General features: G+C 44.9%; 1 protein-coding gene across 1 annotated transcript; it reads right to left on the reverse strand.

The window, feature by feature from the left end:
- Positions 1-995: 995 nt before the first annotated feature.
- Positions 996-85,714, reverse strand: LOC147610927 (silicon efflux transporter LSI2-like). Its single transcript, XM_086785587.1, has 3 exons — positions 83,790-85,714; positions 35,355-35,544; positions 996-1,430 (listed from the first exon to the last, which is right to left on the reverse strand). The coding sequence occupies exons 1-3, from the start codon at positions 85,146-85,148 to the stop codon at positions 1,168-1,170; spliced, it is 1,812 nt and encodes a 603-aa protein (XP_086641713.1). The 5' UTR covers positions 85,149-85,714; the 3' UTR covers positions 996-1,167.
- Positions 85,715-122,667: the final 36,953 nt, after the last annotated feature.

Consider the following 122,667-nt stretch of genomic DNA (forward strand, 5'->3'; position numbering starts at 1 on the left):
TCTCCTTTGCTAACTTGAAAATATGCAGGGACTTTAGCCTACAAACAGCAATCAAGCACATAGACCTGCAAGAGACACATTCAACTGCAGTCTTAGCTCTACTCTGCTTCCTAGTGGTCACTCTCAATTGCCACTTTCGCCTATATCCAAAAAAACTCTTCTTTTTCCTCTTGAACCCCGTTGCCGCCTCGTTTCCTTCCAGAATGATGTGCCTCCCGTCTTCCTTGGATCTTCCATGTGCTTTCTATTCTCATTCACGCACCTACGCTTTTACCCTTGGTTGCCACACATCTCTTGACAACTTGGATTCACCACATGCCATCATACATACATTGCATTAGTCTATACATCAGATTTGGAGTGGGCTTAAGATTCTCCTCACAACATCAATATTCTAGTGTATGATTTTGAACCTATAGAGTTAGGACATATATACTTTATAATTTAGATCTTCAAAGAGAAGCTTTTAGTGAAACATGTTTCATCAAATGGAAATGGGGATGAGATAGAAACTGATTATACTCAAAGTCAAGAAGATTCTTGAGGCTTGATTGCTCCCTTCTTCTTGTAACAACTTTGATTTCCAAGAATATTTTAATCGTGTTTTCGAGCTTGAAATGTCAAAGTTCTCAACACCATATTTTTGTGATGTCTAATCTTGTAAACAACGGTAGTGGTTTCAAAGTTGTATATTTATGATCTATATTTTCATCTCGAACTTTTGTCATAAATATTTTCATTTGAGATTTTTGCTTTGCTTACTTGAACTGATGGTAAATTTTAATTTTTGGATGGTAAATTTTTTTTTTTGTTTTAGATTGCATTAAGCATAGGTAATGTTTTTCTCGTGGTAAAGTGAATAATTCCCTATTTTTTAAAGGAAATCTTCCAAATGTTTCAGAAAGTTTTTATTTTTGGGAGAGATAATCCACTACTTTTTTTCTTCTTTATTTTTACTCCTCATAATGCCCTTAATTGCCACATGAGAAAGATACTTTATAGCAACGCCAAGGGATGGCCAAGGCCAATTCCATGGATATCAATCATTAAAACTTAAGTCAGTATGCAAGTTACATTCTAAATTATTTTTTCTAATGGTAATGGCATTCGTATAAATAATTATTATTATTACTTGAGATACTTTTGCATACAAGGACGGTGCCAGCTTCACCCCCTGATGAGAGGAAGGCCAACGGCGGCGACGATCAAAGCTGATGGAAAACCAAAGACGAAATGTGAGAAGAACGTGAGGTCATAGCCAAGGAGCTGAGCCTTCGTAGCTTGCTCGCTAACAATGAGATTTGCTGCAGATCCAACTAACGTTAGATTTCCGGCAATGGTGCTTGCCCACGCTAGGATTAGCCATGCTCTTGTCACACTTGCACCGTCGCTGGCCGCAGACTGCGAAACTAGTGATCCCAACAATAACACTGCAGCAAGAGATTGAGAGTCAGATACCAACGTAACATGATTGCAGAAGCTACTGTTGATTAACAGAAAGAAAATGCTAATCAAAATAAACTGCAACTTCAAGCTGATAGACCTGAATTGCAAAATATGAACATATACAATGGGTACATAGATCTCTACTCAGATGCATAACTGTGCAAACTGATACAATGCATAACCTAATTTCTGATTTGGTGTCTCTACTTGAGCAAGAGGTAAACGCTCATGGAAGCTGCCAGCTCCTGATGAGATGCCTTGTCTGCTTGCTTCTGACTCTGGCTCTGCAAAACGTGATCCATCCTTGAGGGCCCTTGAGCTACCCTCGAGCTGCCCTTTTATTTGCATCCTGAGGGCCGTCGGCTGGCTGATGGTTAGTTGGCCAGTTGAACAACCCACAACCTCATAATATCTGTCCACACAAGGTGATCCATGGGAGGCCAAAATGCTGCCCAAGCTGGCCATACTCAACCCCAAACCCTGCCTTTTAGGCGGCTGCAACAGAGAGGTATTCCATGTGCATCCAAGTTAAGGCATGCATGTGACATCAGTTATGGGGGTCTGAACGCTAGAAAGTGAGGCCCTAAGGGGCTCGGAAAAATGTAGGGAGGTGCCATGTGTTCTGACCCTTAGGGCCTGAATAGTAGACGCTCTTATCAAGGCCCGCTCTCACCGATTGAAAGAACGGTCTCCATGCGATCAACCTATGTCATGAGGCGACTCCTAACACATTAAAATTGCCTCCCATACACTGGGCATCAGCTCAAGGGAGCCTGTGGTAGGCACATGTATCTGAAAGTAATACTGTCCTTCACTAAGGCAGGCATGTAACAGTCTAAGAAATCAATGCTCATGCCACCATCCTAGAGAAGACTCCACTGCATGTATCTAGGGACCAGTACCCTGGAATTGAACAGCCGGCAAGCAGGTGGCAGCTTACGTAAAGCAGACTACCCCTTAGCTGTCCAAGGGGCTGAAGGCTGAATGTACGGGACCAGAAAGTGTGATTGCATCCAAGTAGTACTCATCTCTAGCTCTACGACATGTTGTAAGATGATAATCGTTAATCAAGACCAAGGCTCTCTGCAACTCCTCTCAGACTGGCTACACACTCCTCAATGTTTCCTGCCACTGGATGAATGCTGTGGCAACACAACACCAAACCCGACTTCTGTTACAAAACACTCTGAAGGGATTCTCAAGTTCTGGATGATGCAACACAGATGTGGACAACATCAACACCGTCAGCTTCTCAAAGCAAGCTTGCTTCACCTTCATCGGCAAAACACCATGTCCTCCTTAGTGGCATCCATGCAAGTGTTCATCTCGTGCATTTGTACTCCACAAATCTGTTATAGACCATGGTCACCCCAAGAAACTGGGCAATTAGTGCAGGTATGAACCGGCCACAAAAAAAATTTTACCACCTTTGTTTTAGTCCACATCCAGATCTTTAACTGAGGCGATGTGATGCAAAAACGATACGTTTAGCAAGAAGACGTTTTCCTTCTTAAGGTGGGAGAGCACACTAATCTTCCAGATCAGATTCCAAGTGCTGCTTGTGCTCAGCAAAGGACTTCTGGTAGGATGTCAATCAAGTGAACCAACTTAGTGGGGGACGGGGGGAGAAAGTGAGCAGCAGTGGGAGCAAAGGGCAATGGTGAGGCACCAATGAGGTGATAGCTCAAGTGGTAGAGATGTGTGTCAAGGACCAAGAGGTCCTGGGTTCAAAACCCCACATGGTGCTTCCTCAGTGGCATTGCCTACAGGTGGATAAAAAGCACCTACGGGCAGTGAAGAATGGTAACTACGAGTGGATCTTGGGCCTAAGGCCAGTAGGAAAAGAAAGAAAGAAAAAAGGCAATGGGGACACTACAGAAGGAAGGGAGGGGCTGCGCAGGTGATAACAGGGAACAGAATAGCATGGCGGGAAGCACATGCACTGGCAGGTGGGAGGGCAGGGGTTGTGCACTCTAGGGAAGGAGCGGAATCACATGCGCTGGCAGGGGGGAGGGCAAGGGGTTTGCACACTAGGGAAGGAGCGGAATCTCAAACGTGTAGGGGGGGTGGGGGGAGGGATGGTGCAGTGATGGGGGCTGCTAGAGGGGGGAAGCTCCTGTGCCTTATGGTTTGCAGACAGCTAGGTCATCCTTAGGGTTTGTGTTAGGGTTAGGTCTTGCACATAGTGTAAGTTCTTGCATGTAGATGGTCTGCAGGAGTCAGGTCTAGGTGAAATGGGCAAAGTCAGTGTGTGCTCCTCATGGGTTCCAGATGGTAGAAGTTCAAGCAAGATTGTGCCAGCCTGGAGGAGCAGTACCATTGGGAAAGCGAGGAACACCAAGCCCGGAACAACGGGAAGAGGAAGAACACCCAATTGGAAACACGAAATCCTTCTCCCCCTGTACAAACAGGAACAAGTCCAATACAAACAGAAGGACGAGGAATGCAAGGCCCAACTCAAAGGTAAAGGTATCAACATGGAGAGCAGCACACATGGTAGTATTGGCAAGGACAGGTGAAAAAAACACCACTTCATGCATTGTCAACTGGCCACCAGCCAGCTGACCAGCCCTCGGGATGCAAATAAAAGGGCGAGTTGAGGGTCGCTCATTGCAGAGCCACAGTAACAAGCAAAAGACAAGGCATCTCATCACCAGTTTGCAACTATAATTCCACTGGTCAGTGTGGGATGCTTGGTTGAACACACGCTAATCAATACACTTAAATACACCAAGATTTAATAGACAACAAGCTCAATACAACATGTAATTTGCTGAATTGACAAGAGACACACAATGAGCTGGAACGGCCGGCCCCTCCCTACAATAGAGTATGGGAGAATAAAGTGCCTAGTGTCATGGGCATATCTAACCAAATTTCCATACCAATGCATATGAATACAGTGTCATGGGCACTTCTGACCAAATTTCCATACGAATGTATATGGTTGTCAGTGAAGATTTGCAACTCACACTACCCTCTCAAGTGCCCATATTTCCTACTATCTTCTCTCTATTGTTCCACCAACACAGTTGAAACAATCTACAAGAGAGCACGTAGGACAAAAGAACACTACACATGGTATGTGAACATGGAGTCCTACTCCTCCCTCCAACTACTTGCTTCCATAATTGAGCATTAAAGCTTACCAATTGCAAGTAGAGTCAATGACAGAGGAAGTCTTCGCGATGGAAGCATCTAGAGTGTTGAAACCTTCAATCTGTCACGATCCTTCACGACAAAAGTCTTCAAGACGATGAAGGGAGCCTTAGGAAAGCTTCCCCTATGGTTCAACTTAAGGAAAGAAGGCTGAAATTGGGGTTTTCAGCCAAAATACCAAAAATTACAAAAAATATAAGAGCTGTTTTGCTGAATTTCAATCATTAGGAGTGTGTAGGAGAGTGAAAACCACCTAGAAACACTCTTGGAAGCTTGGAAAATACACTAGCAAACTTGGATATAGAGTTCGGAAGGAGAAAAAGCAGAAAATACAGCCAGAAGGCCTCATGAAGGGAGGCTACTTCTGGAGAGAGAGAAAAGAGAGAGATGATGAGATGGGTGTTAGGCAGAGAGGACAAGTGACTTGTGGTGCAAGCCGAGATGGACACATGGCTAGTTGCTCTCTTTGAATAAAGGGGATAAGATCTAGGCAGTGGGTATTGAGCTTTGTCCACCTCGGGACATTGGTGTGTACAAACACAGGGTTGGTCATAATTTATAAGTGAGTTTTGGTCGCCCAAAACTTAATGAAGTGTGTACACACACACTTATAAATTAATGCTAGTTTCTAAGGCGAGATTTCTAACCATGTCAAAAGACAGTTTCACACAAACGATTCTGAACTACACATTGGTCAAGCAAGCATGAAAATACACATTGGTCAAGCAGGCATGAAAACAGCATACAAATTCAATTTGCAAGCAAGCACATAAAGATTCTATGCAATGCAGCATTGGATAGAATCTTTAATGAGACTACCAAAATAGACATGTTCTAGGCAAGTACATGAGGTACTACACCCAATGGAACACCAATCCTCTAGACATTTCCGCGCATGTACACATGGGCACAAGTCCCAGCGGAAAGCCAAGTCCACAATATTACATGAGTGACATCAATCCCAAGCATATGCGACTGCCATGGATGCCAGTCCAATGTATATACATAATGAGAAAGGTTGGGTGGCCAAATGGTGGCATCCCTCCCGGCTTCTAAACAGTTGTCCGTAACTAAAAAGCATCCAAATACGTCTGAAGCAAGTGCGGGCAATCTCTAAAGAATTCTTCATCTACCCATTTAGCATCAATGGGTAGTTCTTGAACTTCACAAGGTAACGCCTTACAACTTTTCCTGCAGCAAGCTTGCATTCCTTGTGATACACATTTATTCTAGTTGCAAAATCTCCTCAAGCTAATCCACTTTTGGTGAATCCTCAATGACCGGTTCATTGGGCTCCGGCCCTACATACTTGCGAATGAGACTCACAAGAAAAACATTGTGTAGGTGCCAATGACTAGGCAATGCCAAGCGGAAAGCCAATTCATTGATCTTCTCGATCGCTCAAAAAGGCCCATAGTACCTGGTTGCAAGCTTAGGGTATGCACCCTCTTTGCCAGGCCTTTTTGAAAGTCTTTCTTTCTCAAATTTCAGCAATACCCAATCATTCTCTTTGACATTAAATTGCCTTCTATGCTTATTGATAGCCTTTTATGTTTGTCTTGTGACCTTGCAATGGCTGTCCGCACTTGAGCAAAGGCAATATCCAAGTCTCTTACATACTCATCAGCTACAAATATCTCATCCTTTGTACGAAGCATGGGTTGGCAAAACCACCTTAACCATAAACAATCTCAAACAGGCCCTTTCCCATAGATGCATGCACCGTGTTGTTGTACGCAAATTCCACAAGCAATAAGTACTTCTCCCAAGAAGACTTTTGATCTGCCACATAACATTTCAAGAGATCCAACAAGGCTGAATTTGCAGCCTCACTTTTCCCATCTATTTGGGGATGATAGGCTGATGAGAAGTCCAATTTGGTGCCCACATTATCAAATAAGGCCCACCAAAAGAGACTTGTAGTCCTGGGATCTTTATTCCCTACAATGGACTTCAACATTCCATGATGCTTGAACACTTGTGCAAGATATATTTTAACCATATGCTCTCAACTTTGATGGTCGTCTTGACTAGCAAGAAGTGAGCTTACTTGCTAAACCTGTCCACAATTGTCCAAATAGCATCATTACCCTATTGGGTTCGTGGCAAGTCCATAATGAAATCCATTGTAATACTTTCCCATGACTGTGTGGGAATAGGAAATGGCTGAAGCAAACCTGGTGCCTTTTGCTTATCAAATTTCACCTTTTGATTGTACGTACCTCTATGTCCTTCCGCATAGCTGGCCAAAAGAAATACTGCTCAATCATGTGCATAGTAGGCATTATGCCTCTATGACCAGCATATGGAGAAGCATGGCACTCATCCGAAACCTTTTGCCTCATGTCAAACACCACACATAGGTAATTATCTTTCATAAGATACCTCTCTTTGATTACATATGAGGAATGTGCTTGACCAGCCATCAAATCAGCCCAAATAGTGACAAAATCAGCATTCGTAGAATACAAATCACGCATGGTAGACAAGTCTTCATGAGAGGCAACCGAGATAGCGGCTACATACGGCTTGCATGACAATGCATCTGCCCTACATTCTTCTTTCCTGGGGTGTGCAAGATCTGAAAATGAAACATAGAGAGGAAATTAGCCATCCTCATATACTTCTCCGCCGACAATTTAGTTTGAGTATGAAAATACCTCAAACTCTGGTGATCTGTCTTCATCGTGAAATCAGCCCCAAGAAGGTAATGTTTCCACATGGTGAATGCATGAATTTTAACCAAGAGCTCTTTCTCATAGATGCCAAGAGAGAGCTATGCATCATGCAATCTACGGCTCTCATAAGCCACAACATCTCCCTCTTGATTAAGGACAGCTCCTAGGGCTCTGGATGCCCAAAAGATCAAGAATGTACAAGCTTTGGGAGTGGGGGATTATCCAGTATAGACAACCAAGTGTTCGTAACATGGTCTAGGCACTTGAGATGGTTTCATGGACAAAGAAATGGACTATGGAGCTCAAGTGTCAAGTGGAAAGTATGTCTGACTGGATACTCGCTGAAGCTCACGCTCCCCCCCCTGCTCGCGCTGACTGCTCGCCCTCCCCCCATTCCCGCCCCCCCCCCCCCCCCCCCCCCCCCCCCCCCCCCCCCCCCCCCGCGTTTGCCCCCCTCCCCCGCCTGGCTGTCCTGCGCGCCCCCAGCGCTGTAGCGCCCGCTGTCCCCTGCTCCTGCTCCTCTCCTTCACGCCCTCCCGTCCTTCTTCAGTGCCCCGCCCCCCCTTTCGCCGCCATCGCCCTCCCCCCCCCCAACCCCCTTTTTCGCGCTGCTTCTGCCTCCCCCCTAGGGGCTTTTTGTCTTCGCCGCCTTTACCCCCCCCCCCCCCCTTTTTTCTGATTTTTTCGTCCCCTGGGGTGTGCAGCTCGGTTCTTGCAGGACTCTCCGCATTCGCTCCGCCTTCGACATAGCTTCAGACTCTGATGGAGGCTCCTCCCGCCCCACCTCAGAGGGACTCTCCCGCAGCCCCCTCGCCCGCCCCTGAGGATACCCCCATCAGGCTTTCTCTTTCGCCAGAAGAGGAAGCGAGCCTCGTCGCGCAGAGGTGGAACGCCTCCAGGCACATTCCACCATCTCCCGTATAGTCAGCACTCGCCCCAGCAGAGGGGAGATCCGGGATCTTCTTCAGGCCCACCTTCTTGCAGATGTGGGCAAGATCCTGGACGTTCAGCTATTGGGCCGTGGACACTACCAGATCGAGTTCGAGACAGCCCAGAGCGTGGCCAAGGTCCTAACCATGAGTCCCCTTGACATCAGGGGTGCTCGGGCATTCTTCAGACCTTGGCAGCATGGCTTTGACCCAGCAGCGGCCGAGCAGGGAGAGCGCCTTTTCCATGTTACAGTTTGCTTCCTTGGACTCCGCCGTGAGTACCTTCCGCTCCTTTCTAGGCTAGGAGCATTGGTGGGTTCGGGGCTAGAGACTGGCCCCACAGCAACTTCAGTGGTGGCCAGAGCAGCTGGGCTACCTTCGGTCAGAGTTTTGGTTCCTGACATCTCCTCCCTTCCGAAGGTCATTCAGCTACCTAGGATAGGGGGGGGATGGATTGATCAGAGAGTGGAGTTCTCGGGGCTCCCGAACCAGTGCTTTATTTGCAGGCAGGTCGGCCATCTAGCCAAGGCCTGCTACCCTCGCAGGAGACCCTGACCTTCACCGCAGCAGCAGGCCCCTGATGGCCCGCCCACAGATGCGGCTCGGCAGGCAGCCTCCGAGTTCACCTGCAAGCCGGAGGGCTCTGAGCACCGACCTTACTCGAGCACCGCAGAGGAGACTTACCATGCCGATTCGGGCTTCATGGATATCATCTATCCGCAGTCGGCTGAGTCGCCTCGGCACTAGATAGCGCTCGGAGGCTTTTGATTACTCCTTCACACAGCTTTTTGGAGCAGAGGGCCCCCATGAGCCAGCACCCATCAGAGTTCATGTAGTGATACCTCCGGCCCGCGGGGAGGAGGCACGTGATTCAGCGGTGGCCTTCTCGTTCCCTCTCTGTGGCCCATGCGACCGAGAGTGGACTCTGGCTCGCTCTTAGCACTTTGAAGACTCAAGCAGTTGAGTTTTCTCACCATGTGAGCGATCTGGAGGTGACAGATGTGATAGGCTGACTATGGGAGTTGGCTCATTTTTTCTTGGATCCCGGGAGTGTTGATGCCTCAGGGATTCGGCATTTGGTCGTTCGCATAGTGGCAGACATAGCACGCGACCCTGGATATGTATGCATACACGAGGGCAGTCGTCATGGGACACAGCCACTCGTCATTCTTGCAGCACACCAGGTGGGCAGATTCGTAGCCGCTCGGATGGGGACTATTCTCCATCCAAGCCGCTTGTGAAGGCCTGCCGTACGGCTGAGACAGCATCCACCTCAGCAGGTCATCCATGAGGATCATCTCATGGAATGTACAGGGCCTTGGCGGAGCACATTATATACGCTATCGTGGTTGCTTGAGGCAGGAGCTTCAGAGATGCCTGGTTGGTGGCAGTATTGATATTTTGATGATGCAGGAGCACCACTTGGGTGAGAGCAGGATCCGGAGATATGGTTCGGTGATGCCTGGTAGATGGGACACCTTTTGGTCTGCAGGGTTTGGCCCTTTGGGTGGACAGGGAGGAGTATGCATGGTCATTGCAGATGTATGGCGGCAGGCCATTGTGGATCGAGGGTTCATTGTGCCTCGTAGAGCACAGTATGTCATTCTGAGGATGCATGATGAGCTCTTGGGCGTGCTCAACGTCTATGCGCCCAACCATGCTTGTGCCAGAGCAGAGTTCTGGACCCAGGTTACGGATGCATTGCCAGAGGCCGCACATTGGTGTGTCGGGGGAGACTTCAACATGCTTGAGGACCCGGACGATAGGGTGGGAGGCAGACATGTTACGGTGCACGGCACGGAGCTTGCAGCTTGGGAGCGATTTTGCATGTCACTGAGGATCACTGATGCATGGCCGCTCTCAGGACAGTCTTAGTTTCTCTCGGTCGGATCGCCGGTAGGGAGGGACTAATCTATCATGGATTGATCGCTTTCAGACCATGCGCCAGTTATTTTGACACTTGAGGAGAGGACACGGGAGACCAACTTACAGTTGAGGATCCCAGAGAGGTTACTTATAGATCCTAGTCTCGCTGAGGACATTGAGAGGATCTGGCATGATAGTCAGTGCTCTGACCAGGATGCAGCAGGCCAGTGTGCCCAGGGACTCATCGAGCTTAGCTCTTTTCTGCACGCTGCAGCTTTGACACGGCTGGGAGAGACTCGCGAGCAGGAGCATCGGCTGAGACGCAGCCTTGCTTCGCTTCAGCGCCTTCGGGAGCAGCAGCCTGCATGTGAGTGGGTGGCGTCCCAGCTGAGCAAGGCACGCCAGGAGGTTAGAGAGGCAGAGGAGCAGAGACATGAGTTTTACTATCGTCGCCAGGCCTCTCAGTGGACGCAGCTTGGTGATAGAGTGACTGGGGAGTTTTTTGAGATTACTGGACCCAACCATGCTCGAGCAGGAGTCCGTCAGCTTGGGAGGCCGGACGGATCGGTAGCTACTGAGCCCGGGGAGATTAGAGCCATTGTCACTAGGTTCTATAGAGACTTGCTTTCAGCGGAGCCAGCCACTAAGGCTCGCGATGCTTGCAGACAGACTGTGTGGGCCCATGTGCAGAGGAGGGTCACAGATCATATGCGTACAGTTCTGGGTGAGCCTCTTTCAGAGGTTGAGCTTGCTGAGGCCTTGAGGGTCCTTCCGCGCCATAGTTGCCCAGGGGAGGACGGATTGACGCCTGCCTTTTTTATGCGCTATTGGGACCTTTTGGGGCCAGGCCTCCGTAGGGGCTTTCAGTATGTTTTGGACACTGGGGTGATGCCACAGAGCTTTTCAGAGGGCTTGATCTTTCTTATCCCCAAGGGGGAGAAAGTATCAGATGATATTCGGCATTGGAGACCTATTAGGATCCTCAATACTGTCTACAAGGTCTTAGCAAAGGCCTTGAGTTTGAGGATCCAGCCCTTCTTGGGGGAGTTGATTCATGCTACCCAGACAGGATTCGTCAAGGAGCCTAGTATCCTACGATAGAGTCGATTGGGGTTTCTTAGAGGGCACTATGCTTCGCCTGGGCTTTGAGCCAGGTTGGATTAGAGGAGTGGCGGCTCTGTATTCCACAGCTCGGAGCCAGGTGTTGATTGCAGGAGGACGGGGGCCGAGTTTTGAGCTGACCAGATCAATCCGTCAGGGGTGTCCTCTCGCCCCGTTTCTTTTTCTCTTCTTTGTTGAGGCTATGAGCATGTATTTGACGGCAGAGGAGGTTGGTTTGAGAGGACTTCAGCTCCCAGCCCGGGGGAAGGACCTGCTCGATGCTAAGTTTGCTGACGACACGTGCTTATTTTTGCATGGCCAGGAGGCCAATCTTCTTCGGGCAAAGCAGTCGCTCCAGGTTTTTAGTGCAGCTTCAGGAGCATTGATCAATTGGCGCAAGACAGTGGCCTTTTGGATCAGTAGCGCTCCCACTCCAGCATGGAGCCCAAACCCCGGTTTTAGATGGATTCCTCCTGGCACAGCAGTGCGATATTTGGGATGCCAGATTGGACTAGATTTGTCACGTGAGCAGCAGATTGCCCCGCTTCTTCTGAGCATTCGGAAGAAGCTTTTGTATTGGAGTACAGCTCGGCTATCCTTGGCTAGGAGGGTGGTGGTGGCAAATCAGGTGCTTTTAGCGACCATGTGGTACATTACGTCTTGCTGGATCTTCTCGAGCTCTTGCATCAGCCAGGTACAGAGGCTGATCAGGAACTTTCTTTGGTCTGGGCGGGACGGTCAGCCAGCCCGGGCAAAGGTTGCTTGGGCAGTTATTACACTTCCGTTGGCCCAGGGAGGCTTGGGCATTATAGATCCAGTCGATCAGAGTAGAGCCTTATTGGGGAAGCTTATTGTTCGGGGGCTGCTTCCAGGCGCTGAGCCTTGGAAAGAGCTTCTTTTGCAGCGGCTGCAGGCTCCGGCTCCCCCAACAGGGGGCACTTGGGCACCAGAGATTCGATGGATCTTCATAGAGATGAGGAGGGCAGGCCTCAGTAGAGGATGGCAGGACAGATTTGCCTTGAGCATCCTTAGAGCTTGGGAGCTGCTGAGACCGGGGCTCTCTCAGAGACCTCCTTCTTGTGTTGAGGAGCGGGCCAGACAGCCGCTCATCTGGAGCCCAGCGGTTCGCACAGAGCAGGGTCATATGCTGGGTTCTTGGCCTCGTCTAGCCTGGGGACCTTTGGCGGCAGGCCCAGCACGTAGTTTTGGAGACTAGCAGGCCTTCTGCAGTCTCCCAGAGGAGATCCAAGTGGAGAGGCTGAGTCACTTCAGAGGGGGGTTGATTATGAGGGATGACATTCAGGAGGCACTCACAGAGGAGTGGTTCATGCCTCTCGAGCTAGTGGCCCCACGGTGGATGGGAGCCTTTACACAGTTGGAGATCCTGATTGTTGTTAGAGCTTGCACTGAGGATGGCAGATGCCTCTACTATGAGATTTAGGATGAGGGCAGACTATACAGAGAGTGGAGGTGGAGTCGCCTTTGGTTGCAGAGTGCACCTTTCAGAGGATACGGGTAGTGGCCGCCGCTTCTCGGAAGTGGCATATTGACCCAGACCCTGCAGATGTGCTCCCGAATTGGCGCATATGGGCATATGCAGCGCGCCCCTTGGCCCGGCTCCAATGGGACCCTGGTGAGTACGAGTGGCATGATCCTTATGCATCCCTTGAGGCCACAGAGATCACCTTTTTCGAGTATACTGTTCGGTTGGGGCGGCATATTTTGACAGCGAGGAGGATGGTCTCTCCAGCTGCAGCGGGGCACTGGCGGCTACAGGGACTCTCACAGGAGTTCCTGGAGGATTTTTGGGCCCGGCTCTGGGCTAGTCGACAGGCCCGCAGGATCTCGACTTTCCAGTGGCTGGTCGCCCACAGGGGCTCAGCAGTTACCTGGCTTGTCTACAGCGGTCTTCCGGCGGCCTTCTTTGATCTACAAGCAACTAGGTGCAAAAGCCTCATGTCTTTGCTTTTCCTACGCTGGTGCGGCCACCCTATGGAGACACAGAGACATTGCCTATGGGACTGCCCTCAGGCGCAGCAGATTTGGCTACGGATGCTGCGTATTCTGGCCCCCCTCTCTCCAGAGAGTATGTGTACGTGGGGTGCCGCTACTTGGTCGACTTCGTCAGGGCCTGCTATGGGCTATGAGATGGAGTAGGACAGCCAGGCCATCAGATTCATTAGGGGCCAGCCTCGCCTTGTTCCTTCACCGGATTTCTCGTCCCCGCCAGCTCGACACAGGAGAGGGATCTACGATGGGAGCTCCTCAGCAGCCTCACCATCTGGTTCACCTGGAGGGCCCGGTGTTTCAGGGCCTTTGAGGGGAGACTGGAGCCACCAGCAGAGACTGTTCGGGGGATTTGGCAGGAGTTGGTCCACACCCTACGAGGACAATATGACCGCATCCAAGGCGACTCGGATGAGGCGATCTTGCGGCGCCAGGCCTTTCACACCACCTGGCGCAGCGGCCCCTTCTATACCCTACACGCGGGGTCCCCCCGTTGGCACTACAGGCCACCTGTTTGGCTTTTCCCCCCTCCTATTGTATGATATAGCCCCTCAGTTCTTTGTACTGATACTTGTACTTTTCAGCACCTAGGGAGAGTCTCCCTGGCTGCCTTGCTTTGTTCTCTGCTCTGTTTTTCTTGTGAGTAGGAGAGGATCTTTTGTAGCCCTACAGGCGTTTTTATATAACTAATGAAAGGATCTTTTCTCGGGAAAAAAAAAAAAGGAAAGTATGTCTGACGAACTCTTGAGGAAGATCGAGCAATGAAACAGGTTTCTTTTATTTTTCCCGGGAAAAAGATACTTCTATTAGTTGCTAAAAAAACCGCCACGAAGAGCTAAATACAACCACGAAGGGCTAGATGCAAACTCGCCTCATGTACAAGGCGGGGATCAAGTAATCAAAAGAGGGGAAAGAGACACTTCTCCTCCGGTTGGCCGCCCCATGAGGAGAAGGCTATCTCATACAAGGGGAGAGGAGAGGGGGGGGGAGGGGGGGCGGGGAACAACCACACAGGTGGTCTGTAATGCCAAGTGAGGTCACCACCTCTATCAATGAGAAAAGGAGCATGCCGCTAGAGCCTCAAGAAAGCTTCCCGCCACTTCCGCATGCGGTTAGAACCACCCTGCAACTTCCCCCACTGACCGCGGAGGGCATATATGATGTCAAGCCAAATGCTTCTGATACACTTTGCGGGCAAAGTGTGGGTACCCTCGATGGCTTCGCTACATCTAGCTCACCATATGTGCCAGGCTACAATGCTACTGCAAATCTCCCATCCATGGCATTGAAGGCTTTCAGCTGTTAGGGTTAGGGTTTGGAGGTACTGCAAACACAAGCGTGGGGAAGCAGAGAGAGAACACGACTCTTGTTGTGTATTCAATTGATAATGTGAAGTACAATAGCCACATAATAAAGTGACCTAAAAGATGTGTTCACATGTCCGGCCATAAAATGTGCCGGGTGGACCAAAACACTTATAAACTGTTATAAACTGTTTATAAGTGTAACTAAGCTAAACTGGGGGAAAAAACCTCCACTAACTGAAGTAAAAAGTGCCCCAGTAATCTACTGATGATCACTAGCACTCCTCTGGGTGCATACACAGCATAAAACCCAACAAACCCCCCTGGAGTGATATGTGATCACTATACATCATCCACCAAAAGGAAACAAATTCAAAGCAGTGCGGAATGCTTGGAATTTCGGACGTGGTAATGCCTTGGTGAAGATGCCTGCCACATTTTGATCTGTAGGACAGTAGATCAGACTGATATCACCTGCCTGGAGTCTCTCCCGAACAAAATGATAGTGAATCTCAATGTGTTTCGTGCGAGCATGAAACACAGGATTCCTGGCAACAGCAATGGCACTCTGACTATCAGTATAGATAGGTGTAGGCTCCTCCACTGAAATATCCATATCAGTCATGAGACGACGCAGCCAAACACACTCAACAGTAGTAGTGTAGGCTGCTCTATACTTTGCCTCACAAGATGAAGTGGCAACTGTGGTCTGTTTCTTGCTTAGCCAAGAAATGCATGAAGAGCCAAGAAAGAAACAATTTCCACTAGTGGAATGTCTGGTATCAAAATCACCAGCCCAATCTGAATCACTGTAAGTGTATAACTGCATGTCACCCCCCTCAAGATAAAGCAATCCAAGAGACAAGGTACCCTCCAAATACCGGAATACACGCTTCACAGCTTGCCAATGTGACAACCGCGGGCTGTGTATGAATCTGCTCAACTGAGAGACTGCATACTGAATATCTCGCCGTGTAGTACACAAGTAAATAAGGCACCCAACAGCCTGAGCATATGTAGTGGCATCAAAGGAAATACTGTCATCTTGTAGTGACAGTTTTATCCCTGGCTCCATAGGAGTGCTAATAGGCTTGCAATCCTGAAATTTAAACTTCTCCAGAAGTTTAGCAACATACCGAGATTGCAACAACCCAATGCCTCTGTTATCCTGCACAAACTGTATGCCCAAATAGTAGTGTACAAGCCCCAAATCAGACATGTCAAATGTCTGTTGCAGTATCTCTTTAAAAGCTGCAATTTTGTCATCATTAGATCCCATGAGCAAGAGATCATCTACATAAAGACTGATGACCAGCAAATCTGTCTCTTCTTTCTTTACATACAAGGTGGCTTCTGATGGACTGTTCACATATCCTTGAGTGAGTAGGAAAGCATCTATCTTTGCATACCAAGCTCGTGGAGCTTGTTTTAAACCATACAAGGCCTTTTTCAGCCTGCATACTTTCCCTTCATGACCATGTTCTGCAAAACCTGTGGGCTGATATACATAAACTTCCTCCTCGATGTCCCCATGTAGGAAAGCAATCTTTATGTCCAACTGGTGAACAACCCAACCACGATGTGCAGCCAATGCAATGACACACCTAAGTGTCGACATATGGGATGTAGGAGCAAATGTCTCCTCATAATCAATGCCCTTCTTCTGTGCATAGCCCTTTGCAACTAGACGGGCTTTGTACGTGTCAATGGATCCATCTGCATGTCTTTTCAACTTATAGACCCCTTAGTACCAATTGCTTTCTTGCCTTTGGGCAGATCAACCAAATCCCATGTTTGATTCCTTTTAATAGAATCAAGCTCATCCTGCATGGCTTTGTTCCAATGCACATTATCTCGTGCATCCACAAATGAATCAGGCTCATCATCATCCTATAAACTAGCTGCCATAACCATATTCAAATCCATGATGTGTGCATGCTCATTGGTCCGTGTCTCCCTACGAATACGACCAGCAAGAGGACCCCCTAGATGGCTGTCCTGTAATGTCCTCAAATACCATCTAGGTATGTGTCTAACCTGTGGTGCCTGCTGCCCCATATTTGGATTAGCTTCTAGTTCAATTTGCTGCTGAATTTCTGCACCACCTTCATGATTTGCTGGCTGTCCTGTACCCTCATGAGTTGGATCACCAACTGTGGAATGAAACTCCATAGGTGGTAGACCTTCAAACACATCATTTTCAGCCTGATTTGCATCATAACTAGCCATGGATATTTCTAATTTTTCATCAAAAATCACATCCCGACTAGTGAATATCTGCCTGGATAGTGGGTCATATAACCGGTAGCCCTTGCTCTCACGGCTATACCCAACAAAAATGCATTTTGTGGCTTTATCATCCAACTTCCTCCTCAACTCTTTGGGTATGTGTGCATATGCAAGACACCCAAAAATACGAAAATGTGATACCGAAGGCTTGCGGCCATGCCAAGCCTCAAAAGGAGTAATGGAAACCAATGCCTTTGTGGGACATCGATTCAAAATATGACAAGCACACATGACAGCTTCCACCCAAAAGATATGTGGTAGCCTCTTTGCCTTTAGCATACATCTGGCCATCTCCATGAGTGACCGATTCTTCCTTTCTGCAACACCATTCTGCTGTGGAGTATAAGGAGTAGTAAACTGATGTTTTATACCTCTACTCTCAAGAAAGGAATTCAACATGTGTGACATATATTCCCCCCCTCGGTCAGAACGGAGAGTCTTAACCTTGCATCCTGACTCTGTTTCAGCAAGTGCTACAAAGGCCAAAAATGCATCATATACTTGTGATTTCTGTGTCAAAGGATAGACCCAGCATATACGAGAGAAGTCATCAATAAATGTAGCAAAATAGAAGCAACCACCTAATGACTTCGTCTGCATGGGACCACAAAGATCACTGTGTATAAGCTGCAACTTTGCAGTTGCTCGTAGAGCCTGATCACGTGGGAAGAAAAACCTATGCATTTTTCCCAAAATACATCCTTCACAAATGTGATCTGGAGGCTTCTCCATAAGAGGTAGGTCTGTAAACATGTTATGTCGCTGCATAAGCATAAGACTACCAAAATTTACATGCCCCATGCGAGCATGCCATAACTCCGCATCAACCATAGCTGGAGTAAGAGTGAATGCATTATAAGCAGACTGATCCACTGGCTGAAATGCATCCAACTGATAAAGTCCATGACATAATGTACCAGTAAGCATCAAGGTCAAAGCATTAGCTTTGTCTCTGACCATGCATTTATCATCATCAAAGTGGACTTGCATACCACAATGTGCCAAAGAAGAAATGAACAACAAATTCTTCTTTATCCCTGGTACATATAAGGCATTTGTAAGGCGAAGAATAGAGCCATCAATGGCTGTGAGCTGAATCTCCCCAATGCCACGAACTGGATATGAAGCATTGTTGGCACACTGAACAGTTTTGCCAACAGGGGCAGGGCCTACATGACAAAACAAATCCCTGCGAGATGTAATATGCTTTGAAGCACCACTATCAAAATACCAAGTACATGCATGCTCTGTCATACTGAGTGCCTGTGAAGACCAAGAGGCATCATAGCTGCATGTATAAAAACAGTAGTCCCTGTCCTCAACAAAAGAAGAAGTCTCTGGAGGAGCTTTAGAGGCATCATTTACAGACATCCCAGATTCTTTTGCCTTCTCTTTGGCAATCCTCTTTCTACACTCTGTGATGTAGTGACCTGGCTTCTTACAGTAATGACATTTGCCCTTCTTCTTGGGCTGTCCATCACTTTTCTTGGTATCCTGAGATGAACCACCATCACCTGAATTCTGATTTGAACTCTTTGGCTAAGATTTGCCTTTCCCCTTTTGACCTGTAGTAAATGCTTGTTCAGCACTTGTGTTCATATTCATATTCTTCCTCATTTGCTCTTCTTGTAGCAAGAGAGCAACAAGTTCCTGATACTTGAGGGGTTCAACAGCATTCCTCATGCTGAGGTTCAAAGAGGTATGAAAAGCCAAGTATGATCTTGGCAAAGAGTGCAAGATGGTGGACACAAGCTGTGTCTCAGGAATAATCTCATCCACATTGATGAGTTGCTCTCTCAAATCCTGCAGCTTGTTCAAGTGGCTAGACATATCATCTCCTTCATTCATTTTCTGATTTTCTAGCTCTCTTTTCAAAAATGAGATCCGAGCCTCATTACGAGCAGCATACATCTGCTCCAAAGTCACCCATGCATTCTGTGAAGAGCCAGCTGAACGAATATGAGGTATAATAGACCTCTATACTGACAATGCAATGAGTGACAAGGCTTGTGCATCTCTGGCATCCCATGTCTTCAGAGCATTTGTTCTTTGAACAGGCAATGGCTGACCTGGAGCCTGTACCTGTTGTCCTCGTCCACGAGCACCCCCTTGGGGAGGAGTCTTTGGAGCCAATGGCCCTGGACGTGGTTCATCACCACTAACAAAATCCCAAAGACCTTTTGCCACAAGCACATTTTTTAGCATAAAACTCCACAAGGAGTAGTTCGTGCCGTCCAATTTGTCTTCCTTAGACAAATACGTGAATACATCACTCTGCTGTTGATTTGCCATTATGCCAATGCACAATGTTGTACCTGTGTATCAAAAAACCCAATAGCAAGAACCCTGAAAGCAACTGTACTCCACTGAATACAGTTAACCCAAATATGCCTGCACTCTCAATCCTCTGAATGTGCAACACAATGCACCACTGACTGAGTAGAGCAACAAAAATGGCTTACACAGTGCCAAAAATGCCCAAAAATGCCCAAAGTTACTGCACCCAAAACCTTGCAAGAAACCTGTAGAGTTTTCTTTGCAAGAAAGTCTGCCTGTATCTGCCTGAAGATTTTCACAGAGAAAATAAAAATGCCCAAAATTCAAAACTTGTAATGCTTACCACTTCTATACTGAGCAGTTTATAGTATTTGTAATGAACAAGTACAGTCGACTGTACTGTGCAGGTACACAGCAGCTACAGTCGAGGTACTGTACTGAAGCAGGTACGGAGGCAGTACGGAAGCAGGGCGAGCAGGTGCAGTACGGAATCAGGAGGCGAAATGCAATCGACTGTAGACTTCAGAAGTGCGTTGCAGGTTCTGGTCAGCTGTACTGTGCAAGTACGTTGACTGTACGGCTGCGGTCGTGTTCTGTACGGAGCACTATACGGAGCAGGGCGACCAAGTACACTGCAGGTCGCCTGTACAGCTGTCTTCGCAGGACAGTACTGCTGCAGGTTATGGCGAAATGAGCAGGTACACTGTACGGAGCTGGGCGACTGTACCTGCAGCAGTACAGCTGACGGGTACAGTCCAAAACACGCGATAACCTGTACGGACAGAATACAGTGTACGGACTGTTGCAGGCAAAGCTTTACCTGTACGGGCAGTTGTTTGCAGGCGAAGCTAATGTTGATGAGCTTGGGTGTTAAGCAGTACGGGCAGGGCAAGGGCAGGCCAACCTGGAGGCTCTAATACCAAATGAAGGCTTTCAGCTGTTAGGGTTAGGGTTTGGAGGTACTGCAAACACAAGCGTGGGGAAGCAGAGAGAGAACACGACTCTTGTTGTGTATTCAGTTGATAATGAGAAGTACAATAGCCACATAATAAAGTGACCTAAAAGATGTGTTCACATGTCCGGCCATAAAATGTGCCGGGTGGACCAAAACACTTATAAACTGTTATAAACTGTTTATAAGTGTAACTAAGCTAAACTGGGGGAAAAAACCTCCACTAACTAAAGTAAAAAGTGCCCCAGTAATCTACTGATGATCACTAGCACTCCTCTGGGTGCATACACAGCATAAAACCCAACAAGCATGAGCCTGGTCACCCAGTAGTCTATAGGTGGGACCAGGTGACTGGCATTGCTGAAATGCGGAGGTGAGAGACGGGCTAGCCCTTCACCATCCTCCTCATAAGCCCTTACCACCTCAACCTCTGTGGCCCAAGCGACAGTGCCCCATGTAATGATCTGGATCGAGGCCCTGTCCATCGTGAATATGCAGAGAATTTGCCGCCAAACCTCGCCGAGACTCCTGAGGGTGGCTGCACCCAAGGTTGTTAGAGGCGTCAGATGCGTTTGGTACAAGGCGGGTATGGTACATGCCTCGAAAGACTTGTATTTTTTAGAGATGTTAGAGGCGTCTGTTTTATATATATATATATATATATATATATATATATATATATATATATATATATATATATATATATATATATAGTGATAGATAGATATAATATATATAGTGAAAGTTGAGAGATAGAGAGAGAGAGAGAAAGAAAGAAAGAAAGAAAGATATATTAACGTCTACGAGAGGCCAAAGTCGGCCTATGAGACAAAAAATAATACAACTGTGTTCTTCCGGTCATCGGAAGAAAAGGAAAAGAAAGAAAAGAAAAAGTGTGCATGTGTCTGGATACAACTATGAATCATCATGGATCGGTGGAGCCCATATACAAACAATATAAAGGGGGGTGGGGATGTGGATGGAGTACTAAGGCAAGATGCATCTCTATACGCTGAAGGGGTAGTACAAGCATGCTATGCAGATCTATGTCTAACTCCATCCAGTGCCATAAGAGGGATATAAGATATCATACATCGCCGATGCTGAGGCTGTGAATGGCGTGAACATGTACCCTGAGTCTGAATGAAAGTAAGCTAGCCTCTCCTGTGTCTCCATCTGGTGTCTCATCCGGATAGCTGCTATCTCTCGGTGACGGAGTCGGGGTGCTCTGTGTCCAGTCTGTCTAGGTCTCCTCCTGGCTCTCAATTCCTCTGCTCTCTGTGCGGCCGCCCCACGTGGTACATCAACTGGCACTGGCATAGCTCTCTAGAAGAAATCTGTGAGCTGGGACTATCTCCCACCCCTAGTGGGAGCGGGTGTCTGGAGGAGTCTCTCTCGAGAACTATGAAGCTCTAGTAGTAGTCTGCCATGCTGTCGCTGGTCCGAGGCCTCCATCAACTGATGTAGTGAAGAGTGCTCCTCAAACAATCCTGCATAACTATCTCTGACCCCCTGGTGGGCTCTACATCTACATACAAAGTGATCCTCAGTCTCCACCTCCTCGCGGCACAATCTGCATATCCGCTCGGCTCTGGGAACCCGTGCCGCTCTCCCAGCCTCTATCTCTAACTGATGTGATGAGACTCGTAGCTGTCCACTAGCAACGCGAGAGCTGTGTGGCATGTATACATCCATATACCGCGGTCGCTATATAAACCCATCCCCTGAGATGCCCATAAAGTGGTCTCTGTAATACAACATCTTCGGTGGTAGTGGGCTCTCTGGTGCTGTCCATGTCTCCTGTATGTAGCGCTGCCATATGTCCTGTCTCATCACTCTATTCCTCTCATTGAGAGAGAGGTAACCCCGTGGAGCAGACTGATCATACTAAAAAGGTGGCAACCGCTCAATGTCTATCCCATGATGTGAGAACCACTATAGCACCTGTGCATACCAAGATCCAATGTGTCCAGCCTCCGCCAGCTGTCTGGATGCCTCAAAAGCTCGGCGGGATAATCTCTCCGTGGGCGTCTCCCTCATCTTGTATATAAAGGAGATCGTCTGGAACAATGCCTCCACTGCCATAGGTGGTGCAGCAAACTCAGCTCGAACAATGTCGTGCGGGACGGATGGTTTGATGCGTATCATCCTCGAGAGCATCAAGATCTGTGGTCTCTCCAGCTGTACGCATGTGGAGGCTGCAAGCCTTGGTGCCCAAACCGTTGGTGCATACATCAAGGCTGGTGTCACTAATGTATCAAAGAGCCACCCCTTCGCGCGGGGTTCCTGAAAATGTGCCTGATGACACTGACGCTCAAGGCCAGCAAGAGCTGCATACCTCCGGGTCACTCTGTCTCGGACTGCCTGAGCCATGGAGAAGCGTCCAGCTGAGCTAGTAAATGTGATGCCAAGGTAAACATCAGAGCTCACCACCTCAACCCGCCCTCTTGCTAATGTGAGAGTAGTGTGGCTCCTGACTGCGGGTGAGGTGTGGAAGATCATAACCTTGGTTTTCCCAAGGTTCACTGTGAGACCCTGCTGTGCGCAGAAGTCATCAAGAGCCACAAGGTGTCTTTGAAGCCCAACCTGCGTGTCGGATACCAAGACGATGTCATCAACATAAAGCATAACATGGACAGTAATACCTGATAGCTCAACCCCAGAGCCTCCTCCTTGTGTGATGTAATCGACCACCTCATCAATATAGAGCCCAAAGAGCGTGGGGGAGAGCGGGCACCCCTGCTTCACACCAATGGTGCTAGCAACTGTGTCGAACAAGCCTCCTGGGCATCGGACTCTCCCAAAGACCTGCTCATATAGCCTGTATATGCCCCACATCATGTCTGAGGGTATGCCTAGTGTCTGTAGTCGCCGAAAGAGGCGCTCTCTGGGCACAGTATCAAATGCCTTGCGGAAATCTACAAAGCAACAATAGAGCCGTTGCCTCCGTGCCTTGGCGTGATCAATCAGGCACCTCAATGTAAAAATGTGGTCGATGGTCGAGAAAGCTCGTCAGAAGCCTGCCGGCCTGCTGCTCTCAATCCCCCAACCTCTACATGAGTGCTCAACTCTGCCTCCAAAACTGCCCCGTATAGTTTGGCCAATATATGGCCAATCATGATGGTCCTGTAGTTCCCGGGGTCTAGTACATCCCCCGCTTTATGGATCGGCACAATAGTGTGTATCGTCCACTCAACCGGAAACCCCTTTGACAGAGCTCTGTTGAAGAGATGAGCAAGAAATGGTGCCAATGTATCAATAGCATAGATGAGATGCTCTCCCTGTAATCCTGTATGATCTGTCACCCATCCATGTTGGAGTCGGCATATGGCCCTCCTAACCATAGGTGGGGTGAAGAAGGTGGAGACTGTGGAGCATGGCTCTGTGGGCTGTGGTATAGGGGGCTGTGTAGGCACATCATAGAGTCTCTCTGCATATGTCTGCCAGGTCTGAGGATCGGTAATAGGTGTGGGAGGACGGGGCTCTCTGAGTCTCCTCCAAGCAGCAGCAGCAGCATCTCTGCTCATGAGCATGTGATATGTGTCCTAGTGCTGAGCCTCCTCATAAGCTCGCCGCTTACGGCGGGTGAGAGTATGCATTCTCCTGCCTGCCTGTCTCTGGGTGCTCTCCCCGTGAGCCCTATGCACTCGGAGACTGCGGTAAAGGTTTCTGCACTCATCATCATACCATCGGTTCTGGGGCATGCTCCCAGATGTAGGTGGCTGTCCTGTCTGTATGTGGTATGGGAAACTCCTCGCGGCTGCGGAGTGCAGTACATGTGAGAGCTGGGAGGTAAGCATAGCCATGGGTGCCCATGGGTCTAAGGCAAATAGCTGATCATGAACATGATAGTCATCCACATCGGCTAGGTCCTGAGTCAAGTGGAAAATAGTGCGTGGTGGCTGTATGATGGGGGGGTGGGTCTCCAGTAAGCGCCTGAAAGTGAGGGATAGATATGTATGATCCACCCCAATGGGGCATGGTGGTACGGTAAAGTGAGACACCATATCTGCTCCCTCCCGGGATCCCATCACATAGTCCAGTGTACTGCTGCTGCCCCCCACTGGAAAGCAAGTCAACCCACCTGAATCTGGCCACTGAGTCATCCCGTTATAAATAACCAGATGGTGTCGAGCCCCAAGCTCCAGCAAATGTTGCCCATATCCAGTGCTGTCAGCTCCTCCGTCAGCAGAGATCCGAGTGGTCCCTGTATCCTCTGTAGCTAGCGGCTCTAGTCTCAAGGAATCCTCAAAGTCATAGATCTCACACTGTCTGCTCTGAGTCCGTGCATTGAAGTCCCCCATCAAGAAGACGTCTCCCAGTGTCGAATAGTGTAAGATCTCCTCAGATAAGACAGAGTATGGAGACTCACCAGCCTCTCCTCCACCCGGCTCCTCGGTGGTGGCAAACCGCGACCCCTTCGGAGGAAAGTAGCAAATGGTGATATAAATCCATCTGGTCTCCGAGAGGCGTAAGCTAATCCACATGTATCTCGCCTCCGAGTCTCGTGCTACGACTTGAACATGCTCATGTAACCCATGTCTGAAAAGCACTGCAATACCTCCTGAACCTCGGGAGGTGGCATGTCTCATCCCCTATCGGTGAGCTGACTCCCACTGATAACCCTCAACCCGTGGTAAGCCCCTCTCCGGGCTCTCATGTGTCTCTGTCATCAAGATGATATCCCGGCCCTCCATCACCTCCTCAAGTCTCCCTGGATGTGTCCATAGGACTCCATTACAGTTCCAGACTGCTATGTGTATCTCTTTGTCTTCATGTTGTTTCCTCCGTGTCTCATAGGCCAGATGGAGCTATTCGACCCTCTTCCCCATCAATGTAGATGTGACCATCCCTATAATGTGCCTTCTTCCCTTCTTTGCGTGCCGCCTTGATCTTCAGCATGCATAATCTTCTATGCTCCAGCTGCATCCATATGAGGTCATCATCGAAGTAGATGGGGTCCCCTGGCAAGCTCCTCAAGATAGCCCGTCTTCTCATAAAGCTCATCCTACTCTCCTCGTCTGGGAACTGTAGCACTAAGGCCTTGCCTTTGGTGGAGTCCTTTGGGGTTGTCCTAGGGGCTGCCTTGGGCCCTTAAAGCCCCTGTCTAAAGACTCAAACCAGCAAAAAATAAATAAATAAATAAATTGTGCACGCCTCGATCAGGTAGTCGTACGCCTCGAGTGCCTCTAGCCGTTAGAGGCACGCCTCGTACGCCTCGAACACCTCTAACCGTTAGAGGCATGCCTCGTAACAACTATGGCCGCGCGCACCTCGGGCAAGCTGCTGGCCGACCTCCAACTACCAGCCAAGTGTCAACCGTCAAACTCCCGTGTGTCATCAGCCAAAGAAAGAGGGTGATCTTTCTAGGCCGAAAACTTTCCCAAAGCCTCTTCCAAAAATCTGAGAGGAAACGCAGTGAGAGGCCCTGTAACTGCCAATGTGCTGCAGCTCTCGGGGTGCCATCAATCTCTGACATCTGGATCCTACGGCCTAGCCACACTGAATATGCAAAAAAGGGGACATCCAGAGTCTCCTCCTGATTAGCGCGATCATACCAAGTCCACTCTCCCGGGTCCCACTGGAGACGCATGAGGGGTCGGCACTCCCAAATCCATAGCCACCAGGATCTCTCCCTGGCCACCTTGGCCGGTGGTGGGTCTATGTGCCATTCCCATGCATGAAATCCAATCACCCTTACCCTCTGTAAGGTGCAGTCACTGAAATCCTCCAAGGGGGGCTGGGATCTCTCTAATCTACCATGGGATCCCATAGAGAAAGTGAGCAAACCACTGCCCTCATCCGCTCCGTGAGCTGTCACAATGATATCATGCTTGGTAAACACACCTAGTCACACTAGGGGGGTCAGGTTTGGGATAGGAGTCAGCCACTCCTGAGGAATAGCAGAGTCAATGTCGATGCTGAGCCTGTCTCTATCCCGAATCACGACCAAACCTCTCCTGAACCTCCGGGGGTAACTGCCTGTGTGCAATCCAATCTGTGCTTACATGTATTTCTCATGTGGTGGAACACAAAGAGATCATCTCCTAAATTTTAGGAGAAGTTACCATTTTCAGCATTCTTCGATGGAATTTCCGTTCACGTCATTATCTCCAAAATTCGGTAGAGATCGAGGATTGCCAAAGCGCCATTGTGAAATGAGCTATCATCTGGGATATTTGTACAGCTGAAAATTGTGGAACTTTTTGTCTTTGGATTTGGGACATGTGGCAAATAAGAAGATAAAAGAGAGACAAGTGTTCTCACACTTGTCAACACAACTGTCTACAGATGGCATTGTTTCATTTTCTTGCTTATTTCAACATGAGAGAGTCAATCTTGGGCGATTTTGAGCTTCAAGCAGGTTTTGGGAGGCTGAAAACTCTAATTTCTCACCATTTCTCTTCACTTCTAAGCCCACCATAGCCATATCCAGCTTGGGGAAGATGATTTTCATTGCTCTACACCATCTTGCACACCCCAGATGGCCGTGTATCAGCAAAATAGTCCTAAAAATTGCTGAAATTTCTGGTTTTATGTGATATACATGCTGTTTTCCAGGTTTTGGCGCTCATGGGTGCAACATACAAGTTTATGAGCTCATGAATGAGCCACATGGTTTACAAGTTTATGAGGTCATGAATGATCCTTATGGGCTGGTTTACGCATTTATGTGCTTGTGAAAGAGCCATATGGACTGTTATACATGTTTGTGTGCCTATGGAAGGACATGATGGATAGCCATATTGGATGAACGACAGGTTTATGGTTGTATATGGAAAATCTGGCATCTCCCATGGGAAGAGTAAGCCCCCCAAACCTTGTACATGTTATTATTCTCCTTGGATAATAGTTGGCCCATTCTGGCCTCAATGTGGTGAACTATATGTGCAACTTTTATTTTCAGATTTGTGGATTAATGGCTGTGATTAAATGCTGGAATGTTTAATTGTGCTCATGGTCAAGCCATGCACACCCACTCTCGCACTTCCCGGGCGAGTTACAAGAACTCGCTCTTCTTTGCATTTACGAAGAGTTTATGCTTACGGAGTTCTTCAAAAACAATATCCAAATGAGCTCTATGCTCTTCTTCAGTCTTCGAGAGACTAGGATGTCATCAAAGAAGACACCTATAAATTTCTTGTACCCACGGAACATGCGATCCATCATTCTATTGAATGTAGCCGGGGCATTCGTAAGACCAAAAGGTATAACAAGATACTCATAAAGCCCAAATGTTGTCCTGAAAGGAGTTTTATGTACATCCTTTGGCACCACACGCACTTTATGATACCCACTCGTGAGATCAATTCGGCTAAAGCATGCCGATCCATCCAACTTGTCAAGGATATCATCTATACGTGGAATTGGAAACCGATTCTTGATGGTAAGCTTATTCAAAGCTCTATAATCCAAACACATATGAAAAGATCAATCCTTCTTTTGAACCAAAAGGACAGGTGAATAATATGGAGAAGAGCTTGGCTGAACCAAACCCTTCTCAAGAAGCTCATTTACCTGCTTCATGATCTCCGCTCTTTAGGATGCACTCACATGATAGGCTGGCCTATTAGATGGTGAGCTACTCGGCACAAGATCAGTGTGATGATCTTTTGGTCGTACGGGTGGCAACTCATTTGGTAACTCATCAGCAAAACAATCATTGTCTCATACAAAAATCAAGTATGTAAAAACACTCTTTTTCATTACTTTCTTAATTTGTACATGAGATACAAGGGGAATAGTTTCACTCTCTACACCAGCATCTATCACATGCTCTCGGCCTTTAAATATAAATTTGATCCTGTTGGTCTTGTAAGCATTGCGCGGATCAATGTGCGTGTGCCAAGGCTTCCAAGCAATACATCACAACCATTCAAAAGCGCTACAAGAAAGTTTTCATGATCCACATAGCCTTGAATGTGTATGCGAAACTTGCCATTAATTGGTCTCTACCAACAAAACCAGCCCTTGCTTCAATTTGAGGACCCATGTCCGCCACTTCAATACCCAAAGCAGTTGCCATCTATGTAGATATGAAGTTCTCAGTTGCACAATCATCAAACATGAACAAAGCGAGCTAATCCTTAAGCTGTCCCCAAGCTTTACATACAACCCTGTCTTTACTTACATGTGAAGTGTTGCCCTGTACATCCGGAACCATATGCACATTGGGCTTTGGTGCATTCACATTATCACGCTTCTTCTTGTTTGGGCATGCATTTGCAATATGCTCAGTGCTACCACAAGTAAAGCGTTACCCCTCGCTCATATACTGCTTTTTCTACTCCAAAGTGAGACCATAGTCTTTGACTTGGAAGGGACGCTTCTTGGTAGACTTATTTTCAACCTTTGGACCATTTTTATCTTGGTTCTGGTCCTTTTTAGATGGCTGTCCACTATCTTACAGGTTTTGGTCTTACAGGTTTTGGACAACCCTCTCTTTACCTTGGAATGAGGGTTTAGCCTTATTGGATTGACTCAACTTGAGATCCAATTGTTCAGTGGTGGCAGTGGCGGCTACGATTAGTTGTTGTAGGTTACAATCCCGATTGAAACCTTCTCTTCCTTTCCGCCTCTGAAACATGCATAAATGGAGACACCTCCAAAAGCACTTTCCAAAACTTTTGCACATATGTATTCATCATTTTCCCCTCATTTGCTTCACCCAATCCCACTTCATTGTTATCTCATTTAATGCATTGGTAGGCAAGACTTGGGCATAGAACCTCTCCTTGAACTCTTTCCATGATTTGGTGAGAGCTTCTCAATAAGCCACCAATGAGCAACAATATCTTTCATGAACATGCTTGTATGCCAAATCATGGATTTCTGAGTGAAATCCTCATCACTAAAAGCAATATCAAACTGGGCAATAAAAGCAAGTGCCTTTGTTGCATCATATTCACCATGATACGTGTCAAACTTCACAAATTTGTCTCCGGCTTTGAAGTCACAAGACTTTGATGAATTAGCCTACATCTCAACATGTTTTCCCGCATGTATGCCCATTGGGACAACCTCTACGACTGGCATCATTTTAGGAACAAAAGGTGATGCATTAGGTAGAGAAACATGTGCCCTGTAAGAATGAGGCAAGGCTGGCCCCTCAACACACATTGGTGCATTTTCATCCATAGCTTCTTCCTCACAAGCACACTGGAGGGCATAAGTAACATGAGAGATAACGTGGAATACCTGCACCAACAGAAAATTGCAACCCATGTTTGTGCATGCACATTTTCAGCCGGCAATGACATTTGACATACATTTTGACCACTGCCATAAACATTGCATCCTTCACGGGCTACATAAGGTACACCTACATTGCATGAAGTCGCGGATGGTTCCTCTCTAATAGCATGAGGATTCATCCTCTTAGACATATGTTCTAGTTCAACCACCTATGGGAATACCGAGACATGTGGGATGGTTGCCTTTCCGCATAGGCATCCTCGGTACGAGCCAAGTATGCACATGATGCATCCCTCGGTTGCATGTGCAACTCTTGAGCAATCATTGCCATGGCATGATCCATAAAAGTTTCAGCTCTCTTGGCCTTCAAACGATCATGTACCAATGGATCTTGGCGGTAGAGCTTCAATCCTTCTTATTGTGCATAAAGAAGAGCTTGCATACGAGCAAGTTCAGCCCTTAAGGCTATGGACTCTTCTTCTTGCATTTTCTCTTTACCACAGGATGACTGTCCCACATGTTCTTGTTCCCTAGTATGCACCCCATGAGTTTTCTCTTCTTGTAAAGCAATGGAAGCATGCATTTCATTGTCCCCGCCTCTTGTGTTGGTTCCTTCAACATTCACTGTATGGCTTTCCGTAGTGTTATAAGTGTAGAGATAGCTAATGTTCACGGGTGATCGTCTTTCATGATAGAAATGAAATAGAACGGTATGCTCTAATACCAATGTAATTCCACCCAAATAAAGGGTGAGAGAAAGAGGTCATATAGGTGTGAACATACCCCAAATAAAGTGGGCATGTGGGATCTTAGGTTGGCCCAACCCTAGCCCTTGGTGAACCCTATATAAAGGGCAGGGGGCCTCATTTTTTGTAACACAAGTAACACAACCAACACATGAAGGTGAAAGTCAAGCCAACTTTGGAGTGGCTGAAATAAAAGGTAATATAGAAGCTTTCTACACATCTTGTGTTCTTGATCTCTCTCATATAAGATGCTCTATCTTGCCATCAACTATTGCTTCTGTTGTGCATACTCCCCATAATTTTGACAATCTCTTCAATAGAGAAAAAAGTATTGGCAGTTGTGAGGCTTTGAGAGCTTCCATCTTCAACATAGCTAACTGATTTCCCCTTCAGATCAGCTTGCTTTTTCCTGCAATCTTTCTCAAAATGTCCATATTTTTTTCAGCAAAAACATTGAATGGAGTTATAGGATGTTCTACCTCTTCCTCTCCCTCTAGAGGAATCGCCACCTCTACCATTAGAAGAATAAGTACCTTCATGAGTACCTTGATCATTGTTATTGTTGTTGGGCTGATAGTTGTTATGTCTTTCTCGTCCTCTTTGATTATTTTATCTTCCTCTACCTCTTGTTGTGAAGAGGGCTTTGTCATTGTTACTTACTGAAGTGCTGCCGCTACCATGGACGTTCTTCAGGGCTGCTTGTCTTTGATCCTCGTCCCTAAGGATCTGCTCCATTTCGTCTAATGAGGGTTTTTCCCTCAGAATGATGAGGCCTTGCACAAGACCTTCATAACCTGCCCTCAGCCCATGGATGATGATTGTAGCAAGCTCATTGTCGGACATCTTATCTTCCATGTCTATCAATTGCTGCTGATGCAAATCTTTCACCCACTTGATGAAGTCTATAGCAGTCTCATTGGGCTTCCTTGTCTCATTTGTGAGTTCATCTCTCAAAGCAATTTGCCTTGAAGTGCTTTTAGACTCATACACCTTCAGGTTGTCCCAATCTTCTTTGCAAGTCAGTCAAATGGCTATGAATGTCACCCTTCACACTCAGCTTTATCATCATGTGGACAACAAACATGGCCTTCTGGTCCCATTTTGCTAGAGCTTCAGCAGTCACATCAGTTGGTCTCTCCACTGAAACCATCTCCCAACAATCTTGAAAGAATAATAGTGACTCCATCTTTAGCTTCCAGGTTGCAGAGTTTGTACTATTGAGTTTTTTAGCTTCCTCCAAGTGTAGGCTACTCAGGTTGGGTGCCATTGAGTCAGTAGAACAGATAGTTGATTCTGCCTTCGGATTTCGACAGCTGGAGCTGACTCCGACAACAACTGACTTCGAAAGGTGTTCTGACTGTAGTAAACCAGGCCAAACGAGTAAACCCAGCCAAATTAGGAAACCTAGGCAAATGCTGAATGCCAACTCCGGAATGCGGAAGGCTATGCGGCAACAGGCAGTAACTGTCAGCAGCAACAAGTCGTTGAATGTCAACAGCAGGTCGGCAATAGTAGCAAGTCGACGGCTTGTGAGTAGCACGTCGACTCAGATGGCTGACTTTGACAATTAATGTAGATGGCTGATTTCGTCAGCCGATTCAAGAAGCTGATTCCGTCAGCCAATTCAGGCAACTGGTTCAAATAGCTGGCTCCGATAGCTGTTTCAGATAGCGAGCTCCGCCGATAGCTATTTCAGACAACTGGCTCCAACGGCCGGAAGATAACATGGCATCAGCAAGTCGGAGGATGATGTGGCTTCTGCAAGTCGGAAGAGGATGTGGCTTCATCATGTCGAAAGATGACGTGGCTTTTGCAGGTGTCGGACGATGATGTGGCTTCAGTACATTGGAAGATGACATGGCATCAACACGTCAAAAGCTGATGCGAATTCTGCAGATCTGAGTTTGCACACGAAAGTGGCTGATGCTGAATCTACAACCCAAGTACCGAATGCGGAATGCCATAATGCAGAAGACCGACTTAGCAGTTTGTGCAGCACTGACGCAGAGCAAAACGGCCAGATCTGAGGCAGCGTGTGACTGAAGCTGATGCAGATGTTGGTGTGCTTGATCTCAGAGGCTAGGTAACACCTAGGCAGACTGTACGCAATGGAGTAAATGAGACTCTAATACCATGACAAAATTACGAGGACAAGAGGAAATGCAACACAACGACCAACATATCTGATTGAATGAACAACTAAATCAGCACTGTTTATATTTCAAAAACAGATGAGATACAAGAGTGATAAATTCCGACTCTAATCTATGGATGGGTTAATCCGAAAAACCCTAATCCTAGTACTAAGGAGCTCAAACAGCTTAGATCACAATTCATACAGTGCTGTGAGTGTCAGGCTCAGGCTACACTCAGCAGGTGGCTTCTGCTCACTGTCTTGTTCACTTCAGTTCATTGTTTACTCCACCATCAGCAACTGCATACAAGACAGTCTTTTATAATGATCCAGGTAGCCCCTGGTAGATGGACGAGTTATGATTGCAGCTTCATCTCTGTAATCTTGCCGCCGCTGTAATTAGGTAGGTGTGTCTAGAGATTCTACAGTTTCCTGTCAGCTAAATTATGCCGGTTAGGTAGAACTGCTTCCAGAGAAGACGGGGACCTAGAATTCCTCCGATGTAGGAATCACTTTGCTACAAACAAGTGGCGCATTTTCAAGACTTTGCAAACCTGAGAAATGGTGTGAATCTTGCATCTTTTAATAGATGGTTTCCGTACATGGCAAGTAAATCTTAAATTTGTACTCATGAAGGATGGACTTTGGGGGATTGTGAATGGAAATAAGGAGAAGAGAGAAGGTTTTGGCTTGGAAGAGGTGAGAGAGCCCTAGCCATCATTGCATTAGTACTAGAGATAGTGTCATCTCATATTGCATCGGAAGAAAATTATGGAGGAGCATGGAATAAACTAGAAAAGTTGTTTGGTACCAAACAAAAGAACCCTAAAATTAGTTTTTTGGATTGGACATCAAAAAAAGTGAGTTACTTCAAGCTCATTTAAACAAAATGAAAAGTGTTATTCAACAACTTGCATGTGTTGGATCTCCAATGGATGATGACGATGCCATAGCAATCCTATTCAAGAGCATGACCTTGAAATCATTTAGCTCATTAGTGGCTACCTAGGAAAATCTACTTGCCCCAACCTTCACGGCGACATTGAAGTAGCCTTAATTGAAGAGGGGAAAAGACTCAAAGTCAAAGCCGGTGGACCTTCATCACATTATGAGAAGAAAGCGTTCTTCACCAAAGAACTAAGAACAAGAGTAAAAAAGTGCAACTTATGTGGCAAACAAAGCCACGTGAAAAAAAAATGTTGGAACAAAAAGAAGATTGAAGTCAACACTCAAGCAAACATAATGAACCAAATGAAGGCACTTCCCAAAGAGGCAATCATCGGAACATCTCTTCTAATTGATGGAAGAGGGCATCTCTCCCACCTTGTGTTTAACCCACTCATTGTATTCCTACCCTTGTGTAAAACTTCAAGCCCTTAGCCAACATTGTAGCCTATGAGCCACCTGGTAGACCACTCTAGCAAATGACTAAGAGTTTAGATTCGATGTATGTATGGTGGTAGTAGTTCATCACTTGAGGGGGAGTGTAAGTCACATTGGGTAAATGTTAGGAGCAAGATGGAGTGCTATGTGACCCTCAATTGATGTATGAGTTGCATTAGTCATAGACTAAGATTCAAAGGCTCAAAGGCAACCCAAATGTGAGTATGTATGTGGAATGTCTAGCCCAAATGGAGGCCAAAAAGAAGACGTCCAAAAGAAAGGCGAGAAATGGCCCAAGTGGGTGCTCAGTTCAAGGGAGGTGGTCCAAAATCATATGAACTTTTTGCCAAACCTTTGTCTTGTCATTATGTTCTAGTTTGGTCATTTGTCCTAATCTCTTCCTTGCATTCTTATTATGTCAAGATGTCAATGCTTATCCAATTAGGCACACAATCTTACATCTCTTGGGACACCTAGGATGCAACCCATCCCTAGCTCTACTTTCTAGGATGCAACCCATCCCCAGCTGCCTGCTAAAGAGTAGTGTCAACACATGACACAACTGCCACATGGGCAAGGCCTCATCGGCAATGGACAACATCAGTTCCAACATCTCACAGTTGTGATCGACGCCATTTGAATCTCCTTTTCCACTTCCATAGGTGGCAATGTTTCTTTTCCCACAACATCCCCCCATGGGTCTTCAGCTTCTAAGAAACCAGTAATTCTCTCAAGTAAAGAAGAGAACAGTGTGACCCTCTTGACATGCTCTGCCCACCTGAGCTCTACCAGCACAACATCACTCCACACGTTTAGATCATTTTCTCGCCTATAGCATGACACATTCCACCTTACTTTCACTGGCTTATTGTTCATTGAGTTCTAGCTGAGGCATGGCTGTGACTCGCCCAGCCAGTTGCCATCGCTGCAAAGAAGCATGAGAGTCCAAGCAGCACTGCCTTTGGAATCCCACCATGTGGCACAGCAAGTTTGTAGGAGGATCTGTGCATCTTCACTCAGGGCCGCAGCACACTTCATCATGTAGGGAGCAGTTTCCTAGGCAACAGAGGCAAGCCCCGCTCTCCAATACTAGGATGACACAGCATTGGATTTGGTGCTTGAGACACAATGGGCTATTCCCACACCACAGAATTCCGATCGTCGCGAATGATCAACAGCTTCGCAGTTTGGCATGCTCACGACCATGAGACCATGGAGGGGTTGTCACTCCTCTCAGTCTTTCTGCTCCATCTCGACTGACCTCGTGCACACTCTCCATTACCCCTGGGAGGGAATCCAAAGCTATGCAGGAACCAAGGGCAGCTTTTCTTTGCATCCGCCGGACCCTTGCACATTTCTTTTTTGGAGGAAAGGATGGATCACTTCGCCTTGAACACCCCAATCGTGCCTATTCCTGCCACCCCCAGCCATGGAGGGAGGCCCTTTTGTTTTGTTATTTTATTAGACCTATAACTTAGCAGCATGACTTACCCGTCTTTTCTCAGATGTATCATACATTTACTACTGAAATATATATTTTTGACTACTGGTGAGTATCAGTGTGCACAGACTCATTGAGGATATTAAGTCGAACTGAGGATGGCCATTCTAAGTTAAGGTTACACTGCTTTACCAGATATCAGCAGGCCTCTTTAGGCTATACATGTCAGTGCGCATCATGGTTCATGGAAAGCCATTGGAAGATCTTGAGAAGCAACTCATCCTTGTCATATATTGCTCAAGAATCAATGTTGGATGGTAGATATTTTGGTTTATTATGGCTAGTGCTCCAAACTTGTATCCGAGGGCTGACTGAAAAAGGCAGAGTACAGCATTCAAAATATTCCATTAAAGACAATGTTCCACATTATATGTTTTGATGACTTACCAGTTGGGACATTCGAGGCAACATTTGACAAAACGATCACAACCAGTGTGAGGACTATTACACCACTCGTATCATTGATACGTGCATGTGGCTCCACAGTCACCCAAAATGTACTGGGGATGCCTGTTGTATTGAAGCCATCAACGGTAATGAACATTCCTGCAAAGAATACTAGAAGTGGGTATGACACCTGCAACAACAGATGAGATGCCCCTCTTATCTCAAAATTTCAAATATGCATCTGGCGTATGGCAAAAAATATCAAACGACATGTGATGATGAATGTTGTTTTTAAGTTCAACACTTGCATTGTATTAAGGAACTTAAGACACTAACTAGAATAACAGTGAAAACAGCGTGCTTCATTAAAGTCATAGGTCAATCTAGGGTGGGAACTTGTAGCCCCAACTAGAGAGTCAGATGATGACGAGGAGACACAAGAACACCACACCCAGACAGAGCATGAGGGATTTCTCATCATGGCCTCCAACCAGTTAGCTGCATCTAGGCACCCATGGGCTTGTCTCATGGCATCAAGCACCCACGGTATCCCATAGACAAACAGTAAGCTGCATCTAGGGGCATCTAGGCACCCATGGGCTTGTCTGATGACATCAAGGACCCACGGAATCCCATAGACCCAGGAATCATGCAAACCACATCCACCACCTAGAGGAAACAATTGAGACTCCATAAGGGATTGTGGACATGTTCCATGGACCTTGAAAGATGAGGTTCTAAGCCGCCTCTAGTGAGCAATAGAGTCACATCACAATCCTGCATAATTTCTGCCCATCGTGCCTTCCTTCTCTGATCCTAGGTTAACTATCCCATTAGGAATAGGACATGCTAAGTTAGAAATATAGATACATCTGGAAACTCTACATGTTGTAGATCCTAGCATAAACTAACAGTGATTTAAGTGATTTCCTGGGAGGATCTTACAGTTGGTATCAGAGTGAACCTAAACACGTAGACGGAAAAGCAAGGTTTGCATGCCTCACTGTTCACACATGGTTGCAAGTATGTCGAGAATTCCATGTATTTTTCTTGTGGTATTTGCTAAGGTTTTGATCTTGGTTGCAAAGGTATGGTGCTTTTTCCAGTTTTCTGTCACCCATGCTTCAAATGCGTGGTCCTAAAGGTAGGAGAGAGAAGATGCGTGAGAAATGAAATGAAATGAAATGAAATGTTATATTAACGTCTTCAAAAGGCCATAATGACCTATGAGACCAAAAAGTTACATCATGGTGGATCTGATACAATGTCTGGAAAAAATGAAAAATAAAGATGATACTACTGGCACCTAGAAAATGAAACTGGAACTGGAAGGTAAACAGAAACCCTTATAGGGTGTGAATATAGTGAGGGGGGGGGGGGGGGTACGCTATGGAGGTGAGTGGAGTACAGTGAGGGGATACAATGTCATGTGGGACGGGGGGGTACACTATGGAGGTGCCTCCATCTCATAATATGTGCCGCATCGGACGCTGGCGGATCTCCTCAATATCCTCTGTGGTCAGCACCCTGACTGGTTGTCCCGCATGTCTTGCAAGAATAATCCGAATCCGCCGTTGCAACCTCCGTCTATACTGGGATGCCCTCCTCCGTAGTCGTGGGCGTCTGGACCACCCAAGCTCAATCGCACGATCAATCAGTGTACTGCAGGTGTGGGCAGTATCCATGTCCTGCTGTTGCTGTGGTCCATCTGGCGCAGTGATGGCTGGACTAAAGAAGTCTCTAATGTGCCTCTGAGTCTGGCTCTCTGTGCGCCTAAGCAGGCTATCTCTATATCTCCGCAGCTCAAGCAAGAACAATCCCAAACACCTCTGGTCCTGGTACCCCATGACTCTAGAAAGTGGTCCAAAAGACTCTCTGAATAAACAGTGGAAACGACCACGTATCTCATAGTATGCAGTACAATGGCATATATAATGCAACTCTGTCTCTGGCTCCCCATGGCATACTCGACATATCCTGGCCTCAGCTGGTATACTTCTATATCGGCCAATCTCAATCTCAAGCTAGTGTGAGGATGTGCGAATCTGACCAATAGCACATCGTACTGCATGAGACAAGTGTACATCCATGTAACTGGGTCTGATCACAAAACCATCTACTGTGAGCTGAAGAAAATGCTCTCTGTAGAAAGCCATCTTCGTGCCCAGCTCCTCAGTCGGCTGTATCCATGTCCTCCTAATGTCCAGCTGAACTAAATCCTGACGGATGAGTCTGGTAATCTCCGTCCGTGTGAGAGTGAGAGAGGGTGCCTCCAAAGAATACTGGAAGGGAGGCAATCTGTCCATGCTAAAACCATGTGCCTAGAACCAAGATGTCATCTGTCCATACCAACAAGCCGTCTCCCTATAAAGCTAGCTGTCAGGAGGAGTCAAGGGCGAGGCGTGCATATCTGTCTCGGGGGAGATCCCACAAGCCATGTATGTAGGAGACCACCAGCTCTGCTCGAATAATCTCATGAGGTACCGAGGCCTTGGCTCTAATAATCCTAGCAATCATAGATACCAAAGGCCTCTCCATACCTCTCCACCCGCCTGCGCTGTGATGGCCCCCATATCTACACTCCATAAAGCATAGCTGATGTCACTAGAGTGTCAAAAAGCCAAAGTTTCGTTCGAGGTTCCTGAAACTGAACCTGCGAACACATCCTCTCCAAACCACCCAGGGCTGCATGTGCTCTAGTCAATCTAGTCTCTGCTTGTGCAGAAAGTGTGTGATTCCATGGTCGTTTTTTGCATGTAGAAACCCGAAGTGCAGAAAAACCCTAAAATCAGTCCTTGTGTGTGTGTGCATAGTCCCTATCAGGAAGGTCTCATATGCGTCATGCACGGATTGCGTAAAAGCAACACATATGTGTGTAGAATCTAGATATGTATGGCTGCAGTTGTGTATAAAGGTGTACAAGAGATCCACCAAGGGGCCGCACAGCATGGGCTGATGCTGGCCGACCAGAGTGTGGACGATGTGGCAGCCATACAGGTGTGCAGCACTGGTCTGATGCGTGGCAGCTTTCTGTTCACATCACCAGAAGAGGGAGAGATGGAGGACAGCACATAATAATAAAACGTTGTCCATATGGTGTCCTGTAGCCACCATGGGTGCCCACAGTGTCACAGTGTTGTAGTGTTGCAGTGTTGCGGTGTTGCAGTGTTGCAATGTTACGATGTTCACTGTGTCATTCCGTCCTAAGCAGAGTGTGTATCCCTCACTGTGACCACTGCTGAGTGTGCACCGTGCAGTGAGTGGTGTTTGTAACTGTTGGTTCATAGTAATACAAGTGGAGTACATTATTCTTGTGCACTGCTCCTTACCTGTGCAGTGAGTGGTGTTTGTAACTGTTGGTTCACAGTAATACAAGTGGAGTACATTATTCTTGTGCAGTGTGCACTGCTCCTTACCTGTTCCTTGTTTGTCCAGTTTAATTAAGTAATGCTTGTTATGCCATCGTTTCTTCCTACTGTTCTGTCATATGACTCCCGTGGACATACTGTCTAAGAGTGAACCACCATATCCTCTTAGTGTACCTGGGCAACCCAACCTGCTACAGGTACACTAAAAATTTGGCACGCCCGGTGGGACACTCTATCTAGCGGGAGTTCCTAGCTTTCTTTCTGTGAGCTTACATTTTGTGTTTTCTGTATGCCCAACACTCGTTCTCGTGTCAATCAGGTCACTCCAATCTGAAGTCCTCTCTCTCCCCATCATTACAGTCGTAGGCGGCTAATCAACTTTGCACCACCCCAAAATCCTATTCCACCCCTTCCCATGGCACACACACATCTAGGAGATCCTACTGGCAACAACCAGGGTTGAAATCCCCCTGCTCCAGAACCATTGACCACTTGGCCCAATTGACCATCGAGCTGGGCCAGGTCAATGTCAAGCTTCCCACTTTCAGAGGTTCTGCCATGGAAGATGTGGATGACCTTGTTCGACGCTTCCTGGCCATATGTAGGAGCAAGGGATTGGATCGAGAGGATTGCTTATGTGGTACTCTTCCCCTCCAAATTGGAAGGCTCTGCTGACAAATGGTTCAGCCAGTTCCCTGTGGATCACTTTGCAGACTGGCCCACCCTGAGGACACCTTTCTTAGGACGTTCTGGCCGGGCAACTATGAAGACCTCATTCTACAAGAACTAGGGAAGCTGGAGCTCATGCCTGGGGAAAGTGTGGCAGAGCTCATGACACAAACCACCGTGTTGGTGGCCATCCTGCCAGCATAGCTCATGGCGCCAGTGGGTGATGCAGGCCTTCTTGCCTAGGACAACCCAACAGAAGACCCAGGAAAGTAGACCAGTCACCACCTTGCTGGAATTCCAAGAGCTGGCCTCCCAACTGGAAATTGCACGTACAATGTTTCAATGTGATACGGGTTCCCCAACCCTTACCGTTCTACCCCCAGATGACCCAGTAGCTCAACTTAAGCTTGAGCTGGAGGCACTGAAGCTGAGCCAGAAGTCTCAGAAGGAAGAAGGCACTTTGGCACAACTTAAGAAGGAGATTGAGGATCTCAAGTCTCAGCAAGAGTCTAGAAAGATCTCTGGTGTGCACTGTGCCGGTGTCCCGGGCATGCTAGCTCAGAAGGTTCCAAGAGGAAATACTGCTCCTATGAGAAGAACGGGCATGAGGATAAGGATTGTTATTATCTTAAGGGATTCCGCCAACTGCACCTGCTCTCCACAAACCCCTTTCATTCCCACCCCTCCGGCAACCCCGGTCACTATGGCACAAGTCCTACCCACAACCATCCTACTTGCCCCCCTCCACCCCGCAATCACCCAATCATGTGCTATAGGTGTGGGGAGTACGGACACTACCAGAGCCAGTATCCCTTGCAAGAAGGCTCACCTCCATGTAAGTTCTACCCAGAGGCAAAGGATGACTATACCAGGGACTATCCAAGACAGAAAGCCAGCACCTCCGCTGCACCACCCCCATTAGACTTCACATTTCCTGCCTCTCACTTGATTTCAGTGGGTGAGCCTAAGGTTGTTCCCTCCGCTTCCATGGCTCACCCCAAGTCCCATCTGACATCCTCCCATGCTGTATCTGTTGGTTGTCCCAAGGACAGTCCAAAGGAGGTTCACCCCACTGTTGACTCTTTTCCACTTCCTCATAATGTTATAGATCGTACATTCCTACAAGCTGTGCAGGATTTCCAGACTGATCCACCCATGCCTGGGAAGCCCCTACTGGAACCCTCCAAGGATAGGTACTCAACCCTCTCCATGGTCACCCTGCTCCACCAATCCACAGCAAAAGTCTCCTTGTATGACCTAATCCACTTCAGTTCAGCTATGCACCAACAACTCAGCACTCTGCTCCAGAAGCTGGATAAGGGTTCTGCACTAGCTTCCCTTAAGCCCCAGCCCCCCTCTGGTTCTTCCATTTCGCACAATTCTAACTCTTCCACTTCATATACTTTGGATGCTCCAGTCATAACACCTGAGAAGCTTTATAGGAGTTGGAAGGAAGACCACTTTGGTGATTTCCCTATCGGTCCTGCTGGCACAACACCACAGCTCCCCTCCTGTCATGATCCTTTCATGGAATTCAATCTAGAAAAGGAAGCAGATCCCAAACCCATCCTCTTAGCTTCTTGGTTGTGGGATCACTCCACCCTGCTGGATCAAGCCAAGACCTTCTTCCACTCTACAGGGACGTGTTCGCATGGACCTAAAAAGTTTTGGAGGGTGTTCCAGCAGCCATAGGGGTTCACACCATCCCTGATATGAAAGGAACCCATCCCTTGCAGGGTATGGCTTACAAGCTCAACCCGAAATATTCAGAGGCTGTCAAAGTAGAATTGGAAAAAATGGAAGCAGCTAACATCATCTCTCCCGTAGAGCATTCTGAGTGGCTTTCCCCTATAGTCGTCTCACCAAGAAGAAGACCAATAAGATTAGGGTTTGTGTGGACTTCCGGGCTCTTAACAAAGCCACAATCAAGAATGGCTTTCCAATTTCTTCCATGGACTGAGTCTTGAAAGATGTGGCTGGGGGGATATGCACTTTACAGCTTTATGGATGGGTTCAACGGCTACAATCAAGTGGCCATCCACCCTAACGCCTGGGCCAAAACTGCATTTCTCACACAGTGGGGTACCTACATCTACAACAAAATGCTATTCAGGCTCTGTAACGCTCCTTCCACTGTCCAGAGGATTGTCACCAACATTTTCCGCGGGGATACTTGAACACTTTCCTCCATACATTTTGAATGACTTCTCCAACTTCACAGGTGCTCACCTGATTTCTCATCTGGAAGCTTTCGCTAAGAAATTGTCCCAACTAGCCCTGGTTTTCCTCAAATGCTGTCACTCTAAGTTGTGCCTTAATCCATTTAAGTGCCAATTTTCTGGTTGTCCAAGGCACCCTCCTTGGCCATATCATCTCTGCAGAAGGACTAGCCCCAGATCCAGATAAGATTGTAGCCATACTTCGCCTCCCTGCACCCCTCAATCCTCAGGTTGTCAAGTCTTTGTAGGACACACGTGACACAGGTTATCATCGCCGTTTCATTCACATGTATGCTGAGATAGCTCTCCCCATCACTCGCTTGGTCAGTCTTTCCACTCCTTTCCAGTGGTCTACTAGTGAGTCTCAAGCCTTTACTTACCTTAAACAACGCCTGACTGAGGCCCCCATCCCAATCACCCTGGATTGGTCTATAATATACACAGATGCTAGCTCAACAGTTGGGGGTGTCATTCTCACCCAACCTAGCCAGGAATAAAAACTGGACCACCCTATCTACTATGCAAGACGCCTTCTCACATAGGCTGAGCAGAACTACAGCACCACAGAGCAGGAAGGTCTTGCCTATCTGTTCACATCTTGGGTGTGTTTCCAAGCTAACAATTGTGTAGTTTCCATCATATGTACAAAATTTAATGGTTGTTTGGATGGGTTAGACTACAATTCAATCATTTATGTATGAGGAGTTTTAGGCGCCATGTGAGTCATGGTGCATGAGCTAAGCATCTCTTTGTGTCACCATTTGGTCACCCAAATGGTCCACTCTTGCTTTCTCATTATGTGTATACATTGGATTGGCGTCCATGGCTGTTATGGAGGGGATTGATGCCAGTCATTTGAGACTGTGGATTTGGCTTTCCACTTGGACTTTGGCCTGTGTGTACATGCTCGGAAATACCTAGGTCCTAGAGGATTCGTATTCCATTTGGTCTAGTACCTCGTGTACTTGCCTGGAACATGTCTATTTTGGTATAGTCTCATGAACAGGGATTGTCCATACCAATGTTGCATTGCATAGCATCTTTATGTGCTTGCCTGCTGCAAATTGAATTTCCATGTTGTTTTTATGCTTGCTTGACCAATGTGTATGAACCATGTGTGATATTGTCTGTTGACATGGTTATGTGTCATGTGACAAGTTGTAAGTATTGGTCATAACTGAGCCTTAGGATCAAACATTAATTTATAAGTGAGCGTACACACTTTATAAAGTTTTGGGCGACCAAAGCTCACTTATAAATTCTGACCAGCCTTGTGTTCACACAAACTGATGTCCCGAGGTGGACAGCTCAATGTCCACCTACCCAGACCTTACCCCCTTTGTTCAAAGAGAGCAACCAGCCATGTGTCAATCCCAACTTGGACCCCAACTCACTTTCCCTCTCTGCCTGACACCCAGGGTGGACATTGTCACCATTTGATCCCTTTCCGTCTTGACCAGTGTTTTATACACTAGGTAGAACCAAGGTGTGAACAGGGATTTTTTCACAGAAGAAAGCTGAAGCATTCACTGGCATATTTTGGCCTAAAGTATTGGCTACAGAGCATGAGCAACATAGGATATTATTTGCTGATGTGACTTATAACGTTTATAAGTCGGTGTGTTCACACATCACTTAAGTGTGGTTGGGCTTGTTATTATTTTGGGCATGTATATGTGGACAGAAAGAGGCGCCTATGGCAAACTTGACCAACAAGGGAAAAGCATAAAAACTGGTATTTTAGGCATCTTCCACTTTTAGCAAAAAGGGAAAAAAGCACAGGTATTTTGGGCTGGTAGATTCCTTTAAAAGCACAAGTATGCGCATGATAAAAAAGGTGGCAGGCAGCAATTGAGGAGTGTTCTCTACGATAACATGCGTGCTGAAGAACTGCGAGCTCCCCGAACCTCCGCCTCTGTCGTTTGTGTCGGCCCCCTTCCTTCCTCCGCCCACCCTCCTTCCTCCCCCATTGTTCGCCCCTGCTTCTGCCCGCCCCTCTTCCTCCCACTGTTGTCTCCAATCTGCGCCCCATCCCCTCCTGCTCTCCTTGTTCGCCTCCCCTCCTCTCTCCGCTCCCCTCCTTCCTCCGCCTCCTCCATTCTGCACAGCCTTTGCTGCGCTGCCCTTCCCCAGCCCTTCTTCGCCTGCCGCCTCCCCTCCTTCCTCCGCCTCCTCCTTTCTGCGCAGCCTTTTTTTTCTTCTTCTTCTTTTTTCTTCCTTTTTATTTTATTTTATTTTTTTCTTTTTTTGCCCTTTTCCTCCCTCCCTTCCTTTCCTCCACCTCCTTGTCTGCCTCTTCCCCTTGGTTCGGATTGCTCCTCATCCGGGTTCAAGTCGGCCTTTTTCTTCGATTAGCATCATGGCTAATCAATCTCCCTCGGCTGGGCGAACCATTGTTTTTTCCGAAGCCGAGCTCGCGGTCCTCTACGCCGAAATAGAGAAAGACTCCAAAATGACCCTCATTGCCAGAATCTTTGGATCTCACCCATCCCGTCTCCAGGCTCAAGATTGGGTCCTGGCGGCTCTGCCCTCCGACTTTGCTCCACACTTTCAAGATGTCAGGTTGCTTGGAAGAGGTTTCTTCCAGGTGGATTTTGATTCTGAGGACGCAGCCTCAGAGGTTTTGAAGGGCAGCCCTTTGCCATTGGGCCCGAGGAAGATATTCTTTCTTCCCTACTCCAGCTATTTTGACCCTGTTGAGGAAGACCGGAACCGTTTCCCGATTACTCTCAGATTCCCAGGTCTTCCTCGTGCATATTGGCCTATGTTAGAGGCCATCGGGTTTGCTTTGGGCTGGTTCTTCAAGTGCCCCCCTGCACGCCTTGCCGACATCTTCTGCCCAGGTGGTCACTGCCTCGGCGGATGCTGTCAACAGGGTCATGGTTCTTGCCCGTGACATTGAGCTCTTTGTGAGGACTATGTTTTGCTTACGGGCCCTTGTGGCCCTTTGAAGCAACGTATGGAGATTGCAGGTAGACCCGATCAATGCCGGGTTTGTCACCAACAGGGTCACTTTGCTCGAGATTGCCCTCGGGCTTGGGGCCGCAGGAGGCCTCGTAAGCGTGCTTCTCAAGCGCCACCTCCCTTGGTTCATTCCGTCCTTCAGTCCGCCAGGTGTGGCGAGCTGTCTCTCATGCCCACCCCCCCTGGTGCGATTGATGGGAAGGCCTCCTCGGATCATGTATAGATAGATGATGTTTCTGGTCAAAGGGATGTGTCAGTTGATGCATCTTTGCAGAGAGATGATATCTCAGATCAGGATGATTTTGTTGAGTCCTCTCTACTTGGAGGGGGCGATATGCAGGATGTTCACCACAATGGGCATCATGTATTGCAGGATTTTCAACATGATGCCATTGCCCTTGATGCCCCGCAAGGCGAACACGTTTCTCGTACATATGCAGGTACTGTGCAGGGTCTCGGACAAGGGCATGTCAGTGGACTTTGCCCCGTGGATTTTCCTGTCCTCCAGCATTATGAGAGGCGTCCTCAGGCTGCCCATCGTCTTCTTAGATCGGGGGTCAAACCCTCTTCTCTTCCATGAGAATCATCTCATGGAATGTTCAGGGCCTTGGAGGGCTTCCCACCCATGGTAGGAAGCGCCTTCTGAAGGACCAGCTTCACCCTGCTGTTACAGGAGGGTCTATGGATGTACTTTTGTTGCAGGAACACAAATTGGATAGATCTCAGTGTGGCAAAACTGGTAAGATGCTTTCTGGCCACACCTTCTGGTCCTCGACAGTTGGGACTAGAGGGGGTGTTTGCATTTCAGTGGTAGCAGCTGTTATGCCTCATGTTATTGGGCACAGTGTTATCATCCCTGCTAGAGCGCAGTGGATCTTGATCATGCATGAGGGTCAGAAATTGGGAATCTTGAATATCTATGCACCTAACGTGAGAGGTGAGAGGGTGGCCTTTTGGGACACCATTACAAATCTCATTCCCCAAGTTGATCATTGGATAGTGGGAGGAGATTTTAATATGGTGGAGCAACCTTCTGACAAGAAGGGTGGACGCGAAGAGGGTTTACACCCTTTGGAGCGAACCTCATGGGAGAGGTTCACGCTTTCCTTTCTTGGCAGGGATTGTTGGATTGAGGATGACTTCCAGAGAAGGCCAAATTCCTTATCTTTCTCTTGGCATAACCGCAGGAGCGGGGATGAGAGCATCTTTGCACGTCTGGATAGGTTTTATGTGGATGATTGGTCCTTGGACAGAGGAGGCACCATTGCTATTATGCCTGGCACCACCAAATCCGATCATTCCCCCGTCCTTTTCTGTCTCAGGGAGCCTGGGGCTCGCTCGGCCTCTCCCCGTGTCCGTATCCCTGACTCTCATTATCTAGATGCTGACATCTCCCTTGAGATCAGAGAGATATGGAGATCTTGTGACAGTCCTGATTCTCGTCATAATATTGCGCTAGCTCTTGAGAGGACCAGCCATCATTATCATAGCACTGCCTTGTCCAAGAAGAAGGAGGCTCTGGACAAGGAGAAAGCTATTAGGCGTAGGATTGCTGCTCTTCAGAGGGAACATGAAAAGCATCCACACGCGTCTTGGATTGCAGACCTCTTGACCACAGTTAGAGCACAGCTGCAGTTGGCCATGGACAGGAGGGCCGAGTTTGCGTTTCATGCGAACGAGGCTTTTTGGACTCAGATGGGTGGCAGATGCAACAAAGAGTTTTTTTCAGCACACACGCCTTCCCATTGCAGGGATTCTGTGAGGTACTTGCAAGATTCACAGGGTGAGGTTCAGATTGAGCCTGATAAGGTGAGGGGTATTGCTTCAGATTTTTATCGGTCTTTGTTAACTGCAGAGGTGCCCTCTCCTCAGAGAAATGTGGCACGGCAGAAAGTTTGGGAGTGCATGCCGAGGCTCATTACAGATGCTATGTGTTCTTCCCTGGATGCCCCTTTCTTGAAGGATGAATTCCTTCACGCACTGCATGCTCTTTCCAATGGTTCATGCCCAGGGGATGATGGTCTTTCTCCCGCCTTCTTTATTCTTTTTTGGGATCATATTGGAGATGCTATCACTATTGCCCTTCAAGAAATGTGGTTGTCGGGTATGATGCCGCCATACCTCACGGAGGGGCCGATTCACCTTATCCCCAAGAGTGGGGACAAGACTGACATTCAAGCAATGGAGGCCCATCACCCTCCTTGGATCTGCATATAAAATCTTAGCTGAAGCCTTGAGTATAAGGTTGCAGACGATTCTCCAAAGGACTATCCATGATACACAGAATGGGTTCCTCCAAGGAAGGAGTATATTTGATAACATCTTTTCTTTCTGGGAAGCTATCGAGTGGGCAAAGTCTAGTCAGCAGCCTCTTGCCATTCTTTTGCTTGATTTTGAAAAAGCTTATGACAGAGTGGATTGGGATTTTTTGGAGGGCACTATGTGCAGCAGCCATACAGTGGTATAGTTCAGGATCACACGTGTGGATCCCAAAGGGCTGGTTTGGGGCCTGCTCTTAGGGTTTCTCTTTGTTGACTATTGGTCAACCTTTTGGGAGCTGAGTTGTTTTCTCTAAAGTATTGGTGGAAAGATCTGGTGTTTGTTCACACCCGCACCTTGGTTTGGTTGTAACCCTTTTATTCATCGGAATAAAGCAGTTCCTACGGGGGCCAGCCGTTCCGGCTCAGTGCAATGTTTTGATATTGTTTATGTTTATTTCCGCTGTGTTTTCGTATCTTTGTTGACATCTGAAGTGACTATCCATTGCATCCGAGTTCCCGTCCGGTTTCATTGGTATCAGAGCGCAGCCTCTTGCCTATTCTATCTAGGCAAACAATCATATGGCTATGGATGGGACCCAAAGTTGGGAGAAACACAAGGAGGGCGCCTCTTTTTGTCCACATATACATGCCCAAAATAATAATAAGCTCGGCCACACTTAAGTGATGTGTGAACACACCGACTTATAAACGTTATAAGTCACATCAGCAAATAATATCCCATGTTGCTCATGCTCTGTAGCCAATACTTTAGGCCAAAATATGCCAGTGAATGCTTCAGCTTTCTTCTGTAGAAAAATCCCCATTCACACCTTGGTTCTACCTAGTGTATAAAACATTGGTGAAGACTGAAAGGGACCAAATGGTGACATCCCCTTCGTCTTATAAAGCAGTTGTCCGCAACTGTATAAACCTGATACCACTGAGATATCCTTCAAGAATATCAGGTCCACTGCCAATCCATAATATTTCATAATCCATGTATTAAAGCTATAAATCCACATTCCACAATCCGAAGCCAAATACGGGCACAAGAGCCAACCGTATCAAGAAAAGAAACTTTATCCATATCCTGAGTCAAAAACTTTGATAATAACCATGCCGTGACCCCATTGTACATCCTCGGTCCAAGATAAGTCAGGCACGAGCTACGTAGGTCATTCCTCAGCCTTAGGGGGTCAGTCAGTCAGTCAAGTCCCTTAACCCACTGAATGTACAATTAATAGTAACATCAGATCGAGCTCGCTGAAGCCCCGCCTCCACCCTGCTTTGCACGCGCCCGCCTGTCCCCCCTCTCTCTCTCGCCGTTTCGCCCTCCCTCTTCTCCGCCTATTCGCCCCTCCAATCCCCCGCCTGCCTTCTTCTCGCCGCTGCGCCCCCCCCTCCCTCCTGCCTCGCTGCTTCGCCTCCCCCCTCTTCGCCATTTCGTCCCCCCCTCCTAGCCGCCCCCTCTTCGCCTGGTCGCCGCCTCCCCCCCCTCTCCGCCTGTTCGCATCCGCCTCCCCTCCCTTTCGCCTTTTTTCATTGCCGCCCCCCCCCCTCAGGGCTTTTCCTTCTTTTTTCCCCCCTCCCTCCTCGTTCGTGCTGTTTCTCACCCCAGGGGGTTCTTGTTTTTCTTCATTTTCTTCCGGTCTCCCGCCTCTTCGTGTGCAGCCCGTTTCTTGCAGGTTCCCCGCATTCGCCTCGCCTTCGCCTAAGCTTCAGACTCTGATGGAGACTCCTCCCGCCTCGCCTCAGAGGGACTCATCCGCAGCCCCCTCGCCCGCCCCCGAGGACATCCCCATCAGGCTTTCTCTTTCGCCGGAAGAGGAAGCGAGCCTCACCGCAGAGGTGGAACGCCTCCAGGCTCATTCCACCATCTGCCGTATAGTCGGCACTCGCCCCAGCAGAGGGGAGATCAGGGATCTTCTTCAGGCTCGCCTTCTTGCACATGTGGGCAAGATCCTAGATGTACAGCTCCTGGGCCAGGGCCATTATCAGATCGAATTCGAGGCCGCCCAGAGCGTTGCCAAGGTCCTTGCCATGAGTCCTCTGGACATCAGGGGTGCTCGGGCTTTCTTCAGACCTTGGCAGCATGGATTTGACCCAGCAGCGGCGGAGCAGGGAGAGCGCCTCTTCCATATTACAGTCTGTTTCCCTGGTCTCCGCCGGGAGTATCTTCCGCTCCTCTCCAGGCTCGGAGCATTGGTGGGCTCGGTACTAGAGACGGGCCCCTCAGCTGCTTCAGTGGTGGCCAGAGCAGCTGGGCTACCTTCGGTCAGAGTGTTGGTGTCTGACATCTCCTCCCTTCCTAAGGTCATTCAGCTACCTAGGATAGGGGGGGGGTGGATAGATCAGAGAGTGGAGTTTTCGGGGCTCCCGAACCAGTGCTTCATTTGCAGGCAGGTCGGTCATTTGGCCAAGGCCTGCCCTCGCAGGAGACCTCGACCCGCACCACAGCAGCAGGCTACTGATGGCCCACCCACAGATTCGGCTCGGCAGGCTGCCTCAGGGACACCTGCTCAGGCCACAGAGACCTCGGAGTGGCAGCCTGGACAGGGGCGCCGCCGAGGGAGACAGCCACAGCAGCACGCACAGAGACCGCTGCATCAGCAGCCACAGTCTCAGTCTCACTGGGTTCCAGTGAGGAACAGCTTTGCTCCCCTTCAGGAGGAGACCCCTGCAGCGACCGAGGACCAGGAGATGCCAGCTCCCCCTCCTTCACCTCCCCCACCCCCGTCCCCTCCCACCGCTTCGCTTCCACCTTCGCCTCCGCCCGCCCCCGCTCCGGTTTCGGCAGCGGCTCCCTCTCCACCTCCCTCGCCTCCCCCTCCTCCCCCTCCGCCCGCCTCACCTTCCCGGGAGACCCTGGCAGTTCCCTGGCGCTCACCTGCAGTCCGGAGAGCGCTGAGCACAGACCTCGCTCGAGCATCACAGAGGAGACCCATGCCGATTAGGGCCTCACGGATTTCATCTATCCGCAGTCGGCTGAGTCGCCTCGGCATTCGACAGCGCTCGGAGGCGTTTGATTATACCTTTACACGGCTTTTTGGAGCAGAGGGCCCTCATGAGCCAGCACCCATCCGAGTGCATGTAGTGATACCTCCGGCCCGCGGGGAGGAGGCACTAGACTCAGCGGTGGCCTTCTCGTTCCCTCTTTGTGGACCTTGTGACCGGGAGTGGACTCTAGAGCTCGCTCTCAGCACGCTGAAGACTCAGGCAGTTGAGTTTTCGCATCACATGAGCGATTTGGAGGTTACAGATGTGATAGGCCGACTTTGGGAGTTGGCTCATTTTTTCTTGGATCCCGGGAGTGTGGATACATCCGGGATTCGGCATTTGGTCGTGCGCATAGTTGCAGATTTGGCACGCGACCCAGGATATGTGAGTATACACGAGGTTACTATGTCAGAGCAGGAGGCAGTCGCCATGGGTCACAGCCACTGGCGCCTGATCCGGGATTCTTGCAGTACACCGGGTGGGCAGACTCGCAGCCGTTCGGATGGGGACTACTCTCCATCCAAGCCGCTTGCGAAGGCTCGCCGCACGGCTGAGACAGCATCCACCTCAGTAGGACATCCATGAGGATCATCTCATGGAATGTACAGGGCCTTGGCGGAGCACACTTTATACGCTATCGAGGCTGCTTGAGGCAGGAGCTACAGAGATGCCTGGTTGGTGGCAGCATTGACATTCTGATGATGCAGGAGCACCACTTGGGTGAGAGCAGGATCCGGAGATATGGTTCGGTGATGCCTGGTAGATGGGACACTTTCTGGTCTGCAGGGTTTGGTCCTTTGGGTGGACAGGGAGGAGTATGCATGGTTATTGCAGATGCATGGCGGCAGGCCATTGTGGATCGAGGGATCATTGTGCCTGGTAGAGCACAGTATGTCATTCTGAGGATGCATGATGAGCTATTGGGTGTGCTCAACATCTATGCGCCCAATCATGCTAGTGCCAAAGCAGAGTTCTGGACTCAGGTTACAGATGCATTGCCAGAGGCCGCACATTGGTGTGTTGGGGGAGACTTCAACATGCTTGAGGACCCGGCAGATAGGGTGGGAGGCAGTCATGTTACAGTGCACGGCACGGAGCTTGCAGCTTGGGACCGGTTTTGCATGTCACTGAGGATCACTGATGCATGGCAGCATGGGGCTTTCTCCCGGTCTCAGGACAGTCTTAGTTTCTCTCGGTCGGATCGCCGGCAGGGAGGGACTAATCTATCTCGGATTGATCGCTTTTATGTGGGCGATTGGTTGGGGGAGCGAGGGGGCTCCGTCGGCATTCTTGCTGGCACCTCATTTTCAGATCATGCGCCAGTTATATTGACTTTGGAGGAGGGGACACGGGAGCCCAGCTTGCAGTTGAGGATCCCAGAGCGGGTACTTGCAGACCCCAGTCTCGCTGAGGACATTGAGAGGATCTGGCATGATAGTCAGTGCTCTGACCAGGATGCAGCGGGCCAGTGTGCCCAGGGACTCATTGATCTTAGCTCTTTTCTGCACGCTGCAGCTTTGACACGACTGGGAGAGATTCTCGAGCGGGAGCAACGGCTGAGACGCAGCCTTGCTTCGCTACAGCGCCTTCAGGAGCAGCAGCCAGCATGTGAGTGGGTGGCGTCCCAGCTGAGCCAGGCACGCCAGGAGGTTAGAGAGGCAGAGGAGCAGAGACATGAGTTTTACTATCGTCGTCAGGCCTCTCAGTGGACGCAGCTTGGTGATAGAGTGACTGGGGAGTTTTTTGAGATCACTGGACCCCGTCATGCGCGAGCAGGGGTTCGCCAGCTTGGTAGACCGGATGGATCGATAGCTACTGAGCTCGGGGAGATCAGAGCCATTGCCACTGCTTTTTATAGTGACTTGCTTTCAGCGGAGCCAGCCACTGAGGATCGAGATGTATGCAGACAGACTGTGTGGGCCCATGTGCAGAGGAGGGTCACAGACCATATGCGCACAGTTCTAGGTGCGCCTCTGTCAGAGATTGAGCTTGCCGAGGCCTTGAGGGTCCTACCGCGACATAGTTGCCCAGGGGAGGACGGACTGACGCCGGCCTTTTTTATGCGCTATTGGGACCTTTTGGGGCCAGGCCTCCGCAGGGGCTTTCAGCATGTTTTGGACACTGGGGTGATGCCGCAGAGCTTTTCAGAGGGCTTGATCTATCTTATCCCCAAGGGCGAGGGAGTATCAGATGATATTCGGCATTGGAGGCCTATTACGATCCTCAATACTGTCTACAAGGTCTTGGCAAAGGCCTTGAGTTTGAGGATCCAGCCCTTCCTGGGGGAGTTGATTCATGCTACTCAGACAGGATTTGTCAAGGAGCGCAGTATCCTTGACAACATCTTTACTTTCTGGGAGGCGACGGCCCGAGCTAGGTTTCTTGGCGAGGACTTGGTCGTGATGCTTCTCGATTTTGAGAAGGCATACGATAGAGTTGATTGGGGATTCTTAGAGGGCACTATGCTACGCCTGGGCTTTGAGCCAGGATGGATCAGAGGGGTGGCAGCTTTGTATTCCACAGCTCGCAGCCAGGTGCTGATTGCAGGAGGTCGGGGGCCGAGTTTTGAGCTGACCAGATCAGTCCGTCAGGGGTGTCCTCTCGCCCCTTTCCTTTTTCTCTTCTTTGCGGAGGCTATGAGTATGTATCTGACGGCAGAGGAGGTTGGTTTGAGAGGACTTCAGCTCCCAGTCCGGGGGGAGGATTTGCTTGATGCTGAGTTTGCAGACGACACGGGCTTATTTTTGCATGGCCAAGAGGCCAATCTTATTCGGGCTGAGCAGTCGCTCCAGGTTTTTAGTGCAGCTTCGGGAGCATTGATCAATTGGCGCAAGACAGTGGCCTTTTGGATCAGTAGTGCTCCCACTCCGGCATGGAGTCCGGACCCCGGTTTTAGATGGATTCCTCCCGGCACAGCAGTGCGGTATTTGGGATGCCAGATTGGCCTCGATTTGTCACCAGAGCAGCAGATTGCCCCGCTTCTTCTGAGCATTCGGAAGAAGCTATTGTATTGGAGTACAGCTCGACTATCCTTGGCTGGGAGGGTGGTGGTGGCAAATCAGGTGCTGCTAGCGACTATGTGGTACATTACGTCTTGCTGGATTTTCTCGAGCTCTTGCATCAGCCAGGTACAGAGGCTGATCAGGAACTTTCTGTGGTCTGGGCGGGACGGTCAGCCAGCTCGGGCAAAGGTTGCATGGGCAGTTATTACACTTCCGCTGGCTCAGGGCGGTTTGGGCATTATAGATCCAGTCGATCAGAGTAGAGCCTTATTGGGGAAGCTTATTGTTCGGGGGTTGCTTCCAGGCGCGGAGCCTTGGAAAGAGCTCCTCTTGCAGCGACTGCAGGCCCGGGCGCCTCCTGCAGGGGGTACTTGGGCACCAGAGATTCGCTGGATCTTCATAGAGATGAGGAGGACAGGCCTCAGTAGAGGATGGGAGGACAGATTTGCTTTGAGTATCCTGAGAGCTTGGGAGCTGCTGAGACCGGGGCTCTCTCAGCGGCCTCCTTCTTGTGTTGAGGAGCGGGCCAGGCAGCCGCTCATCTGGAGCCCAGCGGTTCGTACAGAGCAGGGTCATATGCTGGGTTCTCGGCCTCGTCTAGCCTGGGGACCTTTAGCGGCAGGCCCAGCTTGTAGTTTTGGAGACTGGCAGGCTTTCTGCAGTCTACCAGAGGAGACCCAGGTGGAGAGGCTGAGTCACTTCAGAGGGGGGTTGATTATGAGGGATGATATTCAGGATGCACTTTCAGAGGAGTGGTTCACACCTCTCGAGCCAGTGGCCCCACGGTGGATGGGAGCCTTTACGCAGTTGGAGATCCTGATTGCTGTCAGAGCTAGCACTGAGGATGGCAGATGCCTCTATTATGAGATTCAGGATGAGGGCAGACTCCAGAGAGTGGAGGTGGAGTCGCCTTTGGTTGCAGAGTGCACCTTTCAGAGGATTCGGGTAGTGGCTGCCGCTTCTCGGAAGTGGCATATTGACCCCGACCCTGCTGACGTGCTCCCGGATTGGCGCATATGGGCATATGCAGCGCGCCCCTTGGCCCGGCTACAGTGGGACCCCGGAGTGTACGAGTGGCATGATCCTTATGCATCCCTTGAGGCCACAGAGATCACATTTTTCCAATATACTGTTCGGCTGGGACGGCATATTTTGACGGCGAGGAGGACGGTTTCTCCAGCGGCAGCGGGGCATTGGCGATTGCAGGGACTATCACAGGAGTTCCTGGAGGATTTCTGGGCTCGGCTCTGGGCTAGTCGACAGGCCCGCAGGATCTCGGTTTTTCAGTGGCTGGTCGCCCACAGGGGCTCAGCAGTTGGCACTTGGCTTGTTTACAGCGGTCTTCCGGCGGCCTGCGTCCGATGCGGCCACCCTATGGAGACACAGAGACACTGCCTTTGGGACTGCCCTCAGGCACAGCAGATTTGGCTGCGGATGCTGCGTATTCTGGCCCCCCTCTCTCCAGAGGGTATGTTTACGTGGGGTGCCGCTGCCTGGTCGACTTCGTCAGGGCCTGCTATGGGCTATGAGATGGAGCAGGGCAGTCAGGCCATCAGATTTATTAGGGGCCAGCCTCGCCTGGTTCCGGCACCGGATTTCTCGTCCGCCAGCTGGACACAGGAGAGGGATTTACGATGGGAGCTCCTCAGCAGCCTCACCATCTGGTTCACCTGGAGGGCCCGGTGCTTTACGGCCTTTGAGGGGAGATTAGAGCCACCAGCAGAGACTGTTCGGGGGATTTGGCAGGAGTTGATCCACACCCTGCGAGGACAGTACGACCGCATCCGGGGAGACTCGGATGAGGCGATCTTACGGCGCCAGGCCTTTCATACCACTTGGCGCTGCGGCCCGTTCTACACCCTACACACGGGATCCCCCCGTTGGCACTACAGGCCACCTGTTTGGCTCTTTCCCCCCCCCATTGTATGATTTAGCCGCTCAGTCCTTTAGACTGATGCTTGTATTTTGCAGCACCTAGGGAGAGTCTCCCGGGCTGCCATGATGTATTCACTGCTCTTCTCTCTGTTAGGAGCAGGAGAGATCTCTTTTGTAGCCCTTCGGGCGGTTTTTACATAACTAATGAAAGGATCTTTTCTCGGGAAAAAAAAAAAAAAAAAAACTTTGATAATAACCAGACAACACAGGCACAAGAGCCAACCGTGTACCAAATATCCATAAATCCATAAGCCGCTTTTTTGAATGTTCAGGGATGCTGAATCCTTCCCAAAACATAAGTGTGAAGTGAGCACGAGGGTTGCTAGTCTTGAGAAAGATCACAGCACATCATGTCAAGTTGTATCTGCCATACAGGTACTGTCATGTCAGGCTCCAAAAGCCACACATGTTCTATCATGTCAAGCCTCACAAACCATACATGTTACCATGTCAAGCCTCAGAAGCCACACATGTTATGTCATGTCAAGCCTCACAAGCCATACATGTTACCATGTCAAGCCTCATAACCCATACATGTCCCATCATGTCAAGCCTCAGAAATCATACATATTCTGTTATGTCAAGTTTCACAAGCCACACATGTCCTGTCATGTCAAGCCTCACAAGCCATACATGTTACCATGTCAAGCCTCATAAGCCACAATGTCCTGTCATGTCAAGCCTCACAAGCCATACATGTTCCCATGTCAAGCATCAGAAGCCACACATGTTCTGTCATGTCAAGCCTCACAAGCCATACATGTTACCATGTCAAGCCTTAGAAGCCACACATGTCTTGTCATGTCAAGCCTCAGAAACCATCATGTTTTGTCATGTCAAGTTTCTCAAGCCACACATGCCTTGTCATGTCAGTGGCTCACACCAGAGTCCTTCCTGGGGATCCATCCACATACATGCAAAAGAGAGAAACTCCTGTGGACATGTCAGTGGGCTCACACCGGAGACCTTCCGGGGATTCATCCACATACATGCAAAAGGAATGTGCCATTAGAAATCTTTCTTTACAAAGTCGCCCAAAATAGGCACATGTTCACACAAGCCACGGAAGCTTAACAGGCACTCTATTGTCCAAGACAGCCCTGCATATCTTCGACCAACCATACGAGCGCAGAATACGTGCCATGTTGGTTTCAAAACAGCTCATAGAATAGAATCAACCAATCCATGATATTGATAAATAATTCATAGTTTTGTAATCGCATATGTGACATATTCTAGCGTCCCATAACACTAGAATATTCCCCATATGAGATCCTTGTGTAGACAACAGTTCTAGCATCCCATTCTGCTAGGAGCCTCCAATACACAAGACCAAAACCATAAACTATTTATCAAAACCATAGAAAAACCTTTTCTAGAATCAGAATGTTTTCCAACGAAAACGCCTTTCAAAAAAAGAAATTTTCTTGAAACGCATCTCAAAATAGATATGAGAAACACTCTCCACTTCTGTCAGCAAGGGAGTTTAACATGTATAAAATCCAAAATATTGGCAAAAGAAAAGCATTAAACATAAATACTTATCTCGATAAAAAGCCTGTCGCCAATATATTTATGTACAATCAAAGTTTTTGGGATAACATCCCATAAATATCGAGGAGAAAACCAAAGTCCAGAACATCCAGAAGAGTGTCTAAGTTTCCTCCAAAACTTTGTTCCTTTCGTGGTCAGAACATTGGCTCCCAAAACAATTGGGTTTGGAACAACCCGTTGGTCCATCTTCCACCAGAGGAACTTTCGTCTTCTGTTCGTTGTGCTCCTTTCAAGACATCTTCCAAGCCATTGCCTCCTAAAAGAATGCCTATCTCCACCTCGAACAATAGGTAGTTCTGGAACAGGAGCCATCTTTCTCTTTCTGGAAGAATACCTAGAAGCTTCCTCGGAAACCAAAGACTGATGAGGTTCAACCAACCCCAAATCCGGCTTTACCTGATACTTGCCCCATGCATCAAGGACAATATCCCGTTCTTGAAGAAGATAGTGAAAAGCCAACTTCCTGGGATTCATTTCTAGCATTGATGCCAGGTCAAGGAAAACATCTGCAGCACTGGTCTCCATAACCCTTTTGCTTTCCATAACTGTCCTCACATGAGGATCTTCCTGGTACATCTTCAAATTTGCATCCTTTCCCTGAAGTTCTTGACGAAGCTGCCTCGTCAAAGAGTTATGATGGTAAAGCTGTGCATTGATGATCCGGATGTCTTGTTCCAACATGTGTTCAAGAGTTCTAATCCTTATGGCAAGCTTGACCAACAAGTTTGGGAAAAGCATAAAAACTGGTATTTTAGGCATATTCCGCCACTTTTGGCAAAAAGGGGGAAAAGCACAGGTATTTTGGGCTGGTGGATTCCTTTAAAAGCACAACAAGTATGCACATGATAAAAAAGGTGGCGGGTAGCAATTGAGAAGTGCTCTCTCCCTCTTTTCTCTGCAATCGGGCAGCCTTTTCTTCCTGTTTCGTTGGCCGCATAGCATGCTATCCTGCCCTTTTTTTCTCGTGCAGAATTTTATGTTGGTGCAAGTATACCGCGTATCTCTCATACTACTCATGCTCTTGAGTGTGCTCGTCATGAGGGAGAAGTTATGGGTGAGAATGCACCAATGTATGTAGAGGGGCCAGCCATGTCACATGCTTACAAGGCACATGTTTCTATGCCCAATGCATCTCCTTTTTTTCTAAAAATGATGCCAGTCACAAGTCATAGGGGTTGTCCCAATGGACATGCACACACAGAAAAACATGTTTAGATGCAAGCTAATGCATCAAAGTCTCGGAACTTTAAAGCCGGACACAAATTTATTAAGTTTGATACATATCATGGGGAATATGATGTGTCAAAGGCACTTGCTTTAATTGCCCAGTTTGATATTGCTTTTAGTGATGAGGATTTCACTTAGAAATCCATGATCCGGCATGTAAGCATGTTTATGAAAGGTACTGCTACTCATTGGTGGCTTACTCAGAAGCTCTCCCCAAATCCTCTTAGATCATGGGAAGAGTTCAAGCATGTGTTTTATGCCTAGTTCTTGCCTCCCAATGCATTAAATGAAGTGGAATTGGGTGAAACAGAATGAAAGGAGACGATGAATGCATATGTGCACAAGTTTTGGGAAGTGCTTTTGGAGGTGTCTCCATTTATGCATGTTCCACAGGCAAAAAGGAAGAGAAGGTTTCAATCAGGATTACAACCATTGTACAAAGCGGGACTACAAATGTATCTTGGTCATACCTTACAACAACTAATCGCAGCCGCCATTGCCATCGAGCAATTGAAACTCAAGTTGAGTCGATCTAACAAGCTAAACCCTCATTCCAAGGCAAAGAGAGAGCTGTCCCAAACCTGCGAAATAGTGGACAGCCACTTAAAAAGGACCAAAACCAAGGCAAAGAGAGGGCTGTCCCAAACCTGCAAAATAGTGGACAGCCACCTAAAAAGGACCAAAACCAAGACAAAAATGGTCCAAAGGCTGAAAATAAGCAGGTAGCTCACCACCTTACAGGCCAGCCTATCATGGAAGTGCATCCTAAAGAGAGGAGATCATGATGCAGGTAAATGAACTTCTTGAGAAGGGTTTGGTTGAGCCGAGCTCTTCCCCATATTGTTCACCCGTCCTCTTGGTTCAAAAGACGGATGGATCTTTTCGTATGTGTGTGGATTATAGAGCATCAAGAATCAGTTTTTTTGATCCCACACATAGATGACATTCTTGACAAGTTGGAAGGATCAGCATGCTTTAGCCAAATTGATCTCAAGAGTGGGTATTATCAAGTGCGTGTGGTGCCTGAGGATGTAAACTAGCACTCTAGTGTGTAAGTTTAAGCTTTAAATAAAGTGGTTCCACTATGTGCGAACAACCGCTAGTGTGTGTAAGTTCTTTGTGTGGAAGCAACCTCTTAAAAGGATCTTATGTAAGCAATGATGTGTGGCAAAGTGACACCTATTAGGGACACTTGGTATCATAGTTTGACATGTGGCATATGTGTGGTGGCAACATATGTATGCACAGTGTAAAGGGGGTTCTCTCCTATAAAAGGAACATTATCACAATGATTAAGTGTGCCTAATCTTTGAGTTTATCTCATGCCCCCTCTTGCTAATCACTCTTTTTTAACCTTGTGATTAAACCCTAATACCGAACAAGATCATGGCAACATCGAAAAAAGCCAAGGTAGAATTATCACGTGCACGCCTGTGCCATGGCTGATCCTCAGCATGAGCAATAGAATCCCTAATTAGGACAGCATTTAGACCATCATTAACAGTAGAATCATTACCATCAGCATCAGAATTAGCATCATCACCATCACCATCACCATCACCATCACCATCACCAACACCATAAGCATTGGAGGGCATGGGACCCTGTCACACAGCAGCCATAAGAAACCTTCAGGCTGGAGACCAAGCAATAGGCGGCCTAGCATCAAGTGAAGGTCAATAGTGTGGGCAGCAATTGAAGGCCAAACATAGCAATTAATGGGATTTAATCCCTGAATATTTGTCCATGAACTGGCTAACAGTAGCATATGCTAGCCAACCAGCATCTCCAACACATCAAGTGGATCAGTTCATTCATCAGTCCAGAAATCAGTAGAAGTCATGTAAGGGGCCAAAGGTCACCCATCCGGGGCTGACTAAGGGCCTAACCATGTTCATTCATTTAACAACCTTTTTGTACCATATGAAATACAAGAAAACCTAACACCAACTATCTCTCTCTTCTTCTCTCTCCACTGTCTTAATCATGTTTTATAAGCATCTTGTTCTTAATCAGGCTTAGGATTGTGGATCAGTATAGCAAGGCTTCCACGCATGCAACATTGGTATCAGAGCATTCAGGCTTAGCCACTAAGCATAAGTCCCAAGGAGGTGCACAGATCAATCAGAAGAATGCAGCAAGGTAGCAAATGGAGTGGTCTGACCGGCGAAGCTAGAGGAAGCATTCCCTGAGGGTATGTACTCAGAACCAGTACATCATTAAGCTCTCAGATTAGTTCCAAAGGCCTAGCAACAGGCATGATCAGTTCTAGTAGGTGACCCACCGCTGTGTAAAGGGTAAGGGATAGCACCCATGGGGATAGCAATGGAACAGATGCTCAGTTCTTCAACAAGACTTGGAACTAGAGATCAGAAGTGGAAGGTGCTCAATTAAAAATATCAAAGTCAAAGTCAAAGTCAAAAGTGGCAAGTCAAAGTTAGAAGTCCAAGGAGGAAGGATGACAATGTCCACCCCGTCATCAAGTTTAGCAGGAGGGGTTATCACGTGCACGCGTGTGCCATGGCTAATCCTCAGCATGAACAGTAGAATCCCTGATTAGGACAGCATTTAGAACATCATTAGCAATAGAATCATTACCATCAGCATCAACATCAACATCAGCAACATCAGAATTAGCATCACCAGCGTATCATATGCATTGGAGGGCATGGGACCCTGTCGGCAGCCATACGAAGCCTACAGGCTACAGTTGACAAAGCCAGCAGGAGACCAAGCAACAAGCGGCCTAGCATAGGTGAAGGTCAGCAGTGTGGGCAGCAATTGAAGGCAAAGCACAACAATTAATCCCTGAATATTTGTCCACATGAACTGGCCGACAACAACATATGCTGGCCGACCAGCATCTCCAGCACATATATAAGCATAAAGTAATAATACATCAAGTGAATCAGTTCATTCATCAGTTCATCAGTCCAGAAGTCAGTAGAAGTCATGTAAGGGGCCAAAAGTCACCCCTCCGAGGCTGACCAACCGGAGACAGGGGGAGGAGACGCAACGGGGGGGAGGAAACCTAGGGCCGGGGGGGAGGGGGGCGACAAGGCGGAAAGAGGGGCTCTACTATGTCTTAATCATGTTTATTAAGCATCTTGTTCTTAATCACACTTAGGGCTAAGGATCAGTACAGCAGAGGCCAAATATGACTTTTTGGCATTATTATGTAGATCGAAAAGGCAAAATCGACCTGAACACGACTTTCCATCCTATTCCTATTTAAAGAAGGTCAAAGGGCGTGGAAAGGCACATATCTTATAAATCTCTCAGGCATCTCTCCAGTGTTGGTAAGAACCATCGCATAGAGGGGCAGCTCTAGGCACAAAGGCAAGCATGTGGAGAGCACAACCAACCTGTGGAATCAGCAAGCTATTCTATGCACGTAGATAAGCGTGCACGAATCAGATCTAGGTCAAGATCCAAGATTATTATACATATTCATGTTCTGGAATACACAATAGATTAGGTCTACCTTGTCTTATGTGTGTTTTCTAGGCATGGAAAGAGCGTTGATCTCTTTTGCTTAGTGTTAATCATTGACATGCTTCTGCAATGCCTATCACAATGGGCTTAGAGGAAATCCGATTAGATCCTGCCAAAGTGGCCAAAATACTCAATTGGGAGATCTTGACTACAACATATGACGTGCAATTGTTTGAGGGAATTTGGCAAGCATATTCTACCCACATTGACAAGTCTTATGACCTCTTAGCAGCTCTTGTAGATCTGTAGGCTTTCAAGAACCTCAAGATTGCTTTCATGGGATGATCCATTCCAAGTTATCACGGATGCAAGTAACCTTGCCATCAGCAGAATGGTCATCCAATTGCTTACATATCCCATAAGCTGAATTCTGTAGAGCGGAATAAGGTTCACATTGATCATCAGGCTTTGCGCTAGCTGCAGACAATACCAAGTGCGCAGTGGAGTGATTGGCAACACTGCTCGAACGAAATCTTCCGGCAATATGATGGAATGATTGAGTATCTCCCTGGCAAGGCCAATCCAGGGCCGACGCACTTAGCACGAAAGGAACATTTCTCATATCCAGCCCATGCACATGGAAATAGCTAGTACAGGACTAGACGAGATGAAGCACAAGTAAGCGAATACTGAGGACTAGATAAGATGAAGCACAAGTACACAGTGGGAACAAGCATTGACGCCATAGGACCGTGCCACTTCTTGATATGTGATGATTGGCTCTTCTATAAAAGTCAGCTATGTGTATTGAAGAAGTTTCAGACAACTCTTCTACATGATGCACATGACACCATCATCGGCAGTTATAGGGGCATGAACTCCATGTTGGAGAAGTCACAGTGGCAGTTTTACTAGCTCGGGATGAGGCAGCCGTGTTCGCATATGTGCAACACTGTCCAATTTGTTAGAAGGTAAAAGCATCTCATGGGAAGAGAATAATTACAACCATTGCCAATTATTCTTGACGGACCTTTTCGAGAAATATCTATGGATTTCGTGTCAAATTTGCCTCCTAGTCAAGGTAAGTGTAACATGCAGCATCTCATGATAATCGATCATTTTAGCAAATTTGTTATGCTGATTCCTTGCAGGGCTAACATAACTGCAGAGGACATTGTTAAGCTTTTTATCCGACACTGGTATACCTGATCGGTGGCATTCCTAGGACCACCGTATCAAACCATGATGCCAAGTTCACAAGTCATTTTTGGATAATTTTACGACTATTTTTTCTAGTGCATTCCACCCACAGACAGATAGCCAAATAGAGATCTATAATAAATTGGCATTCAACGTGAGTGCTAAGCCCATGACCAGCACGGTAATTTTGGGACTAAGTTAGGCTACTCTAAGCTCTACAGAGATCCCACATGTCAAGTCAAGGATTGTTTGCAGCTAGACAGTCAATCCTCTACACATAACAATAAAGCAATACACCATTTGTGGTGGGACCCTTCAGAGGGTATTTGGGATCCAAATACTGTGTTTTCTCCTCCTCTCTCTCTCTGCACTCTATTGCAAGGAAACACAATAATGGAAACAGGATCTTCACAATACAAAGCACTAAATTGCAAAAAGAAGTGGAGAGTAAACAATATTAGTGCTTGAAATTTTGATTACAAATTGATGGTTGTCCGCCCACCCATGTTCTCCTCCTCTCTCTCTGCACTCTATTGTAAGGAAACACAATAACAGAAGCAGGATCTTCACAATACAAAGCACTGAATTGCAGAAAGAAGTGGAGAGTAAACAATATTACTGCTTGCAAACTTTAATTACAAATTAATGATTGTCTGCCCACCCATGTGCTCCGTGTAAGAAGCTTTGATGGCAATCTAGACAGACTGTAGACGAAGGATGTCTTACTTACAAGAGAGCTTGAACACAATGAACTCGATGATAAACAAAGGCTGCCAAACTAGTCTATATATAGTGTCCAATGTCAGGTTGGACGTAGTTAGCTATGTCTACCAACCCACAACTTAGTCCAAAATAACCAACCAACCATATCATCTGACTGGGACTATATTAGACTACAACAAAGTTCTATAGGGCCTTTGCACAACTCCCATGTCCATCTGAGGACGTCTGAATCTTAAACAAGCCTCGCAACCTGAAAATAGTGTGTCCTCGGTTTGTTGTCCAGCACTCACTAATGCAGTCTACAAGCATGCATCCTACTTGGTAGAGTGCCAAGACTACATGAGCCGTCACCTAACCATTTGGCCACCATCTAGTATCTAAACTGGGAACTATCAGATGCCTGGGTGCTCACCACAATGGCTACTCCTCATATAGGGGGCCTTACGAAATAGAGCACATCTTTCCCAACATCTATCCTCTTCATAGTGAGATTGAGAAAATGCTTTTTCAACATCTATCCTCTTCATATTGTGCTATCCATCATCGAGATTGAAGGTGTTGAATTCCCTTAACCAAAGTATAATCCTTGTATGCAAGCTTCCGCATGTTACACTTGACACACGGAGAGCAGAGGGAATCCCACAAGACACATGGGTATGCAGGCCATGTGTTTTTACTAGGGAGATCGTGTCTCAAGAGCATCACATACTTAGATGCCTAGTTTAGTATGAGATACATGGACTACCATTGTCTCTTTAGGGAGGGTTTCCTACCCTTGTCATGGGTGATGGATTATAGAGACCAGAGATGCTTGGGACTATACCTATTGGAGTTGAGGCACCACAGAGAACAGACTATTGAGGCAGCAACCCGAGATGCAGGATACCGCAGAGACATCAATCACTGACTTCTTTGGCCCCTAGGAGAGCCCTAGCTACTAACACTCAACCTGCATGAGATTCATCGAGGCTGGATCAAGACAAAGCTAGGCATCCCCCTCCAGTGAGCACCCTCCAAACCAATGACAAGCTGGCATCGTGCACTCGGGAAGTCCTCCAACAGAAAGCACAATGCCTCTAGAGAGCTAGAGGCCTCCACTTCCGGTGACCCAAACCCTCCACTCGCCAGCTCAAGATCCGGGACTTGCTTTAGCGATATAGAGAGGCAGCCCGACAAGTGGTGGATATTGAGGCCAGGTACACAATCCATGAGGAGGATGACACACTATGATCCTAACGGACACATGAGGTTCTTTTGCTGCCTACTCTATTGTACACACAGGTCTATGTAGTACATTGACCCTGTCTATCCTTTCGGTAGCTAGTCTTTTACTTATTTTACTTTTTTCATGTTGTCTTAACATTCAATTTACTCATGGATCATCACATGTAACAGCTTTTTGGTTTGATAAGACCCTTCGGGTCCTCCATAGACATTAATAACATCGTTCTTTCTTTTTTCCTTCTGTCTCTCTCCTCTCTCATTGAAGTAAAGAAGATCCTCCAAGCTTCCGCCTTTAACATTAAGCCTCCAAAGTTCAACGTACAAATGGACCACGCAGCAATTACAAGCTCGTGCCTTTGCCTTAGGGTAAAAAGACTATTGGATATAAGTGTGTCTATGAAGTGAAGCACAACTCAGATGGAAGCATTAGCAGATATAAGGCAAGATTGGTTATGAAAGGTTACGCTCAAACCTACAGCATTGATTATGAGGAGACATTCAGTCCCTTTGCCAAGATGGCACTGTGAGAACTGTTATTGCAATGGCTATGTGTAAACGGAAGGGGCAACTGAACACGAAAAATCTAATCAATCATGAAATCTGAAAATACACATATGCATGGCAAATAAAACAAGATGACAACTCTGCACAATACACCACACTAGGGGCCAGAAGATGGGCTGACCACCCCCCCCTTCCCTTTATGGTTAGATTACCAAAAAGGAGTCTGCTTCCAATACAACTTATGCGGGTGCCCAGGGTACCACTAGCTGCACCTGTTTCTTACAATACAATATGAAAACAAGAATACATCACAAAATCTGAATTTGCTGACAATTCTCACCACAAGTGAGCATTCCCAGCATCAAGCACATGCAGGACAACTATGGACAGCCCATAGCACTCCCACATCAGCCCGGGACAACTCAACTGTGATCGGGCAATACCAATCTATATGCCACTTCTGGATAAAGTCCACCTCTACTCCAAGGTGTGTGGTTAGCACGGAGTATGTGGTAAGAGGTATGGTATACAAGTCTATGGATTCCTGGACTTCTTTTCTAGGGATTTGGATCTATCCTCAGGTTTATGGATTATTCTTTTTGGCTTCCTTTATTTGGGATGCATTGGACTTATGAAACTCATGGTTCACTTACCTTGTGTAGTGTTCTCTTGTCCTACATGCTCTCTTGAAGATTGTTTCTACCATATGTGGGTGGAACAATAGAGAGCAGATGGAAGGGAACATGGGCACTTGAGAGGGTAGTGTCGAGCACAACATGCCGTGTGTAGTGTTCTCTTGTCCTACGTGCTCTCTTGAAGATTGTTTCTACCATGTGTGGGTGGAACAATAGAGAGCAGATGGAAGGGAACATGGGCACATGAGAGGGTAGTGTGAGTTGGTGGCCGAAATGCCTATAAACTATGTGTAGCAGAAATGCTTATGGAACACCAGGTTATCTATGCCTACGAGTGATTGTTTTATCTTGTTACTTGAGCCCACCTCTCATCCAAGGTGTGTGGTCAAAGTACCAACACGGAGTGCAAGTGGTAAAGTGGACATGATACCTGGTTGGCAAGGGACTTATGTGTACGCCAAGGGTCATGTGGATTGGCACATGTTTGTGTGCTTTGAGCTTGGATTATAATATCTAGACTTATGGGACTGTTTTGTCTCGCCCATTTATTTGGGACATGGAATTATTAATCTTTATGTCATATTAGAATCACTATCTCCCCATACAGAGGCCAAGAGGTTCATTGTTTATCTCACCATGCATGTGGATTCATGATGGGATTGTTAGAGAGCAATTCAATGAACACTCCACCATACACATGGATTCGTGTTGCGATTGTGGAGTGAGTGTTTCATTGTTTCCCCTGGCCGACCATTTGGTCCATCTCCAGATTTGTGTCTTGTTCACTTAAGGCCAGGCTGGTGTCTCATGTGAAGAGGCCAGTATTTTTGCTTAACATGGACAGGAGCCAGACCGGTGCCACCCGTGTGTTAGCAGGATGGTGTCGTATGGACGCGAGCCAGACTGGTGCCACCCGTGTATGACTTGGATTGTGTTCTATCCATGGAATTGTCACGCCATGGAAGAGCTAGTATTTGTGCCGTGTCTTGCCTATGAGACTGTCACTCCATAGGGAGGCTCATGCCTGGAACTGTGTTTTACCTATGGGACTGTCACTCCATAGGAGGACCAGGATTTATGTTTTCTGTAGTGTCATTTTTGTGCCGACAGATGTTTTGTACTTGTTCCATGAACGGGAGATATGTCCATGATACTATTTGCATATGCACTCATGTTTTGCATGTTTGAAACTGTTTTCGCATGACTTGTATTCTTGTGTTTGCTTGCTTGACGTGTCACTTACTGAGCGGGGACGCCTGCCACTGAGTCGTGAAGTTTGCTCTGTCTTCTGACGAGTTTTGTTGCATGTGAACAGGTGGTAAGTGTATTGCACTTGTTGGTTTAATAGCTTTATTTCTAACCTTTCATTTTATAAGGTGATAAGTTCACATTCATTTAAAAGTGGGCACCCATTATGGGCACCCACATATGGGCCAAGGTGGGGAGCCACACTTAGCCCCTTAAGTGTGTGGGGGTGGGTGCATGGCCACCTACCCACACCACACCATGACTTGGGGAGCCGGCCAGCTGTGGTCGTTTACTTTCCCTCCAACACCTACAAAGAGGCAACCACCCTTCTGCTCACCCTCAGACGTGTGTGCGCCTCCTCCTCCTCAGGCTGCGCTACCTCCATCTCCACAAGCAGATGGCTGCGTTTATTCTCCATCTCTGCACTCTCCACTACAGGCTGCGCCTGTCTACTGCAGGCGATTGTGCGCCTCCTCTCCCTTTGTCCTCACGCTGCACCATCACCACCTCCCTTGCAAGCGGCTGCTCCCTCTCCTCCAGCAAGCGGCTGTACCTATTTTCCATCGGCGGCTGCCTCCTCTACATAGCGGCTGCTCCCTCTCCTCCAGCAGGCGGCTATACCTCTTTTCCATTGGCGGCTGCTCCTCCTCCCATACAGGCGGTTGTACCTCCTCTGCTGGCGGTTGTGCATCCTCCTCACGGGCGGCTGCAGCCGGGTGTCTCTTGCCCATACAGGCAGCTGCGCCACCCTACAAGCAGCTGCATCAGGCGACATCTGCACTTTCCACGTGGCAGCGCCTCCCACAGCAAGCTACCCTCCTCATCCTCCACAGCAGGCGGCTACACTTCCTCCTCCTCCACAGCAGGCGGCTGTGTCCTGCTCAGCAGGCGGCTGTGCTCCTCTACAGGCGGTTGCACCTCCTTTCCATAGACGGCTACAGGTGGCTCTGCACCTCCTAGGTGGCTACACCTTCTACACAGGCAGCTCCTCCTCCTCCTCCTCGACAGGCTGCTGCGCCCTGGTGTCCCTCTCAAGTAGCTGCACACAGACACCTCGGGTATCTGTCTTCCATTTGCAAGCTACAAGTAAGTGAATTCAAATTCAAGTAAAGAACTTTGTTATAAATCTGATAAAGGATTCTCTCTACCGCTAACACCCGCCGTTCGGTGCCGGGAAGTCCAAGCTTTTGGAGAACCACGGTCCAAAGGTGCCGAGATCGGGAGAGCCAGGCGTTAGTACGGGAGCGCCCGTTTGTGCGTGGTCCTGGAACACCATTGGGGCGCTCTCCGCGGATTCCAGTGAAGGCACAGGACCGTAGAGACTTGACCACTCAAGTGGTCGCTCTCCTTCGAACATCTACTTCGAGGCTTTTGTTTGGTACTGTATTCATCTCAGTTGTACATGGACATCATCTGGTTCATTGAACCCATGGAGCATTGTATTTGTTAAATACTCCCAATAATATATCATATATTGAGGGGGGGGTCGGCCCCAGTGCTGGTGTCCATCTATCAACATTTCATTTCATTTCAATTTTCTGTTGTTATTAAGTTGTCCATTTCAAATTGTGATATTAAGTTGTGCTATTACGCGTGTGGGTGTCCAACGGAGTCTATTCCCACTTGACGGGATCGGTTTCATTGGTATCAGAGCACGGTTATTTTCCTCCTCTTAGTGGGGAAACGAACCTGTGTATTGGACACCCGCTTCTAGCACACTTAACACAATGGACAGCCCAGGCCACCCTTTGGAAGTGCCTAATTCGAGGGGGCCATCAAGTGCCTCACGTGGTTCTGATGCTCTACAAGGAAGGCACAAGCCCCTTGAAAGGGTAAATGATAGTGATGGGACAACTGTCTCAAGGAAAGACAGTCATGCAAGAAGAAGAGCCTGATGCAATGAGGGCTGAAATGGAGCATATGAGAAAGCTTTTGCAAGCACAAGAGCAAGAGCTGAAATTTTTGCATGAAGATCCCCATGTGCAAAGTGCATTGAAGCAAGGAAAGCCGATGCAATGGTAGATGTAACTTTTGAGTCCATGGCACAGGAAGTGGGCAAGAAGCCAAGGGAGTTGGCACTTTCCTATCTCCTCCGCAAAGGTGACATCAAAGAGGGGGAAGATGGAGAGCTGAAATTCAGAAATCCACCTCGCTTGAAGCATGGAGATCCCGCATCTCAAAGGTTGAGGTCATTTATGCAAAAGAAAGACGTGACAGTCACCTCTCGTCATGCATCTTCTCCTGAAGGCACAAAGCCTGACAAGTATATGTATGCTAGTGCTCATGGAGGGCATGATGGTCACATGCATTCAAGACATGTATCCCATGGTAGGGGTGACAGGTCTGCCACTAGAAGAGCTTTGCCTTCTGAGTTGTCTCATGGAGAGACATTGCCTTATGCAGGAAAGTCACATGCATCTGATTCTCAAGTTCGTGGAGCACATGCCACCGTGCTTCATGAAACTTCCAAGATGGCCCATGGAGCCCATTCATCTCAGTTGTACATGGACATCATCTGGTTCATTGAACCCATGGAGCATTGTATTTGTTAAATACTCCCAATAATATATCATATATTGAGGGGGGGGTCGGCCCCAGTGCTGGTGTCCATCTATCAACATTTCATTTCATTTCAATTTTCAGTTGTTATTAAGTTGTCCATTTCAAATTGTGATATTAAGTTGTGCTATTACGCGTGTGGGTGTCCAACGGAGTCTATTCCCACTTGACGGGATCGGTTTCATTGGTATCAGAGCATGGTTATTTCCCTCTTCTTAGTGGGGAAACGAACCTGTGTATTGGACACCCCGCTTCTAGCACACTTAACACAATGAACAGCCAAGGCCACCCTTTGGAAGTGCCTAATTCGAGGGGGCCATCAAGTGCCTCACGTGGTTCTGATGCTCTACAAGGAAGGCACAAGCCCCTTGAAAGGGTAAATGATAGTGATTCAAAGGGACAACTGTCTCAAGGAAAGACAGTCGTGCAAGAAGAAGAGCCTGATGCAATGAGGGCTGAAATGGAGCATATGAGAAAGCTTTTGCAGGCACAAGAGCAAGAGCTGAAATTTTTGCATGAAGATCCCCATGTGCAAAGTACCATTGAAGCAAGGAAAGCCGATGCAATGGTAGATGTAGCTTTTGAGTCCATGGCACGGGAAGTGGGCAAGAAGCCAAGGGAGTTGGCACTTTCCTATCTCCTCCGCAAAGGTGACATCAAAGAGGGGGAAGATGGAGAGCTGAAATTCAGAAATCCACCTCGCTTGAAGCATGGAGATTCCACATCTCAAAGGTTGAGGTCATTTATGCAAAAGGAAGAGGTGACAGTCACCTCTCGTCATGCATCTTCTCCACAAGGCACAAAGCCTGAAAGGTATATGTATGCTAGTGCTCATGGAGGGCATGATGGTCACATGCATTCAAGACATATATCCCATGCAGGCTTAGTTAGTACGAAAGGTACGGTACGGTACGGTACGATAAAATACGGTACTAATTGGTACCTTAAAATTTTTTGAGGTACGGTACGATATTAGTACGTTTTTTTTTTTTTTAAATACTTCCTAAACTTAAAAATTGTAGACAAGAAGTTACAAAATAGTCGAACCATGAACATAATGTCATCATGCCATTAGAGTACAAAATTGCTACAAAAGGATAGGCCAAAAACTCATGGCATGGGCGACCGCCAACATGCGTACATACATGATACTACATACTACAATACATCATCAATGGGCTAGAAGGAGATAGATGCCCAATGCCTAGAGAGCTATAACATATCAAAAGTCTACATCATCACCAACATCTGCATGATCATCAACATGATCACTACTAGAGTGTCCATCAAGAGAGTTCTCTGAAGAGGACTCTTCGAAGGTGGACGAGACACTTTGGGGATCATTCTCGCTAAGTAGGTTGCCGTCATCATCAAACAAGGGCTCTCTAGGCAGTGGGGTATCATCATGAGGGGGCAATGGAATATCATCATGAAGGCGCGGATTGGAGCTCGAGGATCCCCGCCTCAGATATGTGTGAAGGCCACCCTCTGCCGATGTCGAAGGCGGAGGCCTATGAACTCCAACTGCTCGGTCCCGTCCATGCTGACTCCTGGTGCTACGAGTATCTGCTGCCACAAGCTCACTATAGAGCTCCATGAAGATTGCCTCCTCCTCCTCATCAGGTTGTTGATTGACACTTGCAAAGTTTTCACTCGTCAACATGAAAGTGTCAACATTGACCTACACATTAAGGCACAAAAGTTAGAGTCTGTACAGTGTACACAAAACTTAAAAGTTATGAGTCATGACAAGTTAGAGTCTAGACTTGTCACTTACCTGCTTGGGACTACCCATACTAAGAATGCCCTGCATCATGCGCAAGTTAGTGCGGCACTAGACCAACCGCTCCAACTGTCGTGTGCTCAGTTGATTGCGTATCCTCGTGTGTATGAGAGAATAGGAACTCCAGTTCCTCTCACATGCACCCGTAGAACAATCCTGGGCTAGGACCCTTAAGGCTATGGGTTGGAGATGCTCTAGTCCATACCCAAAATTGTCCCACCAAAAAAGGGGCTTCACAAGTGACTCCCTCCTCCAGCAAGTGGGAGACGAAAAGGAGGTTTGACCTCTCTGATCAACATAGCAGCCCAACTCCTCTAGAAAGGCATTGTGCTCATCAACTGGCACAGCTCGAAGCATATATGCATCCCGATCTTGTCGAAGCTCCCTATCGGTGCAAACTACTGGAGACTTGTAGGCTGGATGTACCAATGCTGCAAACCCGCGGATTGGTTTGTGCATCCACCTCCATCTCTTCTGTGCAATCTCCATGATTTGTGCTCGCTCGTCAAATGTAATGTCTGTGCAAGCCTCCAACTCCACAAGGGCAGCTCTAAAGAAGTGGACAAGAAGGCCCATGGTGGACCCCTCGCAATCTGTCATCCGCAAGAGCCTATAGAATGGAGTCATAGCAATGACAATTGCTCGGACTCTAGTCCAAAATCTCTCCTCTAGGCAAAAGTGTTGCATGGCTTTGGCCTCTTCAGTGACGTGCTCATCCCATTCGTTCCACATGGTGGAAACAACTGTCTAGCAAAGGGCGGGCCTCACATCGTATAGACGCTCCAAAACCAGCCACATGTAGGCAAAGCGGGTGGCCGATGGCTTCTTCAAGTCAAGCCTGCTATGCTCACAAAACATAGCAAGCACCTTCACCTTTAGCATGAAGAAGTTGACAATAGATGTAGCTTGTTGCACAATCCTCTTCACCCACCCGAGCTTCGCCACATCCTCCATGAGTAAGTCAGTGCAATGACTCGCACATGGAGTCCACACAATGGTGGGGAATTCCGCCTCAAGCAAGCGACCCATGCGTCGACAATTTGATGCATTGTCAGTGATGACTTGCACCACGTTTTGAGCCCCAACCTACATGGTAGATAAATCATATGAGTAGAGGGCTTTGCACAAATGACAAAATCAGCCACACTTAAGTAAAATAATGCTTACCTCTATGATCGCTTGCCTAATATGGCGGTAGATGAAACTCCCGGTAGTCTTTCTCCCCCTTCTCCCGGTGTCAACTGCACGCAAGAAGTATGTGCCAAGCGGGCAAGACACAAGGATGTTGATAATGCCACGCTTCCTTTGATCACTCCATCCATCTGTGAGAATAGAACATCCATACTTCGTCCATGCGGCTCGAATCGGGTCAAGGGCTCGATCAATTCTCTCCTTCTCTTCATCAATCTTCCTCGTGCGCATAGCCGTGTAAGAGACCCCCGTCCACCACTCACATGGGCCTTCATTCGCAATCGCCGTCACCATCTTCTTCCATTGCTCCTTTTGGAGTACATTGAAGGCAAGATTGCATTCAATAATGGTGCGAGCAATCTCTATCTCCGCAAGGCGTTGCCGCTCCTTAAGGAATGCAACCGAACCTCTCACACTACCCATGACTTGGTGGAGAGAGGGTTGCACCCCTTCACGCTGTCCCAAATCTGCAAAAAGGTGGACAGCCACCTAAAAAGAACTTCCGGGAGACCCCCAAGGGAGGTAAAGCTGAAAATACCTCATCTAAAGATCAGGGCTCAAAGAAGAACAAATTCGGCTTGACCCCAAAGCAAAGAGAGCAATATGCCAAGGAGGAAAAAAGTTTTTCTTGTGGTAGCAAAGAGTACATGTTTCGACAATGCCCTCACCGCAAACCTAAGCATGAGGACAAGCAGACCAAGGCTAATGTACATGCAGTTCCCGATGTGCAGGGAAACACAAATCATGATGCAAAAGAGCACATGGTATGCAAGGCTTGGGGTCAAATCAAGGATCAGCCCGCCTTATTCATGTTTGATGACTGTGCAACCGATAACTTCATCTCTATACAAACCGCAGCTGCTTTGGGTATTGAGGTTGAGAACATGGAACCTCAGATTGAAGCCGAAGCTGCTTTTGTTGGTAAAGAGGTGCAGGTTACCCCATTGATAGGGAAGTTGCGCATACATATCCAGGGCTACCTTGATAATGAACATTTCTTAGTTGCACCTCTAAATGGATGTGATGTATTGTTGGGCAAGCCATGGCATCATAGGCTTGAGCCCCGCAAAGAATACAAGACCAATATGATTTCTTTTATGCATAAAGGCCGCATGTATTTCATTGATGCTGGCAAAGAAGGGGATTTCATCCCACTTGTATCTCACATCCAAATGAATAAAGCAATGAAAAAGAGTCTTTCTGCGTACTTGGTTTTTGTTCGTGATAGCATTGTACCAAGTCATCAAAATGTGGACGCTATGACTTATGATAGGCTGAATTTTCTTCATGCATTCAACGACTGTTTTGCTGATGCATTGCCAGGTGAATTATCTCCCCAAAGACCCGAAGATCATTGCATAGATCTTGTGCCAGGTAGTTCTCCACCTAACAAACCCGCATACCGTGTGAGTGCCGCACAACAAGAAGAGATCATGAAGCAGGTAAATGAGCTTTTAGAGAAAGGTTTGGTTCAACCTAGTTCCTCACCTTATTGCTCTCCTGTTCAAAAGAAAGACGGCTCATTCCGCATGTGTGTGGACTATAGAGCTTTAAATAAGCTTACCATCAAGAATAGATTCCCAATTCCGCGTATTGATGACATTTTGGATAAGCTTGATGGTTCGGCTTGTTTCAGCCGACTTGATTTGAAGAGTGGTTATCACCAAATACGAGTGGTGCCACAAGATGTCCATAAAACTGCATTCAGGACAGCCTTTGGATTATATGAATTTTTGGTAATGCCTTTTGGTCTCACCAATGCTCCTGCCACGTTTAATCGTATGATGGATAGGATATTCCGACCCCATCGCAAATTCACAGGAGTATTCTTTGATGATATCTTGGTTTTCTCCAAGAATGAGCAGGAACATAGAACTCATTTGGTCACAGTGTTCGAAGAGTTGCGGAAGCATAAACTTTTCATTAATGCCAAGAAAAGTAAGTTCTTCCTTTCAGAGATACATTATTTGGGTCACATTGTATCCAAAGATGGCGTAACAATGGATCCTGCAAAGATAGAGACCATTTGGAATTGGCCAGAATTGCAAAACGTACATCAAGTACGTAGTTCCTGCGATTATGTTCATATTATAGGCGTTTCATGAGGCATTTCAAATGGATTTCAAAAGAACAGGATGCTTTCTTGCAGCTCAAGCATGCTATCATATGTGAACCCGTATTGATTGTTCCTGACTTGCAAAGATCATTCGTAGTAGAATGTGATGCTTGTGGCGATTGTATAGGGGCGGTCCTAAATCAAGAAGGACATGCAGTTGCATACGAGAGCCGTCGTTTGCATGATGCTGAGCTTCATATGGATATCTATGAGAAAGAGCTCTTGGCTGTAATTCATGCCTTAAAGATATGGAAACATTATCTTCTTAGGGCTGAATTTGTAGTCAAGACAGATCATCAAAGCTTGAGATACTTTCTATCTCAAACAAAGCTTTCGGAGAAGCAAATGAGAATGGCAAACTTTCTTTCCATGTTTCATTTTCACATTGTGCATACTCCGGGAAAGAAAAATGTGGTGGCAGATACATTATCCGGGAGGCCTTATGTGGCTGCAGTCTCAGTGGCCTCTCATGGGGGGACTTATCTGCTATGCGTAATTTGTATCATTTGGATGCTGATTTTTGCCATATATGGACTGATTTGATGGCTCGTCACTCACATGCCTCTTATGTTATCAACGAGGGTTATCTTATGAATGATAACTGCCTATGTGTGGTGAAGGATTTGCGCCCAAAGGTTATGGAGGAATGTCACGCTCCACCTTATGCTGGTCATAGAGGTATCATGCCCACTACACGCATGATTGAGAGATATTTCTTTTGGCCAAGCATGCATAAAGACATTGAGGCTTATGTACGTGCATGTATTACTTGCCAAAAGGTGAAATTTGACAGGCAAAAACCTCCAGGTTTGCTTCAGCCATTGCCTATTCCCTCGCAACCTTGGGAAAGTATTACTATGGATTTTATTATGGACTTGCCTAGATCCAGCATGGGAATGATGCTATTTGGACCATTGTGGACAGGTTTAGCAAGCAAGCTCATTTCTTGCCCGTCAAGAAAACCATTAAAGTTGATCATATGGTAAAGCTTTTTCTTGCTAATATTTTCAAACATCATGGTATGCCTAAATCCATTGTTGGGGATAGATATCCCAGGACTACCAGCCTCTTTTGGAGGGCATTATTTGATAACATGGGTACTAAACTTGAGCTTTCATCAGCTTATCATCCCCAAACGGATGGCCAAAGTGAAGCTGCAAATTCAGGATTTGTTGAAGTGTTATGTGGCAGATCAAAAGACTGCATGGGAGAAGTATTTTCCACTTGTTGAGTTTGCCTACAATAATACGATCCATGCCTCCACGGGAAAGGCTCCGTTTGAGATTATTTATAGCAGAGTGGTATTGCTACCCATCCTTCGTACAAAGGATGAGATTTTTGCAGCTGATGAATATGTTCGTGACTTGTATGTAACCTTTGCTCAGGTACGGACAGCCATTGCAAGGTCACAAGATAAGCATAAAATGGTTGCTAAGAAGGGACATGCAAGTCAAAGAAGGTGATTGGGTTTTGCTGAAATTTGAGAAGGCTAGGCTTCGGAAGAGGCCAGGACGAGAACGATCATATCCTAAGCTTTCTCCTCGCTATTATGGACCCTTCAAGGTGATTCAAAAGATCAATGAAGTGTCATACAGGCTTGCTTTACCTAGTCATTGGAAGATTCACAATGCATTTCATGTGAGTCTTTTTCGAAAATATGTGGGGCGAGATCCTGAGACGAGCCTGTCACAGAAGATCCGCCAGAGATTGATGAGCTTGAGGAGATCCTCCAGCCAGAACAGATTGTCTTTCACAAGGAGCGAAAGCTACCTACAGGAAAGCTTTCCAGGAGATACCTTGTGAAGTTCAAGAATTATTTGTCCATTGATGCAAAGTGGGTAAATGAGGATTATTTTATTGACTACCCACAATTGTTGCAGGCATATCTTGAGACTTTTCAGTTGAGGCTTTTCAGTTGAGGACAACTCTTTAGAAGCCTGGGGGGATGTCACCAATTGGCCGACCATTTGGTCCATCTCCAAATTTGTGTCTTGTTCACTTGAGGCCAGGCTGGTGTCTCATGTGAAGAGGCCAGTATTTTTGCTTAACATGGACAGGAGCCAGACTGGTGCCACCCGTGTGTTAGCAGGATGGTGTCGTATGGACGGGAGCCAGACTGGTGCCACCTGTGTATGACCTAGACTGTGTTCTATCCATGGGATTGTCACGCCATGGAAGAGCCAGTATTTGTGCCGTGTCTTGCCTATGGGATTGTCACTCCATAGGGAGGCTTGTGCCTAGAACTGTGTTTTACCTATGGGACTGTCACTCCATAGGAAGACCAGGATTTATGTTTTCTGTCGTGCCATTTTTGTGCCGACAGATGTTTTGTACTTGTTCCATGAACGGGAGATATGTCCATGATACTATTTGCACATGCACTCATGTTTTGCATGTTTGAAACTGTTTTCGCATGACTTGTATTCTCGTGTTTGCTTGCTTGACGTGTCACTTACTGAGCGGGGACGCCTGCCACTGAGTCCTGAAGTTTGCTCTGTCTTCTCACGAGTTTTGTTGCATGTGAACAGGTGGTAAGTGTATTGCACTTGTTGGTTTAATAGCTTTATTTCTAACCTTTCATTTTATAAGGTGATAAGTTCACATTCATTTAAAAGTGGGCACCCATTATGGGCACCCACATATGGGCCAAGGTGGGGAGCCACACTTAGCCCCTTAAGTGTGTGGGGGTGGGTGCATGGCCACCTACCCACACCACACAATGAAACTGACCGCCCCCATGCAACCTTGAGGAGCCGGCCAGTTGTGGTCGTTTACTTCCCCTCCAACACCTACAAAGAGGCGACCACCCTTCTGCTCACCCTCAGACGTGTGTGCGCCTCCTCCTCAGGCTGCGCTACCTCCATCTCCACAAGCAGACGGCTGCGTTTATTCTCCAGCTCTGCACTCTCCTCTACAGGCTGCAGGAGGCTGCGCCTGTCTACTGCAGGCGATTGTGCACCTCCTCTCCCTCTATCCTCAGGCTGCGCCATCACCACCTCCCTTGCAAGCAGCTGCTCCCTCTCCTCCAGCAGGCGGCTGTACCTATTTTCCATCGGCGGCTGCCTCCTCTGCATAGCGGCTGCTCCCTCTCCTCCATCGACGGCTGTACCTCTTTTCCATCGGCGGCTGCCTCCTCTGCATAGCGGCTGTACCTCTTGTCCATCGGCGGCTACTCCTCCCATACAGGCGGCTGTACCTCCTCTGCTGGCGGTTGTGCATCCTCCCCACGGGCGGCTGCAACCGGGTGTCTCTTGCCCATACAGGCGGCTGCGCCACCCTACCAGCAGCTACATCAGGCAACATCTGCACTTTCCAGGTGGCAGTGCCTCCCACAGCAGGCTGCCCTCCTCATCCTCCACAGCATGTGGCTACGCTTCCTCCTCCTCCACAGCAGGCGGCTACGCTTCCTCCTCCTCCACAGCAGGCGGCTGTGTTCTGCTCAGCAGTCGGCTGTGCTCCTCTACAGGCGGTTGCACCTCCTTTCCATAGATGGTTACAGGTGGCTCTACACCTCCTAGGTGGCTACACCTTCTACAGAGGCAGCTCCTCCTCCTCCTCGACAGGCTGTTGTGCCCTGGTGTCCCTCTCAAGTAGCTGCACACAGACACCTCGGATATCTGTCTTCCATTTGCGAGCTACAAGTAAGTGAATTCAGATTTAAGTAAAGAACTTTGTTATAAATCTGATAAAGGATTCTCTCTACCGCTAACACCCGTTCGGTGCCGGGTAGTCCAAGGTTTTGGAGAACCACGGTCCAAAGGTGCCGAGATGGGGAGAGCCACGCGTTAGTACGGGAGCGCGTGTTTGTGCGTGGTCCTGGAACACCAGTGGGGCGCTCTCCGCGGATTCCAGTGAAGGCACAGGACCGTAGAGACTGGACTACTCAAGTGGTTGCTCTCCTTCGAACATCTACTTCGAGCCTTTTGTTTGGTATTGTATTCATCTCAGTTGTACATGGACATCTGTTATATGCACATTATGTGTGCATATACTAGGAGGCTAACCCACATTAGGCTTGTGAGCATGGGAGCATGGGAGCAAGCTCTAGTGGAGCATGGGTTAGGACTAACCTTAAGGGTTAAGGTTAGGGTCAGGCATCCAAGGGTCACACATGGGAAATGGAGAGTCAAGACTCAAGAGTCACTTGAGGGCCCTCCTATATAATAGGGGCATGGGGCACACTCAGGGGAGGCTTGGAGGCTTGGGCTTGTTGTGAGGCCAAGGCTATGTTATGCTCTCTTGTGTAGAGGTTCATATCTACTCATCTACCATTTCACACTATAGCTACGTGCTATTGGATTGGAGTTATACCTCTTGATGGTATGGGACATCAAGGTAGAGGTATGATGTATTTCATTATTATTCATGTGTGCATCCCTTGGGCTCGAGGGTGGTTGGGTGGTTGAGTTTATGCATGTTTATGCATAACAATTATCTAGAGAGATCTTAGGGTTTTAACAGTGGTATCAGAGCAATCTCTATTTAATTGTTGTTGATTTTTTTTAGTAAACTTTAATATTTACTAATAAAAATGTTATTTTGTTGATTTGTGTTGATGAATTGCACGTGGATTGTCGATATGGCGATTGGAATGCGTGTTACTACAATTCAATGGACGAATCGACGTTGCGGGGGAATTCCGTGAGTTTAATGCTATTTTTTCCTATTTTTTATGGTTTAAAATAAGCATTAATGGAAATTTTTACGAAAATACCACATATTTTATGGTTGATATTTTTGGTAGAATGGATTCCCTAAATTTTCAGAATTTTTAAGAATTTTTTTCTAATTTTTTAGGAATTTTTTGAGTATTTTTATGATTAAAAATGTATTTTTATACATTTTTACGATTTTTTCCGCGGGAATGCGATTAAATTTCTGTCGATTTTCTACTGAAATTCAGTAGTAGGGGACAACGTGTTGATGCATGAAATGCTCTCCCGTGTGCGTGGGACTCTCTCCGCCTCTCAAATCTGATTTTTTCTTCTTTTTTCCATGAGAAATTCTCTTAAAAATGATTTTTTAAACATTAATCATAATTAATGTTAATTATAATTAAGTATTGTTTAATAATAAACTTTAATCAAAGATTAAAGTTAATCTCTCTGATTAAGAGAGAGAATCCTAAAATTTGGTATTTTTAAAATATCAATGGTATTTTGGCAAAATTAATTGCTAAATTTTTTTTGAAAAAATATAGGTTTGGAATGCCATAAGATAGGTTTGGTAGAATTCAAAATTATCATATCTTGAGGTCCTAGAAAATTAGAAAAAATAAGAAAAAAATCATGATAATTTTTTTTCTCCAGAATTTAATATTTTCGAGGATTATTTAATATTGAAGTATATTTTCTCGTGATGACATTAGATAGATGCGGATTATTCGCATATTATTAATACGATTATACCTCGTATTAATGTATATTTATGTTTGGATTAATTCTAAACGATGTATTCATGATTTTTTACCATTGTTTAGCCATTCTTTTTGGACATGTTCCTTAATTTCTTTTTTTTCCTATAATTTGCGTTCAAAGTGTATTTCACCTTTGACACTTTTCCATGATAATTTATTTTGCACTTATTTAAGTGTGGATTGTGCTTAATTTCTTAAGCCTAAGACAAATTCTATCATGGGTTAGTTGATCGGTTTGTTTTGGTGGATTTTTATTGGATGTTTTCCAAGTTTTATTTGGACTCATCAGGTTCTGCCTAGACCACTTGTGTCTAGGGGTTTTTTATTGAGTGCTACACACATGTGTTTCACTTGCTTACTTTGGAGTGGTGTTTCACTTGCTTACTTTGGAGTTTTGCTTGAACGACACAATGTTCATATACTCCGGATTGATGAGTTGGCCACCAATTTTAATGCTTCTTTTGGCATGATTAATATCCATTAGATGGTATGCATTGATTTTTATGATCAACTATGGTTTTCATGGATTTAAGGAGCTTCTATGCTTTTATCCATGGTTTTATAAGCATCTTTTGATCTTTTGGATAATTTCACGTGCCTTGAAGGTAGCATTTGCCTTCGTTTTTTGCACATAATTTTGGAGTATATTTCTTATACTCTTGTATATATTCCAACTCGGATACCTAGTTGCTTATATATCTAGGTGAGTTATTTTTCTATCCTAACTTTATTGTGTTTTGGGTAGTTATCATTAGAAAGGTCCCAATAATTTAATTTCTTTTCTAATGATGTACTTATCGGAACGAGTTATTCCTTGATGTAGTCTCAGGTATATAGAGACAGGTTTTAGTATGTGAAAGTCTAGATAAGGCCATCTTATTCCTTTTATACAGGATTTTATTCATATTTCCTAGGGAGTTTTCAAATTGTTAAGGTATGTATAGGTGGTATCATGGTGGTATGGGACGCTAGTGATCCCTCACATATATTATCTTACGGGATAATTTGGGCTCAAGATTGTTGCTTTGCTTACATCACTTAGCATGTTGACCTCAACATTCAAAGACAATTTTATTTTCTAAATTCACTAGAAGTTATATTGTGGGCACTCTAGATAAATTTCTTTTATCTATAGCCTGCATGTTGTAATGAGGGTAATCTCATCGGCATTTTCACTTGTTGAAATCTCTTTCTTTAGAGTTCAAACAAGTTTATCTTGTTGTGTTCGGACAAGGAAATTTGGATTCTTCCTTTGTTGGCATTTCTTTCTCTAGTTCCGTACTTTAGGTGATTTATATAGTCAACCTGATTGTTTACGGATGGACATATGTGACTCGTCGAGACGCTGATGACTCTCTATGTTGATATGGGTAACTCGAGACGTCGATTATTCCATATGCAGATGTGGGTATGTCGGGGCGCCGATGAATCCTTGGTTTCTGCTGTTATAATGCCATGTTTTCCTACTTTATTCCGAATGTTTTACAACGAGGAAGTTACTTTGAATGTGAATTGCTCTGATCATCTGCAGTCTGATGGGCAAACACAGTGTATGAATCAGATTGTAGAGTATATGCTTCGTGCATATGTCTCTAGAAAATCATCATATTGGGAAATATTCCAATGATGGAATTTGCCTATAACAGTTTTAAATATACGGCTATTGGTTTTAGTCCGTGTATACTTATGTATGGGTATTAACCCAGGGCACCTATTGATGTCGGTCTTAAGGACATCGAGCTTGATGCATCGAGGGATTTCTTGCGTAATATACAGGAAATGCTGACCGAAGCTCGGGATTCTATCAGGAGTGCTCAGGATAGAGTACGATTTTATACTGATAGGGGACGCTCATCTCGGTCTTTTGAACCAGGAGCGTTGGTTTATTTTAATGTTCCTAAAGATTCTCAGACTTTGTCAATAGAAAAATGCTCGAATTTATCTCCTAGATATTGTGGTCCATTTTCAAGTTATACATTGGATTGACACGGTTACGTTTGAACTTAAAACTACCTCCACATGTTAGAGTTCATCCAGTCTTTCATATCAATAGATTGAAAGGGAAACTAGGAGGTGAGGATAACACAGTTACCCCTCAAGAACTCGTTGAAGTCGAAGATTTATCCTATGTTCCACATGAACCTGATAAGGTTCTTGAATTCAGGGAAAGGAAACTTTGTAGTTGACTAATCCCTGAGGTTAAAATTAGGTGGAAAGATAGGGAATTCGACTTAGGAGTCGGTTGAGATTGTTCAGCGTAGTTCTCCTTCTTTTCATTGCAAGAGTGCAATGTTTTAAGAGAGGGGAAGTATGTTATATGCACATTATGTGTGCATATACTAGGAGGCTAACCCACATTAGGCTTGTGAGCATGGGAGCATGGGAACAAGCTCTAGTGGAGCATGGGTTAGGACTAACCTTAAGGGTTAAGGTTAGGGTCAGGCATCCAAGGGTCACACATGGGAAATGGAGAGTCAAGAGTCACTTGAGGGCCCTCCTATATAATAGGGGCATGGGGCACACTCAGGGGAGGCTTGGAGGCTTGGGCTTGTTGTGAGGCCAAGGCTATGTTATGCTCTCTTGTGTAGAGGTTCATATCTACTCATCTACCATTTCACACTATAGCTACATGCTATTGGATTGGAGTTATACCTCTTGATGGTATGGGACATCAAGGTAGAGGTATGATGTATTTCATTATTATTCATGTGTGCATCCCTTGGGCTCGGGGGTGGTTGGGTGGTTGAGTTTATGCCTGATTTATGCATGTTTATGCATAACAATTATCTAGAGAGATCTTAGGGTTTTAACAACATCATCTGGTTCATTGAACCCATGGAGCATTGTATTTGTTAAATACTCCCAATAATATATTATATATTGAGGACGGGATCGGCCCGTTCCGGTCCCAGTGCTGGTGTCCATCTATCAACATTTCATTTCATTTCAATTTTCAGTATAGCTAGTCCCAGAGACTTTCATCATGTCAGGCTCCATGGCCATACATATACACCATGTCAGGCCCCACAAGCCACACATGTACTATCATGTCAGGCTACACCAGCCATACATGTACTATCATGTCAGGCTCCATATGCCACACAGACACACCATGTTAGGCTACACCAGCCATACATGTATGTCATGTCAAGCTCCACATGCCACACATGAACAGTAGAAAAACAAAAGCTGTAAGGAATTTTGTGACACTGTCAAAAGGTTGGGTTTTGCATCAGATGGATGTAAAGAACACATTCTTGCATGGTGAGTTGCAAGAAGAAGTATATTTGGATCAGCCACCTGGTTATAAGGATTTGAGTCATCCAAATTACGTGTGCAAGCTATGTAAAACCTTGTATGGTTACTTTCTCTTTTCTTCTCAAGGGATAAGGAAAGGTGAGAGCATCATGTAGATGCTATCTTCATTTTGACTAAGAACTCCTCACAAATTAGATAAGTCTCTGCCAAATCAACGGGACTCGCACCTGCAAAAAAGCAGCTTTTTGAGCTTCCTGCTTCTTAGCTATCCTAAAATTCATTCTTCCGAGTGAGATATCCAATCTGAAGCAAGCTCCTTGATCACTGTTTCCATGTGTTTTACTAACAGCTTGGTCTCTTGTGCTTCCTTCCTCTTTCTTCAGGATTTCTTGCTGTGTATTAACATTTTTATCATTGGGTCTCTGGCCATGTTCAACGTATGCTCAGGTCAGGCAAAAGCACACAAGAAGCAAAAAGCTAGGCATGTGTCTCCAAGATCAAGCAAACAACAGTTTCTCTAGAGCAAGAACTGTTTCCACTATTTCAAATAAAGAGACTATCCCTTGCTCGGGTTGGTGAATACATGCTAGGCACATCACGCCTGGATATGGAGTGTACCCGCTTGCACAACTAACTCCCACCCACTGATCCTCTTGCATGACCACATTTCCCCAGCTGGCCAAGTTCAGATTTTCCATGCTGATCCACACGGTTTGAATCTAGCGACCCCATCCATGCTCTTGCTTGTTGCAGAAAACTCACACATCATACCACGCATTCAACACAACATGCCCTTTAACAGGAAGGACCAAGCACAATCCCAGACAGTGAGACAATCGATCTACAAAAGCACCCTTGAAAAGCATTTAATCCTTAACCCTTTGTCAATCTTAGACTTAATAACCCAGGTCACTGGAATCAGGCTGGGTAAAAGACTCAGTGTGTACCTTCTCAAGGTTGGGTCCGGCATCACAGAAGTCAAGAGCCATCAAAGTAACAGCAGCTGTGAGTGCTGTCCATGACAAATCTAGTCCATAAAGAAGTCCTGCAAGCATTGCAGCTGTCACAAAGTACACAGCAGACTTCCACACCCTCTTCTTCCACTGCTGCCTCCTACTCCTATTCTCTGTAGAGAGACAGCAAGAAGACTGGATCCTTGATAGTGCCAGTGAGTAGCTTTGCTGTTCTTTGACAGGTGACTTTGACCCGATTTCAGGCGGTAACATCGACTCTCGTATGGTGTCTTCAGCATGATGTGGTGGTGTCTCTAAGTTTACAGCATCACAAACTTGGGATGGTGGCCGTAAGTTGCTTTGCTGTTCTCTGATTGGTGACTTTGGCCCAACTTCAGGCAGTGACAGAGACTCTCGTATGGTGTAGTCTCCTGCACCATTATGTGGTGGTGTCTCAATCTGTACAGCATCACATACTTGTGATGATTCCAACTCGGAAACATCAACGATTTTCAGTTCTGGGTCTTTTTGGAGGGCTTCAATTGATTCTTCTGGAGGTGGAAAACCAAGGTCATTGAGCCCTTCAGATGCACTTTCATAGAAAATTTCTCTTGAGCTTTGGAGACTCCCAGAATGGAAGGGTGTCCAAGGTGAGGCTGTCAGCTGCTCTTTCTTGATTCCATTACTGCCCAAGCTCGACAGTCCATCTTTGCCCAAATCTTGCACCGAGGAGAGCTGCTTCCAGTACACCAAAAGCAAAAGAATGGTGTTCACGAGGGCCCCCAAGGCCATGGAGGGCAGCAATCCCAGGAGAAATTTCCCAAAAGAGATACCACTCTCGACTGCAATGACAAGGTTTTGCGGGTTTCCAATGGGGGTTGCCACAGAGCCGATGTTGGCACTGGTTGCAAGTGCAATGAGGAAAGGCTTGGGGGGCAGATTCTTCTGCCTGCAAAGCTTCAGAACAAACTCTGTCAGAACTAAGCAGCATGTGTCATTGGTGAAAAGAGCACTGGAGATGGCACTGAGCATGCAAACTCTACACAGGAGGTCCTTCCCACCTCTGCTTTTCCATGAAAGCATATTGCCCAAGTACCTAAACATGTCAGCTTTCTCCAAATACACACTCACCACCATAGTGCCAAATAGGAGACCCAGAATGGAGAGGTCCACAGCCTCATATGCCTCGGTGGGAGATTCCACCTGGAACACAACAGTGAGAATAGCCCCTGCTAGGGCGCCCGCAGTCCGCCCAATGGGCAGGAGCTTGAAAGATGGGAAAACTGCAAGAACCCAGAACACCCAGAAGGCAAAAGTGCCCAGAACCACCACTCGTATGGATGCAAGAGCCATGTTCAGTGAGAAACCAGATACAAGAACTGTAGAAAATTTGTACAAAAAAGCTTGAATTCAGCAACCCAATACATGCAAAGAAGTGGGCTGCAGCTACAACAAGACAGGCGAAAGTCCCCAGGACAACAACTCATATGGGCGGAATACTTATGTTTAATAAGAACCCAGACACAAAAACTATGGAAAAGCTTAGCAACCCAAGAAGTGAGCGCAGCTGCAATCCAACAAAAAGAGCTTTCAGCTATTCGTGCTGCAGGGTTTGAAGCTTTCGTAAGCGCGCGCTACAGACAGTACCGTGCTTCTTGCGGGAGTCTTCCTGCGCTATCATCTGTCTTGTTCAAGGCTCTGAGCATTCACACACAGAATCTCTCTCTCTCTCTCTCTCTCTCTCTCTCTCTCTCTCTCTCTCCGCGCCCACAACTCTGTCTCTGTCTGTCTCTCCACAACTCTGTCGACCACGTTGAATCAAGCTTGCAATGTTCTACACGCAGGCGCTGTCCTGAGGATTCAGTACGCTTCTCGTTCGCAAGGCGGCTCTTCTTTTTCTTCTGTAGTTAGGCTAGGTGTCACTTTACGAGTGCTGTCACGGGTATGGTCGTTACATGCAAGGTTTCCTTTGATTTGAATTTGAAAGTGCAAGGTTTCACAAATTCCATGCACACGCATTTTATAATTAAAAAACAATTTACAATTTATTTCCATTTCAATTGCAAACCTTTAACATACAAATTTAAAACATTCAAATACATGTACTAGAATGAATCATATATATTTTTAAAATATAAAACCTTAATGATTATGAATTTTGAATTGAGAGAATGTCCACCCCTGAAGTGGGCAATAGCTCAAAACAGACATATGGAAAAAAAAAAAGAGAGAGAAAAACCCATAATACCCATTTCACACCACAATAAATCCCAACTTATTTCTAGGCAATGAGGCCATTAAGGTTTCTAAACATGGCCATGTAAGGAGGTGATTAGCCACATTGACCACTCTCTAGTCCCTTTACTTAAGTATAAACCCTAGTAGTAAAAAAATCACAAATATTATACATAGATACATATATATATATATATATATATATATATATATATATATATATATATATATATATAATGTAGTTGACAAAAGGAACAACAATAAGGCTTCTCGATTATTATTGGTGTGGACTTGTGTGGTGTTTGATACCTATTATAATGTAGTTGACACAAAGGAACAACAACAAGGCTTCTCAATTATTATTGGTGTGAACTTGTGTGGTGTTTGATAGCCTCATCATGGACAATAAGTAGTGCGGTCCCCTCATGAAAAGGAAAACAAACTTGGCCTTAAAAATGTTGTTGCATGTATAGCTTGCATACTATTATTGCACCAGCTGTAACTCTTTCATGTCATTCGAATCACTCCATGATTCTATAGAAAAGGTGCAAGTACCACCAATGATTTACATTTGTAAAAAAAACCATACAAATGTTTTTTTTAAAGTGAGTACAGAGGAAAAGGAGATGAAAGTGAACACATTGCAAAGGTCACAAATCCTTGTTGTTTTTAAGTACCTAGAGAGGATGAGTAGTTGAAAGTGAAAAGGTATAAATCCTTGTTAACTAACTTGACTTGACATTTTAACGTTTTCAAGAAACAAACAAAAGCCTTATCAATATAGTGGAATGTGTTTACAAAAAGAGCAATTCAAATTATTGTTACACATGGTTCTAGCAATTGGGTAACTAGTATGGTCAATAGATTGAATTCAACTTAAAATACAATTCTTCTCATCATGTAAAGTTTTAAGAACAATAAAATATTCATTAAAAACCTAAATCAATATTATGGTGCCACAATTATGAGATTTGCTGAAGATTGCATCAAACTTAACAATCAAGAAATACATACAAGTGTCAAGCAACATCTATGTTTTATGTGAATTTCTCATGATATACATGAAATTACTTATTTTTTTAACATTCCATGTAGTGTATGTATGATATGCATTTATTAGGATTTGTCCCTCCCACTGGGCCTATGGAGCCGGTGTGAACTCACACACTCTTAATCAAAGTTCTCTTTTCTATTCACTACCCATGCACACAATTGAATATAGAGTTCACACATGCCCTCCAGTGAAAATCAATATGAAGGAATTATGTTAACTGTTCAATACAATAATCCAATCAAATGTCATGAGTCTGAGAATCATCCTAGATATAACATCACAAAAAATGCCACAGATCACTATGGAAAACCATCAAGGAATCTCCTCCTACCACGATCGTGATCCTCATATGAGGAGGTTGAGGACATTATACAAAACTGAGCCCAAACACTCTTGAACCATTGTGTTGGATCAAGAGAGTCCTCACAAGTCTCACATCCAACTCAAACACTTGTGTACCCATCCAGCCGCTTCTTCTAGTTGTCATCATTCCCAGAAGCACAAACACTCCATGAATCTACATCACGAGCCAAGTATGTCTAACAGTCACATCTAAGTCGCTAGGCACTACCCTGCCCGATATGCATAGGAGCCGCTGCTTGGCCCTCACTCTAATCATGCCAAGAGCGCACCCACATCAAATCGAGATGGATCAAGGTATCGGGTGACTGTCTTCGTGTGACATAACCTAAATGAATATAATGTCCAACGATATAAAGACATGATTCAGACAAACAATGCATCACACATGTAATAGAGACTATGTAAACCAATTACAAATCTAATGAGATAATTAGGTTCTCCAATTGAAACTCCAAATGAGAAATCCTCTAGCCACATAAGCCTGGCGAGGTCTTCTTAATTCCACGGGTCGATTTAGCCTTGGGACTTATCCTAGTTTTTTTTAAATCATAGACTTCTATTGTAAGGTCTTCAAGGGTCTTCATAAATTAAGGATTCCTAAAGATATACCCCCATCTATGTTTTTAAATCATTCTATGGTCTTTATAAGAATTAGTTTCCTTTAGTCAAATCCACTCCTCATCAACCCTCTTGCTCAATTTCAAGGACTAGGTCTTGCTCAATTTCAAGGACTAGTCCTTAATCTAAGGTATACACATATACCTTATGTTGTTATTTCTCAATTTCAAGGAGTAGTCCTTAATTTAAGGTATACAAATATATCTTATGCTATCATTTCTCAATTTCTAGAGAGAGAAATATACTTAAGACTAATGTCTAAAATAAGATTTATGTAAATTTCCTAAGCTCGTCATTTAATTTTAAATTCTAGGATAGGGTTGCATGTCCAAAAATCTACTAAATATGCACTAAATTTTTAAAACTAAATTTAGGAATTTTATATATCCTTGGCCTTAACTCTACTTGTATACAAGGTCATTTCTCTTTCTCTCTCCTTATAATTTTCCTTATGGAATCCTTCTCTCTTTACACTAAGTTCTCAAAGACTTCTAAACATTCATTCAATCATTTCTAATTAATCTAGAATAATTTCTTACACCATAAAACTATTTTCTCTCTCTATAATCCTCATTTTCACTTTCTCTCTCTACACCCAAGGCTAACCCTAAATTCATAGTTAATTTCTAAACCTTATAAATTCATCTCCTTACTCATAAATTAACCTAAGGGCAAATCTAGACTCTGGTTTATATCAAATTAATGCATTTAGACCAGGTTTCTCTCTCTAGAATTAAAGTTAGCCTAAGGCTTCTTTTATGATTTGATAATTTGATATTTTATCCTAAGGTTGAGATTTGAGTATCCACATTTAGTCTTTCTAAGGTTCAAGACAAATAAACAATAATTCTAAGGTTTTTCTAAGGTCTAGCATTAAATTAATGCAAGAATGAATAAAAGCTAGACCTCAGTGGTCTCTAGACTAGGAATTTGTGTAAACATTATTTAATTGTATTGCTAATTTAATTTAGATTTAAGTAGCTAATTTTTAATTGTAATTTATGAGCATTTGAGCATTATACCTTGAGGAATAAATATACTTGATGGTGCTCTGCAGAGTAACCACTGGACAAAAAGATGAAGCCTCCTTCTCCTCAAAAACTCTAGCAATGTTTCCTAGTAGATCCTAAGGTTGTACAATCACAATTCACCACCTCTTACACAAAAATTAACTACTTCAGCATTTAGTAATGTGACCTAAGGCTATTCTACTGCACTAATTTTTGAGCAAAATACACTCTCTAGTCTCTCTCAAAACATGTTGTGGAATTCTTCTTGGGGCAAGGGAAGGGGTATTTATATTTGAATAAAGTGAATGTGAGCCTCTACATGTGCATGAGTTGGATGGGTGGTTGTTTACACTCCATATCTTTTTTGAGTTTTATGCAAACCATAGATTTTTGGGTGTTAAAGTTCACTTTCAATTTTCATGCATGCACTTAATCTTTTTTGAACTACATGACTCCAATTTTTCATAAGTGATAAACCATATACCACTAATAATTAAATACCACTAATAATTTGAATACCACCTACCAACCAAAACCCACGTAGTTTTAGTTAAAGCATGGTTTTTTTAACCTTAGGTAAACTAACCCTTTAATTTATGAATTAAATTAATGTGCACCCACATCCACTAAGCCTTATTCCATGGGAAGGAACCCTTACAATTTTGGTCTTAATATTTTAAATTAAATATTGGCAATAACCTAGTTAATTTTTATTTTCTTTTTCAATTATTTCTCCATTTTTTCCTTTGACCTAAATTAGGTGCAAGTGTGCACACACATGTGCACATGTGTATACATTGGTTTTCCTTGCTATTTCAAGCATATGAACCTTGCTATTTTTAACTCAAAAAGGCTTTTTTTAATTTATTTATGAGATTTTCACAAAGAATTTATGCATTTACAATATTTTACAACTTAAACTAATTTATTAGCGGTAAGAGGAATCTGACATTCTCCCTCCCTTAAAGAACCAAGATGTCCTTATCTCGGGAACTAGGGATAATCTCTTACTATATCCTCTTCTTTCTCCCATGTTGCATTCTTTAGCTGGGAAGAGTTTCCACTTGATTAAATATTCCTTATCTTAGGAATTGTTGATAATCTCTTACTATGTCCTCTTCTTTCTCCCATATTGCATCCTTTAGAATTTCCACTTGATTAAATATCCCTTAAAGGGCATCAACAACCACATTCTCCGACCTGTATTTTATTTCAAAGTCAAACTCTTGTAGAGTTTGGATCCACACATGTTGAGATCATTTTGAGTAAATATCCATTTCAAGCTCTTTTGATTAGTTACTAGGGTAAATCTCTATCCAAGAAGATAATGTCTGCACAACTTTAGGACATGCACTACTGCAAAATGCTCTAGATCATGAGCCACATATTCCTCTCACGAGGTTTAAGCTTTTGGGAGGACTCATAAGCTACGGGTTGTCCTTCTTGCATAAGGATCCTGTCGATATCAAATCCAGGTACGTTTGTGATTACCTCAAAAGGCTTGTTGCTCAATTTTGGTAATTTTAATATTGGCTTGGTTACTACTGGAGCAACCTTTAGCTTATCTCACAAACGCACTTTGGCAAATTGGAGTCCATCAAAATGATACATCCTTCTTAAGAAGAGTAGTTAAAGGTGAGGCAACCATAGCATACCTATGGATAAATATCCAATACCATCTAGTAAAGCTAAGAAATCCTTTAACTTTCTTCACTATTTTTGGTTTAGGTTTAATCTTTCATCAAATCAGCTATCTTTAAATATAATAAATCCCAAATACTCAATATGATCAGTAAAGAAAGTATGTTTACTCTTCTTAGCAAAGAGCCTATGATTTTTAAGTATCTCCAAGACCTTACGAACATGCTTTTCATGATTACCAACATTCTTAGAGTAGACCAACATGGTATCAAAAAACACAAGGACAAAATTATCTAGATGTTCCTTAAAAATTTCTTACATTAGTCGACTAAAAGTAGCAAGGGAAATTGTCAAACCAATGGGCATTACTCTAAACTTGTAACGTTCGTACCTTGTATTAAGGTGATTTTTGAAATGTCTTGCTCTTTAATATTGATTTGATAATACCCTGATTTTAAATTAATCTTGGTAAACATTTGAGTGCCATGAAAACTATCCAAAAGTTTAGCTATCCTATAGAAGGATATTTATTATTAATGGTCAATTAATTCAATCCCCATTTTGTACACCCCATAGAGATACACTTGGCTGATAAAACCCTACTCTAAAAGCTATATCAATCGTTCCTTGAGTTTCATAGCCTATGAAACAGCCATCTTATAAGCTGGCTTAGCAGTTGGATGAGTTGTAGGTGTTAACTCAATCTCATGATCCACTTCTTGTACTCAGGGCATTCTTGTTAGGCCTTCAGGGAGTATATCAACATATTCACTCATCCATTTTGGTTCTTTTGAATTTGACTCGTTACGAGTAGGGTTAAGCTTAACAAAGTAGATTATCTACTTTTTCCTTAGTCTCTTCAATAATCTAGATGCTTCACAAGTTGCAAAGTTGGAGTTCATGTTACTTCGATCGCTTGTACTTTGTTATTGTGAAGATCCATGAAGGAAATAGTTCCCTTGTGGTAATGAATGTCAGCCTAGTCTAGTCCATTCCAAGAATCCCATCATAAAGCCCTACGGGTAGTAAGACTTTAAATTTACGCTCAGTCAAGTTCCCATCTAAGGAAAATTGAATAGCATCCGTATCATGGCACGTGAAGATAAAATTTTCACTAGCCAGCTCCACTTGCATTTGTTTACAATGTCTTTGATTAATCTCTAACTCACGTAAGCATCTAGGTGGATGAAAGAATGAGTGCTTCGAGAATCAATTAAAAGCTTAAATTTCTTACCTTGGTAACTCGTTGTGCTTGAATGATGGAGAGTTGATGGTTTTTACCTTGATGTTCCATAGTGGCACATATTTTTCCCCTCTATCCCTCCTTAAGTCAGTAGTTTTGTTAGCTTTAGATGCAACAGACTGGATTGGGAACTGCTTTCTTTGATTTTCCAAATCCTAGGTTGGGGATACTTGGTTACACTAAATAGATATTGAGGGTCTTTGGTAACGAGGTCCTACAAAAATTCTATAAAAATTTGAATCAGATAAGCAATGATAGAGGTGTAAGGGCAATCATTCATCATATGCCCTGGTTGCATGAATCAAAAACACCTACGATCTCTCCTGATATATTATATCAATTCTTCAGACATTATTTTGGGGCCTTGACTCTACCCTTATCCTTTGCTCTGCTTTGGTTTAGGCAATCTATAATTATTTACCGGAGCTGAAGATCTCTTAGGGCGAGCAATAGGTAGCAATTTCTTTGACTAAGAAGATTCTTTCGAAAAGGATTTGGCAAAATCTTTAACCATTCGGATTGTTTGAGATATTGAGGTTGACTCTTAGAATTTCCTACTAGAGCGTCCATTAGAAGGTCCAACATTTGGATAAATCTATAAAAGGAGGGAATTCATTCATTTTTTCTTCTTAACATCCCGGAGGGAAAAACCTTTGATGAAAATAGGCCTTCATGTCCTCCCACCTATGTTGATCCTGGTTCAGGTGAGACTTTATGTGATTTCTCCATCTGAATGAGAAACTCCTATAATCTTAAGATGAGCAAGTGGCATTCATTGTGTCCTATTATATAGAAGTACTTATCCATATTCATCCATACCATTTGTCTAGTTCCAAAGAGCTTTTGCAAGGTTATTCCCTTAGGGAGCAGGCTAAGATCTATGGAGTGCCTCTTTAACATCATTATCTAATGCCTCCATAATAGGCACTACATTCTAGGTTGACCTCCTCGCATGACTCATGGTTGTTTGAAAGAAAAACTTCTTTGTCTTAAAAGTTTCATAACAACCATTCAATTTTTTTTGAAAAAATAGCAAACTTGATAGAAACAAAAGATAACTTCTTTATTTCTTAAAAAATTTATTAGACCAATGGGGAAATTCAACCCCTTGATCTGAATAGCTGGAATCGTCTATTTTGCTCAACTATTATAATTTTTTTGGCTTGAGAGATACAAACTCAAATGATTTAATCTAGCCAAATACTCATCTACCATGGATCCTAGATTCTTTTACAAGAATAAATCTTCCCATACTCATGGCTAAACATAAATTTGATGTATAGTATGGTAAATAATCAGGCTATATCTCCACATTGAACTTCACTTCAGCCTGGTCCCAAATATGTCTCCACAAGAACAAGGGCTATTAGGGTTGACCAAAGGCTATTAGGGTTGACCAAAGTGGTGCTCCCTACATTGTCGTTAATAGGAAATAGCAACTAGTACCCTATTATTGACCATATGCTAGAATGCAACATCAATGGCTTCTTGTTCTTGAATAGGGGGTAAAATCCAAGCCATTGCCATATTATTCAATTTACACTCTTAACATTACAATAGAAAACAATATGCAAACAAAAGAAAGAGGAAACATCAACTCTTTATTATATCAATGTTTTTGTACAAGGATAAATATGGTTAAAAACTCTCAAATACAAGGATCAATCTAGCCAAAAGAAGCTCAAGCTCTCGAATACGTAGATCGTATGCACGTGTAGTTATACCATGATAAGTCCTATCAAAGACATGTGAAGGTACAGTTTAAGAATCATCCTAGATATATCATTATAAAAAATGTCACAGATCATTGTAAAAAACTATCAGGGAATCTCCTCGCACCATGACCGTGACCCTTAGACGGGAAGGTATGCACCATTGAGCCCAAACACTCTTGAACCATTGCACTAAGGCTGGAGAAACCTTCATGAGTCTCACATCTAACTCAAACACCTATGTATCCATCCAAAAGAGTCACTTCTGCTAGTTCTCACCACTCCCAAAAGCACGAACACTCCAAGAATCGATGTTAGGAGCCACGTATGACTGATGATTGTGTCCAAATTGCTAGACACTACCCTGCCAATATGCACCAGAGTTACTTCCTATCTCTCACACTAATCGTGCCAGGAGCAGACACATTAGATTGGGATGGGTCAAGATCTCGCACGACCATCTTCGTGTGACACACCTCTTAGATGACATCTACATAAATTCAGTAAGCTCATCATTTTATCCTAAATTCTAGGATAGAGTTGCATGTCCAAAAAACTACTACGGAATTATACACAAACTTTAATTTAGAAATAGAGTTCCGTATCTTACTTTCTCTAAAACTATATTCTTAAGTCATTGAATTTATTCTTTTTAAGGTTCTCTAAACTTATTTAGAGATATAATCCTAGATTTAGAGGTTAACTAGGACTTTCTCTCTTAAAAAGTATGCCTTCCTTGAGAGAAATTGGCTTAATCTAATCATAATTTAATGAATCTAGATTTTTAAATTAAATTTAGGTATTTAATATATACTCGGCCTCAACCCTAATTATTTAGAAGTTCATTTCTCATTCTCTCACTAGAATTCTTTCTCCCTCCTTAGAATTATACTTAAGGAATCTTTCCCTTTTTAGAATTTTTTACACTAAGTTTTCAAAAGAATTGTAATAATTTCTAATTATTTACACTAAGCTCTCAAAAGAATTCTAAACACTCATCCAATAATTATCCTTATGAAATCTTTCTCTTTTTAGAATTCTTTACACTAAGTTCTCAAAAGAATTCTAAATACTTATCCAAGAATTTTTAATTAATCTAGAATAATTTTCTAACCCTAATTTCCACTTTCTCACTCTAGGGCTAACCCTAAATTCACGATTAATTTCTAAATCTTATAAATTCACCTTGTGGTGGATAGGAAGCCAGGTCCTCCACACTCCACCAAGAGCCTCCCACTATCACCTCCAACCGCTCCAACTGTCGTTCACCACCGCTGCCCTCCGATCGCAGTCACCGGCCGTGGGTGCCCTCCGACCGCTCCGACCGATGTCGCCACCAGTGCACTCCGACTACCGTCACCACCGGTGCCCTCCACATCGCAGTCACCGGCCGTGGGTGCCCTCCGACCGATGTCGCCACCAGTGCACTCCGACTACCGTCACCACCGGTGCCCTCCACATCTCTGACCCATCGGGTCCTCCGAGTACCAGTGGCAGTTACGACGACGTGTATGACTTACTCCGATGGTACTCATAGACGAAACACTCCTCTCCCTTTCCCAAGGTAGGGGCGAGATCCTCTTGAGCACCATCTCCCTTTTCCCCAGATGAAATGAGGGTTGGGACTTTGAGGAGGAGGACACCCAAGGAGGAGTTAAGTGGAAGAACACTCTCGCGGCTGTGTACCACATTCTCTAGGAGAGAACATTCTCTTGTAGCACATTCTCTGGTGTATGACATTCTCTGGTGTAGCACATTCTCTGGTGTATGACATTCTCTCTGTTGGAGCACAGTCTCTTTTGTGTGGTAGTCCGCGAGAGTTCCCTAGCGAGGACCGGTAGAGCCATCCATAATAGCTAAGACAAAATTTGGCAATTACGGTGGGACTCTCCTAAAGGTCAGGGATAGTCTCAAAAAATTTCATTTTTCTTTTTTGGTGATTGGTGATCATTGGTGAGAGGAGTGTTGTGTATGCCCCCCAAGACGAGAGCTTCTGGAGGTAGCTCACCCCTTCGTTCTCCACTTTGAACTAGTTGTCATAGGGTTCTTCCTCGTTCCATTACTCTTCCCTTAGCATCTTCCTCTTCTAACCCTGTGGTGGCAGCTTCATTAGCATCACAGCCATTGGCACTGTCCTCAATTGTGTGCAAGTTACACTACCAACCTTCAAAGTTGCCATCACTGAAGCTGCAAAAGACCATGTGCGGTGGTTCCTCACTGAGAGGGCTCAACCGCAATGATGCACGCTTGGTCTTGTTCTGAACAACTCTGGAAGAAAGTGCAGATCGGTGTGGTATAGTCAATTCCTTGCCAACAACCACTTCTTAGACTGGGCCACCCTCAAGCTATAGTTCTTAGATACCTTTCGGCCGGGGAACTACTTTGACCTCATTACTCAAGAGCTCAACCAATTCTTCATGAAGGTGGGGGAGTCAGTGGCCCAACTTTTCACAAGAGTTAAAGTTTTGATCGCTCGGCTACCTCAAGATCCTAGAAACTACATGTTGTAACAGTGGGTGCTTCGCACACTCCCTATTCAAATGGTGATGAAGATGAGAGAGACTATTCCACCCCAACTCCCTATTCAAACGGTGATGAAGATGAGAGAGACTATTCCACCCCAAGGTACCCTCCAAGACTTCCAAGACAGAGCTTAACAATTGGAGAATGCTTGCCTCATGGTGGAGAGTAATACCTCTTGGTCCCCACTTATTCCTGGCATGTCTTTGGCTCCTCGAATGGTTTCTCTAGCCCCGACAGTAGCTTCTACATCCACTTCCATGGATGAGCTTGCGAAGATCAAGAAGGAGCCTGAAGATTTCAAAAGGTCACAGCAAGAGGACATGACCGTGGCAGTGCTGAGGAAGGAGATCGAGCAGCTCAAGGCCAAAGATCCCAAGACAAATCCATGGTGCCCAGTATGTAGTTCCCAAGGCCATCTTCCAAGTGATTGTTCCACCAAGAAACATTGCTCATTTTGCTCAAAGGTGGGCCATTAGGACAAGGAGTATTACTACCTCAAGGGGCTCCGACTTATGCAACAACAATTTAAGCAAGGTGCCACCCCGCTTAATCGGAAGACTACATGGTGACGCCAACCAGTAGTGCTTCAACTTCCATCCAGGTCCCTAACCGCCAACCAAACCCAACACCCTTCTTGAACCATCAATCGACTGGAACAACTACCCCCCAATCCCAAGCTTATCTCCTACTTAGCTTCCCCACATACCCTTCTCCTTCCCCCATGGCTACTATGTACCCCTCAACAGCCCTAGGCCACATTGCCTCACCAGGTAGCTCAAGTAGCCATGGTAGCGTACACCAATACCTCTCATCCTGGAGCAAACCTAACATACAACCCCCTGCCTATGCAAATCCCATATCAAGCAGGCACTCTCCCAACCTATCAGCCATACCTCCCACCCATACCAATCCCACAAACACTCCAAGCCTATCAAAACCCACCCCCGGTGGTCTATGTGACAGCTCCTCTAGTATCTCCTGCTGCCGCTAACAACACGTATGGGGCCCGGCCTAACCGAAGGTTCCCCAATTGTCATCCTCCCAACAACCCCACCTGACCCCTTATATGCTGCCGCTGTGGGGGGAGCAGCCACATGCAAGCTTAATGCACGGTACTAGAGGGCTTGCCCCCATGCCTACATTGTCCGGAGAGCCGAGACCACTACACCTGGGATTGTCCTTAAATCCCACTCGTCAACATGGTGGAAGCAGTCGTGCCATCTCCCAAGGTTAACACTCCAATAATGGCGGCTGTCATGCCATCTCCCAAGGTTGACACTCCAATAATGGCGGCTGCCCCCATGCCTACATTGTCCGGAGAGCCGAGACCACTACACCTGGGATTGTCCTTAAATCCCACTCGTCAACATGGTGGAAGCAGTCGTGCCATCTCCCAAGGTTAACACTCCAATAACGGCGGCTGTCATGCCATCTCCCAAGGTTGACACTCCAATAATGGCGGCTGTCACCTGGTCCCAAGAAGCCCTAAAGATACCAACTCCTCCCCCAGATGGTGCAATCTACCCATCCATTTTGGAGAAAGCTTATAAGGAGCCCGTGGAGGAATTCACTCAAACACCACCCATGGAGAAGGAAGCGGCACCTACCTTGGTCATTCCCCCAACCACCACACCTTCAAAGGCAGGTGAGGAGTCTACTCAACCCAAGGTTAGTAATTTCTATTTGGAGGAAGTGTTGGCAGGGAAAAAGGTGGAAATCACCCTTCCTTAATTATGTGGGTTGAGCCAAGAAATAGGAGAGCAACTGCTAGGCTTGGTCCAACGTTGCGTGTCGAAGGCAACTGGGGGCAAAGCCACATCTAGTAGTAGTGGGGCTGATCACCGAAGCTCGAGAGTGACAGTCTCCGTGGGAGGGACTCAAATTACAGGGGCCATTGTGGATGGTGGTTGTGGTGTTAACATCATGCTTGAAGCTACTAGGAAAGCCTTGGGTCTCCGAATTACAAAACGAGATCCCTTCGCCATCAGAGTGGTAGACCAGAGGGAAGTGATGCCCTTGGGACTAGTCAGGATCACTTTTGAGGGATTAGTATTTGAAATGAATTTTGTGGTGTTAGACCTCCCACCAGCTAGAGGGGCCTACAGCTTGCTCATTAGAAGGCCTTGGTTTTGAGGGCAGCTCAAGTGATCCATGATTAGGACCTAGACAACTTGCATATCCCTGATCCGGAGGGGATGGTGACTTTGCCCTTGGAAAAAGGCCCCGATGATGAGAGTGCAAGGGGCATTGCCCTACATGACATGATTCCCATTTGGAAGGGAGGAACCACTAATGAGGAAGAGTAGGAGGAATGGCAAGGATTACCATTAGATGAGGCCTGGGATCCATTCAGCTCAGAAGGAGAGGCAACAGAACCTTTGTGGAATTAGTTAAATTCCTATGAGGAGTTCCAGTGCAATATGGTGGACATAGTGGAGTTGAACCTAGACCCCATTCAAGAGGTGTCCCAAGAAGAAGAGCTCTTAGAAGAAGTAGTAGCAATACGGGATTGGACAGAATTCTCGCTCACTCTAGCCTCCTCCTCTGCACCAGTATCTCAGCAGAAGGTGATAGAGGTCATAGGTCTAGGGGAACCAGAGTTTTCTCGACAACCTATAAAGGAGGTCTCTCAAGAGGAGTCATCGAAGGTGCCTATAACCCCTCCTAGACACACTCGCAAAAAAACAAGGAGTGGCAGGCAACGCACCTCAAGACTAGGGAGGAAGCCTTGACAGTAGAAGAGATACCTGCTTTGGATGGAGGAACGTATTGGTGACCTCCCTCTGGACATCACCCCAACCCATGACCCCTTATCTCTCCACCATCAAGCAGCACTCACCACTCCTCTTCCACCCACCACCTACCATGAGGATGTGAGAGAACTAAACTTGGGCACAACAGAGGAGCCATGCCCTATCTTAGTGGCAGCTTGGGTCTAGGAGGACCCTTCCACTCTTTAGAGAATCACCAACTTTTTCAAAGAACACCAAGATGTGTTTGCATGGACCTACAAGGATCTCACAGGGATAGACCCAGCCATTTGCACTCATAGAATTCCACTAAAAGAAGGCAGTCAACCAATCAGGAAGGGCATTTACCGTGCTTGAATCCAGAATATTCAGAAGTGGTGAAGAAAGAGTTGGACAAGATGGAAGAGGCCGGTATCATTGTTCCCATTGAGCACTCAGAGTGGTTCACCTATAGTGGTGATTCCCAAAAAGAATACCAACAAGATCAGGATATGTGTAGAATTTAGACCCGCCAATCAATGCACAATCAAAGATGGGTTTCCCTTACCCTTCATAAAGCGGGTTTTGGAAGATGTGGCCGGCCATGTGCCCTTACCCTTCATAAAGCGGGTCTTGGAAGATGTGGCCGGCCATGTGCTCTATTCCTTCATGGATGGCTTCAGTGGGGCTACAAGCAGGTAGTGATCGATGAGAAGGATTAGCTCAAGACAACATTTGTGACATAGTGGGGAACATATGCTTACAGAATGATGCCCTTTGGTCTTTGCTATGCCCCAACCTCCTTCTAGAGGACTGCCACCAAGATTTTCCAAGAGTATTTGAATGATTTTTTACGCATCTTTTTGGATGACTTCTCTAACTTCAGTGGGAAAAAAGGCATGCTAAGGGTGGTGATTCTAGAGAAACACCTACCTCAACTCACTTTGGTGTTCGTGAAGTACAAGGTATCCGGTCTCCGCCCTTAACCCCTTCAAGTGCCACTTCCTTGTGGGTCATGGTGCCTTGCTAGGTCACATCATCTCAGCCGATGGTCTTTCTTTGGATCCCGACAAGATCATTGTTATTCTCATGTTAGGCCTTTCGTCCAATCCTAAAGGCATGCAGGAATTGCTCGGGCATACACGCTACCAATGCCGGTTCGTCCGCATGTATGTAGATATTTGTTTTCCACTCAATCGCTTGCTCCACTTGGATGTTCCCTTCCATTGGGGCCCGGATCAAGAGAGAGCCTTCACTTTTCTCAAGCACATGCTGCTGTATGCTCCAGTACTCATCACCTCAAATTGGGAATTGACCTTCCATGTGTACACAGATGCCAGTGCAATAGCACAGGTGAAGTGCTAGTGCAGCCAGATGTGGAACTAAATACGGATAGGCCTATCCACTATGCAAGCAAGCAGCTCAATCGGGCTGAGAGAAACTACTCCACCATAGAGCGGGAGGGTTTGGCCATAGTGTACTCATTTTAGAAATTCAGACATTATTTATTAGGGCATCACTTTGTGGTGATCACGGACCATCAGCACTGAAGTATTTATTGGATAAAGCCCAGGTGGCCGGTAGGATTTGGAGATGGCTCCTTCCCTTTCAAGAATTTGACTTTGAAATTATGGTCCGGACCATGTTATGGCTGATCATCTATCTAGAATCCCAAGTGGGGAACCAACCTCTGAAGATGCGATTTGTGATGATCTCCCAGATAGCATGTTGTTTGCACGATGGATGCCACCCCTACTTAGTATAAGGACACTGTGATGTTGTTAAGCAGAGCTAGGTTTCCCCAGAATGCCAATGCCAAGGCAAAGAGGAGGCTTTTACTTAAGAGTAGGCCTTATCAGCTCATTGATGGACAATTGTACAAGATGGGCAAGGATGAAGTGTTGAGATGTGTCAACCCTCATGAGGTTCCATGGACGATGCGCATTCCGGACTAGGTGGAGGTCACTTGCTTGGCCATGTCACTGCCCGAAAGATCTCCCAGATAGCAGGTTGTTTGCAATGGATGCCACCCCTACTTGGTATAAGGACACTGTGATGTTGTTAAGCACAGCTAGGTTTCCCCAGAATGCCAATGCCAAGGCAAAGAGGAGGCTTTTACTTAAGAGTAGGCCTTATTAGCTCATTGATGGGGACAATTGTACAAGATGGGCAAGGATGAAGTGTTGAGGAGATGTGTCAACCCTCATGAGGTTCCCCATATCATGGAAGATGCGCATTCCGGACCAGGTGGAGGTCACTTGCCTGGCCATGTCACTGCCCGAAAGATCATGCAGTGTGGTCTATGGTGGCCCTCCCATTTCTCTGACTGCAAAAAGTGTGTGCAACAATGCGACATATGTCAAAGGTCTAGACCCAAACCAGATAGTAGGCACTACTTGTCTCCCCATGCTTCCCCACCCTAGGAGCCCTTCGAGAAGTGGGGCATTGATTTTGTGGGACCCATCACCCCAAAGTCCCACCTCACTAGGTGCGAGTACTGTGAACGAAGTCATAGATACCTTGCTGGCACGTTATTAAATATTCCACCGGAGGTCCTATGCTTAGTACCCCAGGGCTAATGGACAAGTGGAGAGCATCAACAAGGTCTTGTGCAAGTCCTTGTTACGGGTAGCCAAGGAGCACTCTCACTAGTGGGATCAAGCCCTCTTGGGAGTATTGTGGGCATATTGCATAGCTTACAAGGCAACCACCTCGCACACTCCATTCCAACTCGCTTTTATGCTAGAAGTCGTATTACCTTTTGAATTTAACGCAGGATCATCCAGAGTGGGGCAACTTAGGGCCCCCACCTATCACCCCGCATGCTCCGTTCGGCGGCGGCAGGAGTAGCTTGAAGTCTTGGAAGAGACCCGCGAACTCGCTCGGAGGGCCACAGAGGTGGAGCAACTTTGGCACAAAGTGTGGCATGATCGACACTTGAGACTTCCCTAATTCTCTGAAGGTGACTTGGCTTTGGTCTACAATTCTAAATATTTAAAAAAGGCTCAGAAGTTGGTATATGCTTGGGAGGGTCCCTTCCGGGTAGTGGAGATCTTGCCCATAGGTGCAGTGCAACTAGAAACTCTTCAAGGTGCCTCCCTTCCATTGGTGAATGGCTCTAGGGTGAAGAAATTTTGGCCTCCTCAAGTGTGACAGTCCGGCACAAGCGGTCGTGAATGACACGCGTTGTACATATATTTTTTGTAATCTTCTTTATCACTTTTTTGGTATTCTTTGCATTTTTCTTTTTCTCCCTTGGGTGACATGGTTGCCTCCCATATCCGCCAACCACCCTACCTCATCCCATCTCACTTCTCTCCTCGGTCCTCCTCATCATTGACCAACCCCCTTCTCCTCGATCAAAAAAATCCTCCCTTAATATTTTTTTCCAAAAAAAATAAAAAAACCAAATTAAAAAATCCTTTATTTAATTTTTATTTTATTTTATTTTTTTCCAAATACCAAACAAAAAAAACAACCCCCCCCTTAGTAAAAAAAAAAACAAAACAACACAAAAAACAAGAAAAAAGAAAAAAAACTTCTCTCTCTCTCTCTCTCTCTCTCTCTCTCTCTCTCTCTCTCTCTCTCTCTCTCTCTCCCTCTTTTCCCCCCCTTATCTCTGCCCCTCACCGACCACTTGTCACCTCTCTCTCACTCGCACACTGCCCCACACTCCCTCTCTCCCCACCGACCACACCCCCACCCCTCCTCTCTCTCACCCCTCGCCTCACTCCCCACACTGACCCCCCTAGGCAATTGACAAGTCCTAGTTTAGGCACTATTGGTGGCCAAATTCAACCAAATGGTTAGGAGATAGATTATGTACACTTGGAACTCTACCAAGTAGGATGCATGCATATGCAGGCTACGTGAGTGCATTAGTGAGTGCGAGACAACAAACCAAGACACACTATTCTTGGGTTAAAAGGCCAATTTGTTGAGGGTCCAAATGATCTCAGATGGCTGTGAGAGGTCCACAAAGCCTATACATGACTTTATTATAGTCTACTATAGATTGAGTGAGATGATTGGTTGGTTGGACATTTTGGACCAAGTCATGGTTCTACTTACCACCAAAAGAGGTTACCAGAATTTACCAAGGATAGAGTGAGGCTTTTTGGAATGGTAAATAGTTTTAGCATAATCATTTAATCAAAATTAAGTCGATATCTTGAAGTTATCTCCTACTCCAAACTAGCATGTCCACACCATACAGTACTTAAAAATTAGTACACACACACACACACACACACACACACACACACACACATTGAAAACTATAGTCATAAACTATAGTAATCTCCTACTCCATACCAACATGTCCACACCATACAATACTTTAAAATTAGTACACACACACACACACACACATAAACTATAGTCACTAAATATATATTCCTCCAAAATCAGCTTTGTTCGTTTAATAGTGCTTGGAAGTGTGTACTATCAGAATCTATCGTAGTAGGGAGTTCAACATTTCTCCATTATACCTTGGACTCCTTAATTAATCTTGCACCTCGAATAGATACATGTCACCTTTCATGGTTGTTCATGACTTATGCAAAAGCCAGCAATATTAAGGTTTTAGATTGAAGGAAAGGCTTTGAGTCAAACTAAGCTTGAAAACTGGTGTGACATTTTAAGTTTAATATCTAAGATTCTACTTGTTATTATGATGCTTATGTGGACCATTGACCATTGATGATGCTCGCCATATGTGGACCCCCTTATGTTCTTATGTAGAGACTAGGCAAGAGAATTAAAGTAGATTGCTTGTCATCCCCCATTGTGAAGCTCCACCATCAACCATTAATGATGTTCGCAATATGTGGACCCTCCTTAGCTTGCTTGGAGCATTGCCAATGCCTCCCAATAGTTTTGTAACATAAATGGGCTCGATGTCCTTTGCATCTTGCACCATAATTTTCCCTCACCACACCAACTATCCACGAGAGTCTCTCCATAGCCACATGTGATCTCTCATTGTGTACATTAGCATATATTATCTTACTAGGAGATTAACCCTTTGCCCTTGTCTTACATCATTGGCATTACTGTTGATGATGCTCTCAGTATAGAAATCCTAGCTTGGCATTTTGAGTGCATCCCCATCGTTTTCCATTTATCTTTATGGCATTGTGGAAGCCCATGATCTAACTTCTAGCTCCTCATTTGGATGGAGAAATTCGCACCCAAGCTTTGAGAAAGCTCTTGAGAGCACCCTTCATGTGTGCTTGGTGGCCCTCTTTTGTATATCCTAAGAATGGATAAGGAAGTAAGAGGTACAAAAAGTCTAAGCACACAGGGGGGGAATCATCCCATCCAATATGGATCTAGAGCATAAAACTGTGAGGCCAAGGGAAGTGAGCACTTCTCCTAACAAGACCACGAAGCTCTATGGAAAGGGGATAATTTTCATTCTATGCTACAAGGGCAACTGCCATAGACTCAAAGCGAAAGTCAGGCTTCCCTTCACATGAGACCGAATAAAGGAGGAACATCTAGCTTCCATTGGTATAAGAACCATTAGGTCACAAAATACACCTTTAAAAAGAATCAAAAAATTGGTAATCCCAGTCAAACTAGTAGTACCAATCCATCTAGGATAGGGAACTGCAAGAGTTGAGAACCATGAATATAGAGCCTCAAGCATACCATCAACTCCTGGATGTTGAGAAAAGCAATGCGCGAGGGTGCAACACGAATAGAGCAAGGGGAGGAGCATGCACATTAGAAAAGAATAGACTAAGGGTACATTGGCAAAGGTTGATTTGTATGGTCATTTGTAAAAGGTGAAGTCAAAGGTAGCACATGGAAAGTGCAAGGAGGCACTTGTGGTGTGAGCATTTATGGAAAGTGCAAGGAGGCACATGTGGTGTGAGCATTTATGGACACATGGTTGGCACTAGGATGCACACATCTTGTGAGATGAGAGCTCCATGAGAGCTCTAAAAGGACGTACTTGGATCATTCTAATGCATGAGGTTTTGTGACATTTTGTGAGCATGCCATTTTGTTAATATCTTGTTTACTTTATTAATCACCTTATTAGTCTCCTTAATCATGTCTTCAATCATTTGATTTGAGCCTCTTTAGATCCACATTTTTAACATGGTATCAGAGCTATGGTCATGCTTAGTATCTTAATTAGGGAGGGAGTAGGGTTTGGAAATCATATCTTCATTCCTCCTCTTTGGTTTTTTCTTTTTTTGTGTGTGTCAAGTTTATTGCAAGGCAACATCCACTTCAAACCATTCTCTTGCAGATGGTAGCTGAAAAGCCCTCAAACATCTAAGCACATGATAAGAAAGATTGACCTTAGCAAGCTGAGGAGGGTCACGAGCAACTAGAAGATCTATAGCAGGGAGCTTAGCTATGCCCTAGACTCTACTTAGCCAATGCAAGTGGGTATTAGGAGGAGAGCCGCTACAAAAGATTCAAGGCAATAGAGAGGCACCTCATAGTGTCTCGGTGAAAAGAACAAAGCTCAGCTCTGGTGTAGCAAGATCAGTCGACCAAATGAAAGACAGGAAAATAAAACGGACAGAAAGAAGAGAAGGTCGGCCAGCAACAGTAGCTTGGAAGCACTCAAGACACCTCCAGCACTTAAGCAGCAGCAGAAATACCACAAACTTCAACAGGCTCAAGCGCGCAGCATAGCTCCAACTGCAAACAGCAGCAAGCAGTTGAAGAACAGTACACGAGTAGAGAAAGGAGCAGCTGAGCTCGAATTGTAGTCAACAAAATAAATAGCATCTCTCCAAGAAGAGCACAACAACAATAATGAACGAGAAGAAGTAGGCGTCAACAGCAGTCAGGAGCCGTAATCTGCAAGGAATGATGAGTGGCAGCTACCCAACAGTCTCGTGAAGAATAAGAAGAACATGGTTAAGCATAGAAGAAGGATCTCACACTCACAGTGGTGAGAAGGCGGCTTACACAGAGAGAGAGAGAGAGAGAGAGAGAGAGACCCGGTCGTCACATTTAAAAAATAAAGAAAAGGCAAACGTTTCTCTTTGAAACCCTAAGGGTTATCCATAGCTCCCTAATGGGTGGTGTAAATGAACTCTCCATAAGAAGTGTTCACGTGCATAAAAAGGAAATGGCCCATGACCATTATAATTTGGGCATCACGTGGATCTCTATGGGCTTCTGCACTAACGACATCAACAGAGCCATCATCAACATGGGAATTTACAGTATTAACAATATGTGCATTGCATATGAGATCTTCATCATCAAGATCAAATTTGTCATCGACAAAATGTTTTCACCAAAAATATGTAATCTTTGAAAATGCCAGCAATATGAGTAGGCAAATTCATGACTAAGAGTTGAAAAATAATGTAACCCTTGATGAAACACGGCTAAATGAGCATGCGTGGAGTAAGCGTGTGAGGGCAAAGAAAGAGCTCTCAGGAAAGAAATGGGCAACAGCCACTGAGTCATCCAAAGCAAAAGGATCAAGCTATAGCCCCTGAGTCCAAGGTGGAGAACAAGCTAAAGAGCCCAACAAATAAAGGGCACCAAGGGTGCTAGTAAAGAAATAGCATGGCTCCTAACTCCTGGTTGTAACCCCATTCTCCCAGTGTGTAAAGTGTCAAGACAAAGCCAACATTGTAGCTCATAGAGTAACCTAGACGGACCACTCCAACCATATGAGTATAGAGTATAGGTCAGGTCAATACATGTTAGGTGTTAGACCCTCATCACATTGAGGGGAGGTGTTGAGAAAAGCAATGTGTGAGGGTGCAACATGAATAGAGCAATGGGAGGAGCATGCACATTAGCAAAAGGATAGACTAAGGGTACATTGGCAAAGGTTGATTTGTATGGTCATTTGTAAAAGGTGAAGTCAAAGGTAGCACATGGAAAGTGCAAGGAGGCACATGTGGTGTGAGCATTTATGAACACATGGTTGGCACTAGGATGCACACATCTTGTGAGATGAGAGCTCCATGTGAACTATAAAAGGATGTACTTGGATCATTCTAATGCATTAGGTTTTGTGACCTTTTGTGAGCATACCATTTTGTTAACATCTTTTTTACTTTCTTAATCACTTATTAGTCTCCCGAATCATTTTGTGAGCATACCATTTTGTTAACATCTTTTTTACTTTCTTAATCACCTTATTAGTCTCCCTAATCATGTCTCTTCAATCACTTGCTTTGAGTCTCCTTAGATCTAATTTTAACACTGAGCACTAGTATATGGATACCCAATGACACATTCAGGCTTTGTACCTCTTGAGAGCAACCAAGAGAATCTCTTTTGGGGCACCATTCTATGCTCAGGTACCTCCTAGAGTCAAACCGGGGCTACAATGGCTCCCAATGGTTATGTGGGACCATCCTACGCTCAAGTACCTCCCAAAGTTGAACCAAGGTACATAGCTACAATGGCTCTTGAGCCATTCCCAATCGTAAAATTGGCTAAATCAAGGGCCCAAACTCAAATAGCCCATGAAATGAGAAGAACTACGGATGGTAATCAGACCCACAAGGGGAATAAGAGAGGAAGTCGAGTTGCATTGAGTTGCACCCAAAGATAAGACCCTCTCTCATAGTCAAGATATTTTGGAAGTTTGATTAAATGGGAGATCCTTATAGCCATTTAGCTACTTCCAAGCAAGTTTGTACAGTAGAAGGGTTGATTGATCCTAAAACAAAGATAAATGCTTTTGGCTTGACATTAATTAAAAAGCAATGCTGTGCTTTGGTTTGGAAGTCTTGGAGCTAGTGTTTACAATGTGGTTCTCCAAGACAGGTGTCAAGCATAGCTCTATAACATAATTATATCAACTCAAGTAGCTTGAAAACAAAACTATGAGAGATTTTATCAATCATCTTAAGAACTTGAAGAACCATGGAAGACTTGGAGCTAGTATTTCCACAGGGTCCTCTGAGGTAGGTGTCAAGCATAGCTCTTCGTAACACAATTATATCAATTCAAGGAGCTTAAACACAAAACTATGAGAGCCCGCATTGATCATCTCAAGAACTTGACAACAATAGGTGTCTTGAAGAGGAGAAGCCAAGCCAAACTAGGATAATCTCTTTGTTCTTGGAAGGATTGAGAAGCAAGCAACAACAACTACATGATGTGTTATGTGCCAAAAGGCATCGAACACTAGTGGAGTGCTGCTTGGATGCCATAAACTTTGATGTTAACTTTACGAACATCCCATCTGTAGATCGCCCGAGGTCTCGCCCGAGGTCAAACACATTGACTAAAACCGAGCTTAGTATCAAGTTCAAAGAAGGGTGAAGAGCCCAAGAGTATGGAAGACATAGCAAATACTATGAATCCAAGGGGTATTCAAAGCATCTTCAAGAGAGACTAGCCATCCTCACTTGGCTCCTAGACAAGAAATGACATGGTGTGTTGTTTCTAGAAGTAACCACACAGTTCATGAATGTCTAGTTCTAAAAGCAAGAGCAAACTAGTGGAGTGGTGTGGATACTATAGAATATATGGAAATCATGAGTCATCTAACTACCATATAGTTCATGAATGTCCACTTCTAAGAGCAAGAGCAAACTAGTGGAGTGGGGTGGATACTATAGAAGATATGGAAATCATGAGTCATCTAACTACCATGCCTAAAGAATGATGAGAATGGTGAGAGTGCCAGCTTTACAATTGCCTCCTCAAACATTAGCATTACTAGCACTGCCTTTTCTAGTGGTACTGATGCAGCTTATCTAACAAGAACCCAATCATCATTAAGAATCCTCACTTAGATTCCACCTCTAGTGTTGTCACCTCAACTAGCCCCACTAGGAATAACTCCTAGGAGACTAGTTAAGACTGAGCCTATCATAAAAGAAACACCTAACACAATGGATTGGGGTGGGGTGGATACTATAGAAGATATGGAAATCATGAGTCATCTAACTACCATGCCTAAAGAATGATGAGAATGGTGAGAGTGCCAGCTTTACCATTGCCTCCTCAAACATTAGCATTACTAGCACTGCCTTTTCTAGTGGTACTGATGCAGCTTATCTAACAAGAACCCAATCATCATTAAGAATCCTCACTTAGATTCCACCTCTAGTGTTGTCACCTCAACTAGCCCCACTAGGAATAACTCCTAGGAGACTAGTTAAGACTGAGCCTATCATAAAAGAAACACCTAACACAATGGATTTCTATGTGGAATATCTAGACTCGGTGTGATGACGATCACCAAGGAGGGAGCACCACATGGCCTAGCCAAGACATTTGATTATAGTACTAATAACATTAATGCAAATATCATCGGGAGCTTGAGCAAGGGACATCAATGTGCCAAGGTGAGCTCCCTTAGCATACTTCAGATGTCAAAGCACTCAAAGAGTGAGGCTGACTGCCCAATAAGAGACATCTAAGAAGTCATGATGATGGCTAACATACCACCATTGGATAGATGGTGTACAAAGTATGGCATTAATCATTTGATTAGTGACTGTCTCTTAAGCTAATAACTCTAAGTCCTTCAATAAATAAATCATTACCACTGGGTTGGGAATTGTTAGGATAACATGTTCATCATCTTTGTTGGAGACAGAAAATAAAGTTTCATTGAAGGTAGACAAGGGCCTAAGCCAAGAAATTACAAGATTAGGCAATCACATCCATGACATCTTCAGCATCAGAATCCCCTAAGACTAAAAAATGGAAAATAAGAAATATGGACTATAATAAGGGAAGGCAATATCATTGTTAAGCGAGCCTCAAACTCAACCAATTAGACCAAGGTCTTCTCAAAGTCCTAAAAGAGTGAAAGAAATAAATAGAAGGATCCAAGGACCTTTTAGGGTATTTGAAGATTGAGGATGTTCCTTCCTCCACTCAAATCAACATAAAAGAACAATGGGGAGTATAAAAAATCTAGATGGGCCAATCCTAATTGAGATAAGTAAAGAACTTAGGGAGGAACCCCAAAATGTTGGAGGTACAATCCACACTTCTAGAGAGAACCAACTCACGTGGTGAGACTGGGTTTGAATCTTGGCAAGTTGAGGTTTCTACAAATTGGATTACCGGAGGTCACCTAACACCTTAAGGTTTTGGGGTCTGGATGGCTAGACCAATTTGTGGGACACCTCAGTTAAGCGCACTTGTGCAAGAACACAACTGGGATGGGTGACCTCCCGGGAAGTGGGAGGATCCATGTTTCCAACATGGTATTAGAGCCCAAGTTGTAATGTTAGAAGCTAAGACCTCAACCATATGTCTTTAGTGGGAACCCCGGCTTAGACGCCTATGGGGTTATTAATGTGACCATTGATGATGGTATCAGAGCCCAAGTTGTGATGTTGGAAGCTAAGACCTCAACCAAAGTGTGGCTTGAGGGGGGGTGTTGGAGATGCAATCCACACTTCTAGAGAGAACCAGCTCACGTGGTGAGATGTGGTTTGAATCTTGGCAAGTTGAGATTTTTACAAATTGGATTACCGGAGGTCACCTAACACCTTAAGGTTTTGGGATATGGATGGCTAGACCAATTTGTGGAACACCTCAGTTAAGTGCGCTTGCACAAAAACACAACTGGGATGGGTGACCTCCTATCAAAGTGGGAGGATCCATGTTTCCAACACAAAAAGCATCACAAGCTCATAGGGATGAGAGATGCAGGATTCAACTACATTAAAGTTTAAGATGTTCCAGAACCTTCGATTCAAATCACTCTAGAGGACGAAGAGCAATGGCAGATCAATCCTGATGAATGGAATGAATAAACTCACTCTAGAGGACGAAGAGCAATGGCAGATTAATCCTGATGAATGGAACGAATAAACTCTTAGAAATGGCTAAAAAGGTAGTCGAAGGACCATACAAGCTAAGAACTAAAGATGAAAAACCCCTTTCAAATAAACTACAAGAATACCCTAACCCAAGAGGAGATCTTGATATTTTAAAAAAGTGTAAGAAGTAGTGTAGTAGCTCCAACTAGAAATAGAGTAACCTATGAGACCAATCTTGTTATTTTCACACAAAATTACTAAACTAAAGAGTGTTAGAGCCAGTTTTAGAAGTATCCCATAAGGTAGTATTGTGAGACCCCTCTGCCCCCTCCGCGCACTGGATTCCCGGTTGCTAGTATAGCGAAAGTAGCTTCCTCTTGCGCGGGGCAAGGTCTCCCACTCGGAGCCTCACCCTTGAATGTCTGGACACGAGACTAATCTGGTGGGTTATTCCGAAATCGAAACCGGGAAAATTTTCCTTGCCCGAAAAACGAGTACGATTCCACCTTTTTGATTTTCTTAACGAATTTTCTAACGGGGTTAAGAGACTAAACTATCCTTCACCTGATTAAACCAGATAGAAGAAAAACTATCACTGACTTAGTTTGAAGAAATCAACGCTTTTTTCCTAACAGAAATCAGGCACAACCGTTGATCTAATCATTTGAGAAATTCTTCAGGTTTTTATTTAACTACTTGAATTCTAAGCATATTCCTATTATTTCAATTTAATTATTAAAACTCCACTGATTCCAGCCTACCCCATCCGGCCCATGGGTTAGCCCCACCACCCAACCACTGGAATCGGTAGAACCAGACAATGACTCACCCACCCATAATTGAATGCCTTTCTTAACTTTTGCTTTCGAATACAAATACGCACACACTCCTCTTTAAAACTTTAACATATAAAATAATCCATTAACAAATAATTATTGGTTATAGATGTCATAACTCAAAAATTCCATCCAGTCCCTTGTTTCTCAAAAAACAGTATCACTCTGGACTCTCCGTTAGACCAACTAGTCAGCCAACGAGATCGAGTAACAAATTATAATAATCATTTCGTCCATCATACATATCTTCCACGACATACGCATGGGTGTCATAGGCACCGCGAGCCCGTGCATCTCCTGGTCAGAACCCTCCAGGATCCTCCTTAGGTGTCCTGGCACTTCACTCAGGGACCGCTTTGTCGACCCTCGCCCATCGTACCGGAAGCATACCATTTTTCAACCATACCGAGGCTAGTCAAGATAGGCTTTGCCACGTGAGCCGTCCTTTGAACACTCCCCGCCAGCTGTTGTGTAACCGAACTTCCCTTAGAAAAACATATACCAAATGCTCCCTCCAACATTCTGGCGTAAGACAGTCCTTTAAGAAAACAGGATTTCTAGGCAAGTTTTCAGTTTGATTTTCTTTTGAATACCAGGAGTATTTCTTGAATCAGTATTCCCAAAACTTCTTGATCGGAATTCTCAATTTCATACCAGAATTTCTCGAATTCTATAACCTTGATCCACAAATCAATTCGAAGGGTCTCAAACTTAGTTTCAGATTTGGTGGGAGTTTTGAGTGTATTTTTTTAAATTGGTCACACCTACTTTCCTTGAAACTGCCGAAAGAGTTTGATCTTGGTCATAGTTTGATTCAAGGTTCGAGTCAGATAAGATTTTTCCTGAACTATCTTTCTCGAAAAGATTTGATAATTTAGTTACTATTTTACTGAATTTCTTTCTTTGAATATTCACTTAAATAATTTCTAAATTAGTTATTACGAATTCCAATGAGGAATAAATTAGTCGTTTATCTGAATATTTCAATCTCGATAGATTTCCTGAAATTTTTTTTACAATCCGTGTGAATATAAAACGATAGAAATTTCTCTCTTAGAGTATTTAATTATTCATTTATCAAATACTCATACAATTTAAGAGAATTCTAATTTTGATATAAAAATTCTATATGCATCTATTTATGCATAAAAATCAACTTCAATGGAAATAACACTTTTAAAATAAAAAGAATAAATTTCCTTGATGCATCTTTCTATGCATAGAAATCAAATTTAATAAGAATAACACTTTTGTAATAAAAAATTTCCTTTATGCATCTTTCTATGCATAGAAATCAAATTTAATAATTAATATCAGTGATATCCATGCATATTCATAGGTGAATATATACATGGAGTAATTAGAATATTTCTTTTAGATGCAAAAATGGTGGGAATTACTCTTTTGGAATAACATAAAAATAAACTTTCTTTTTCACAAAATTCTAGAATATTTTGCCATAACCTCCTTTGTATGGTTGACCATTTCTCATTTTTATCTTTCTTCATTTAAATTAATTAACCCAATTTAGAATTATAGAACTCTAATCTACACAATTATCTAAATTCAAGAGAGTAAACAATAAGAAGAGTTTAATCATTCACTTAGTTAATCTTTCTAGGATTAAGAAAGGTTGGAATGTAAAGAAGAGAAGGGGTGGCCTTTTCATCAAAGGCATAACATTTGAATTTAATTCAATCATTTGCAAAATATAAAAATCAAGAAAACCATAGATTTTTCATTAAAATTCATAAACAAGTAAGAAAATTAGCTTACATGGAGCTTGTAAGCTCTCCTTTGGCTTGAGGGATTGAGGGTTCTACTCTTGTTTGAAGTAATAATGGCCACCAATTCACTTTGGAGAGGATAAAACAATTAAATTATTAAAAAAAATCAATGTAGATGGCTCAGGACAGGAGTAGAGTAACAGTGCATAAACACCATTAAGATTTTTCAAAAGGGGGAGGCTTCTATTTATAGGAGAAAGTGAGCCTCTAACCAAGCAAACTGATTCTAGAATTTTCCAGATGAGTTTGGTCAATTTTTGACCATTTTTGGGTCAGTTCAGCTTACTTTTTGGATCTAGATTTGAAACAGGAGAGATGAAAATATCTCATTTTATTGATTAAAAATTGGGAGTAATGATGAGAAAAAGGCGCCTACTTCATGAGGGGAGATCCCCACACTGAGGTATCAAAATTCAGTTTTTTAATTCTTTTCTTTGGTCCTTAGTCCACTCTTCATCTTAAGTGAGCATTTACGCATTTTTGGGAGGTTTTTTTTTTAATTCTTCAAATTATCTCCTCCCTACATTTGGATTAATCTCATTGGCCTGTCAAACCTTTGTTTGGACCTTAAGCCAAAATTTTCTGAAAACAGGGACCCTTAAGCTAAGGTCTTTTGTGCACATTATAATTTATTTCTAATGCACCTTAGGAATTTCTTTTTAAACTTCTGTTTCGGGAGAATTTATTTTAATAAGAAGGGATATTTTTCCATCCAAAGATATCTAAAAATTGAATTATCTCTCTCTAGAATATTTTCTCTCTCTAGGCCAAAACAGGTAGAAACAAGATCTTTTATTATTCTGAAAAGGGGATTGATTATAGGGAAAGAAATTGGACATCTTGAGGGGCTGGGAAAAATCTTACATCCTCTCCCACTTGAAAAACGCGAGATATCCTCATCTCGTAAACTGGGGGTAATCCCGCATAAGTTCGGCTTCTTTCTCCCAGGTGGCGTCTTCAAAAGGATAGAACTTCCATTTGACTAATAATTCTCTTAGAATTCTGTTCCTGAAGAACCTTCTCTCTAACATCAAGGATTCCTTCAGGTTGGAGTTCCATCTACCCTTGGGTTGAAGAAGTTAAGAGTTCATCATTAAGCACATGATTCGGGCTCGATACATATTTCTTAAGTAGGTTGACATGAAATACATTATGTATTTTGAGATGAGAAGGCATAAGAAGTTCATAGGCTAAGTCACCTACTTTCTTTGTAATCAAATATGGCCCACAGTATCTGGGGAAAAACTTCTTCTACTTCCCAAGAGATAGAGAACTTCTTTTGGGGCGACGTACTCAAATGAAGACCATATCTTCTTCTTCAAATTTTCTGCCTGACCTCTTCTTATCTGCATATTGCTTCTGTCTATTGTGGGCAGCTTTTATATCCTTGTGGATTGACTGCATCTGCTGCTCCATGTCATCAAGCATCTGTCTGGATATCTCGACCCTAATCAATGGGTCGGACCAAGCTAATGGTGTTAGGCAGTCTTGTCCATACAGAGCTTTGAAAGGGCTCATCTCGATACTTCGGTGATAAGAAGCATTGTAGGCGAATTCGACTAGGTGCAGATAGTTTAGCTACTTATTGGGTTCCCTGCCCCACAGCATGACCGAAGTATATCTTTGATTACTTGGTTCACCCTTTCTGTTTGACCATCGGTCTTGGGGTGGTAAGCTGTGCTAAGATCCAAGAAAGTTCCTACTACTTCGAAGAATGCAGTCCAGAATCTTGACATGAATTTGGGATCTCGATCACTTACTATTCTCCTGGGTAGGCCATGCAATTTGAAGATTTCCTTGAGGAACACTCTGGCCACATGCACTGTAGTGTAGGTTTCTTTTACTGGAATTAGATGGGCAACTTTGGTTAGTCTGTCAACTACCACGAAGATGGAGTTGTAACCTGATTGCACTAAAGGTAGTCCATTAATAAAATCCATATTGATACATTTCCACTTCATTTGGGGATGTCTAATTGATGTAACTTCCCAGGCATTTTTACTCTCTCGGCTTTGACTTTCTGACATATCAGGCATTGACGTACATGATTAAGTACATCCTTTTTTAGTCTAGGCCAAAAGAAGCTTTTCTTTACAAATATGTAGGTCTTGATGAAACCTGGATGTCCTGCTATAAGGCTATCATGGGCTTCATTCAAAATTTGACCCTTAGTTCCCTCATCATTGGGAATGCATAGCCTGCTATTATAATACATAATTCCTTCATCTAGGCTGTACCCTTGAACTCGGTTCAACTCCTGAGGAGTTTTGCTTTCATGCATAAGTAGTGTAGCAATAGGGCCAAAGAATCTATCATGCATGATCTTCTCTCTTGCTTCATTAATCAATGGATTTGACACCACTGTGATTGCAAGCAAGGAGGCTTCTCTGTTGAGAGCATCTGCTACCACATTTTCTTTGCCTGGGCGGTACTTGATTCAAAATCAAATTCCTACAAGGTCTGCATCCACCTTCTTTGGCGCATGTTGAGATCCTTCTGAGTGAAGATCCACTTTAATCTCGGATGATCTGTCATCAAAGTGAATCTTTGACCCAGTAGGTAATGTCTCCACAACTTTAGGGCATAGACTACTGAAAGTAGCTCCAGGTCGTGGACAGCATAATTTCTCTCATGCGTTCTGAGTTTTCGGGATTCATAGGCCACTGCATGACCTTCCTGCATGAGTGCACCTCCCAAGGCAAAACCACTGGCATCAGTTATTACTACCTCAAAGGGTAGAGAGAAATTTGGCAACTTCAGAACGGGATTGGTTACCAAGGCGGTCTTCAGCTTATCAAAAGCGCTTTGACACTTGGCAGACCATTGAAACGGGGTATTCTTCTTGAGAAGATTAGTCAGGGGGGAAGCTATGAGAGCATACTTAGGGATAAAAATTCTATACCAACTAGTTAATCCCAAGAATCCCCTGACTTCTTTCACTGTCTTTGGTTCAGGCGGCCAATCCGTGACTGCTTGGACTTCTTTCACTGTCTTTGGTTCAGGCCAATCCATGACTGCTTGGACTTTTGCGGAATCTGGAGAAATTCCGTCTTTGGACACCAAAAAGCCCAAGTATTCAACATGGTCGATAGAGAAAGTGCATTTGCTCTTTTTTGCAAAGAGTTGGTGCTTCCTTAGAATCTCAAGAACTTTACAGACGTGAGCTTCATGGTCAGCTGCATTCTTTGAGTAAATCAGAATATCATCAAAGAAAACAAGAATAAAATCATCCAAGTATTCTCTGAGAATGTCCTGCATTGGGCAATTGAATGTAGCTGGGGCATTTGTCAATCCAAACGGCATGACAGTAAATTCATAGTGCCCATAGCGAGTATTGATGGCTGTCTTCGGGATATCTTGATCATTAATCCTGGTAATACCCTGATTTGAGATCTATTTTTGTGAAGATCTGGGCTCAATTTAGCCTGTCCAGAAGCTCATCAATTATGAGGATAGGATACTAATTCTTAACTATCAGCTGATTGAGACCTCTGTAATCCACACAGAGTCTTAACGTTCCATCCTTCTTTTTCTGAAAGAGAACTGGCGCTCCCCAAGGTGAAACACTAGGTCTTACAAACCCTTGTTCTAACAGCTGCCTAAGCCGTTCGCTCTGGCTACTGTAGATTGGGGCAGAACTCTTTCTCTTTGGTTACCCCAGTTCTGGGAGGGAGTTCTGAGATTACTCTGAACAGAGGCAGATGGTTGAGCTGGAGTCCTCCTGGGATTGCCCTAATTTTGGCGAGACGGACCCTGATTTCTGATACGAAGGGGCTGGTCTCTGCACTCTAGGTCCTTGACTTCCCTGTCCTCTTGACATGGCAAGAGTCGGGCTGTCTTTAAGCTGGTGACCGAAACCCTGACACCCAAAACACCTGTTCTCAATTCTAAGCTCATCCCTCTGAATCCTTGAAAGAGGTGGGGCTCCTGAGAAAGTGTTATGAGGGAAGGGTCTTCCTTCACTTCTGAATTTCCCAGCATCTTGATTCTGATTAGGGCCTTGCTGCCTCTTTGGGGGTGGAAAGTTTGAAGCACTTCCTGGGGTTTGGACCTTTTAAAGTTTGAGGGTGCAACACGCTTCGGTGGGACCTTAACAATAAATGCTTTGGCAAAGTCCTTTGCCATTCTGACTGCTTCTGCCATTGAGACTGGTTTGGCATTTTTCACTAAAGTGTCCAATGGCTCATTCATCCCTCGAATGAATCTAGCCATCAGCTGCTCTTCATCCAAAAGTGGAGAATATTTGAGGAGAAGGGCAAATGCCTGATGGTATTCTTCAATCGTCTGGCTATCCTGCTTCAGTTCCAAGAACTCGTTCATTTTGGTTTCGAGGAAGCCTGGAGGACAGAACCTCTTCCTGAGGTAAGCTTTAAGATCTGACCAGGTCTGGGTATTTCGGTCAAGACGGTTTGTCTGGGTATTTCGGTCAAGACGGTTTGTCTCGCAATGGTTCCTCCATGCGACCCTGGCCATTTCCACAATTTTCAATCTGGTGAGAGCCATCTTTCTCTTCTCATTATAAAACCGGTTACATCAAAATAATCTTCCATTACCTCGATCCATTTTTCCACTACTTCTCCTAACTGTTCCCCTTCACCCTTGAAGGGACCAGGTTGGGATCAGTGCAGGGCTTTACGAACGTCCGGATCTAACTCTTCATCATTGGTAAGAGGATCCGGCTGCATACCACGGCCCGCGCTCCTCTCATGATTCTGACAAAATGTTATTTTTGTCAACTTAACTTTGTCATAAGATTTATGACTATTTAATTTTTGAGATTTATTTCTTAAACAAATAAATATTACATCATAATTCTTGAAAACAAGATTCACTCTGATAATTTTCTTAACCAATATTCACAACCAGGAAAACAATTTGGAATCTTTTGCAAAACATCATTTATTATCAAAAGTTTTTGATATATACATAGACTCGCGTCTCAGCTCCAAAAGTCATCGCCTCAATCGTGTACGCATAAAAAGGCGATACTACAATGGAGACATGCTATGATATACACGATTCATGCTGTAATTCTTCTCCTAGGAATAAAGTAGCTAAGAAGTCTAAAAATACGGTAAGAAATTCTAAAATTCCGAGGTGAGTGATTATAGAGTTGTACATAATGAACAACTCCTACCCTTATCAAGATCATGGCTAGCAAGATATTCTGACTGAGTCTTTGTCGTTGATTGGTATTGATGCGAATACTTCGTCCTCCACAAAACCACATATGCTGACGTCGCTCTATTGGATCAGGAAAGTATAGATCCTCAAAGTGACGAGCGAGTCTCACTTTGCTTCCTCGAGTTGTAGCAGAGTTGATGAGATTTTCGAAGGCAAAGGCGATCATATCCTGACTCTGGGAGAGTCCAGGAATGCTAGACAGATTTGGGGTATCCATCTAAAAATCCAGTTCAATATATGAGTTTTCAATTTATGTTCATTTCAAACATAATCTTAACAAGTGAAAACATTATTTCCCAGATTTTCTTTAAAATTTTAGGCAATTTCTGCTACTATTTTGTAAATTTACAACCGTGCTCTGATACCAGCTGTGAAACCCCTCTGCCCCCTCCGCGCGCCGGATTCCCGGTTGCTAGCAGTGGAAGTAGCTTCCTCTTGCATGGGGCAGGGTTTCCCACTCAGGGCTCGCCCTCGAATGTTCGGACACGAGACTAATCTGGTGGTCATTCCGAAACCAAAATCGAGAAAATTTTCCTTGCTCGAAAAACGGGGACGATTCCACCTTTTTTATTTTCTTAACGAATTTTCTAACGGGGTCAAGACACTAAACTATCCTTCACCTAGTTAAACCAGATAGAAGGAAAACTATCACTGACTTACTTTGAAGAAATCGATGCTTTTTTCCTAATCGAAATCAGGCACAGCCGTTGATCTAATCATTTGAGAAATTCTTCAGGTTTTTATTTAACTACTCAAATTCTAAGCGTATTCCTATTATTTCAATTTAATTATTAAAACTCCATTGATTCCAACCTAACCCCATCCGGCCCATGGGTTTAGCCACTACCCAACCACTGGAATCGGTAGAATCAGACAATTACTCACCCACCCATAATTGAATGCCTTTCTTAACTTTTACTTTCGAATACAGATATGCACACACTCCTCTTTAAAACTTTAAGATATAAATAATCCATTGACACAGTTCAGATGTCATAACACAAAAATTCCATCCAATCCCTTGTTTCTCAAAAAACAGTATCACTCTGGACTCTCCGTTGAGACCAACTGGTCAGCAAACGATGACAAGATCCACTAACAGATTACAATAATCATTTCGTCCATCATACATATCTTCCACGACATATGCATGGGTGTCATAGGCACCGCGAGCCCGTGCATCTCTTGGTCAAAACCCTCCAGGATCCTCCTTAGGTGTCCTGGCACTTCACTCAGGGACCGCTTCGTCGGCCCTCGCCCATCGTACCCGAAGCGCACCATTTTTCAACCATACCGAGGCAAGTCAACAAGACCTGGGCAGGCTTTGCCGCGTGAGCCGTCCTTTGAACACTCCCCGCCAGCTGTTGCAACCGAACTTCCCTTAGAAAAACATATACCAAATGCTCCCTCCAGCATTCTGGCGTAAGACAGTCCTTTAAGAAAACATGGTTTCTAGGCAAGTTTTCAATTTGATTTTCTTCTGAATATAAGGAGTATTTCTTGAATCAGTATCCCCAAAACTTCTTGATCGGAATTCTCAATTTCATACAAGAATTTCTCGAATTCTATAACCTTGATCCACAAATCAATTCGAAGTGTCTCATACAAGAATTTCTCGAATTCTATAACCTTGATCCACAAATCAATTCGAAGTGTCTCATACAAGAATTTCTCGAATTCTATAACCTTGATCCACAAATCAATTCGAAGTGTCTCAAACTTAGTTTCAGATTTGGTGGGAGTTTTGAGTGTATTTTTCTAAACTGGTCACACCTACTTTCCTCGAAACTGCCAAAAGAGTTTGGTCTTGGTCATAGTCTGATTCAAGGTTCGAGTCGGATAAGATTTTTCTTGAACTATCTTTCTCGAAAAGGTTTGATTATTTAGTTACTATTTTACTGAATTTCTTTCTTTGAATATTCACTTAACTGATTTCTAAATTAGTTTACGAATTCCAATGAAGAATAAATTAATCATTTATCTGAATATTTTGATCTCGATAGATTTCCTGAATTTTCTTTTTACAATCCGTGTGAATATAAAACGATAGAAATTTCTCTCTTAGAGTATTTAATTATTCATTTATCAATTACTCATAGAATTTAAACATAGAATTTAAGAGAATTCTAATTTTGATATAAAAATTCTTTATGCATCTATTTATGCATAAAAATCAACTTCAATGGGAATAACACTTTTATAAAAAAAATCCTTTTATGTATAAAATCAAATTTAATAGGAATAACACTTTTAAAATAAAAAGAATTTCTTTATGCATCTATTTATGCATAAAAATCAGTTTTTATAAGAATAACGCTGTTATAATAAAAAAATTCCTTCATGCATCTTTCTATGCGTAAAAATCAAATTTAATAAGAATAACACATTTGTAATAAAAAAAATTCCTTTATGCATCTTTCTATGCATAGAAATCAAATTTAATAAGAATAACACTTTTGTAATTTAAAAAAATTCCTTTATGCATCTTTCTATGCATAGAAATCAAATTTAATAAGAATAACACTTTTGTAATAAAAAAATTCCTTTATGCATCTTTCTACGCATAGAAATCAAATTTAATAAGAATAACACTTTTATAATAAAAAAATTTCTTTATGCATCTTTCTACGCATAGAAATCAAATTTAATAAAATAACACCTTTATAATTAAAAAATTCCTTTTTGCATCTTTCTATGCATAGAAATCAAATTTAATAAGAATAACACTTTTGTAATAAAAAATTTTCCTTTATGCATCTTTCTACGCATAGAAATCAAATTTAATAAGAATAACACTTTTGTAATAAAAAATTTCCTTGATGCATCTTTCTATACATGGATATCAAATTTAATGAGAATAACACTTTTGTATAAAAAATATCTTTATGCATCTTTCTATGCATAGAAATCAAATTTAATAAGAATAACACTTTTGTAATAAAAAAAATCCTTTATGCATCTTTCTATGCATAAAAATCAAATTTAATAAGAATAACACATTTATAATAAAAAATTTTCCTTCATGCATCTTTCTATGCATAGAAATCAAATTTAATAATTAATATCAGTGATATCCATGCATATTCATAGGTGAATATGTACATGGAGTAATTAGAATATTTCTTTTAGATGCAAAAATGGTGGGAATTACTCTTTTGGAATAACATAAAAACAAACTTTCTTTTTCACAAAATTCTGGAATATCTCATTTTTATCTTTCTTCACTTAACTTAATTAACCCAATTTAGGATGATAGAACTCTAATCTACACAATTTTCTAAATTCAAGAGAGTAAACAATAAGAAGAGTTTAATTAATCATTTAGTTTAACCTTTCTAGGATTAAGAAAGGTTGGAATGTAAAGAAGAGAAGAGGGTGGCCTTTTCATCATCAAAGGCATAGCATTTGAATTTAATTCAATCATTTGCAAAACATAAAAATAAAGAAAACCATAGATTTTTCATTAAAATTCATAAACAAGTAAGAAAATTAGCTTACATGGAGCTTGTAATCTCTCCTTTGGCTTGAGGGATTGAGGGTTCTAATCTTATTTGAAGCAATAGTGGCCACCAATTCACTTTGGAGAGGATTAGGCCAAAAACAATTGAATTATTAAAAAAATTCAATGTAGATGGCTCAGGACACGAGTAGAGTAACAGTGCATAAACACCATTAAGATTTTACAAAAGAGGAAGGCTTCTATTTATAGGAAAAAGTGAGCCTCTATAAAAACATAAAAAGCACATGGACAGAAGAAGACAGGAATAGGTCCTTCCCAACAACATTTGACAAGAATCATGCCACACAAAGGGTCATCATCGAAGGCCAATTTCTTCAAATGATGAATGTCGCTTCAATGAATCAAATGAGGAACTGAGAATCACCATCTTGTTCTGAAGGGGGGGATATTTATCCAATTCTAGGATCAACAAGATCTATCGCCATTATCTTACATCAAGGAGTCATGGTAGATACATTTCTTGGCCCCCCACTTGCTAGTTTCACCTACTTACTAATTACCCATTTCTTGATCCCCCACTTGCAACTCGCTCTCCTGCTTGCTAATTTCACCTAACCACTTCTCAAATATTACCATTTTTTGTGCATTTGGGTTTCTTCTATTCGCTTCTACTTTGCATGGAAAAATGTGCCAATTTTTCCTCTTCGTGTGGTGGTGGCTGAAAATCAACCTTAGTGTGGCT

The sequence above is a fragment of the Cibotium barometz genome, chromosome 48 (genome assembly GCF_041138505.1).
Source record: "Cibotium barometz isolate CiBa-2024 chromosome 48, ASM4113850v1, whole genome shotgun sequence".
Taxonomy (NCBI): domain Eukaryota; kingdom Viridiplantae; phylum Streptophyta; class Polypodiopsida; order Cyatheales; family Cibotiaceae; genus Cibotium; species Cibotium barometz.

Bases quoted from the DNA above. Each gene is read 5' to 3' on its own strand.
- LOC147610927 (XM_086785587.1), bottom strand. From the start codon at position 85,148: ATGGCTCTTGCATCCATACGAGTGGTGGTTCTGGGCACTTTTGCCTTC. The intron at 35,545-83,789 runs GTACACACTGAG...CTGTTGTTGCAG, and splicing joins CCGGACCCAACCTTGAGAAG to GTGTCATACCCACTTCTAGT. The intron at 1,431-35,354 runs GTAAGTCATCAA...CTCTTGCTGCAG, and splicing joins TGCCTCGAATGTCCCAACTG to TGTTATTGTTGGGATCACTA.